The sequence below is a fragment of the Prosopis cineraria genome, unplaced genomic scaffold (genome assembly GCF_029017545.1).
Source record: "Prosopis cineraria cultivar Desert tree isolate PC_DT_omini unplaced genomic scaffold, ASM2901754v1 PC1, whole genome shotgun sequence".
NCBI classification, from domain to species: domain Eukaryota; kingdom Viridiplantae; phylum Streptophyta; class Magnoliopsida; order Fabales; family Fabaceae; genus Prosopis; species Prosopis cineraria.
The window spans coordinates 39,761,023-39,905,201 of NW_026555332.1; the positions used below are offsets into that span (position 1 = coordinate 39,761,023).

A 144,179-nucleotide genomic window follows, 5' to 3' on the forward strand; every position below is an offset into this window, starting at 1 on the left:
ATTATAACTTATTTCCTAAACTCTAATCAAAAGCAACCTGGTCTTTATAGTTTTAAATTTTAACTATTCAAAATATTTGTCTTTTATTTAAAAAACAAAATTTAAAATATTAAAAATTATTTTAGAACCTAAGAATTAATATTTTAAATGACAAAATTGGAGGCAACTCAATCTTTATAGTTTTAAATTTAAACTATCAAAATATTGGTCTTTTATATTAAAAAATAAAATTATAAATATTAAAAGTATTTTAGAATTTATGGATTAATATCTTAAATGACAAAAATTTTTAATATTTATAAATATTAAAATTTTACTTCTTAAAATATAGAAACCAATAATTTAAATAACTAAAAATATAGGGATTGAATTGTACCAACTCAAAATTTAAGAATTAAGTTATAATTAATTTAAAAATACAACTACTAAATTATAATGAGTTAAAATTTAATGATTGTATTACAACTGAGTCAATGTTATAAGAATCAAATAATTAATTTTTTATTAAAAAAAATAACATTAAACCTATATCACCTAATATAGTTTTTAGAGGAATGTTTCTCAGTTTCCTTCCCAACAATGGCGGTGCTAGGTCCCTAGATCAAGGATGCAACATTTTTTTATGCTTCAGCTAAATATATTTAAAAAAATTTTGGAACCCAATAATATTTAAAATTGAGTTAAGGGATGTAAAATATTTGGATTAAGAAATGCAAAATAGTGAGACATATAATCCCTTCTTAATTTTTTTTTAAATTTAAGGGATGCATTATGTCACGGCCTTGGAACTTCCTAGTCCTTAAACCATGTCGACCTTAGCTTGATCAACCTCTTGATCATGACTAAGTCAGTCAAACTCACAAAGTAGGAAAAGAGACTTAAGAGAGATGTACAAGTAGAGAGTTTAGGTGAATGAACTTGAGAACTCTATTACTTTGCTTGAGTGGTTACAAATGAGGGGTGAGGAGGTATTTATAAGCTCTCTCCCTTCTTCTAGAAAGTTCTCACCTCCTTAATGGATAGTTGGGATTGATTCGATCCTACGGTGTATATTCTATCCCTAAAAATATCTACAAAAAAATATTTTGATATTTACGAGGAGAATTCTAGAATGTACAAGAGAAGGATATCTCCAAAATAATTTAGATATTTTAAATGCTCTCTACACTATTCTAAAGATATCTGAGTCTTTTGAGGTGATACCAACGTATTTTAGAAGTCTTCGATACCTTTTTGATTGTCCTGGATCGTTTCGAAAACTTCTAAAATATTTTAACCTCGTGAAAATTTTGTCTTCGTTACAATTAGCCCTTCTAAATTACACATAGCGCCGCCCATGCTTCTCAAGCAATTATTTTTAGGGATTTATCTTGTTGATGAGATTTTGGTTAAGTTGATTTATTGTAACCCTTTCTATTTCTAGCAAATAATCTCATGACATAGATAACCATGATGTAAACACATGTTTTGGTAGAACGGAGAATAAAATTATCCACAGAAAAAATAAGAAGAATAACAGAGAATGAAACTCATAAAGAAAATAAATCAAAAAACAAAGCAGAATTCCAACCGAACGTGTTTAGCATGATAAGGTACGTCCCTAATTATGATTTACCCAAGCAGCCGTATGTTTAATTACAGTCATATTTATTGGGAACATTTTGTTTTGGGCCAAGCTATTAAGATTCATCTCTGTTGATTGGGCCTATGAGGACTCTCAGGCCCAAATTGAATATCATTAATGAGAATGGATCATTATTGAATTTGTACGTCATCAGGGGGCCCTAAATTAAAGTCTATTCTGGATCAATCAGCCCAACCCGTCTCCAGTCCTTTTTGTTTTTTTATTCCATTGTTTAGTGTCCTGAAAAACCAAGGGATATTACCATCTTTTGCCCAAACTAATACAAACTCTTGTTGCATGACATTGTTATTACCAACTGTGGTCTCATAGGTATCTCAAGATTGCCTTTTGATATATTTATTTAACACAACTGTATTTCCCTTGACTCAGACTCAAAATCCTAAAATAAGCTGGCTCAGTTTTCTCAACCAATTAAACCAAAAACCCCAGGATTATTTCCTTGTTCTATCCAATAGAGAACAATTCATTTTATGAAAGTACAAAAAATTAAATATGCATGAAAATTTTCTCATTCTTTACTTTAAGATTAGGCGGACTCTGATCGTTCCAATATAGAATATGATGAATAAATTAAACTGTTTATACGTAAGTTGTAAATAATGAAACTTGTTTTGAATTTAATATTTCATAGTGAACATTGATAATAACAAAACAATTGTCTATTTTTTAACTAAATAAGAAGATATAGTGAAAATTATATGATTTTTTTTTTAGCTTTTCCTTCTCCATTATTCTCGATGCAAATACTATAATATTTTTCCCATATCAAAGTTTAAAATTCTTTTAATGTTTATTGGTTTTTGGTAAGCATGTTCAGTGTTTCATATGTATGACAAGTATAACAGGACATGTGAAAGATTCACCTGATATATTTTATGGTGATTTTTTTTTTCAAAGACCGTATTTTAATATGAAAGTACCACCCAGACCAAAAAAAAAAATTTAAGTAGTTCTTAATTTTCTCTTAAAAAAATTCGAAAACGTTTTTGTTTTTCAAATAAATAAATAATTGTCCGGCTTGAGGTTGAAGCTGTCCAATCCAAACCCTTGCAGTATAAATATTCCTTTCCGCACTAAAACGTGACAACAGGGCCGTATAAGAAATGGCAACCCCCCTTTTTTCTTTTTTCTTTTTTCTTTTTTTCCTTCCTTTCTCTGGCGTGGGTCTGGGCGGTTGGCTATGCAGCACAAGGAAGATATGCTTTTTCTTTTCTTTTTTCTTTTTAGTAATTTATGCCTCCTTAGACATATTTATTACATTTTTCTTTATATGTCTTGAATTATTTATATAATTTAACTTTTTCCATACATAAAACTCCCGAGGCGATATTTCTTTCAAGAAGATATTGAATTTTTTCATTTAGTTTATTTGTATTTTATTATATCATGCATAAAATTTATTGTTAGGATGTGAAGCGTGAAAAAAGAAAAAACAAGAGAAATCTCACATCCGACGAATCTATGCCGAAGAAGAGGTGTATAAATTAAAGGACCCATAAATTCACTCATCATGAAATTTTGTGTTAAAACGCAGTGTCGTCTAGATTAAAAACCTCATTTTAAAATCGTGTAAAGCTGAGCACTCGCTTGGAAAAAAAGAGGAAGAGTCCGTTTGTATTTTAGTTAGATATAATTAATTATAAAAATATTTAATTAATATAATTAATTTTAATTATAATTGATTATGTTATAACATAATCTGTTTATATAATATTTTTTTACAATTAATTTTAATAAAATTAAAGGTGTTTATATAATTTAATCAGAATCAATTTTAACTGTGTAAATTATTATAAATGACATTTCTTTTCAAAATTAAATTATTGGTAAAGTTATATTTAATATTATTAAATTTTTTAACTTTATTGAAGAAGTAAAATATTTATTTAACTTATATATTTGATTAATTATAAAAATTTAAATTATATTAATGTTAAAATTTTAATTTACATAAATAAATAACTTAATATATCTAAATTCAAATAAATTTAATGCCAAATATTAATTTTATAATAACTAATAAAAATAATAATATATAAATTAATCTATAATAACATTATGAGTATAAGCTATATTTAATAAAGATGTTATGGATAATAGTAAGTCAAATAAGTTAGATAATGAGAAAATTAAATGTGTAATAATAAGGGTAATATTGATAGGTGAGAGACTTTGATAAATAAATAATATTTCAATAATAAAATTAAATTTATAAATAATTTTTTAAAACTTCTCTTAAAATATGATTCTGACCTCAATAATCAACTATCAACAATTGATTGGGTAATTTTTTGTTGGAAGACCAAATAATCGATTTTTTGTTCAATCCGATTCCAAACAGTTGTCCATCTCTCTTTTCTCTCTTCAAAAGGTGGGCTAGGACCTATGAGGAGAGGTTGTTGTGATAGGCTCACGTATGCAAAGAATAGGCAAAGGAGAATGTCTCGTATTCGTTCTATTCCTAATTACTTAAATATAATTACACTATTCTTAGTTTTCAAAAAACAATAAGAATAAAATCTTTTTAAAATATATAAATTTAAAAATGATGATTTAATTTTTTAAAATATTATAATTTTTATAAAATTTTTATAAAATTTTCTATTATTAATAAATTTATATAAATTATCAAATTGTCCTTATTAAACAATAAATGATTTATAAATTTTGTTTAAATATTCACAACTTTTTTTCTTATATTCATAATAATGGAACAGCAAATCACAACTTCACATATTAAATTCCTTATTTGCTATTACATTATTGAGAATATAAGAAGAAAAGTTATTAATATTTGAACAAAATTTGTGAATTATTTATTTTCAACAAGGGTAATTTTATAATCTATATAAATTTATTAATGACAAAAAAATCTCTAAAAATTTTAAAAAAAATATGACATTTTGAGAAATTAAATTATTATTTATACATTTTAAAGAGATTTTATTATTATTTTTTCCTTTCAAAAATGCATAGATAAGGGCTCTTCTACTAAAGCTGAACTAAAAGGACTTAAAGTAGGATAACAACTATGTCAAGATCATAAATTTGAAAATGTAAAGATCCACACTGATTCCTTTAGGAGGTCTACACTTGATTATGAGGGAATGTAATCCCTCTCACCCTCTCTTGCAGACTGTGTATTAAATATGAAGCCTTCTTTGTAACTTGAAAGAAGTAGAATTGATTTTTTAAGGATGTGATTCTATTTATTGTGTTGACCTGTTGGCTAGAAATGCGCACACAGTTGAAAAAGGATGGAGCCTCTTGCTTCATGCACTGACTTTTTGTTAAGAAATTATGGCCAGTGATATGCGCTTATGCCCTAGCGATTCAGTTTTTTTTTTTTTTTATTTCTGTTTCTCTCAAGCCTTGGCTTGCCATATGTATTCGGAAAAAAAAAAGTAAAATCAAACTTATCAATAAAATTTATTGAATATATTTTATAATTTTATTTTTTAAGATAATAATATAATTAAACTTTTGAAATTACTCTTCATCTAATGAACAATTCTTTTATATATCCAATACATCATGTCATTTATATTTTATCTAATAAAATAAAAAATTTAAATTTAATTCTTACACTTTACTTACATTTTGCTATTAATTTTTACACTTTTTTCAATATTTTAAGCCTCTCCATCAACAAAGTGTTTGTTTATGGAGAGACCTAAAATATTAAAAAATAAAAATATAAAGACCCAAAATATCAAAAAAATACAGGAACTAATAACAAAACATAAGCAAGGTGTAGAGATCCAAAGTTATTTTTTCCTAATAAAATTATATCAGTTCAATCTTTTATATTATTATTTTTAATAACTTTATTTTTGAAACAGAATGCTTCTTTAATTTTTTATATTTTTTTCTATCATCATTAATGATAAAATCAATTTATATTGACAACTATCATACATATAATATTAGAAAGAGAAAAAAATAAAATGAAAAGATTGATATTGAAAAAGCATAATTAATAAAATTTTATTGGACAAACTTTATTGGACAAACCATGGATGACATAATACATAAAGCTCATGCAAGAATTTTTCTTTTTTAATACTCTATTTATGAAAGAATATTAAAAAGAGAGAAAATAAAGCGAAAAGACTGATATTAAAAAAATATAATAAATAAAATTTTAATTTTATTAAAATATTTTATATTTTATGATGTTAAATCTCTCTCAAGTGTCTTATAAATTAAAATGAAAATAGCATAATCGAGGTTGGACTCTCACTTAAAAGAGATTGTTGGATGGGGTGCTAAATGTAAATAGATTTAATTTGATAGGAAAAGAAAAAGAAATCTTGCATCAAATGAAGTTATATAAATGAAAGCATCCATGAACTTAGTATATTAAAATGTAAATGCTGGGTTTATATATGGTGTCACGTTCAATTATATGCATTAACATGTTACTTCGTGTTTCGGTTGAAGTCTCCGCTGTCTAGAGTACTCCTCAACCTAACACAAGATTTGGAAAGCAAATGCCGTGCACGTCCTCTACCATGCGCTGCTGCGCCTGCGCAGAAAACAGCTTTACGACTATTTCGAGAATGCTTTATCAATATATTTATTTAATATGACGGTACGTCTTTAAATTCAAACTTAAAATTACATGACAAGTTTATTTAACTCTCTCGACCAATAAAATTAAGTGCCTCTCAATAAAATAAATAAATAATTTTAAATTTTTAAAATTTAACTTACACAATGTATAATTACAATAAAATAAATGAATAAAATCTATTTATAAAAAATTAATAATGGTATACAATTGTAAACTATTAGATTAAATTTTAACAGTTTAAATTTATTTATTTTTATATGATAGTTATTTTATAAAATAATTAAATTTTTTGGTAAAAGATAATTAAATTTATACCATTTATTTTATTATTTAAGAGTGTAGATGAGATGAGAACAAGAAAAAGAAAAAAAAAAATGCTATGAAAGGATCGAACTTCAAGATTTGAATGCTACTGTACTGACCTTTAATGAGAAATTACTTCTTAATGTGAATTTTTTTTTAGAATATAAACTTAAGGGACATTAGATCATTTTTATGTATTTTATTATATCAAACACGATTTGATGTGACGATTTTTGTTGTTTTTCTAAAGGATGACTTTGGAAATGTTGGCGAAATAAAAAAAAAAAGGATAACTTCGAGAATTATTTAATTTCTTGACCAAAAACAATTTTAAGAATATTGAAGAATACAATTTAATATCACTGGTTTTTCTTGTTTATATTATTCAGCTTCTGTGAGGTTGGAGAGAAGGGGATATAAAAAAGTAAGGAGAATGATAATTGAAGACTCTATAAAAAAATTAATATAAAATAAAGATCTTTAAATTGTAAATTCATGATAATTTAGTTGTAAAAAATTTTTGATATTTTTTAAATGTCTTTGTTTGTCATTCTCCAAGATAATATAAAGTAAGATGGATGGCATTTATGTCAATATAAAATCCAAAAGTCCCAATAATGATGCATGCATGTTAGGGTGATGCCAAAGTTGGTCCATCTTACTTTCGATCTAAAACCAAAGTTTATTTACTTTATTTTATCGGTATCGTTCCGGGACCGCGCATGACAAGACCCCATATTCTTATTAAAAATTGTCCATGTGTTCAGTTTATATAAATTTATAATTGGTGTTTATTACACATGTACATCATTTATACGATTTGCATGTAACTATATTTTGATGATGAAACTAGTATTCTATAATTGTTATTGTGTTTTAATTTATTATGTTTTATGAAATGACATATTTGCTCCTATTTTAAAATTTATCAGTATAGTCCAACAAATAAAAATCAATTACTATTTTATTTTGGGAAATGATCAGTTTTCTTGAAAAAATTACTAGAATAGAATAACAAATTATAAGTTTCATGTCTTTTATTTTTTTTTAAGTGTAAAAGAAGTCTTTTCACATTAAAACTAATTGACAGACAAGTCTGCAAGGACTAAAAAATAATTATCATATTTTGTAGTATTTAATTATCATTTGCATATTTTGAATGTATTTTTCAATCATTCTCCCAAAAAAAAAGCAACTTCTTAAGAGCATTTTTATAACTTTAATTTTAAATAAGATTCCAAACAAAAAGGAATCACTTTATTTAATTTTACCTTACACATCTATGCTTTAATTCTTGTTTTGATTCCCACAAAGTAGTTTCTTTTCTTTTTGGGTTCCTTCTGTGGAAGGACATAACTTAAAGGGAGTCCCAGGCATATGAATCAGAGAGGTTATCCAAACCTAAAAGAGGAAGAGAATTGTATTCCATGCCCAACCGTGCAAGTTGTGTGACTTTTACTGTGTATCCCATCGTTTTCCAAAGCCATCACAACGGACCTAATGTCAATGATGTCTTCTTCTCATCACTATTACTTCACTGTTATGCTTTCTCAACCATTCGTAGCATCTAATGCGAAATTTCACATTCAATGTCACACGCTTCCCACAGATGGCTTCACACAACACTGTTGCTTTACAGAAGGATAGCATTTATCATATGTCGGAAAAATTGGGCGAACCAAAATTTAATGCTCTAATTTTTATCTTTATTTTATATTTTATTAAAATAAAATATTATTAAATTATTGACAGTCCAAATTTATTACAAATTGTTCAAATTAAATATTAAAAATTTTTGTAAATTAAATATTTAAATATAGCCGCTGTCGACCACTGCTCCCTTGTAGTTGTCTACGCCTCCTTCAAACACAACTACTTCGACTTCAAGTTGCTCCCTTTTTCAATCGTTTTTTTTTTTTTCCAAAGGGAGAATATCAATAAATAACTTTTGAAAGAATTTAATATCATAAGAATCTAGAGGGAATAGATTCTTTTTTAAATTTAAAAATTTACTTGTTAATTATTAATGTTTACTCATTTAAAATACTTATTAAATATTAAATTCTTTTAAAGGTTATTCAATGATACTCTCCCAGTATTTAAACCTTTTAAGAGTTGCAATTTAATTTAGTCATTTTCTTTTTGCAATTATTGACCCTAAAGGACCTGGATAGATTTTTGTCTAGATTGCACAAACTTACTGGCAATAAGAACAGAACATGTTTATTTTCTATCCTCATTTTTGCACAATTCTATAAAAGTTCATTTAGACTTTAACAAGTTAAAAAAACATATAAAATGGATATAATTATACGTGTTATTCTTTCATGAATAAGTATTCATTTGAATTTTAACAACAACTCATTTTAAATGAATAATATCCCATTCGAGATTTAACAAGTTAAAAAAATAGATATGAAGTGCTTAATTATACATGTCAGTTTTTCATTAATAAGTATTCATTTAAATTTTAACAATAACTCATTCTAAATTAACAATCATCCATTCTGGCTTTAACAAGTTAGAAAAATTGATAGCATAGGCTTAATTGTATAAGTGTTAGTCCTTCTTCAACAAGTATCCATTTAAGTTTTGACAATAACGTATCAGTAATTAACAAAAATACATTCGGACATTTAATAAGTAAAATGCATGAAGTTTTAAAGCTTTTAATTTGTAATCATTCATGTCAGATTAATAAATAACATTAGTAAAATAAAAAGTATAGTTCATGAATTAACAACACAACATTATGTTATAACATGAAAGTAGATAAAAGCTTAATTTACTATTTATATAATTTTTTTTGCATGTATAAATTAAAGGCTTGGTAGCCACGACCAAGGGATCATGGGATTAAACTTTCCTTTGGCTACTTAAATCAAATATTTATTGAAATAAATGTCATCAGCATCGGAGCTCTGATGATTAACCTCCAATGACCCCATTAGTAGTAAGAGCTCCAGCGACCCCTACCGACAATGGTTTGGTGACCAGTAGCAATGATGTTTGGGAGGTAGCTTTTTTAAAAAAAAATTTAGGGACAATTTGAATTTTTAACCTCACAAATTAATATCAATCAATAACTAAAGAATTATATTGTAATTTTGAAGTCAATTAGTCTTTGACTATTATTAATTTGGTATTGAGGTCATTGGTTGTGATTTTTCCTTAAAAAATTGATCAATAATGATGGTCACTTGCAGTTAATGATGATGATTTATGATAATTATTAGTTGAGGTAATTGTAGTATTCAATGATAAAATATAATGTATTTTAAAAATAAGAAACATAAAATGGAATCAGCTTTAAGATGTTTCTATTTTTTTATTTAAAAATAAAAAATGAAATTTTTTTTGAAAATAATTAAATTCAAAAACATTCATTCAAACAATTTTTTTTAAATTTTTTATTTTAAAAAACAAAAAAATGTTTTTGACCAAAAAACAAACAAACCGGCCCTAAATTTGCTAGACATGTACTTTTGAATAATTTTCCCATCAAATTAGGCAGAAGCCTTTTTTTGGCCATAAATTAGGCATCAGAGTTGGTTAGCAAGAGAAAATGAGCACACGCAATCACGCACGCACGCGCATCTTTCGGTGGCCCTTTGTCTGTTACCCACCAATACCAGGCAGTTGACCAATACAGATAACATATAGTACATCTTTAAAGCAAAAGATACTGCTTCCTCCTTTCTAAAAGCATCTTCTCAACTAATATTAATTTAAAATATAAATAATTTAAAATCTATTAAAAAAATATTTTACTCATTATATTTATTAATTTAAATATATATATATATATATATTTATCTCTCGTTATGAAATGCATTGATAATTAAAATTAAAAAATTAATATATATTTTTATGAGAATGAAAACTTTATTAATATATAATTTTTTTAAAGCTATTTATATTTTAAATTAAAGGAAGTACTTCCAAGTTTCAACCTATAATTTCTAATACATTCAAGAATATAAGCATATCTTGAAGGTAGTGATTAGCAATAAAACTGGTTATAACACACACACATGAGATATATATATATATATATATATATCCAGCAAATATGCTGCCTCAATTGTGGCTTATGCTTTCCATGGTCACTCTGTCATTCATGGATTGGAAAGTGAGAACCCTGAAGGACGACGGGGTTTGGGAAATGAATTAAAATATTGTGATAAGTGATAAATATTCCCTGTTTTTATACATTATATCATTATTTTAAAAAAAATTGTCAAGATATGCCTTAGATTCGGATAACATTGGATATCATATTGTAACAACTATCGATTTTTTTTACATTATGAAATGAAAGGCATGACAAGTTATATTATTTATAAATAATAAATTTTTACTAATATTTTTTATTTTTATATAATTCGAAAACACATGTATGCGTTAAATAAAATGTTCCTTTTACTTTTTATTTATTTAGATTAGATGTTTATGTTTTATTCTTAAAAATTTTGATTTCAATATATATATATATATATAATATACATAGAACAGGGAGCTTACAAGATACACGCCTTCTAATTTTACTCATATTTTCTTCATTTTTTTATATTTTTATAATTATATGATATATTCTCTCATTAAAAAATTTAAGGCATTATTTTGAGATAAATTATTTAAAAATATAAGGTTTTTTGTGTCTTTCAAGGTACAATTAATGAAAATTTTTAAAAAACACTCTTAATTAAGGAGTGTAATTAATAAGATTTGTTAATTGAGACACCTTATTAAATAAGAGTTAACATGGAAATAATGTGTGATTTTAAAGATAATTAACTAACTCATTGGGGTGCAATTCTGATTAAAAGTGCCTTAGATATTGAACAAAGGGAGTATTTGCATTTGTATTATTAACTTTTTATAGGACTTTCTATTGTATATAATATGTAAGATAATATAATACTATCCAATGTTTGGTTCAACTGATCAAGTGAGTTGAGTCAGCTTATTGTAGATAACAATGGTCCCACACAGCAGGGATTCAAATTAGACTAGGAAAAATGTGGTAATACTCCCATGTTTCCCAGGACACAGAGTGATCCTTATTGTGAGAGAAAATGGTCACTTGATGGATTATTAATAAATTTTTTAATATTACCTCTCTGTAAAGTAATTAATTATGAGAGAAAATGCAGCCCAAATTTAAAAAAATTCTATTTAAATATGAGTAAAATTATAAAGTTATTTTATTTTGAGATAAAATTAATAACTTAATTGTATCCCCTCATTAACTTCGGTGAGGTGGTTAGGGGCAGATTATAATAAAAACCAGGAGGAGTATAAAGCACGATTAGAGAGAATGGAACGGTGAAGTTAACATTTACCTGCCTTTTTTTTTTGGCCTGAAAAACATTTACGTGCTAATCGATAGAAATGGAGTTGTTTGATTTGTAAATGGGTTTTAAAGGGATATAAATATGGCTGATGACTAAATAGTCAACAAATACGGCACAGCCTATGTTTGAAAAATATAATGAGTTGCGTGATTCATGAAGATAATGTTTAATTTGTATATCTCAATTTATATAAATAAGTAAAGTAATGTATATATATTTGAAGAATTTATGAGCACTTGAGAAAGCTTGATTACCTCGAGTGTAGACAGGTATACAACCCACTTTTTTCTTGAGCCTTTGGAGAGTTCAGAGATAATGAAAGTAGAAGAGAATGAGTCGTGTGTATTGCAGTTATCGACTAATCATTTTATATAAACCAGATCGGTAACCGTCTTATTAAATAAGGCATAATTATATATTTCATTATCTCTGACTCAGTCAATTAAGAGATAGGGAATAACTGACGGCTACTAGATTGTAGGTTGGACCTTTGCCCATTGGGCTCACTTATGTGGTCCTCCTATCACGATCCACAAAAAATCATAAAGACCAATTTATTTAGACTTATTAATTAATATTAATTCATAAATAAATAAATATTTCCACAGATAATTTTGGAGGCAGCGTGAAATTAATGATGTGTTAATTATATTTTATGCAATTTTGGTCAAGTGTGGAATCATCAATGAATTAATGAATGATTCAATGGGACGGGCGATCTGGATCAACGTGCATTCCATGTGCGAAACAAGTTCGTCACTACCGCTTGGGGTTGTTAGGTCTTCAATTATATTTAATTCGCATGAACGCTTTGATTCTTTTGGCGTGGATTGCAAAAGGCGGCTAGAATATGAAAAATAAAAAAAATGGGCTCATGATGTATGATCTACAAACAACAATGATTAAAAAATTAGATCGAATCAGATGGTCAGATTGATCGGTCAAGCTAATAGTTCGATTAAACCGAAAAAACCATGTAAAGAGTTGAGTTGTTTTGGACTGGTGGTTGAATTGAAAACTAGGATCAAGCTGGGAACCTAGTCCAATTTTTAAAAATTGAGCTGTTAAAAAAATACCCTTTTTCTTTTCTTTTTTTATCAATTTTTTTAGGAAAATGACCTATTTTTTAATCATTTGGTGATATGTTGTATCATGTGGCTTGTTAAGTCATAATAAACTTAAAATATTTGGTTTAACTTTTAACTTAATTAGCAATTTCACATTTATTTCTTATATTTAGATTATTATATACATATATAATTTTTTTAATTTCATTATTATATTATCGGTTTGACCATTGGTCCAACTAGGTTCGACTATGCAAACCGTGAACTGCTGGCATTTTCAATTCAATATTTGGTTTGCTTCTGAAAACATTGACAAGGAGTATACGTATTCGAATTAGCATTTCCAAAATTGAAATTTTCATATACTACATGATTTTAACATTATTAATTGTAAATTAATCACCTTATGTGATGTTTGGGCTGAGACTAGCTTTGAAAGTGAACTAGAATTGAAGGGTAACCTTTGACTTTTTAAAGATTTGAGGTAATCTAAGAAAAGCTAGTTTGTGCACTTGTTTGTTTAATTGATTGTAGAGTTTTTAATAACTTGCTTGCATACTTAAAAATTTATTATTCATGATTTCTATGTTATGAGATATGTATTGAAAAATTGTTTAACATGCAAGTGTGGCTTAATGTTGAGAATTGTTATGATTTTAGCTAAACTTGTTTGAATGAGATGATATATTTAAAAACTTGAAGTCCAAACGGCTTATGATAATGTGAAAAGTTACATGTGAAATAATATGGTTTTCTTGAAATTGAGGTTATGAATGTGATGATGTAATAATGATGATTATGTGGCTTGAGAATTTATGAGATGATAGTGATAATAATTTATGATATGAGATACATTTAATTGTGTTTTGAGCATGGTGGAATGAGTTCATTGCATGGTTTGTTTTGTGAGTAAGCATGTTTATTGCATGATTATGTTGGCAGGAGTTCATCTAAGGAGAAGAGTAAATATAAATTCACGTGATATGGCCACCTTTTAATAGCTGAAGGTTTGCCTTTATTTCACTGTTTGTTGAGGAACTTAAACTTAACTTGTCTCCACTTATTCTTTAAGGAGACTAACATAGGGTTAACGACACCCAAGGATTCAAGAATAGGGAAAATTATGGTTTAAAAATGAGTATAGTGACATTTAGTCTGGTTGCTCCTTACAATTGGTAAGCTTGGGCAATTCATTCACATAGATGAAACTTTATTGATTTAATAGCCCATGGTTTTAGTTAAGGTATCGGTAGGTTATAAGAAAGGTATTGATCATGCATATCATTGATGATGTCACAAGGTTGATAAATTTGTGATTGATATCTTATATTGCGTATAGATTGGATTCTGGTTTTCCATGTGTTTACATTACTTTAATGTATGCCAATTTACATGTTCTATAATGAATTGACTTGCATATGTATAAATTAGATGTACATTAGTTACTGGGTGTTGTACCCATCTCTCTCTTTAACATTTTATAAGTACTAGCTCGAGAAAAGGTAAAAGAAAATCACTAGCAGCTTAGGAATATTATTTCTTACTGTAGGCCTCTTTTATTTTTATTCATATAGGCGCATTTAATTGTGGTATTGCCAACTAATTGCATATTTTAATTTGATACTTGCACTATCCACATGTTTATCGAGGAAGTTGTATTTTGGGATCTAAATTATGTGGTATGTTTTTGTGAAATTTGGCTAAGGCCAAAATACTAATACAAATATAATTAGATTTATACGAATAATTTGGAATTGAATTGTATTGCCAAACAATGCATACTACCTTCCCCTATTGTTTTTTGGAATCAAGGGACAAGGGTTGAAAATGAGGTTTGGGATTGTTGTGGCATCATGGACAAAAGGCCTTAAGTCCATTGAGTGTAGTTTAGGTATCGAGGTGAGCTTTTGGCACCTGGGTTGAGTTTTGGACACTCAGGTAATTGTTATGTGTGGAAATGTGATTTGGTTGCATTTAGGTGTTCAATTCTTTGGTATAAAATAATTTAAGAGTAAAACTAGTGTCATTAGCTTATTGATGAAAATAGATTTCTATAGGCACCTAGATTGCCTAAATCAGATGTCAGACGAAGTTCTAGAGTACAGTGAAAGTTAACCCCTGAGTCTGTAAAATTGATAATTGATGTTATCACTTGCTATGCAATACGTCACAATGCATGGCACAAAAGCTTGTTTTTCATGACAAACAGCCTGTTTTGTTGAAAAATGATATATTTAAATTTTCTTTCAAGTATTTTCAAAGTTAAGTTGTATCACATGCTTTCATATATCTTTTAACTCTAGTTTAAAGTTGTTTATGCTTTGACCTAAAGTTTTAAGTGTCAAAATTTGGGATCCCCACATTATTTCTTATGTTTAAAGGATGAATTATACTATTTAGTTCTCTTATTGATTTAGTAGTTTAATTTTTTAAACTTATACTAATGTTAATCTTAAATAACTGCAGTTAGTTATTTCATTGTCGAAATTGTAATCCGTTTGAGCTAGTCTCATAATTATTATAGTGGTTTTAAGTTAAGTAACCGAGGTAATAAGAGCGATATTACAACTTGGTATCAAATTTTTGAGTTTTAAGAATTGGCCTTGTGATTGTTGTTGTGTTGTCGTTATGCATTTGAATATATAAAGTTGGCAATTATCACATTACACATATTATTTTTCTTTATTGAGCTGGTGACTAACTTTCTTTTTGGGATTGCTTCTATCTTTATGAGGGAAGAATGGTGCAAAAAAAAGCTATGACTAGTAGTAATATACTATAAATGTAATGTCCTCTCTAATATTACCAAACACACAAAACACGAGACATAAAACACCGTTATGATAACCGAGATTAATTAAATTTCTTATATAAGGTTATCACAACTCAGGTTTAAAAATAGTTTAAGAAATTGGGATTCCAAGAAACCCTTTTTAAAAAGACATTTGAGCTTAAACAATGGTTCAAAGCAAGTTCCACAAAATAACAAAAGCAAGAAACAAGGTATAACTCTTAAACACCTTAAAAGGGGCATTTTAGAAATCCTCCAAAAATGCACCGTCCGTCACAGCACATGTACCACCTGCCATGGTAGATGGCACAGAGAGACCACGTCCCTCTCTATGCAGTATGCCACAATATACCTGCCTTGCGCTGCAACACACTCCTACTGTCATGACAGCACTCTGGGACTAATTTACTATCTTAATTTATTTGAAATAGGATTGAAGATCATAGTAACATTTTTCATGTAAATAAAAGATTCATAAACTTTCTGTAGAGATTTCGGCACAACTTTCTCTTTAAATAGGACCTCATGAATCTCTACAATAACTATTTACAAACAATTAATAATATGAAGTTTTAATTATCAACAATAGATAGTCGATATAAATTTACAAATCAGAGTCACGTTTATAGTTAATGTGAACTACTTAAATTATAGTCTCAAAATAAAGCACATAATTGAATATATATATCAAAAGAAAAGGCATTATCAAAATAAATATTCAACCAGTTGAATGGCAAACCTTTCAATGATCAGCAAGAGTTTCAATGACAGCTAGTGAATCTGAGACCAAATATTTTCTAGTGAATAATATCCCAAAAAATATAGAATTTAGAAAGAAAAAAAATATTAAACTTAAAAAATTATGTAAAATAATTAAAAAATGATAATTTAATATAATAAATTTAATAAACCTATAAATCTTAATCATAACTATAAAAATTAAAGTGAACTAAAATTGCTTTATTCTATCATACTTGAAAAAAAAATTATTCATATGCAAATTAAAGTAGTAAACCTGCTAACTGAAATTATTAAAACTTTAAATACATAACTTAATTAAAAATTTAGAATTTTGAGGACTTAACAAAATAAGTATCAAACGTGGACACATAGTCTATGAGGGTAATACTAACCAAACACAATCGAAGCTATGAAAATAAATGTGAACACATAGTTTACGAGGGTAAATAATCAAACGTAGCTTGAAGTCGTGAAAATCAAACGCAGGTGTAAAACTCATGAATAAAAAATGTGAGGTCAAAATCCACTAAATTAAACTAGCTAGTCATGGTCATAGTGCGCCAAGGACTAATAGAACTGCCGTTAGCAATAGTGTTCTGCTTAAAGTCTTTTAAAAATCACTTTTTAAATATGTAAAAAAAATAATCATTTTTAAAATTCAATTTGCAGTCTCAATATCGAACTCATATGAATCATTTCAAACTTTAATTCAATACTCGTCAAGATAAAATTTCATAAACAACATCCATTCTTACATTTATTAGTGACCAAAATTTTTAAAGTTAGTCAAAATAATTTTATTAGTCTTAAAAATATAATTCATAAGGAAAATACATGTACAAATCATATCTTAATTATTCCTTGCCACAACTGTATATATATTTTTGTAGAATAAAATAATATAATTAACAAAAGGCTAATACTTAACATAATTAATAAAAATAATAATTAAAAATCATCTACATAAAATGTAATATTTTAGTAAAAGCTTTTATTTGTTGATTAGTTGGAATGCTGTTCACTTACTTGGTAAATTTCTAAATAAACAACTTATTCCCAACTAGTCCTTTTGCCATATTGCTTGGTCTTTAAATCCTAGTGCCCAAGTAATTCCATTGTTATTTGCTTTTATAGATTTTATTTATAAACATCGTGAATCCAAAATAATTCAAAGAAGTAGCACAGACAAATCTTAACTTCAATATTTCTCAAACATTTCACAAATATTCTAAAGACTAATTTCAATAGCAAATGGCTCTTGAATTTTTAATCAAAATCTTTCCAAACATCTCTCTGTCTAATTGCCAATTCTTTGTGAAGCATACTGCCTTTCATGATAATGTAATTTTAATAATACTATCATCACATTATTTTCCACCATTCAACAAAAATTCTTCCTTTCAAACATTTGATTGAATATCTTATATGCATTAAATTTCAAAAAAATGCCAAGCCTCTTCTTCCTAATATCCTTTCCAAAATTTCTCAATATTAATATTTAAGCTAATCAAACTTCTGTCATCTATTAAAGAGAATGATCTTTTAATAATTTATCTTGTTAATCATATGCATCATATGCCTAATTCTTGTAATAGGCATTTTATCGAACACCTCATAGGCATAATCCTTAATCTATAATTCCAGCATATTTTCTCAAAATCCATTCCAAACAGCTTCAATATAAACTCATTTCCTCTTACAATAACTAAGTGCTTAAACAACTCCTCAAGGCTTAGCTAGAGCATCAACAACGAGAGAAGTCTACAGCACACGTACACAGTTAATAAATAAAGGAAGAATTAAAGGTGGATTCAGCTCACCAAATCAGTTGAAGAAATGAAGAGTAGAGCTTGAAGCTCTAGCACACTAGATTGATGATTTAAAAACAAGATGGGGAAGAATATATGCCACAAAAACGAGAGAGAAGGAGAGGGGGAATCAAGGGTGAAGTGAAGAGGGAGGAAGAAGTCCAACGTAACCCAACAACCACACTAGAGTTGATGGACTAGATCATTAAACCAACATCCAAACAGGGGAAGGAGAATAAGACTCAATAACACAACTTAAGCTCTCGCCACTCCCAACACCGATAATAGCTAATACATAGAAGGAAGAAGAAGGGATGGAGGTTGGTCGGAGCATTCCCTCTCTTACTAGGTTTTAGAGCTTTCAAAATAAATGATAAACGGAGAAGAGAAGAAAAGTCATGCGTTTGAATCTAACTCTTCTTTTTTTTAAATAATAAAAGGGTCAAAAGGTAATTTCATCTAGCTGTAGAAAAAATAAAAATCCCTTTTGCATTCCATGGATTTGAACTAAAAACATGAAGCGAATACTAATAAAATTTTCATTCAACTACTAATTAACGTTGTTAAAACTATCCCCAAAATTAATAAAAAATACTCTCAAAATTATCAATTTGATATTTTGTTTTATTTAAATTTTGTGTTATTATAGTTTGATTGTGATTTTAACCCTAAATATGAGTTCGACTGTCAGATGTAAGAAAAGGAGAAAAGCTGAAGGAAGTGATCCTATGCCACACGTCGCGGCATATGGTCATTCGTCGCCACCTACGTATGGATCAATAAAGGACTGGCCTCTCTATGCCATGCATCGTGGCTCATGTACATGTGCTGTAATGCATGGCCAATTTTTCTAATATACTAGTCGCAAAACAAACTAAAAACTAGAGGGGAGAAAAAGGAGAAAAATGAAAGGCACAAGATTTTATTTTGTTAGGGCACTGATTTGGGGACCATTAGAGCATTTTAAAGCTCTTAACACCCAAGTGCATTATGCTTCTTCTCCCTTTTCCTTCCTGTTCATAAAGCTTAAAGTTAGGGGCTTGAATGATAACGGTAATTTTCAGGTCCGTATGAGCTATGACTCTGAACTCATTGACTAAATAGATATAATGAGAGTATTTTATAGTATTTAAACCCCACATTAATAATTTGAGAGTGTTAGTGTTAAAGCCCTTAATGGCTGAATATTTGCATCTATTAGGGGAGTTGGGAGTACTTGGTGACTATTAATAGTGATTAATGACTCATTTATGACAATGTAGGCTATGGTACATAATAAACCTACTAAGTATGATGAGAAGTGAAGATTTGTGCTATGATGTAAGTTGAAGAGATGAGTTCGTGTTAGAAAATTACTCAAATGGAGTATTAATAGATACCCTTATGAATTAATTGTAGATTAACTATTTTGAGCACCATTCAAGCTATTTGCAAGCTTTGGGAGTTGTGTCTTGAGGAGAAAAATCTTTGATCTCTCACAAGGTTTAAGGTAAACTAGGAAAAAATCTAATTTGTATAGTTGTTTATTAATTAATTATTTGTTAATTTAATGATTTGGAACTTGTTTAGTTTGTAAACCCATCAATGCAAATTTTGTGTGAAGTAATGAATTACATGTGTGGTATTGTCTTGAATATGGAGAGTAATATGTAAGTTTATGTATATGTAGCTAAGATAATGATTTGAGAACTACTCATTAGGAAAATGATAAATATATGATTCTTGGTATATGGATTTGTGTGGGAAAAGAGAAGTATGTGTATGTGAGATGATTGTGGTTAATGTGTGTTGAATGGCATATTACTTGTTATATTTTCATATAAACATGATCATTAGCGAGAGTTTTGCATAAGAAAAGGAGTAGATTGATAAATTCATATGGTAGTAGCATTGATCGATAGAATCAAAAGCTTGCCTTGGCATCGACCATTGAAATTGAGAGGTAGCTTGGTAGCTATTGTTTCATGATTGATTCAAGAATGTCTACTTGTTCTTTAAGAGATTAGAACCTAACTAGTCTCTATTTGGTCATAAAGAGACAAGATTAAGGGTATATACATCATGTGATTATTAGTCTGGTGAGAAACCACGATACATAAGTGAGTGAGTTAACCCTAATTAGGTAGCTCCTGACAAGTGAAATGCTAGTTAGTTTGAGTCACGGACGTAGCTATTCTTGTAGGTAATATGAGGGATAAGTAGCCATACATTCTTGTAGGTGAATATTATTTTTGGTCCGGTATAAGGTTAGCATTGACCATACATTTAGTTCTGACCATATGATTATATTATTTTGGTCCGACGTGTTTTAAAGGCGCATGGTGGTTTTTTTGTCACCCCAAGATGTGCATAATTGTAATTTTCAATGATATATGCTGCAATGCTCAGTCATATGGTTATTTTTATAGCCGAGACTATATGTGATTTTGTGCAAAATGAGATTGAGTTTTTTCATTTGCATCCATAATTAATTAATTAACATGCAATTGTATAAGTTAGGTTGACCTAGTTACTAAATGAGTGTACTCACCCTTCATTCTTTAATATTTCAGGACCTAGCTTATCGAATCAAGATCGGTGATAATGATTGGAGGCATAGGATTGTGTGTAAATCCTAACAATAGGCCTCTAGATTTATTTTGATGTGTATTTAAGTTGTTAATTTGCCAACTAGGAATTTAGATCATTCTTTTGACTATTTGCATTATAGTTGAGATTATCTTGTATATTTTATGTCCTAAGCTATTAATATGTGATGTAAAACTTAAATAGAGCTCAAATACTAGTACAAGCAGGTTTAAAATGCATTTGTATTTTTTTGGATGAATATTAATGATTTTATGCAAGTTATTTTTCCCTTCTTGTTTTTATGAATCAAGGGGTTGAGTGGTGAATTTTTGTAATATGTGTATTTGATTGACTATGATGTGTTGGACGAGTTTAAAATGGTCTATTGAGTGTGATCTAAAAGTTGGTATAAACTTTTGGCACATGTATTGAAGTTTGGACACTATAGTTATGAGTTTTTATGAAAATGGAGTGGAAGTTGAAAAGAGTGTCCAACTTTTTATAGAAAAATAATTTGATTATGAAACCTATGCTATCAACTAGAGCTAGAAGAAAGCTCTCTATAGTCACCTAGATCACTTCAATTGAACATCAAAAGGAGAAATAAGACGTGTCAAAAGTCCGTCCTGGGTGCTATCATATGACAGCAAAGTTTGCTGTCAAGATTTGTGCAATGCGTCACAACGTTTGGCACCTCTCGCCTTGGCACATAGCACAATGGCATGCAAGTCGTGGTGCATGTGATGGTTTTTGCACAGTTTACTGTTTTGAAGTTTATATACAAATGTTTTGATTCTTTCTTGATTCACATGCTTACGCATATGTTTTAAACTCTAATTTGTAAAAGTTGAAAACATATGGGAGTATTTTAAATTGAGAAAACTTGGGATCTCCATTTGTGTAATTTGACAAATTTGAAAATTATATTGATATTTAGAGATTAGGGAGGATTAGTAAGGATAATTTTACTTATCTATCCTAAAGTTTACAATCAACAATTCCACTCATAACAATAAACATATAATCTGCACTATAATAATCATTTCCACCGTAGGTCATAAAATTTCACAAATATATATACATAAACAAAAGATTTAGCTTTCAAAACCATAATATGCAAAACATAGTTATTCATTGAACTTCACATAAAATTTTTAAATCGTAATTATTTTTCATATTAAAACTATACTATTTCAAAACAATAATATTAACATTTGTAATTTCCACACAACCATCCAAACATGTAAATAGAAAGTTTAAATAATCCACTTATCTCAATCCTTTTGTCATAAAAAAAAGTTACCACGGTAAAAACTTAGCTCTACATGTGTCGACTAGCATATTAATGCTCGATTAATATTTAATCATCAATTCTCACCCAATTAATCCTTTTAAATCACTAAATTTTAGGTACTCACCATACCCAAAATCCATTTTAACACCCTCAACACTTCCATTACATTTCATTAACTCCATTTAATATCCAAATACACTAATAATGCCATTCCTTTACCCACATTATCTTAAAAACTCTCAAATTTCACTTAGGGCTTATCCAAATCCTAGTCAAAAATTTTAAATCACTATAAAATTCATAAACTAAGAAAATTGATTTAACTCTCAACTAAGGCCATGGGTTCGGTTACAACCCAAGAAAATCGAAATCAAACCCCACATTCTCCCAATATATAAAATTTGCATAAAGGAAGAGGAAGAGATATAGGAAGCTTACCTAAGGATGAATCTTGCCTAAAATACTTTTAAATAGCTCTCAAGGTCAAGTCCTAGCATCCACAAGTTCTTCCTTCATCGCTCCTCTCGTTTTCTTTCTTTTCCTTTTTGAAATTAGATGCATTTTCACGTCTAATTTAACCTAAAAATGGCCATGCACCACAATGCAAGATGCGTGTACTGCAGCACATGGCACAGCAAGTGCCACATGCCAAAATGCCGTCCTACTCAAGCTCGATGGACTCGTACACCATCGTAGCTTATATCTCAAGCTATTCAAAGGTCCAAAACCTTATTAATTACCTAGAAGTATCATTAATTTATAAACCACTTAATTTACCAATTTACCTTCATAAACACTTAAAATTTTAAAGTTTGAAATTTAGAATGTTATAGTAAACACCGTAATTGGTTTAGGCCCTTATAATTAAATAAGGTAACATCTATAAAAAAAATAAAAAATTAATAAAAAAGAGAAAATGGAAAATGGAAAATAGGAAAACATTTGATAACAGAAATTTCTATAAAATAATAATGAATGAAAATAGGAAAATATTTTAACAAGAAAGTAATAAAAAGTTTAAAAGTTATTAGATTTGAAAATAATAAAAAATGACACAAATATAATCAAACTAGACTATAATCTAATATAATAATGACCTATAAAGATTTGAATATCTCAAAAAATACTAATCAGAATATAATATAATATTATGATTTTAAGATTTCAAAATAATATAATCTAATATTTAATAATAAGATTTAAATATCCCAAAATAATATAACAATTAGAAATATAATAGATAAGATAACAATTAATATCCAATATTTAAATAATAATAATATAAGAATATACAAAAATACTAAAATAGATCACAATACAATTGAGATTCTATAAAAACCTTAGGTGTAAGGGTCTATATATTAAAAAAAAAGCAAAGGTAGAATTGAAGGGTGGTTAGAGAAATTCAAGGAAAGAAAGAGGAGACAACAGAGATTTAAGTTGACTTAGATTCATAGAGATAAGTTCACCTTGCCTAAGCCATAGGCATTCTTGTACATTGGTAGAAGGTTTCAGAAGGTTAGGTCTTAAAGCTTAAGTTTTAAATCCTTTAATGGTTAGCATTATAGGAAATATTAACTTGCATATACGCTGCTTGCCATCTCGTCTTGACTCCTTCAGTGTTCATCTCATACTTTTGTCTTCATGTAAGGTCCCATGTGCGTTAGAAGAAATTCTTATTTACCCTTGAGAAAATCACTTAATTAGCCTTTAGTTTTGATGTGCATAATGATGGCTTAATGTACTATTCAACATCTCATTTTGTAGTTAATTTTTGCCTTGTGCCCTTGTGATATGCGCGTGTGTTAATTAAATGGCTTGAAAAGTTTTAACATCATATGTTACTTTGGGCCAATTGAATTTGGAGATATGATGAGGAAAAATATTTATGAAAAATTTTCAAGATTTAATCTCAACCCAATGTGTTTTAATTCATTATTGTATCTATCATGATCTTATTAAAATTGTTTAGTGCATGAGACTTTTTAGAGTCCTCACAAATTATTTAAGTTAATTAATTCATCATGTATGGCAATAAATTATCGCAGTGCATTATTAAAAATGTTTTATATCCTTTTAATTGCGTGAAACTTTTAGAGTTCACATGAGCATACAAATTAATTAATTTATAATCCTATATTGTAATTCATTATTGCATGTATATTTATTGCGTGAAACTTTCAAAGTCCTCACAGATTTATAAATCGATTAACTTATCCCATGTGGTGATAAATTATCGCGAATACATATTTCAAAAGATTTTCTCTGTAAATAAAAATAGAAGGTTTTCTTAAAAATAAATAAAATCAACTAAATCATTTTAAAAGATAACTTTAGGATATACAAGATTCTCATAAATCTTATCGAAATATTTTTCATTAATTATTTATTATAAATAAAGAAATAAAGTATTTTTATGAATAAAAAATACAAACGAACATTAAATCATTTTATTAAAAATTAAAAATTAATATTTTTTTCAAAATCTCAACCAAGAGACACGCATTTTTACCTCGAATTACGTGAGTTTTGATCCCTCAAAAGGGTACGTAAACTCTAGGATTTCATCCTAAATCAAGTCCAACTAAACAATAAATAAAATTTTTCCTTTCATTTTCCTTACCTTTTTATCTCATTTTATTAAGGATAATTAATATATTTTTAAGACCATATAAATTTATATAGTTAACTTAAGATAACTATTTATATGAATGAATGTTGTGGGGTGTCCAATACCTTACCCGCACATAATCAACTCTTTTATCCTTTTTTTTTTATATGTAGACCATACAATTAAAAATGTTTTCAAAGTTATTCTTTAAAATTTTGGTGATGACTCTTAAATATTTAATATTTAGTTTTATTCAATTTTTCTTCTCAGGAAATTCCAAATTGGGTGCGATAATACCAGAGAACATTCCAATAGCAGAACAGTTGATACCGGAGGAGCAAGTTCAAGCATTGGAACAGCCTCCACCTCCCTCCAACATTGACAAAATTTTGGGGGAATTACGAAAGTTGATGTTGGGAATTAAAAATAAGGTGGATGCACATGACGTCATCCTTAAATGGAGGCATGGAGATAGTGGATGGTGACCAAGATGAGATGCATAAAGAAGAGGCGAAATATGAAGAGAGCATGCCGAAAAGGCCTATGAGACCTGTAAAGCCTAGTAGGAACGAGTCTGAGAGCCTTATTGATCTTGCGTTAAAGAGGCTGACGAGGTTGAACCCACCCTCATTTGATGGCTCTTTAGAGTCAAGAGCTGCAAAGAAATAGGTGCCCAGATTAGAGACTATCTTCTCATTTTTGTCATGCAAGCCAAAATAGAGGGTCCTTCTCGTCACTTTCATGCTCAAGATACTGCTAGGTAGTGGTAAGAGAGTGTGAAGCTAATGGATGACTCTATTAGCCTGGAAAGAGTTCAAGAAGAGATTCTTCTTCATTTATTATTTCCCTACCTCCATTAGAGCTGAAAAGGAAGTGAAGTTCCACAGATTGGAACCAGAAAATATGTTGAAAATAAGTGTTTAAATGTCAAATATAACTTTTAAATTGTAATGGAAATTTTTATTTATAACTATTTAAATTGATATTTATAATTTATTTTTTAAAAATATTTTGTCAAAGACCTAATTAGTGTCATTAATTCAATCTTTCAAAACTTAACTTTCATTTTTCCTAGAATCAATTACAAACAAGTCAAAGTGGTGTGGATATGGTTGGGGTGCTCAACGGCATTAGGATGCCCTACCCTATCTCTCATCACACAAAAAAATATTAGGATAAAATTTTTATCTCATATTCTATCTCATCTCATTTGAGATCAAAACAAGGCTGGAAAATTCTATAAAAAAAAATATCATGGTCAATTAATGCCTGCTTAATGTGTACACATTATCTTCATCAAAGAAGATTTAATATGTAGACACACTTGACATGGATAAGGATATAGAAATTATGGACTATATTTCTCAGGCCTTGCAATTAGAAGATAACAAAAAAATGGGGGCACAGAGTCAGAAAGAAGATTCTCTTCTCTTCCTTTCCATCCACTTCCTTTTATCTTCTTAATTTCTACAAAATATTTCATTTCACTTTATTTTTTATATTTTAATTGATTTTATTAAATTTTAGTAGCTGAAATTTTATTTTTTATAATTTAATATTTTAATAATAATTTTACAGGAGATCAAATTTAAATTTTTTAAATATTAATCTAGTAATTAGAAAGGGAAAAATGAAAAAAAAAAATAGAAAGGAAGATGAGAGGATCCTCTTTCCCAACAAAGCCCACATAAAAGTAAATAACAAGGGAACTAAGCATTGTTTTAAAAACCAAATCGAACCAGATTGTTGAATCAGTTAGACTATCGATTGGAGTCACTAAGGACTCAATTCAAATCAAAAAATTATTTTCATGAATGAGTTGAATTGGACCAAAGTTAAATAGCTATTAAGTCAAAAAGAGAAGTTGAATTGGGAACTAGAATAGCTTTTAGAAAATTGAATAATTTTAAACATAATATTAAAAAAAGCTCAAATTTTTGTAAAAAAGTATAAAAAAATTAAAAATTAGATTCTTACTGAAAGCCAACTTTTTTTGGATATATATTTTATAGGTAAAAAATATGATTTGAGATTTTTTTTATAAAGATATTGATGGTTATATTTTACATACAAATATAAATACTTTTAAATCTATTCATATACTCCCTCTGCCTTTATATATAATGTATTTTTTAGAAGCTTATTTTGTCTCTAAATATAAGGGGTGACAATAATATTTTTACGTAGTTAGATAATTTTACCCTTATCTTGAAAAATAAAATAGATAATTAATTGTATGTTTTTCTTCCTACCATCATGATATTAATTATAATATTATTATGAGTAAAACTAGAAAATGATTGTGTTTTTATATGAATTCAACTAAATAATAAATTTTTATTAATATGTGAGATTTGGTTAAAAATATTTTATATATAAAGACGGAAAGAGTATAATTTAATCGAAATTCATCTATATTTAATAAATTATAAAATTATAATTTATAATATTATTAAATTAAGGTCATGTCACGTGATTCTATTAACAAATTAGGTTTGATTTATTTTTTATATTTATTTTATATATATAATATTATATTTATATAATTATTATATTACCAATCCAATCAGTGCAATCAATTGGACCATAAAGATTGATAGCCGTTAACTCTACTGATTTAACGTCACTTTTAAAACATTGAACCTGAAGAAGTTAGGATAAGGTGGTAAGGTGAGAGGACGAACGAGAAGCAAGTTAATCGTTGGAATTGGCACGTGTCAACGTCAAAGTGGATTGTGATTGTGTTCAAGGAAAGGCGGTGAATTTATTAAAAATGATGTCGATGAGGCGAGGGCCATGGATAAGGATTTCCCGGAAAAAATAAAAAGAAAACGAAAAAGACAAGCGTCTAGAAGAGCCGAGGGCGGTGGGCCCCACTCCACGTGTCAAGATCATAGAAGTGATTCGAACTTGGGAGCCTTTCACGGGATACTGGATAGGAGTCTATCCTGTTTTGCCTTGCCACCATTAGACGGTTTTAATTTAATTCCGATAGAATGGCAGTAAATTAAATCAATTAATTTAATTTATATTTTAAATATTAAATTTTAAAAATATATAAATTTATTTTATAATTTTATTGTCATTAATTTATAATATTTTTTAAAATTTTAATAAAAAACAAATTATTTACTCTTCATATATGTTAAAATTTAAAAAATAAATTATAAATTTATCACAATAAAATTATAAAATTGAGCGTCAAATATGTAAGTTTTTAAAAAATTTTAAGTCAAATTAATTTATTTTTTTGAGATCTCTCTATCATACTCTCTTTAATTTTTGAAAAATTATTATTATGTTATATTATAATTTCATATTAAAATATATGAATAAAGTATTATAGTTTAAAATTATTTATATTAAATTTTAATTACTCTCTTTATCCCACATTATAAGACACTTTTATACAAAATCTTACATATTAATAAATTTCATTAAATACACCTGACAACTTTATCTTTCTAAAACAAAAATATAATTTTTCAAAAATACTTGTCATTTAAAATATTGAAAAGAGAAGAGAAAAAAATTAATTGGAGAAAGAGAAAGAATAATATTAAAATTAATACATTTAATAAAATCTTAATCTGTTTAAATTATCTTATATTTTGAGGTGAAAAACTCTTTTACAAGTGCTCTATAATTTGGGATAGAGAAAGTATTTAAATTTAATTACCTATTTTTATGTAAATTATAACAATAATCTAATTAAATATTCAACTTAAATTGTTAAAAACTTTGATCCAACGATTAATAAAGATAAAATGAGTAAAATGGAGGGCAGAGGCCCCCTCTCTGCCTTTGATTGATTGGGATGTTTGATAAAAATTAAACTAATTTGAAGATTATTTTTTTTCATTTAATCTCATATACATACCAAGACACCATCATACTTTATATATTAGATTAATTTAAAAATTAATTTATGTTTTTCAATACATAATAATTTCTACTTAATACTTGTCATCTCAACTTTTACAAGAAAAATACACAAGCCAAGCCTTTTCTTCTTGTTTTTTAATTACTAATTGATTATCTATAACAATGTTTCACAATATATGTAACTAAAAAAGAAACAAATCTGTACTGTATTTTTCATTGAGAAAATTTTAAAACGATTAAATTTTTTATTTTTCAATTGATGAATGATTCAATATTTTTTGACCGATAATTTTATAAATTTACAATTACAATACATAAAAAAATTCTTGCATAAACTAGATGTCCCGTGTTCATTATATATTATCCAATAAAAACATATCATGATAGACAATTGCAAACATAAACTAAATTTTTTTAATAACAGTAAATAAAAAAATGCAAGAAATTAAAAGCACTGTATAATATTAAAAATAATAATTAAATATAATTTTATTTGATTAAATTAATTTATTTTTGTCAGATGAAGTATAAAAAAAATTGTACTTGTGCTGTTGATTCTTGCAATAATTTCTCAATTTGACACGCAAAAAGGCCACAGGGAATAATCCTTGGCGGCCCCTAGGGGGCAGGTCAGCAACGTTAGGCGGCAACTTGAGATATTTTTATTATAACTTATTAGCATTATTTATTCAGCTGGAAAACTTAATTTACTTTTCTCATTCAATTAGGACATGTTTAATTTCTGTTCTCTTTTTTTATTTTTAAAAAATGTTTTATAATATATTTCTTAAAATTAATTTTAAAATAAAAATAAAATAAAAATTTGTTGGGTTATGTAATCTAAAAATAATTTTAAAATTAAAAAGTAGATTGGTGGTGATGGTTATAAGTAGTTAATGATAATGATTAATAATAAAAAATTATTAAGATAACTATAATTTTTAATAATTAAATATAATTTATTTTAAAAATAAGAAAAATAAAATGAAAACAACTTAAAATTGTTTTTATTTTTTATTTTTAAAAATAAAAAACAGTCTTTAATCTCTTATATACCTTTTTTGCTTTTTTTGGGACTGCATCTCTTCTATATCTACTTCTTGGATACTTGGATTTTAAGTTAGGCGCGACGTAATATATCAATTCTCAATGTCCGATCGGGACCAAATTAAATTTTCGTCACTGACTTTTTACTCTGGCCAGTTTATATTTCGACCACAAATTTTAAAAATATTCTAATCCTGATCCTTCTCTCTTCTTCCACCCCAACCAATGTTCGGATCGGAGAATCGAAGTGAGCCAATTAGATAATGAGAGGATTGAATTAAAAAAAAATGGCGAGGGATCATCGTTGTGTTTTTAATATCAGAATCAGCCGATAATTAAAAAATCATTTTGGAATTTATAGAATAAAAGCAAATAGAAAGTCAGCCAAAATTATAACAACATGTTGCATCATCGCTTTCGTGACATGCTTGGTATGTTCTACTTGAATAAACAAAGGTGATGTGTCTTTCACCAGAGTTTTTTTTTTTTTTTTTAAGATGTGAGTTCGTTTTAAACTTTCTCTTGTACTAATAAAAGTATTTTAATTTTAGTTCTTTCGACCAGGGATTGATTGTTCTAACTTTCAGGATGTACTTTTTTATTCAAATAAAAGTTTTAATGTCAATTTTGTCTTTAAAATATAGGTTTAAGCGTGTCTGGCATGCTAAACTCTTTTTTATATATAATATGCCCTTTCAATCTTTAAAAATAATGTAATATCATTTTATAAATTATAAAAAAGTCTTTAAAATGACAAAAAAGAAAAGGAATTATAATTTTTTTATATGATACTAATTTGTAATTTTTTTGAGTCATTTTTTATAAATTTTGAGGTTAATTTATGTAATTTTTTGTCAACTATTAGTCAATTTTAACAGTATGGGCAACACTACGCCATTTTTAAAGGTTAAAAACATCATATTAAAATTAAAATTAAATTTAAAGTCTTAAACAATCTTGAACCTATAATTAAGGAAATTATCATTTTATCCTAAAAAATATTTAAATTCTCTTAAATTGAGTTCGGTAAATTTATGTGAAGCAAGTTTTCCTTTTTTTAAAAAAAAAAGGGGAGATTTTATAATTTATATAAAATAATAAATAAAGGATAAATTGGCCTACTAGTAAAAACTTTATATCCAAAAAATATGAACTAAATTTTTGAAAAATTTAGAGTGTAGTCAGTTTAATTTATATATAAAGAGCTTATCATTAATACACAAAATATTTATTATTGAAAATTTAAAAATTTGCGAAGGCTTTATCATTTATATACAGTAATATACCATTGAGAAATATAATAAACTGATTATAATATAAAATATAATAAATGTTAGGCTATTTATTTAATTTAGTTATATAATATGAATTATATTTACAAAAACCCCAGTAATAAATGAGAGAAAGATACTAAAAAAAGAAAAATTTTACGGAAATTCATGAATATCAATTTTACAAAATTTAAATAATCAAATATATAACTAAAACAATAAAAAAAAGATATTATGAACTTAAAAAGGTAGGGACACAATTCTATTAAAATCAATATCCATAATATTTATTTAAAATATAAATAATAATTTTAATCTTCTAGAAGAATTCTGGAAAATATTTTTTTTTTACATTTTATATGTTTTTTAAGACTTCGTCCTCTCGTAGAAGAATGCAAACAAAGATGTTCGTCTCATATCAACAGTTTAAAAAAATAAATTAAAAGAAAAAGTCGGTGAATACCTTTCAACAGATAATCGAATAAGTAGAAATATTAGTTCAGAATTCATTGATCTGGTTGTAGACTAAACGAATCATAATCAAAACAATAAATTTTTTAATTTTGCAAACAAAAACATTATATATAATAAAAGGCTAATTTTTATCATTTTTAATTGATTTTTATTTGAATTAAATTATGATTTGACTCTCCAATTGATCAATTGAAGGGTAAATTCTTAACTATATCTCAAAAAGGTCTCTGAAATCATAAACTCTTATTTTGTATAACATATCCCTTTAATTTTTAAAAATTATACAATCTGACATTGTCGCCGACAGAAGTTAATTTTCACATTTAATTAACTAAAAAATAATCTCAAAAATTATTTAAAAAAGGATTAAGAAAATTTGTTGGTCTTTTTCTGTAATTTTTTGAGATGTAATTTTTTATTCTTTCCTATAACTTTTTTATTCTTTTTCATAATTTGTGAGATTCTTTTCTAATCAACAACTTAAGTTAATTTTTGTTAATAGCAAAAGTCATATTATATTATTTTTTAAAGTTAAAAGGTAATATTATATGAAAGATAAATTTAGGCTTTCAGACAGTTTTTTTACCTATATTTAGGTGCTGATTTACTCAGTTGAGAATTATGAATTTCGTGGACATAGCAATATGACAAGCGACATGAGTAAAATTCATATAGCTAGAAAAACCAATTTGTTAACCAATAAAAAATGGTATTAAAATATATTTTAAATTAATATCAACATAAATATTTCAATGCAAATATTAAAATATTATGTTTATACTACTATATACTTTTCAACTTCAACCGGCGCGTCTATGGTCGACATAAGAGAATATTTCGAAGTCATCAAGATCAATTTAGGACTGTTTAGTTACACGCATTGTCATGTTTACACCCACTAATGGTGCTTTTTTTTTTTAAAAAAAAATGTTTTACGTGATTATATATCAACATTATGATGTAAAGTCTAATTATGTCAAAATTTATTATCATGTCAATGTGCAAGATTAGGACAAGTGGTAAACGTTTTGGCCAAAAAAAAAGGACTAGTGGTAAATGTGGCCTTTGTCAAATAATTAAAAGTTTAAAACAATCTCCATCCTCTCTTCTACTTCCTTCTCCATCGCCATCATTTGTTGCCGTCCATGGTGGGGCATTTTAGTTTTGCTTTTAATTTTTGTTTTTTTTTTGTAGTTTAAAAAAAATAAATTATCCATAGAAAAAAGAAATTAATTTATTGTATCGAAAAAGAAATTAGTCTACATCAATGTGAAGAAAAAATGATGGGAGACTGATAAATAAATCTTTTCAAAGTAAAAAAAATGATAATTTAATCATGTGAAATGTGATAATGCCTTCTAAATCTCTTAATTTTGAAAAATGTAACAAATTTTTTCATTTACAATTGTATTCTTGAAATTTACAACTCTGGTTTAGCAAAACAACTAAAACTGTTTTGGTATTCACAACTTTTTTTCATTATTTTTCTTCAATCAATGAAGTATGATAAAGTTTTTTCATTCACAACTTTAATTATAAAATTCACAACTCTGGTTCAATAAATGATTAGAGTAGTTTAGGATTTTATAACTTTCTTTTACTATTTTTCTTTAACATGCAAAGTGTGACAAAGTTTTTTGGTTCAACACTTTGATTTTTAAATTCACAAGTCTAGCTCAATAAATGATTGAAGTAATTTAGACATTTCAACTTTCTTACACCATTTTTCTTCAACTAGCTAAGTAAAATAAAGTTTTTTTCATTCACAATAAAATGGTTTAGTAAATGACTACTAAACTAGAGTTGTGAATTCCAGAATTAAAGTTATGGGAAAAAAACTTTTTACACTTTGTTAACTAAAAAACGATAGTGACAAAAAATTATGAATGCCTAAATCACTTTAATCATTTACTGAACTAGAACTATGAATTCCAAGACCAAAATTATAAAAAAAAATTGTTGCACTTTGCTGATTATAAAAATTGTAAGAAAAAATTATGAATATCTAAACTACTTTAATTATCTACTGAACTAAAGTTGTAAATTTAAAAACCAAAGTGTTGGACCAAAAAACTTTGTTTCACTTTTTAATTTAAGGGATATTTTTGTCATTTTATACAAACTTCAATGATAAATTGATGATTAGATTCCTTCAAACTTGAAAGGCATTATTATATTTTATGGGTTTAAATTGTCATTTTCCTATTTTGAATTTTTTTTTTGTCATTCTCCCGAAAACAAAATCGGCTATTGATATATTTGTGTTAATAAAATAAAATAATCTCCTACAATCATAAAAATGATTGTTAATTTTAAAGAAAAATAATATGTAGTGAAAAGAGAATACTCCATCCATTAGTGTCTTCATCCCAAATATATTTAACTTGTTTTAAATTTAGAGTTAGAATATACCCCCTTTTGTCTAGCACTTCTAACTACTTTAGTAAAATGAAATGATATGCGGTTAGGTATTTAATTTTATCTGAAAAATAAACTTTGAATTTTACTCATATTTAAATAAAAAAATTAAATTTGTATTGCTTCCTCTTTCATAGCTAATGAATTTAAGTAAGGTTAACAATATTAAAAATATAATTAACATATCACCAAGTACTTTATATTAAGAATTATCTATCATTTCTATAACGTACTTTATAACAAGAACAAAAGGGGTATGTATCCCCATGTATTTCTTGCTTGTTTATTATCCAATATTCTTTATTTCTCAATACTTAATGAGTACAAATATGCATAAATAAAATCCTGAAACATGAATTAAATTTTAAAAAAATTTAAACACCCACTAGATCTACCGGTTTTGGCTGATTTTCTCCTCCCTCGGTTTCCTCATGTTATCGGAGCAGACATGTGATTGATTTCTAGTCAAACTAGCCGGTCTTATTTGATTATAAGAACATTGGTTTCAACTTGCTATGGATACATCAAAGTCAAGTATTCCTTCCAAGCCACAATACAACACGTTTAAAAGTCACGTTTAATTTAAAATATAAAGTATTAGTTAATTTTTTTATTTATTATTTAAAAAATAATGTATTGAAATTTTAATAATCATTTGGTAAAAAAAAGAACTTGAATTGCCATTATTAAATTATTTATATAAAATATTTAACCAGTATTCTTCCACAAAAATATTTAAGCAATATAAATGAAAATATATAAAAAAATTTAAGAGATTAAGATTTTTCCTAATTTTACTTTAGAAGTGTTGAGAATAAGGGACAATTGCTTGAGATCAAGAGAAAATGAGAGACAGAAAAAAATAGTTAAAGAATATTATATTTTAATTTAAAACTTCAAAGCTTGAGTTTTTAGATTATTTCTCTTTATTTTATATAAGTTGTTAAGCCACTCATTAAAAATGAAAAAGCAATTGCTCTGGGAACCCCCGGGGGGGGAGGAAACATGAGCAAATACAATGGAATAACATCACATCTTAAAAGGTCCAAATTTATGAGTCATTTTTTATTTTATATTAATTATTAAGCATAATTTTATTCAATATGAGATTTCTCATATCATGTCTAATATCCTTATAATTGAACAATCTAATAATAATTGTGAAAAATGCCAAAATGGTTTTCAATGCCTTGATTTATTTCAGGGAGGAATGAAGTAACGAATATTACTTCAGTCTGTCATACAGTGTCTGTTTGAATTGGAGTTGAATAAATGAGATTATAAATAAATATGATTTTAAAAAATAATAATAATTAAAAACGATGTTGATAAATTATAATTTTTGTCTGGATACTTTTTTAAAAAAAATATTATGAAAAGGTTAGCAATGTTTGGATTGTGTTCATCAAAATCACGTTTGCATATATAATTATCTAAAAGTATAATTTTTACAAAATTTTTAAATTTTTTTCATTATTATTATCAAATATAATTTAATAAAAGCCCAATCATGATTTTTTGAATGTAAAACTACCTCAATAACTTGTACTCGATATGCAAAAAAAGAATCCAAATCACGGTTGATTTAGGTTTTAAAAAATTATTTAAACAATACAAATAACTTCATAATTACTTATATGAATTTAAACAAGATTATATAAGCTTCTATTAATCAAATCAGGCACATGATACTAGAAGATAGGGGTATTTATGAGAGGAAATAAGATACTCATGTCTTGTATCTCGTCCTGTGTAACACCCTCAAATTTACAAACTAATTTTTCGCAAATTATTAATTTAATAAATTATTTTTTTGAACCCTTATCATACCCTTATCATGGTAGAAAAATTTCTACCATGGTACATCCAAGACAATATACCACAGGTCTTAAAATATCTCAAAAAGTAATTAGAACCATGAGGGACAGACAGGATCCTCATGACATGATATTTAAATCAAGTCATGAATCAAAAGGGACAAATAATCCTCTTGGTCAAATAAATACTTTTAATAAAAAGGATTAGAGTTCACATGCTTCACAAAGAAGATATGTCTTAAGTTGGCACAAGATACATTGTATAATTCAAAATAAAAGGCAACGTAAAAGATGGTGTCTCATACACTATAGTTACACCTCTGGTGCTTTCTCGGCCGGACTCGCTCCTGTAAAAATATTAACCACGGGGAATGAGACTTAAAAGTCCCAGTAACCAAAAATTAATATGTAATGATGCATGCGGTTGTAACTAATCATGCGATTGCTAAGTGGGCACACAAAAACATTTAATTGAACCATATTTCCAAACAAACCAAACAAGTATTTAATTTGCATGACTGCACCTTATATCCTCCTTTCGCCATGCTCGAACGCCAAATCACCAGGCCAAAGGTGAGTTGGACCAAGCGACACGCCACTCATTGGGTCCAATGAGGGCTTACCACGTGGTAATAATTAACCGAACAGAAATTTCCATTAACACCATACATTAAATACCCTGACAAGTCTTGCATCATTCAAATATCCAAACAGAAATATATCCGAACAATAATATCTCATCATAATAAATAAAAATAAATTTTTTAACTCACTTAGCAATAATTTCAAACAAGTATATACAGTATTTATTTTCAATAATTCATAAATTTTCCAAACAATAAAAACAACACATAACCATTCACAAACACACCCATCACAACACATTAATAATGGTTACCTTATGTCTTGAATAACAAGTTCCCCTTCACAACTCCTCTTTCACCACTATCTTAGTCAACACAATCTACATAGTTATTTCATAATACTATATATTAATTTTACATTAAAATACATAACTCTAATTTAAAGAGTTAGAAAGTCTTAGATCTATAATCCATATTAACATTAATTTAAGATTTATGTCTCGTTTAACTTTCCAAATTCTTTTCTAAAATTCTCGTACCCTAATAAATTATTTTTAAGCATCAAATTACTTTTAGTATCACAATTTCATCCTTCTATATTCTAAAAATTCGTCCAAAAATAAATTAAAAATTTTAGAATTATCCTGAAGCCTCAAATCACCTTTCTATAATCTCAAAAATACCTATTCATACTTAAATAAATATTTAATAATCAGAGGTTTATCCCTACATCTCAGATTCCACATAAATTCAACCATATAGATCTAGATTTTAACCCAAAAGTTCTTAAACATGAGTTTAAACCTCAAGAAAATATTCTATAATATTTATTATATTCCTAAGAGTTTTAACCTATATTTTTAATCCATCATATCATCAGATTAACTATCCTATAGAAAAATCTTAATCAAAATATTTACTCTATCCAACAAAATAATCATATCACTAGAAAGCTAATATTATTTAAAAAATAACTATAAAATTAATTTTATAATTAAATAAATTTTTAAATGCTAATCTAAACAGGAAAGTTAGAACATACCTGAAGAAAAAGAAAATAATCCCCCTTGCGAGAAGAGGCCGAGTAACGTGAGAGGAAGAGAGAAAAATAATATAAAAATGGGATTTTGGGTCCCACAATTATATTAAAAAAAATTATAGGTTTGAATTTAATTATTCAAACTCTTGGGCCAAAAGTTACAATTTTCTCTAAATTGTATCTTAGCCTCTCATGCTTCCTAATGCACACACCCCCTCCTTTTTATACATGAAGGCACCTCTTCTCTTCCCTCATCTAACCAATGTGGAATTTAAAAATAACAACCTTCCACCCCCTTTTTTTTTATTCCTTCTACCTTCTCTTTTTTTTTAACACACATAAAAAATTATTTATGTATTATATCTTAACTAAATATTGCTTATGTGGTTTTAAATTTAAATTTTTAAATTTATAATTGAATACCTAACCATAATATCATTTCTAAATAGCCTCAAATAATATAAATTCCTATTATTATCATTTTTTCCTCAAAACTTAAATTTCACAATTTATTTATTATATAAAAATCAGGATGTTACAATTCTTTCCTTCTTTTGAAAATTTTGTCCTCAAAATTTTAATAGATAAGCTTAGAAACTATGCACCTAAGTAAATAAATGTGGATAATCTCACCTCATACTCTCCTCGGTCTCCCATGTAGCATCACCTAAGGCTCCACCCTTCCAAATTACCTTCACGAGTCGGATGGTCTTATTGCGCAGTTGTTTGTCCTTAAAGTCCTCAATTCGCTCTGGTTTGGATCTAAAGGTTAAATTCTCTCTCAATTCTACTTCTTCAGGTTCAATAACATGGGAGGGATCCGGGTTGTACTTCTTCAACTGTGATACGTGGAACACATTATGGACACTTGCAATCTGTGGAGGCAATGCAACTCTATATGCAGTAGATCCAATTCGCTCCAAGATCTCATACGGGCTCATAAATCTAGGTGTCAACTTTTTTTCCTTAATGGATCTACCAATGCCTGTCACTGGAGAAACCTTTAAAAATACATGATCTCCTACTTCAAACTCTAACGGCCGTCTCCTTTTATCGACATAGCTCTTCTGTTGGCTTTGAGCTGTTAGCAATTTTTGCTTAATCATTGCAATCTTCTGAGTGGTCTGCTTTACAATTTTTAGACCAATGATACTCCTCTAACTTAATTCTGTCCAACACAAAGGCGATCTACACTTCCTTCCATACAAGGCCTCATAAGGCGCCATCCCAATACTAGAATGATAGCTGTTATTATAAGCAAATTCAGCTAATGGTAAATGATTATCCCAACTACCTGGTAGTTCAATGGCACATGCTCTCAACATGTCCTCTAAAGTCTGGATCGTCCTCTCTGTTTGTCCATCTGTTTGGGGGTGGTATGCAGTGCTAAAACTCAGTCTAGTACCCAAAGCCTTCTGTAGCGCACCCCAAAAGTTTGAAGTGAATCTTGGGTCACGATCTGACACAATTCTAGAGGGTATACCATGAAGTCTAACTATCTCCTTAATGTATATCTCAGCAAATTTCTCTAATGTAGAGGTAAACTTGATCGCCAAAAAGTGAGCCGATTTGGTGAGTCGGTCTACTATCACCCAAATAGCATCCTTACTCGAGGGTGTTCTTGGCAGTCCAGTGATGAAATCCATGGAAATATCATCCCATTTCCACTTTGGAATATCTAACGGTTGTAGTGTTCCAGCTAGCTTCTGATGTTCTATCTTTATCTTCTGACACGTTAAACATCTAGAAACAAATTCAGTTACATCTTTCTTCATTCCTGGCCACCACCAACCTCGCTTCAAATCATGGTACATTTTAGTTATACCGGGATGAATTGTATATTTGCTCCTATGAGCTTTTTCTAAAAGGATATTCTTCAATCTTAGATCATTAGGTACACAAACTCTACCTTTATACCTCATCACTGTGTCCTCAGAGATGGTAAAATTTGGGGCCTTACCTGCCACTATCTCCTTCCTTATATTCCTCAAGTAGTCATCACTCTGCTGTGAGACTCTAAGATCTTCCCAGAATTTGCTCTCAAAGTCTGCTACCTGGAGTGCGGCCATTTGATGTTCAATCACATCTACTGGAACATCATGAAAAATGTTCCACAAATGATATTCATGAACCATCAAATATGCAGCATGAATAGTCTTCCTACTTAAGGCGTCAGCTATCACGTTAGCCTTACCCGGATGGTAATATAATTCAAAGTCATAATCCTTCAGAAATTTCATCCATCGTCGCTGCCTCATATTAAGCTCTTTTTGATCAAATAAATATTTCAGGCTCTTATGGTCACTGAAAATTTGAAACTTAGATCCATACAAGTAGTGTCTCCATATCTTCAGAGAAAACACAACTGCAGCCAACTCCAAATCATGTGTAGGGTAATTTTCCTCGTGTGGCCTCAACTGTCTAGAGGAATAGGCAACCACTCGGTCATCTTGCATCAAAACACATCCTAAACCCTTTAAAGAAGTATCAGTATACAGAGTGTACGGCACCACAGGGTCAGGAATAGTTAATACTGGAGCAGTGGTTAACCTCTTTTTCACTTCTTGGAAAGCAGCTTCACATTTGTCAATCTAAATAAATGGGGCATCCTTTTTAGTCAGCTTAGTCAAAGGCATCACAATTTGTGAAAATCCCTTAATAAAGCGACGATAATAACCTGCTAAACCTAGAAAGCTTCGTATCTCCGTCACAGATTTTGGCTGTTCCCACTTCATCACTGCATCAATCTTGCTAGGATCCACCGCAACTCCATCTCTGGACACAACATGGCCCAAAAACTTTACTTCTTGGAGCCAAAATTCACACTTGCTTAATTTGGCATAAAGCTTATTTTCCCTCAAAACTTGCAAGACGATTCTTAAATGCTCACCATGAGCCTCCTCATCCTTTGAATAAATAAGAATGTCATCAATAAACACTACTATAAACTTATCTAAATAGGGTCGAACGATCCTATTCATGTAATCCATGAATACCGCAGGAGCATTCGTAAGTCTAAACGGCATCACCATGAATTCATAATGCCCATATCTCGTTCGAAACGCTGTCTTAGGTATATCCTCCGCTCTTACTCTCAATTGGTAGTACCCTGACCTTAAGTCAATCTTTGAGAAAACTGCGGATACCACAAGCTGATCCAGTAAGTCATCAATTCTCGGAAGTGGATATTTGTTCTTGATGGTTACTTTGTTCAATTGTCTATAATCAATGCACAATCGGAGGCTTCCGTCCTTCTTCTTTACAAAAAGGAATGGAGATCCCCAAGGTGAAACACTCGGTCTGATGAAACCCTTCTTAAGTAGCTCTTCAATTTGCTTTTTCAGTTCTGCTAACTCTGAGGGGGATATCCGATAAGGAGCCTTAGAAATTGGCCCTGTACCGGGTACCAATTCAATTGAGAACTCTACCTCACGCTTTGGGGGTAAACCAGAGACTTCGTCTGGAAATACATCTGCAAATTCTTTGACAATAGGAATATTCTTCACGCCTTCATCAATCTCAGCTTGGATAGAGAAGAAAACCATGTAGGCCTGGCAACCCTTCTTCATATATCTATCAACTTGCGCCGCCGACAAGAAAACATGATCTTGAGTCTCGACTAGGGTCACCGACAAAGAAGATAAAGACACACTCCTCTCTCTACAATCTAGGATAACACTATTTGCATCCATCCAATTCATTCCCACAATTACATCCATACCTCTCAGTGGTAGGATAATTAAGTCCATAGTTGTTTTCCTATTTTTAAACTCGACTACTAGGTTAAGGCATGCCTTAACAGTCCTCACAGATTCTCCCGCAGGAGTAGACACATTCATATCAAAAGGTAAAATACACACAGGCAAATCAAGGTTCTTTACACAAGTTTCAAAAATAAAAGAGTGTGTAGCACCCGAATCAAATAGTACAACAATATCATGATGAAGGATTTTGATGTTACCTCTAATGGCCTCTGGGGAGTTTATCATGTCCTAAGTAAGAGCAAATACACGGCCAGAGATAGTAGGATGCTGGGAAAGGTTCTTCATATTTGAGCCCTGGTTGTCCCTACTAAACTTTGCAATGTGACCGGGTTTCCCACAAATGTAACAGACCCAGCACTGTCCGAAATGACGATGCCCGCATTTAGTGCACTGCTGAGAGCTTGCTGTACTCGGGGTAAGGGTAGATACTGTTGGGCTCCTTTGTGACCCATGATAACTACTATGATAGCTCCTCTGTCCTTGGCCCCTTTGAAATGGACCTTTTTACCTTTCTTGGTTCCATGAGCTACTCGAACCCTGATAGTTTTTCTTCATAATGCCTCCGGTGGGTCGGGGGTAGGTTGGGGGTCTACTATATGAATAACCCCTCTTCTCTCTCTCGACCTCCTTCTTACTGTGAGCTACTACTTGTAGTTTTATGCACATTTCGTCATAATCTCAGATATCTAAATGAGCCAATTGCTCCCTCAATTCTGGTCTAGCCTTCTCCAATAAGCGCTTGGCCTTCCATTCAGAATCATCCCTATACTGCAAGTACGTGGAGTATCTAGATAACTCCTGAAACTTAGCAATGAATGTGTCCTCATCGAGGTTCCCTTGCTTAAAGGCATGGAACTCCACTTCCTTCTCAGACCTTAACTCTGATGGAAAGTAATGCCTGAATAATTTTTCCTTGAATTCCTCCCAGGTGAGTGTAGAATCATCCCTGGGCCCTGCTGTCTCCCACCAATCTCTTGCTCCTTTCACTAGGAGCACTAATGCTACTTGTACTCTCTGATTGTTGGTGCATGTGACTACTCGAAAGATGGACTCGAGTCTCTTCACCCATTCCTCTACCACGGATGGTTTAAGGTTACCATCAAACGTAAGAGGGTTAAATTTCCTAACAGTTTCCCACACATCAGTAATGGTCGGTGGGACTCTCTGTTCCTCTTACCTAATTTTCTCCCTTCTAGACTCATGATCTCTTGGAGTGACAGGAAGTGAGGAACTGCCTTCCCTCACATGACTCTCAACATGAGCCCTATCCCCATTTTTAGTTACCTTTTACCTCTTTAGCTCCGTCAACTCTTGTTCATATCCTTGAACCTTGTCTGTTAATGTTTTTACAAGCATTCTCAATTCTGCCAAGTCAGGCTCCTCATTTGGCAGTGGCGATGGTAGGTGCTCATGTTGAAATCCTGAGTTACTGCGAGTAACAACCATTTTCTCTCCCCTCCTAAAGGATACAAGATATAAATAATAAAATTAGCCTAGCTATATAATGGCCATACAATAAGAAGCACCATAACAATGTATATTGCCAACTGACTATATGCAATGCATCACACATAACAAATACATATTAAATTTACACAAATAATAGTTTCAAACAAAAATTTAAATAAGTGTTAATAAAATAGAGGCTCAAAACATGATGCTCTGATACCAATATGTAACACCTTCAAATTTACAAACCAATTTTTCACAAATTATTAATTCAATAAATCATTTTTTTTGAACCCTTATCATACCCTTATCATGGTAGAAAAATTTCTACCATGGTACATCCAAGACTATACCACAGGTCTTAAAATATCTCAAAAAGCAATTAGAACTATGAGGGACAGACAGGATCCTCATGACATGATATTTAAATCAAGTCATGAATCAAGAGGGACAAATAATCCTCTTGGTCAAATAAATACTTTTAATAAAAAGGATTAGAGTTTACATACTTCACAAAGAAGATATGTCCTAAGTTGGCACAAGATACATTGTATAATCCAAAATAAGAGGCAACGTAAAAGATGGTGTCTCATACACTATAGTTACACCTCTGGTGCTTTTTCGGCCGGACTCGCTCCTGTAAAAATATTAACCATGGGGAATGAGACTTAAAAGTCTCAATAACCAAAAATTAATATGTAATGATGCATGCGGTTGTAACTAATCATGCGATTGCTAAGTGGGCACACAAAAACATTTAATTGAACCATATTTCCAAACAAACCAAACAAGTATTTAATTTGCATGACTGCACCTGATATCCTTCTTTCGCATGCTCGGACGCCAAATCACCCGGCCAAAGGTGAGTTGGACCAAGCGACACGCCACTCATTGGGTCCAATGAGGGCTTACCACATGGTAATAATTAACCGAACAGAAATTCCTATTAACACCATACATTAAATACCCTGACAAGTCATGCATCATTCAAATATTCAAACAGAAATATATCCGAACAATAATATCTCATCATGATAAATAAAAATAAATTTTTTAACCCACTTGGCAATAATTTCAAACAAGTATATACAGTATTTATTTTCAATAATTCATAATTTTTTCAAACAATAAAAACAACACATAACCATTCACAAACACACCCATCACAACACATTAATAATGGTTACCTTGTGTTTTGAATAACAAGTTCCCCTTCACAACTCCTCTTTCACCACTATCTTTGTCAACACAATCTACATAGTTATTTCATAATACTATATATTAATTTTACATTAAAATACATAACTCTAATTTAAAGAGTTAGAAAGTCTTAGATCTATAATCCATATTAACACTAATTTAAGATTTATGCCTCATTTAACTTTTCAAATTCTTTTCTAAAATTCTCGTACCCTAATAAATTATTTTTAAGCATCAAATTACTTCTAATATCACAATTTCATCCTTCTATATTCTAAAAATTCGTCCAAAAATAAATTAAAAATTTTAGAATTATCCTGAAGCCTCAAATCACCTTTCTATAATCTCAAAAATACCTATTCATACTTAAATAAATATTTAATAATCAGAGATTTATCCCTACATCTCAGATTCCACATAAATTCAACCATATAGATCTAGATTTTAACTCAAAAATTCTTAAACATGAGTTTAAACCTCAAAAAAATATTCTATAATATTTATTATATTCCTAAGAGTTTTAACCTATATTTTTAATCCATCATATCATCAGATTAACTATCCTATAGAAAAATCTTAATCAAAATATTTACTCTATCCAACAAAATAATCATATCACTAGAAAGCTAATATTATTTAGAAAATAACTATAAAATTAATTTTATAATTAAATAAATTTTTAAATGCTAATCTAAACAGGAAAGTTAGAACATACCTGAAGAAAAAGAAAATAATCCCCCCTTGTGAGAAGACGCCGAGCAACGTGAGAGGAAGAGAGAAAAATAATATAAAAATAGAATTTTGGGTCCTACAATTATATTAAAAAAAACTATAGGTTTGAATTTAATTATTCAAACTCTTGGGCTAAAAGTTACAATTTTCTCTAAATTGTATCTTAGCCTCTCATGCTTCCTAATGCACACACCCCCTCCTTTTTATACATGAAGGCACCTCTTCTCTTCCCTCATCTAACCAATGTGGAACTTAGAAACAATAACCTTCCACCCCCTTTTTTTTTTGTTCCTTGTACCTTCTCTTTTTTTTAACACACATAAAAAATTATTTATGTATTATATCTTAACTAAATATTGCTTATGTGGTTTTAAATTTAAATTTTTAAATTCATAATTGAATACTTAACCATAATATCATTTCTAAATAGCCTCAAATAATATAAATTCCTATTATTATCATTTTTTCCTCAAAACTTAAATTTCACAATTTATTTATTATATAAAAATCAGGATGTTACATCCTGAACAAAAGATTAGATTGAATTTTAGTTATATATCTTGTCACGTCTCGCAAATCATCTTATCTCATTAGTAATTAGGACAGGATCAAGACAAAATCAAGACGTCCCAATAAAACAGACAATATAGAAAAAAGCATTTGATAACAACATTCATTAAAATATCAAATATCATAACTTGTTAAATTTAAAACAAAAACAATACGAGGATATAAATCACATTAAATTAAAGTCAATTATTGAATTACATTAATTATAACTATAAGTGTATAAATTAAAATCAAGTATACATGAAACATGATACATTATGAAAGCAATTACAAGTGACTTCCATTCTATAAGAGCAATGACAGTAGAAAAGTCTAGCAGAATGTTAAGTTATTATTCTTCTTCTTTAGTTGAAATATTTAAAACTATTAACTCTTTAGTAAATAAAGTAAAAAATATGATACAAACAAAAATTATTAAATCGATAGATATAAGAATAAATTATATTAATATAATTAATATATTGTAAAAAAAGACATTACTTTGTATCATTAAAATTCTCAATATCAAGAACTCTTAGTTTTGAATAGGAATTGCAAATATTGAATTCATAATTAATATAAAAATAAATTATACTCCTTTCATTAAAAAATAAAATATATTTTTAATTGAATCTCACCTTCAATAAAGTAGTTACCTATCTTTAAACTAATCCTATCTTTTCCTACTTACCTCTATCTAGTAGGATGTTTCACCCTAAAATAAATATAAAATAATTTATTTAATAAGGGCACTTAAAAAAGTCAATGATTATGATTACACCTTAAAAACTAAAAATGTTTTATATTTTTTAACCGAAAAAGTATTAATATAATTAATATATTTAACGTATAATTTAAAAAAATAATATATATATATATATATATATATAAAATATTTGGGATGCGATGTAACCCGTCTTATCTCGTTTCGAACTTTTTTTTGGTCATGTCCTTCAAAGTCTCATCCTACATTTTTATGGGTCAAAGAAAAACCTATCCCTACATAATTGAGACATGATTGGACCATCTAAAATGTGTACAAGGTCGAACATCTTATTAGAAGCAATGTTTTTAGAATTGAATTGGATGTTGAATTGAAAATGTTAGTGTTCCACGATTTGCATGGTTCAATTAGGTTGGATTAATGGTCAAATCGATAATATAATAATTAAATTAAAAAAATTATATATGTATGCAATAATATAAATATAAGAAATAAATATGAAATTGTTATTTAACTTAAAATAAAATTAAATATTTTTAATTTATCATGATTTAATAAGTTACATGATATAATACAATATTAAATAATTAAAAAATTATTAATTTAAAAAAAATTAAAAAAAAGGTGGATTTTTTTAAACAATTTAATTTTTAAAAACTGAATTTAATTGCCGATTTGATCTCAATTTTCAATTTGACTGTCGGTCGAAAGAGACTCAATCTGACTTAACTTTCTAAATAATTTTTTCAATTGAACTAAGTTGTTAGCTTGATTGATCCACAGTTTAATTGTTCAGTTTGATCTGATTTTTTAACCATCGGTTAAAAGACGCTGATAGGCACCATCTGGCAAAAACAAAAAAATAAAAAAATAAAAAAAATAAACCGCAAGATTTTATTTGTCCAATGGTGGCGGGCCCCGCTGCGGACTTCACCACCTTCATTTAAATTTAGTTTATTCCTCCCCTACTGGTCTGCTCATATCGAAAGAGAGTTCAAAACAAACAAAAGAAAAGGCAGATAAAGTATTAGTGCCTGCCAGAAAAAACCCCTCTTCTCCCAACAATAAATAACCTTTTTCTGAGCCTGACTCTGACACCCCAAACTGAAAAATCCCCATCTAATGTATAAATTTGCTGGTAAAAAAAAAAAAGAAAATCTTTTGTATAAATTTATTTTTAAAAATACTGATGATTATGAGTAGGATGAAAGGTCCCATATATATATATATATATGGAATACTCTTTCGGTGGTTATTTTATAAGCTAATTTTAAAAAGTTTATTTAATTTTATTTATAAATCACAATGTTATATTTTAGATAATATTTAAAAAATATTTTTAAATTTATTCTTCATGAAAAATAAAAAGTACCATAATATTACTTTTTAAATTTATTATATAAAGTTAATTTTAAAATTTTATCTACTTTTATTTCTTATATTTTTTTGTATTGATATTGATAAGATTGATGAATATGATTTATAAAGAAGACTTGAAGAGTACTTTGCATATAAAGAAATTATCATTAATCATTTTATTTTAATTTTATCTTTTCAGAATTTTATGTGTAGAGTAAAAGATTATATATATGTCTGTGTGAAGGATAAAATATTTTTAAAGTAAGTAAATTAATTTTTTTTTCAAATACCATCAATAAGTTAACTATTTTTTTAATTTTTGTAAGGCAATTACAAGTCACCTTACCTATATCTAAGACTTTATAATTAGATATTTTAAAAGAGAATATACATTTAATATTTTATAAAATATTTCAAACTACAGGAGTTCATAGAATAAGAATAAAAAATAACCTGGTCAAATAACAAGAATAAAAAAGTAGCCAATAGGTATTAATCTTGATGAAAGGAATTATGATTGTTTAAATACAATGTTTTTAAAATACATTAAGCATGACAATGGTTGTATCTGATCAAAAAGAACAATTCCTTAGACACTATTCAGATTCATGGGAAGATTAGTTTTATGGTCATAGGCGGCAGGGATACGAACAAAAAAAACGAAGAAGTAGATAATCAAATTTTTAAAAAATAAAAATAGAATATTGATTGAATTATTATAAATAATATTTGAAGATTTTAATACAACAAAAAAAGTGAAAATAACGAGACTTTCGTGATGCTTCTTTTTTTCAGTAAAGCGACCTCCCGTCGACAGTCGACACCCCTCTCTCTCTCTCTATTTTTGTCATTAAATTTAAAGCATGCGGCTCCCACTGTCCTACTTTTCCCACTTCCGTTTCTATATATATCCCTCCCTCCGCCTTTCTCTCTCCATCCAAACGCAACGCTCCCTCCTCTCTCTCCTTTACCCAAACGCCACCTTTTGGCATCTTCCCACACGTTATGGACGTTCCCCACCAAAAGAGCAAGCGATTCCGCCATGACTCCCAACCCAACTCGCCCGTTTCAAAGATTGCCCGACTCGACTCCCTCTCTCATGTTAACTCGCCACTGCACCAACTCGTCCTTTCTCACTCGGAACAACTGCCTCTGGACTCGTCCGTGCCCACTGACATCCAAAACGACCTTTTCAATATCCTTGACGAGACCGATAACTTACCCGACCGCCACACCACCATGCAGGGTCTCGACTCTGTGATCAAAAGCTTCGAGGAAGAGATACTCGCTTCGGCTCCCGACTCTGTCGTTCCGGACCCGGCACCCGAACCCGGTGACTTGCACGTGGAGCTGGGATACCTCCTGGAAGCCTCCGACGACGAGCTGGGGCTGCCGCCATCGGTGACGGCAGAGGATGAGACGAAGCCGGAAAGCCAAGAACTTAGCCGGGTCGGCTCGGACGGAGTTGATATGGGGCAGTTATTGGGGTTTGAGAATGAAATGGACAAGTACGAGACGGTAGGGTTAGGAGGCGGGGAAAACGAGAACGGTGGTGGTATTGTGAGCTTCGACGGGTTGTTGGATTACACGGAATCGTATGACGTGTTGTGGCGGTCGGAGTCGTTGCAGGCAATGTAAAGGAGGGTTAGGGCGTAGAGGTAGGTTTCGTGGGCATCATTGAATTGATTAGGCGACATGCATATTAGGGAAGTAGATGGTAGGTGTAAAAATTTGGCGACTTGTTTTTGTAGCGCACGAATCACAGATGTTGTGCCATTCGCAGTTTTACGTTCCTTGAATCGCCGACGTCTTTCTTTCTTTCTTTTTTAGTTTTTTGTTTTTTTTTAATTTTTTATTTTAAATTGAAGTTTGAATTTGAATTAACTAAGGATGGCTCACAGGCCCAGCCCAATGTTTCCCTTGTACTCTTTCGGTTTAGTATATAAGTTATTTTTTTAAAGTATAATTTGGTTCACTTTATAAATCATTTATTGATGAAATTATCTTGTTTTAAATTGAAATTTTTAAATTATTTTTAACAAGTAAGAGAGAGAAAGATTAAAAAAAATAATATTATATGATTAACTTATTTTTTATTTTTTTACTCAAAGGTTATGTTTGAAATTTCACTTACTTTTATTCTTTATACTTTTATTATATTGATATTGATGAGATTGATATAAATAATTTATAAATAAGACTGAAGAGAGTATATATATTTTTTTAAATATGCCTAGCTCACTGGGTGAAATTAAATATTATTCTTGTTTTATTCTATCTTTCTTGATGTTCCTCATAGAAAAGTTGAGGTATTATCATCATCACCCTTTTAAATTAATCTAAATCCCTATTGTATAGATTCGTTATTACCAACATCTGACTTTACAAGTATTTTAAGGATATTTTTAGCATTTTTATTTAACATGTCTAGCACTCAAACAAAAAAATTCAAACTCAAAATAAGCTAATTTAACTCAACTAATCAATTTGAGTATTACTCTTTTGAGATTTTTTTTTCCCATGTCAAATTTGAGATCTCATTTTTTAATAATTATAACTCTTTTTATTAGGATTAATGATTGTTAATTTTTTTTATATAAAAAATTTAGATAAGTTGAATTTTGAGTTTATTAAGGTTAGAGTATGCCTTTAAATTTAAGAGCACTATTTTTTATTTATTCTATTGAAATTGTACTAAATGTGTGGCCTGAAAAAATAAAAAAAATTAATTATTTAATTTTTATAATTTTGGTTCAGTTATAATTTATTTTTTAAAAATTTGACGTGATGCAACTTGATACTTATAGTTTCAAATTAATTCTAATCCAATCTCTGAATTTTGACTCTTACAATTTAATACTTATAGTTTTAATTAATAATTTAAAGTAATGATTCCTATATTTTAAAAAATAAAATTATAAAAATTTAAAATATTACTCTTAAAATTTAAAATAGTTTTAATATTTATAATTTATTTTTAAATTATAAGCACCAATATTTTAATTGGTTGAATTTATACGGATCGAGTTATAACTTAGTTCAAACTATAAAAATTGAGTTATAACAAATTAAAATTTAGAAATTGAGTTACAGTTGAGCCAAAATTATGATGACTAAATGATTAATTTTTTCAAAACATTGTCACACCTCAAAATTAGACTTGACTGGCATAGAATATGTGCACAAACACACATCCATTAAGATTTGATCATGAAAAACTATAATTGAATATCTTAATTCATTTGAAATAGAATTGAAAATCATTGCAACACTTTTATTTAAACAAAAAATTCCTAAATATTTTGTAAAATTTTTAGTAAAACCTCCCTTGTAAATAGGATTTCCCAAAATCTCTATAATAGCCATTTGCGGAAACAAATCAGTCATATGAAGCTTTGCTCCATCACAACAGACAGACAATATATAACATCCTGAAAAAATTAGCCTTTTGTTTTAACCTTAGGTTTAGGTATGGAGTGGAGTCGAATCAATTAGACCTTAAAAAGGCAGAGAAACAAGAAAAAGTGACTTTATGCCACATGTTGTGGCGTATGTGTTGGATGTTGTGACACATGAGTCACATAAACATAAAGCTTGGCTCCCTGAACTACATGCCACAGCGTGTGTGGTAAGCACCACAAGCGTGGTTAATTCTTAATAGAGATAAGAGCATTTTGGATCTTAAAAGAATAGAAAGAAATAGAGAGAAAACAAAGAGTATTCACAAAGCTTTGCCAGGGCTTGAGAATTTAGACCTTGGGAAACATTTTGAAGCTTACAAGTATCAAGGGTGAGTCTTTTATGCCAATTCCTTCCATCCTCTTCTATTGTCTCAAGTTTTTGAGTTATGGATTGAGTTGTGAAAGTGATTTTTAGACATATAGGGTTATTGTTTTGAAACTATTAGCTTAAATAGAGTTAGTGAAAGTTGATTAAGTTATTTAAGCCTAGCATTTATTGTTTTGTTCATGATTGATGGTTGAAGGCCATTAATAACAAAAAAATGTGCCATAAATATGTGGTTGGAGGTGTTTAGCTATCATTAATAGTGGTTTGAGAGTTTAATGGAGATAGTGTGAGCAAAAGATAATTAATAAACTTTATGAGCATGCTTGTGTGTGAGAAGTTGGAATTTTGTGAGTTTAAAGGTGTGGAGTTGGAGGGATGCAATTTCATTAATAAAAGTGTTAATGATTATTGGTATAGTTCAATTGTATATTTACCATCTTGAGTCCCATTCAAGTAAATAAAACTTTGAAAGTACTTGTATTGAAAGGCAAAATCTTTAATTTCTCAAAAGTTTGAGACAACAATAGAATAACTTACTTTTGCTTTTGTGCTAATTAGTTATTTGATTTTATAAACTGCTGCTGAGATTTGTGAAATTATTATCATGTAAGTATTGCATGAAATAGTCAAAAAATCATAAATTATGATTTGAGAGTTATTGAGAAGATAAGTTTGTGTGAACATGAAAATGGGATAATTGTAGTGACAATAAATTAATTAAAGCTAAACTAGTGTTTTGTTGCATATATTGAACAAGTAATATGAAATGGCCATTATTCGAAGCTTGATGGCTTGCCCATATATTTTTATCATTTCACTTATTTTATAAGAGACTGTCTCACTTGTTTAATGAGCGACTTGAACCTGATTAGTTTTCACTTATTTAACGAGAAAGATAACTTAGGGTTATGATACCTCATAGTGTGAGATTTGAGAGAAATCATGATCAACAAGTGAGTGTAGTAGCTTTTGCTGGAAAGCTCATCACAAGTGAAAAGCTTCGGTAGCCTGATCACAAGAATGAATCCCTCAGAATAGCCCACAATTCCATATTAAAGGTATTAGGAAGATATAAAGTTGGTATGAATCATGTATATAATCTCACGACTACATAGTTATTATTTTGTGGTCTTACATAGCATTGACAGGGACATATGATTGTTAGTATCGTGTCCCTAATGTAATTAAATGTTGTTAATTCACATGTTCATTAATATTATGAAGTATAACATATGATTGTGCCCGACCACATGGTTACTAGTTTTGTGATTCGAGTTAACACTTGAAATCAATATAAACATGTGAAGGTATGATTTCACCATTACATTTATATAATTGATTGACATGTATCAATATAAGTATGATATATATTATTTATTGAATAGTTATATTAATCCTTTTCTTTTCAATATTTTTAAGAGCTAGCTTGAGTTAGGATAAAAAAATTATATCAGGGGCTTATTATCTATTAATCCTATTATTGGCATCTAGTGGTTAATTATACATGTATTTTGATTTAATAATTGTCAACAATAAATTATATTCTTTTGTCTTGCCTGTATTAATAGTTGTTTGTAATGAAAATTGTATTTTGATTTGGTAACGTATGATAACCTACTGTCCCATAATTGTTTTGAGGTTTTTGTACGAAGGGTAGTTGAACGATACCGCGGTGGCAATCAAGCAGGCTCTATGGCCTATGCCTTAGGAATCTTTAAAGCTCCTTACGTTTCAGAAAATATCTGTCACCTATGCAGGTGTGAAAATGACAAATCAGTATGATTATGTTTCCTTAAACACAGAAACATCAAAAACACCAATATCATCAATATTCGATCAAATAAATAGTTGGAAATTATAAACCACATAACTTCTTCTCGACACTAGACAAGCAGTATACAAGACTTACCTTACAATGTACTTCCCCGTTAAAAGTATAAAATATTTTTAATTAATTTTTTTAATAAAATAATTATTTATTTTTAAATTAATTCTATCTTTTTACATTTATCCTTATCTAATAAAATATTTTACCTTATAATAAATATAAAGTGATTTCTTTAACAAGGGTATCTTAAAAAAATAACAATTATATCTTACAAAATTAAAAACTTCTTACATTTTTTAACATTTAATTTTTTAAAAAATATTTTATTTTTTTAAATGAAGGGAGTAAAGTGTTGTCTTAATTTTTTTTTAATAAAATCACAACTTTAAATTAAATAATAAAAACTACTACATTATGTTGTCCTATTAAGACATCTATATCTTCTTGCAAAGATTGCAAAATTTATGGTATCTTACTAAATTTAGCAATAAATTTAATGTAAGATAATTTATACAAATGAAGTCCTATGGTATCACTACAGCTAATTTAAGAACTAAATTATTCTTATAGGAAAATGAAAGTTTTCGAAAGACATTGCATCTGAAGTTAGAGTTTCATTGTTGTAAATGAGGAATGTCTCTAAAAGTGAATGAATGATCCATTTTAAAAAATTGTTATCTGCATAGATACTTTAGATTGTTACTTTCTTAAATGATTGAACTTAAAAAACTAATTTGGTTGATATCTCTCCACAAAGAAATGTTTTTTCATTATTTAAACTTGAAGTTGTAACCAAACTTGTTATCTTGATCGGCATAATGCAAGAGTATTGGCCCTTAAAAATTCAACTGCTCTTACTGTTGCCTAATTAATCATATTTTGAGGAGTAAAATATTTACTGCAAAACACCTCTAATTTCAAAAGAATCAAATTATATCTAACATATAAAAAGGGTAAAAATATCAGACATGGGTGTTTGTCTTAATTAAAACGTGTGAAAAAAATTGAAAAATTATGATATACTTTTTAAAAAAATAATATAGTAAATTTTTAAAACTTGTGAAAAGTGTATCAAATACCATATAAGGGAGTATATATCCAGTTATCACTTATACAGTACACATTCTAAAAGAATTATGGTTTCATACATAAGCCACTTGCTCTGTCATTTATTAAATTTTTTTAAAATATTATCCCAATTATAATTTATTATATAGAGGTTTGAAGTATAATGCAATATTTCTTTTTTACCCTCTTAAATAGAGATAAATTTTTTTTTTACCAACTAAGTAGATATAAAGTTAAAAAAGGTTAATTTTTAGATGAAGCTAATAAATCAATTATTTATTTTTAATTTTAATGAGGTAATTAAATGTGAACTTTATTAAGAATTGCTAAAGCATAACAAATGATGTGGGAGCCACTAAAGCCATTCAATAGAACTATGCCACTAGAGTTAGGAAGGCGGGCCAAGTTTGACAGGCTACTTATTTAAGCTTTTTTTTTAGAGCTTGAGCTTAAAAAAGTTGGTATAATTAGGCTTTTAAGCTTAGCTAGTTAAGTTTTTTAAAAGTGGGTTCGAGCTCGAGCAAACCCTTTTTTTTTCTTAAAAAAATAAGATACTTATAATTTTTAAATTAAATTTAAATTTTAGAATATATCTTTATATTTTAAAACTAGAAAATTTATTTTAAATTTTTAAACAGTTTGTGTTTTAGAAAAAATATATGTAATTTTATAATATAAACATTTTTAAATACATAAAATTTTTTAAAAATAAAAAAACAGAGAAAAGGTCACAAAGGGTCAAGTTGAAAGAAATGACCAAATTTAAAGTAAACAAGCAATTGAATTTAATTCCAAGTACCTATATAGATTGGGTTCGTCCGTTTACTGACTTTATATGCTGCAAAGTAATTATTATCATTCATATGAAACCATAAGTATGAATATTAAATCTCATATTAAATCAAATATCACTATGAATATTATCGGTATCAATACAAATAATCAATTGGCCATATTAAATCACATATCCACGCCTACTATTAAGTATTGATATTGTGTGAGCAGTGTTTTTATTGAGAAAGCTCTTTGTTCCCCCACCTCCACCCAATGGATCGGAACCAGCCCATCAAATAATCTCAACACTATCAATCCATAAACTTTGTCTTCTTCCTCTCTCAATCTCTGTTTCCCATCCCATTCTTTCTGCTTCTCTAGAAGGGAAGGCACTTCGACTATGTTTAAAATTGGAGAGATAGTGAATATCGAAAGTATGACGCTGCATATGTATCAGATGCTGATATTCATTTCATAAGTAAATTGAGTATGTTTGATCACAGTATTTAAGGTTTATTGTATAAGAGGCTCCAGGAAAGAAGGTAACCGATAGACACCTCTAGATATAATGTGTGGGAAAAATTTAGCTTTCTTGATTAGTATCTTCACTCCGTTCTTTTTCTTGAGAGTCAGAATAGTCTCTTCAAATTGACTAGGATAAAAATGTGATTGTGTTAATGAAATTTGAAGAAACGAGAATCAATGCGTGAGGCCACAAGTAGAACGAGAAGAGATGCTTGTTCTATAAAAGAAAGTGTGCACTCTCCTTGTTTCTATGGCATCTGCATAAAGAACACGGAATAGAGTCAAGAATAAAGTGACAGAACAGAATTAACTAGGCTACACCTCTTTGTAATTTACGTGGAGAATATGATTCTGTGATTAGAGGGAGAATCAATTTCAAGTTAAGGCAACGCTAACCTTATCATCATTCTGTAACACTAACTTGGGATTTTGATTTTGAAGCATCTCTCTCATTGATTTCATGACAGTGAAGGCAAGCCCCACTCACCATCCTTCTCTCTAACTTCTGAAGCTAAATTTAGAAACCATTTAAACCAGATCTGGTATTTTGCTTTGTGTTTTGCAGTACTTGTGCATGGTGATGAGGATCAATGTAGATTGCAATGGTTGCTACGCAAAAGTGAAGAGAGCCCTTCTTGAAATGCCAGGTCAGCCTTCAAAAACAAATAAATTAAGCGATCCCTTTATTATATATATTTCAGAATCTGGGTCTGATGCTGTGAATGATTTGTGTATTGGTTGAACCAGAACTGGAATCACATCTGATAGAGAAGAAGCAGAGAAGGGTAATAGTGTCTGGGAGCTTCGTTCCTCAGGATGTGGCAATCAAGATAAAGAAGAAGACAAATCGCAGAGTTGAGATATTAGAAATAGGAGAAGTGAGCGAAAACAATGATGTGAACGAGGAGGACAAGCTTGTCATGAATAATTGGACTCTTCAGGCCACTCAAAAATAATTAAACTCGACCACAAGAGCCGTCTGAAATGTTGTTGCACGTACGTATTATTTGATGTGTTAATGCAGATTTTTGTTTTGTTTTGTTTTTCTTTTCACTTATATTCAGTTTGCTTTGGTTTTCCAAGAAAAAATTGCATGGAATTAAGGATGTCAACCTGTTAAAATTTGTATGAAAGTCATTGGAAACTCAAATTATTTATAAGGCTAAAAAAAGGATAATAACAGTAAAGGCTCCAGCAGAGACAAAACAGTGAGGGCCTTAAACAAATTAATGTTCATCTATATACAATTAAAAGTTAATCGATTGACTTGTACATAACTGAATCTTTAAGTGTTCAAGGCTCTCATTGTTTTCCCCCTTCTCTGAGGGCTCTTACTGTCATTTTCCTTAAAAAAAAGCTCAAGTTTGTCATGAATAGGTGAAAATGTTCAAGCTACATGTAAGCTGAAATTTGGCAATGATCCTTGTTTTTTTTAACTTTAAGAGATTTAAGCTGTAATTTTTATCGTGTTGTATATAATTGTAAACAAAATCCTTATAATTTATTTTTCAATATTTCAGGTTCTCTAATTTTTGTTTTTTAATATTAGTCCCTTTGCTTTTAAATATTCCTAGAGAGAGATGAAGGTGTGGTATTAATTACTGTGTTAAATTATTTAACATGTAACTAATGATGTTAATGAAGATATTGGCATGTTTAAATTAAAATGAGTCAACAATCTCTTTCCAATGTAAATTGTTCTAATGGTAGTGTTTGTTAACGTCAGAAAGTAATTTCTGATTATTATGGGTCAAACCTTTTATCTTTATGTGTTAAATGTCCTAATCAGTTTTTTAACTAAGTTAAATGGCTGATGAGTTTTGCATATGGTGTTTCTGTCATTTAAACCTTTGCCTCCCCTCTCTCTCTTTTCATTTGATGATTACATTGACACTTTTTCTTTATTTGAACATTCAACACAAAATTTAACATCGTTATTTACACATCAAATAATCTAGCACATTTAATGTCTGTAATATTAGCTAAATATACCACAAGACTTACTCATAAAACCAGATATTACCATAATAATTAGGAATTAATCATCCTAGTCACCATACCATGATAAATAGCATTCAATTGCAGTTAAAGAGAATTAACCATGGTAGAAAAGAAAAGATTTAAATTAAAAGATATGCTATGGTTATTAAAATTTAACTCATAACTTGAAAATACAACATGGTATTAACAAGTGAAAAAAAAAAAAAAACTCACATTGAAAGACTAATAACTAGAACTTACTAGAAAGGGATTTGAATCCATGCAATATGTTGCAACTCAATAAATATTTGAGATCTTGAGGTAAAATCAAGTCTAACATGACAAAGCCCAAAATATCCCAATTTAAAGTTTGAAAAATACACGAAAGCTTGGAATGTTATAAAATATTGGAAACCTTTGAAATTAGTCACTCAAAACCAATCAATATTTGAACTGCATCATTTGCTGTGATTAATGTGCTTGAGATAGTTCGCTGCAACCAACCACTCCGTGCTTCGTGACAAGACCCACTTGTGTAGTATGCCATGGCATGACAACATTAATACTGTCAAACCACAATATTGAGGATAAACTTTCGATGCACCTTGAGCTTTCATTTGACATCTGATTGAAGTAATTTAGACATTTATGAAAAGCTCATTATAAACACTAGTTAATGACGTTGATTTCATTTCAAAATTCACACACTTAAATACTTTTAAGGTGTTCAAAACTCCAATCAAATGTCAAAAGCCTAAACACTCAGTTAGGCCTCATGATTTAGAACTACTTGTATAATTCACCTCAACATAGATATAACACATGCATCTCATTTATATTCTTTAACCCTGATTTCATCAAAAATCACAGGGAAGGCAAATATATCATAACTTATTAATTACTCTTTTTACAACATTCCAAAATCAATCACAAACCTACTTGCATTAATATTAGGCCTTGTATTATGTCAATAGCTCATTTATAGAACTAGGGCACTAGATATAGCGTGATAACAAATATAATGCAATGTCAACCCAATTATTGCTTGGTTACCTTTAATTAATTAACTCAATCTTGTAATTAAAATTCAAAATATTACAATATCATATTATCATTTTTCTAAGAATATTTAAAAGTTAAGAGACTAATACTGCATTTAAAGGAAAATAACAGGACATGTAACATCAAAAAATATATAAATTAATAATAAAATATGATAAAATTATAAGAATGAATAATTATATTTTACATAATAAAACCACGAGGTGCTTTTGATAAGCGAGAGGTCCCATCCTGGGATTTCATAGGGAAACGTCCGCTGAGGCTGAGCTAGCCTGTCGATTGGCAGATTTTGATAAACCAAATCTCTCACACTGATCATGTCATTTAATTTAATTTAAAAAATGGTAGTAGTTTAAGGGTGATTAAAACCAGGAACAACTAACACAATTACTAATTAAAATAGTAAACAACCTTTTCCCCCAGATACAATGCATACCTACATCACAAATTTTTAATGTCGGTACAACATTAGAAATTGACCTTCCTAGTACCTAATCGCATTGTAGGTTTGCCTGACGAACACTTCAGGGTTACTTTACCATGAAAAAGAATGCATTGACATTTATGTGGTTGGGTGGCCCCAATTTCTGATGTACTTAGAAATAAAAAAGATTAGGGTGATGAGCTTTTCCATGGAGGCACCTGGAAAAGTGGTTACTTTCTCTGTGCTTAGCTGAAATTTAAAAAAAAATTAAGCAATTGATAATATCCGTACACAATTAAAAAAAAAAGATAATTTCTTGATTTGAGTCCATATCATTTCTTATCCTAAGAGACTTTATGATAAAATCGAGGTGAAAATTTATCATCGGACGGAAAAAAAAACACATGATATATTAAAGTTTCATCCAGGTTATGCATTGATCAAATCATGAGAGATGATTAGATGAGGAGATTACCTCGTTGATAACTTTTTCCAAGGGAAAAGTAAAATTCTATTTCCAAAAGAAAAAAAAAAAAAAAAGAACTCCAATTCACTCACTCCCTGACGGGAAGTAGAAGAAGTGCTGGATTCAAGCTTGAGCGGTTTAAAGCTATTTTTAATTGAGCTTTCTCTTTTCAGAACCCTTGTCCACACTAAACGATCCTCTAGAGCCATCTTAGGAAACCTTTCCCTTCTTAAAGAATCCCAAAACATACTATTATTTTTCTCCTCTCTCCCTCCTCAGACCTCACTCCTTTTTTTTATTCTCATATACATACATGCATGTACATATAAATATATATACTCCCTCTGTCTCTATTTATATAAAAAATTTTTTAACATTTTTTTATCTTTAAATATAAAAAATTGTTAGCATATTATTTAATGAATGAACTATTATATCCTTATTAAATTAAAAAAAGATATATACTTTCATTAATTTATTTTAAAAGAGATATTATTTTTTATTTATAACAATTAAGTACAAAATTTAAAATATTACTGTATGTTTAATTAAATAAATAATTTTTATTGATTGTATGATTTGATTAAAAAATATTTTATATATAAAATTAAAGAGATTATATATTAAGTTTCGCCTTGAAAGTTTCGTTCATCCCCTCTCGACTCGAGAAGACAAAATGGGGACAAAGAAAGATGGTACGGGTCCCATGACGGAAGAAAGGATTCAAGAAGAAAAAGAAGCGTATGCAACTTGCATTGCATTCTCCGGTCGAGAGGGGATGAACGAAATTTTTAAGGCAAAACTTAATACACACACATATAAAATTAATTGAATATACAATACCTATATTTATTTAATTATAAAAATATCTACTTATCAATATTTTTTAAACATTAATAATAAGTAATTCTGCCCTTGATATCCGAATTTGTGAGTGTGTGGGCATGCAAAAACCAAAGAAAAAAGAAAATAAAGTGGATCTGCAAAAACCAAATAAAAAAGAAAATAAAAGAGAGTAAAAGAAACAAAGAATTACCCTCGGAGTTTGTGCCTAATTATGATAAGGTCTCACGTCAACCGAAAGCCTACTTAGCCTGGTGATGCCGCGAACCATTCAGGCACATCAGGTTTAGTTTCAGGTCGGGTTCTAGGCAGTGAGCAAAGCTCACTCTTTTAGTTCAGCTTGAACATATGTAATTTAAAAATATGTTTTATGAATAATATTTACTTACTCGTTTAACAATATAAAATATTTTTTAAAAAATTAAATATTTAAAAATATAAAATATTTTTTATCTATTAAAAATTATTATTTTTTTTAAATGTCTCAATTGATGAATGATTTTATAGTTATTGTAGGTGTTTAATAGGAATAAATATAAAAAGATAGGATTAGTTTGAGAGTAGATAACTACTTTATTAGGCGTGAGATTCAATTAAAAATGCTTTATATTTTTAAACGGAGGGAGTATTTTCTGGTATTATTTTTAGTCAAGTATTATCATGAATTATATTAATTTTATGATCTTTAGGATATTTTTTATCATTATAATTTTTTAATCTCTTTCAAAATTTAAAATTTATTTTAACTTAATATTATGTAAAAATAGTTGATAGTTGTTAATTACATGTAATTTTAAAAAATTATTTTTGATTTTAATATTAATTTTTACAAAGAATATATTTTAAATGAAAGGCAATTCTTTTAATTTATTTTTTAAACAATATTTGTAAAAAAATTTTTAGATCAATTAGGCTAAACCTGACCTGAATGGGTATTACGCTACCCCAAACTGCATATAAGGCGAGGTATTGGGCAAGGGTGATACTGGACCAAGCTCTACTCATGTGTAGCTCTAATTAGAGTCTAGATTCCAGGGTTGAATCATTTTACGTTGAATTCTCAAGTTTGATTTTTATATAAACACTTATTCTCTCTGTTTATATTTATATGATAAACTATCATTATTTATTTATATAAGCAAAACTATCAATTTTAATAAGCATTTATTACATACTTTTTAAATTATTTTTATAATTTATATTAATAAAAAATAATTAATACATATTTATATTAATTAGCATAGAGCATTGTAATCTAATTTTTTTTCAAACATAATTATTATAATTAATTAAATTTTTTAAACTGTATAATATACTTTTTTTATATATAAAAATAAAGGGAGTAAATTAAATAAAATATTAAAAAATTTAAAACATTCCTAAAATACCTTTGAAATTAACGTTTGTAAAAATAATCATATACAATTTGAATTAGTTTAAACGAGTGAGGATAATATACAAGTAACGAAATAGAAAAAATAAAAAAGCATTTATGCGGGAAGTGCCAGAGCTGAGTGGTGATGTGTCGTTCTGCGATATCCTGCCCGGTTGGTTTTGATTGGTAAGTACTGTGGGCCACGCGCAGATAGAAAGACAACCATTGCTGGGCCCTCACTATCCCTAGAGCTACAAAGCGACAATAGATTCTGCAGGTACGGATATTCCCGTCCTCACAGCCTCCGATCTGATTGGATTGGCCACCGCCATGTTCTGCTCTCCCTTCTCTACATCGAACACTTAACTTATTACACTGTACATCACTGTGATGTTGACGTTTCCCTCCCAGAGCTTGAGATACAAAAAATTACCGTCCCAATTGATTCTTCGATTCAGATCTGGACTTACGGTTGACTGATCTTCCGTTTCTAATCTCAAGTCTGTACCGTACTCTATCTAATACATCCGTTTCAATTGCGCCGCGGTCAGAGATGACTTCCAGAATTGCAAAACACGGCTCTTTCAGGCATAGTTTTGCTGAGAAAAAGGAGAGGCTGTTGTCTATGAAGGGCGGGTATTCCCAGATAAAAATCAATGTACACGAACCTGACGGAGAAGAGACTCCGACGAGGTGTTGCTGCTCCTATCGCGCTTTCTCCGATGGGATTGCCAGCTGCTGGAAGACAGTACGGGGCGTTGCTATTAAGGCTTGGGAGATGGGCCGGTCTGATCACAGGAAGGTCATCTTCGCTGCCAAAATGGGTCTTGCCTTGATGCTTATTTCCCTCTTAATTTTCTTGAAAGAGCCCTTCGAGGGGATGAGCCGCTATTCCGTTTGGGCTATACTTACTGTCGTGGTTGTCTTTGAGTTCAGTATAGGTACGTTGGCTTTCTAATCTCCCCCCAAACCGGGACATGTGTTTAATGTTTTATAGTTCTTTTTGAGATCTTTTAAATTTATTGCCTCCATTTTCCTCCGCTAACTTCACTCGCATGGTCACTGTGTAAAACTTCTCCCTCTACTTACTGATGACTGACCAACTTGAGAGTGTGGTGGGGACTGGTGGTATTTTAGGTCAAGTCTCCTTCCCTGTGAAAATTTCTGAATTTGAAGAGAGCCGACTAATAATAAATATTGACTTAAAAATGGGAAATGTTTAATGTTGTGTATTTCATCTTATCATTGGATAGTTTAATAAGATAGTTGCTCAAGTGAATTTCAAGTCAACAACTTTTGCCACCGACTTTACCAGGTTCATAATCCTGCTTGTCAATGCATTTTTTTTGGGGGATAAATCCACTGGTAAATCATATTCTGCTGCATGCTCAAAGCCACTGTGGTTTCAGTTGTCTTTACTTTTGTTCATGTATTCAACTTGACGATACTGGAATTTTGCCTTCAAGGCTTTATTTAAATTAAAATTTTCCTCTAATAACTGGGTATTCAAATAATGTCCACTATTTTATCATAGAATCAATGTTGTGAGTACCTTTTGTGAATTTTATTTTTCATGCTTTTCTTTTGGTCAGCCCAGGCTCAAGCATCAAACTCTCGCTTATAGTTAATCACAATGAAATTCTACAGGGGCAACCCTTAGCAAAGGGTTTAACAGAGGATTGGGGACTTTGTCAGCTGGAGGACTAGCTTTTGGAACGGCAGAGTTATCAGCATTAGCTGGACCATGGGAAGAATTTATAATTATTATCAGTATCTTCACTGCAGGTCTGATTTTTTATCAGTTTGATTCCTTACTTCGTCGGTTTATTGTCTTTTCCATGACATCTTTGGGTTATGCTTAGTTTTCTGACAAGCTCTGTGAATTTACTAGGATTTTGTGCCACCTATGCGAAGCTGTATCCAACATTGAAACCTTACGAATATGGGTTCCGTGTGTTCTTGATCACATACTGTTTCATTACTGTATCTGGATATCACACCGGGGAATTTATTCAAACAGCTATAAGTAGGTTTTTGCTGATTGCCCTCGGCGCTGGTGTTTCCTTGGGGGTAAATATGTGCATATATCCAATCTGGGCTGGCGAGGATCTGCATAATCTGGTGGCCAAAAATTTCTTTGGTGTTGCAACATCTCTGGAAGGTTGTCCACAGCATTTTCTTGATTATGTGCATCTCACTTTCTTGCTTGAATAACTTTGTTGAACTTAATTTCAGGAGTTGTGAAGCACTACCTTAATTGTATTGAATACGAGAGGGTTCCTTCAAAAATTCTGACTTACCAGGCGGCTGCTGATGACCCAGTTTATAGTGGCTACAGATCAGCTGTTGAATCTACAAGCCAAGAGGATGCATTGGTATCATCAATTTCATTTTTATACCAAGTTTATCAATAAATAATTATATCAATTCTTTTTTCTGACTCACTGTTGCATGTTGTTGAAGATGGGGTTTGCTGTCTGGGAGCCACCGCATGGTCATTACAAGATGCTTAGATATCCATGGAAAAATTATGTGAAAGTTAGTGGAGCACTAAGGCACTGTGCGTTTATGGTTATGGCTTTGCATGGATGTATATTTTCTGAAATACAGGTACTTTTATATATTTATTCTTATTGTGAATTCTCTATTGAAACATATAGCAACAAGAACAAAAAACCTTATTTCACTAGGTGGGGTTGATTACATGGATTGTACAATACCACTATGCTTTATCATTTATTAAGTTTTTAATAATGTTATTACTTCCATAAGTGTTTTTCTTGGCCTTCCTTTATCCCTTTTAACAAGGTTCAAAATTATTTGTTTCATTCTCCTCACTGGTATCTCCCATGGTTGTCTTTGTATATGTCCAAACTATCTAAACGATTTTCTACCATTTTTCCCTTAATAGATGTTATGCCCATTTTTTTTTGGTAGGTGCTCATTTCGGATTTTATTTTTATGTGTATACTTACACATTCATATCAACATTCTCATCTCTATTACTTCAACTTTATGCTCTTGTTGTCCCGTTAAAGCCCAATATTAACTACTATATAATATAGCTGGTCTTATAATAGTTTGATAAATTTTTTTTTTAAGTTTATTAGGTATCTTATGTTTGTAAATAACTCTTTTAGCATTTTTTCATTTAAATCATCTAGTTTGTATTTCATGTGCAATCTCTCCATCAATTTTTCCATCATGTTGAATAATAATTTCCAAATATTTAAATTTTTTTGCTTGAGATATAATCTGATTTTTCAATTTTACTTTCAAATTATTATTGACTGACTTTTTATCAAAATTACAATGCAAATATTTTATGTTAGTCTTATTTGGGCGTAAACCTTTTGACTCCAATGTCCTTCTCTATAACTTAAGTTTATAGTTAATTTTCTCTCTTGTTTCCGTAATAAGAAATATATCATTTACGAAAAGCATGCATTTGGGGATTTTTTATTGAACATGCTTCATCAAAACATTTTAGATTAGGTCAAACAAATAAGGACTCAAAGACGATCTAGATATAGTCCAATTCTTATAGTAAAGTCCCAGTTTCACTGCCAAACATTCTTATACTAATTTTTGCCTCCTCATACATATTTTGTATAATTCTAATATAGGCAACCCAACTCCCTTCTTTTTCAAAGCATTTCAAAATACTCCTTTGGATACATTGTTGTAAGCTTTTTTCAAATTAATAAAAATCATATATAAATTTTTAGCTTTGCATCAATACTTTTCCATTAATGCCCCTATCTGATCTCTACTGAAGTATATATGTAGTAAATTTCCTTCTTGATATGTAGGCTCCAGCTGAGAAAAGACAAGTTTTCTTCAGTGAGCTTCAGAGGGTGGGTAGTGAAGGGGCCAAAGTGTTACGCGAACTTGGAAACAAAGTTGAAAATATGGAGAAACTAGGTCAGGCAGACATTCTGTATGAAGTGCATGAGGCGGCAGAAGAATTGCAGATGAAGATTGACAAAAAATCTTACCTTCTCGTGAATTCAGAGAGCTGGGAAATTGGGAACCGGCCAAGAGAAGAGGGTGATCCCCAAGACCTATTGGATGTGGATGAAGAAAGGAAGTTTCTGGAGTATAAGTCTCTCAGTGAAGCTGTGCTTGATCTCAGATCAGTTCAAGTTGCAGAAAGTTGGGATGGCCACATTGTTCCTAATGGTAACTCTGCTCTGCCTCCTGCAGTTGTTACCACTGAAACTATGTGCAGGAAGCAGAAATCTTGGCCTGCTCGTATATCCTTTAGAAAAGATGTAGTGACCAAAAAGGAAGAATCAACCACATATGAAAGTGCGAGTTCACTGTCTTTAGCTACTTTCACTTCCCTTCTGATTGAATTTGTTGCAAGGCTACAGAACCTTGTTGACTCATTTGATGAATTGAGTGAGAAAGCAAACTTCAAGGACCCGCTCAAGCAGCAACCGCCAGTTGCATCTGGTGGGTTTTGGTCCAGATTGTGCAATTGCATGAGATTTAAAGACTAAGAAACGTTGACAACACACTAATCCTCACTTGCGGCTTCTAAATGTAGGACCTTCAAAAAATGGTATCTAATATTTTGTTACCAGCAATGTTCCCACATTGAAGATATGTTCCATGATCCTTAGGTGTTTGCGTTGTATTTACTCGGTTAAAGCTTCAAAATCAAATGACCTGAGCGAATCTATAGCCAAAAAGCGAAATTGGGACAAGAACATATAGAAATTCGATGATATATGTTTGTTTAGGCCTTCAGAGCTTGTTCTCCTCAATCTTAGCTCTGTTTAAGGATGAACAATCCACAGCTGTTTTTAAATCAGATCAGACAGCTAGCTGCCTCGTGCTTATTTCTGTAGTTAGAAAATTGCAACTAATTTCGGGGAAAAAAATTGTAACTGGCTATATATTTTTCATTAGTTAAACCTCTTGTGCAGTCGGAATCTGATAAGAACTTGCTTTAAACTTTATTTATTATCAATAGTAGAAGAAGAGTGCCGTTCCTTTTGAATTCCTGCTACAGAATATGTTGCCCTACAATCAGATGGTTCTCTACATCTAGATTTTACTTGTCAGCTTGAATTGACGGTGGATCACATCAATTTTTCTTTCATGAATCTTGTGTATCTTGTTTGTCAGCTAATATTTTGTCCCTTGATTGTCACTATCTTTAGTTAGCTGCAAGTACTTGAGTGATCTAAAGTGTTGCAAGTCCAATCTCGCAGCCACTATAAGCATAACCAGATACAAATTTGATAAAATCCCAACCTCGAGTTATTATTATGCATATAAATATTGTGTGTATAATGAACAAATTTAAGAGGATATAAACAAGGACATGTATAATGCAACACACATCTCATATGTAATGTAGAAAATTCAAGTATTTATATTTGAACAAAGAAAATCTAAATGAAAGAAAGAAAGGAGGGAGGGTGGCTCACTGACAATAATTTAATTCAGTGACGGGTTCAGAAAAATAAGTTTGTAGAGATATAATTTATACTTAACATAAATATTTTTTTTGAGAAAAACTTGAAAAAATTATTTATTAAATTATATTAAGGGCATAAATTAATAAAATTAAATACTAAAAAAATGCATAATATATAAACTTTATATATATATATTAAAATAATTTTTTTATTTTTATTAAATAAAATCTATATATCTCTTTGCATGGAAGAAATTCATACTACTATTGTGACACTAATTTTTTCAACGCGGAAATTTTTTTTTTTTTTTGGCCAATGAAGGAAATTTCAACTGAAGGAGTTGGACCGCACAAAAATGTAAGAGTAGGGGTTTGTAGTAATATTGGCAAAAAAGGGAGGGGAATGGTAGTAAACTGTTTTAGTACAAGGGACTAGATTGCAACGACCCCGAAAAATAGGCCTACATGAGAGGGGGTTCTCTTGTACGGTCATATTAGGAAGTGCCATCGGGCAATTTGGTCAAAATGAAAAGAGAAATTTTCCCCGTATTGCGAAATTCCCGGGAAGATTGTAATTTATAAATCATTCTCTCTCCTTCCAACAACTGATCCGCGGCATTTTCATTTTAACCACCGTCCCGTATTAGATCCAGTTCCAAGTTTCAACCACCAAGCTCATCAGGTACTACACTGAAACCTTTCTCTCTCTCTCGGCTTTTAAGCTTCCCATTGGTGTGCTTCTCCTTATGCTCCCTTCGTTTTCTCTTTCATTGATGCAATATAATTTGGTTTACATTCTTAACATTATTTGGTTTTCTATTTTTTTCCGTTTAATTTAAATATTTTTTGCTCATTTGTTGGTTATTGCTATGTATCAAGATGCGAATTATTGAATTCGTTACCGTTGCTGTTTATGAGAGATAATCGATTTAGTATTTTTGTTTTTGTTTTCTCTCGCAAGCATTTGATTGCTAAGAATTTAAAGAAGAAAAAGCCCGTTGTATGGTTTATGAAACTGGCATCTTTCTGAGGAAAGTGAACGATCAATTATAGCTAAGCCAAGTGATTACTCCGCACTTCATGGAATGAATCATTACTTTTCATGAGTGAGCATCAAATGAATTGTAATATAACTTGCTTTTGCTTGTAGTTCTGAGGATCTTGGGAGACAAGACGAGATGGCCACGGTAGATGAACCTCTGTATCCGATAACTGTTTTGATTGATGAGTTAAAGAACGACGATATCCACCTTAGGCTAAACTCGATTCGCAAACTTTCCACAATTGCACGTGTACTTGGGGAGGAAAGGACCAGGAAGGAATTGATTCCCTTTCTCAGTGAGAACAATGACGATGATGATGAGGTTCTTCTAGCAATGGCAGAGGAGTTGGGGGCTTTTGTCCCATATGTTGGAGGCGTAGAACATGCCAATGTGCTACTCTCTCCATTAGAAGCTCTCTGCACGGTTGAGGAAACTTGCGTAAGGGACAAAGCAGTGGAGTCACTATGTAGAATTGGAGCTCGAATGAGAGAAAAAGACTTGGTCGAGTACTTTATTCCTCTGGTAAAGGTACGAAATTCCAGTACCTCTTCTTCTTCATTAATTTTTATTGGAAAGAACTTATTAACAAGAAGAAACAATAGCGAAAAGTTGGTCAATAATCTTTGAATGATTATTCTTTTATTAGTTTTTTAGCCTGGGTTGCCAATCTTTTGGCCTGTAACGCAGAACATTTTACGGTTCTCTATTGGTTCTTATAAGCCGAGTAACGCGGACCACAACTACCGGTGCCAGATTGATTTAGGTAGGAAGACGGGCACAAGTTATCAGTGGTGAAAGGTTACTATAAGATTTCATACATGGCATCTTTGCTAGGGCTGTCAGACTTTTAGAATAGTCAAAGTCATATGGGTTCTCTACTGATTACTATTCATTTTAGAACCATAAGAAAGCATTTTAGTTTTCACTGCTATGGTCATTGGGTCTAGAGAGGGGATTTTATCCCTTATCATCTTTCTGATTAAATCTTAACTTATGCTTCTTGTGGACTCAAGGATGTAGTTCATGGTATTCACTTTTCTTCCATTGTTAAAAGTCTACTGCCTAGTCATGTCTTAATGGTCCCATTGACCTCCACTATACTAAAAGATATTTTATTTGTGACCCTCACTTCTCCAGAATGTTGAACATGCAAACCTGGAAGTCATGATGTGGGTTTGTTTTGGAAAACTTTGAAGGCTGGACTATGTACTTTTTTATATTCAACTGAGTACAGTGGAGCGAGTCATTATAAACATAAATCTATTTTTTCAAGTGTTGCATAAACTGGTACAAACTATAGGCTTCAGATTCAGGGTGTATTTTTACTTTTATATTATTGTTTGATGTTAATGCCATATTTGCACTGACTGTCTTCCTTTTCTCCTTTTTAATCTTCCTTGTTAATATAATGTGCCTAGCTGCAGTTAGAATGAAAGTGCATTAACCATTCACTCTTCAAAATCTCCATCATGTAGAGACTGGCTGCTGGTGAGTGGTTCACAGCTCGAGTTTCCTCGTGCGGCTTGTTTCATATGGCTTACCCTAGTGCACCAGAGGCCTTAAAAACTGAGCTGAGAACTTTGTACGGTCAACTGTGTCAAGATGATCTGCCTATGGTCAGGAGATCGGCTGCAACAAACCTGGGAAAATTTGCTGCCACTGTGGAAGTTACTCATCTGAAAACCAACATCATGCCCATATTTGAGGACCTCACACAAGATGGTTTGTCAAATTTATCTAGTATTTCCAGCTTTAATTGTGATAGATTTGAGAGGGGAGGGGATGAAGATAGGAAATGTGAAAAGAATATTCTGTTGTTTATATGTTGTGTTTCATGTTTTGTTTTTTAACATCATAAATCCATGATCCATTGGTATTTGGTGCTTTATTTTCCTTCCTCACAAACATTGGCATTATAGATACATTGCTAATCATAAATTATCATTATGGTTTGCTTTATATTGTTTTAATATTTTATAACCTGAGACCTATAATTATGTAGTTTAGATGGGACTTTTATATTTCTAAAAGTATTAACATTTAAGAAGATAATTTTTTCCTTGTTAGAAACTTAAGGCACTTTTAGTTATATCTGACATATGTGATACATTAAAGTTGAGTTTGTCAAGCCCATGCTTGGAGTAGACTCTGTTATTTTTGTTGAACATGCACTGCTGGATAAGAATTAATTGATTTTTTTGGACAAACGTGATGATTTTTATATTTTTAAAAGTCTTCCTATTAAAGAAAATAAAATGATTTTTTTTTTCTTGTTAGAAACTTAAGATGTATAGTTTATCTGATGCACGTGATAAATGAAGACTTGAGTTTGTCATGCTTATGCATTGAGCAGGATCTGTTATTTTTTTTTTTAACATGCACTGTTGGTTGAGATTCGAATTTAATGATTTCTTGTTCTTTCAGAACAGGATTCTGTTCGGTTACTTGCTGTTGAAGGCTGCGCGGCTCTTGGGAAATTGTTGGATCCTCAAGATAGTGTGTCACTTATTCTTCCTATCATGGTTAATTTCTCCCAGGTATGGTGAACGTTTATAAAGATTGGGAAGTTGTGCGTTTTCAGTATGGTTTGCCATGAAAGAACCACTTCACCACCCCCTTGGTTTGCTTTTCTCTTGTCAGTAGTCTTGTGGAAATTTATGAAGATGAAAATATTTTTTACCATGAAGAGTGAAATTCAGGGTGAACAGAAAACCTAGTAGTCAAAAATAACAGTTTAAACATGGGATGCAGGTCTGTATGGGTGGTGCGAATTCTTTCTTGATTTTATATTTAGTCAGTTGTCATATTCCAAGTTCATATGCCTGCCTGCCTTTCACCTTGAAGAATTTTTCCTGTTATTCTCAATAATGAGATGAAAATGAAAATGGTTTAAATGGAATTTTTTTCACCAGGATAAGTCATGGCGTGTTCGTTACATGGTTGCCAATCAACTAAATGAGCTCTGCGAAGCTGTTGGTCCTGAGTCCACCGGGTGACCTTTCCTAACTGTTGAATGAGGGTTCTTGATTTGTTCACCTTTTTTCCCCCTTCTGCTGCTACCTAACGATCTGGTTTGAAAATGTTGATATTATTGAATATGTATTCTTCAGTCAGCCAAAAAAACTATGGTTTATGAAAGAGTGTTTGTAAGTTGTGGCAAATCTAGTTTGACTGTATGTAATGGTTGGTAATTCTTAGGTCAGACTTGGTTCCTGCATATGTTCGGCTGCTGCGTGATCATGAGGCTGAAGTACGCATTGCTGCTGCTGGAAAAGTTACAAAGTTTTCTCACGTATTAAATCCAGAACTCGCTATCCAGCATATTCTACCATGTGTGAAAGTACGGATTCTTAAAGAAATCTTTAAATCTGTAGAAGTTAAACGTTGACATTTTGGAGACTTCATCTGTTTTGATGTCTAAAGATGTTTGCAACTGATCAAGTTTGCCTGCCATAGGAGTTATCAACTGACTCATCTCAACATGTTCGCTCTGCGTTGGCTTCAGTTATAATGGGAATGGCGCCAGTTTTAGGGAAGGTAGGAATCCCTATCTAGTTTCCAGTATGAAGTTAACTATTAGGAACTTTTTACGTTTTCTTTTATTCCTGGTACAGCCTTTGTACATTTTTCTACTCAGATGTTTTATGTGGAGAGGAAAAGCTAACATAAGGCTATTTTCAGGATCCGCAATAGAACATATATGTTTATTCTTTCCAGTGGTGATCATTGATATCTAGATGGTGCAGTAGGTTCTACTGTATCTTGGGATGAATCAACCTTAGGAGTTTATATATTTTAGCATCATATGAAATATATCACTCAGTGAAATAAATGTACTTCTATGATATATGATGTAAATGATCTAGGCAGGGATTTGGTCTCATACTCCCTCCAAAATCTAAACCTTAACCTCAAATGTAGTAACTTAAAATGTGGTTAACGGAGTAGAATTTAAAAGCTCATCTGCTATCTCTATTATAAATAAAACAAGGGAAAAAAGAATGACAACGTTGAGTTTACATGAATCAATATGCTAGTCTAATGTGAATTCTGTTGTACATGGTTAGATTATATATTTGTATTTGACGTCTCATTTAGTTACTGCACTCATGTACTGATTGTTCCTATGTCGTTGGCCCATTTCCTGTTGCTTTGCCTCTTGGGACAGTTCCCTTCAATTGTATCTTTTTTTTTTTTTTTTGGGTATAGTATGGGGCCTTCAATTGTATCTGTTGCTAAAGAGGATGCGTGTCTTTTTGCATTTACTTTATTCCTGGGTGAGTCACAGGATGCAACAATTGAGCAGCTTCTGCCTATTTTCCTTTCACTTTTGAAAGATGAGTTTCCTGATGTCAGGCTGAACATTATTAGCAAGCTTGATCAAGTGAACCAGGTTTGTGGCTTAAAACACGAATGTCTCTAAATTGGTGATTTCACCCTTTTCTTTTAAATATTAATCTCCTCTGAAGCTTTGTAACTTCCATGTTGATGCAGGTAATTGGCATTGATCTATTATCTCAGTCTCTATTACCAGCTATAGTTGAGCTTGCTGAGGATCGCCACTGGAGAGTTAGACTTGCAATCATTGAATATATACCCTTATTGGCTAGTCAGTTGGGTGTGGAATTTTTTGATGACAAGCTTGGAGCTCTTTGCATGCAATGGCTAAAGGACAAGGTTTATAAAACATTTAAATTAAATTAAACTTTATGTTCAAATCCGTGGTGCTTTCATTGTGGAAGTCCATATTATTGACCACAACAAATGATTGAAAGACTTGCTTTGTGCTAAAGCTGTTAGTTGTAATCTATAGTCTTCACTGCTTTAAACTGTTAAGTTTCTGTGCTCTCTTTTTCTTTTTCATTTTTTCCCCTTATCAATTCATAGTGGATTGGCTTCTTTTTTAATGTCTGTGTGTGTGTAGTTTTAATGCATTAGCAGTGTGACTTGGTTGACTTTTTTTGGCGGGAAAATAAAAAACGTTTTTGCAGCATGTGTTTTTTGTGGTTTTAGATTTAGACTAGGCAGCTAAAATAAAAATGTGCTTGAAACCAAATGATAACAGGCAGTCATTTACGGTTACAAGATGCATTTTGTGTTGTTTCAATTCTTTTTGGTGATATAGGCTGCAAAAGAATTGAATTTGAAAATGAATCTGATTGTGAAAAGGTTTAAAGCATGTCATGTTTTTGATGGAAGGCTTATAAAATTTTCCATAGGCCAAAATTTCAGTCTTATTTTTCTGGTTAGAAAGTTGACAATTTGGTTAATTATATTTTTAATTTAGGATGACTGAATTAGGCTGACTTCGGCCATTTTTATGGTTTTAGGTCTACTCAATTCGGGATGCTGCTACTAATAATGTGAAACGCTTAGCAGAAGAATTCGGACCAGATTGGGCAATGCAGCATATTATTCCTCAGGTTCATTCCGTGTTTCTGTTTTCCTTATGTTACTTGATTAATATGGTTCTTTTTTTATTTTTGTTGCTTGATTTCTTGATATACATTCAACATTTTATTTTATTTTTAACACCTTGTACTCTACTGTGACAAAGTTTTGCTGTATGTTAGGTTTGTGAAATAAGCCACCTTTTGTACATTTTCATTGATTAATTTTTTGTTCATAACAAATTTGGAAAGAAGAGCCTGCTAGTTTGGTGCTGTTTTGCTTTTGTCAAAGTCCTCTCTCGTTGAGGAAACTGATGTCTTAAAATTTCCTTTATATTTAGTGTACGCTAAGGTCTCTTAAAGACACTACAAACGCTTAAGTTAAACATAGTTGGCGTGGTATTCATCCAATAAGGATTTTGTTGCAGGTTTTGGACATGGTTAACGATCCAAACTGTCTGTATCGAATGACCATTCTTCATGCAATCTCTCTTCTAGCCCCTGTTCTGGGTTCAGAGATTACTTCTTCGAAACTGCTCCCTCTGGTCATAAATGCATCGAAAGATAGGTATGTTGAACCTTCGAGCTCGTGTCTTCATCGAAATCATTGCTGATAGTTTGTCTTGCAGGGTACCCAATATCAAATTCAATGTAGCTAAAGTTCTTCAGTCCATCATTCCGATTGTAAATCAGTCTGTAAGTAGCTGCGAATTAATCTCTTTCATCTATAACATACTTGAAACTGGAATTTTGAATATGGAATATGCTGCTTATCAAACCTTTATAACTTGGAAATGATTCCAACATTAATCTTGTGGAGATATTAAGACATTAATTATTCCGATTGAAGTTCCTTCCATGCTGACAAGTTAAATACTTTTAAATGTTGGATAAGTATATTTTGGACGATACTTTTAAGTTCTGTACATAGATATATTTTAATTGGAATAGCTGATGACAAATCTAAAATTATTTATCTTTCACTAGTCATTGTAGATAGTATTAACCAGTGATGTTTATACCTACCATTACTGGTTCCCATATCTTACAGCCCCCTTTTTCCTCCACTCCCTAAGCTGAAGACACGTCATCTGTATAATTCAATGTTTGTTGATACGTTTTAACATTTCAAAGTGATGCATCTTTGTTCTAATTTCTCATATTCCAAATACCATTCAAACAATGAAGGTGGTTGAGAATACTATCCGTCCCTGTTTGGCTGAACTCAGCGAGGATCCTGATGTTGATGTTAGGTTTTTTGCCACCCAAGCACTACAATCTAATCATCAAGCCGGCAAGTCCAGCTAGATTAATCTGATTATTGTCATTAGTTCCCCCCTCCTTGATATCTTCCCTATATCTTATGTTATTGGAATGAAATAAACTTGGTTATTTTTCTGGAGACCAGGTCATTGCTGAAAGTGTTCCAGAAGTGGATGGATTCTGATGTATAACTTAAAATGTCAGAGTAATGTAATTTGTTTTACTTTAATTCTTTCTAGTTATGACTAAGAGATTGGTGAACACAAGGATGATGGAGACTACAAATGAGCTTAAGAAATTATAGTTAATTCATGAGCTTTGGTGATTAATTTCCTATTTTAAGATGCATTTGTGCATAAAAGTTAGAAGAAAAGGATAAATATATATGGTAAAAGTTTTAGTAAATCATCTACAATATGATTACACACACAGCTCTAATTATCGAAGTATGACGAGCACGTTGTGTACGTGCATGCTAGATTAACTATGACGTGTCATTGGCTGCAATAATCGAATAATCGATTCAGTTTTCTCTTAGGCCAAACCGTTTTTTCCTGAGTCGTGATAACTTGATAGGTATGTTAGAATATACTTCTGATCTTATATATTTAAGTTACTTTCTGAACAAAAAGTTTATTATTCTTTTTTATAAATCACCTTATGTAAAAAAAAAAAGAATCATTAATTACTTTATTTCTATTTTACCTTTTTCAAATTTTTGATGAATACGGAGTAAAAAGTTATATGAGAAAAAAATTATTTTTAAAGATGATGCATTAATAAGAATAAATTAAAAAAATTATTCTTTTATAGAATTGGAGGGAGTAAATCAATTAAAGGGAAAGTCTCTTCTAAATTTTTCAAAGGTAGTCTTTGACATTGGATGGTTCTCAAAAATTTTGAAACTGAAAAGCAGCCGAAATTAAAAGCACATCTCCTATACCAAATCCAAGATTTTGAGATAAGAAGCCAAGTATGTACTAATTAACGTTTCAAGCCCCCTGATGTGAAGGCAAACGTGGTGACAGATCAAAATATTAAAATGTTAGTATTTAATTAAATTATTTAAAGAAATAGGTTGTTTTTTTGGCAAGTTGCTTATTGACAGACTTGAGAATAAAGGCCGAACCTAGAGGCCCTGTTTAAATAAAGATTCGAGCTTTAAAAGTTTATTTTTTTAAATAACCGGGTTTAAAAGCATGATCCTGATAAGCCTTATAAAACAAAAGCTTGGGTTTAGGTGGTCTTTCAAGCTTGATTATATTATTATTAATTTTTTTTATGAAACATACGTTTGAAGCCAAGAAGGACTTGCTTGCATGAAGTCTTGATTTTACATGCATTATATTATTATTAATTTTAATTTATTTTAAAATTAATTTAATATAATTTAATAAATATTAGTGTACAATATAAAATTTATGATATTTTTTTATTTTTTTCATAATTACTATGTTTGCGTATTTATAAAAGATGAATCATGTTTTTAACTAAGATTTAAATTTTCTTACTAGACTTCTAAATGTATGTTGTTTAATTTTTAAAAGATTATGAGAATTTTAATTTTTTTAATTTCAGAATATTTTAATTAATTTATAGTGTTTAATTTTATTTTAATTTTTTCAGAATAAGGCTTATGGACCCGGCCATGAGTTTTTCAAATAAAAGCCAAGTCTCAAAAAAGGAGTGAAAAATGAAAAATCAGATTTAAGGGCTTAAGTTCTTATAACCTGCTGGTTTTCAAACTCTATAATTATTGGTCAACGATCTCTATTCACTTGTGACCTTTATCAACAATATTGACCATTAATCAACAATCTAAACAAAAGTCAAAAGCAAAAATATGTGCCATTTTACTTGTGAAATTAAATTACAATCAAATCTCAATAATTTGAGAATATTTAACAAATTTGTAAGATTTAGTTAAAATAAATTCCTCGTTCAAAAATTCAAACTTAGATGTAATTTTTCTATTTTTAAAACCCAACAAAAGTTTTTTTAAAAAACCCAAAATTCTTTCAATCTCGTCCCTCTTTTTGACCAAAAAAAAAATCTCTGTCGAGATTCTGATTTTTGACAAACGACATGTAATATTAAAAAAAAAAAAGAGCAAAATCCAAAACTTCTACATGATACGGGCCTGCAGGACAACCTTAGATCAAGGTAATGACTAGATTTTGGTAAAAGGGCGATCCAAAATCCGACTCAAGAATTGGGAAATATTTAATGGGCTAACTTGAAAAATTTTGAAATTTTTGAAGTCACACTTAAAATAAATTTGGGTCAAACTTGATCGGTCTTGCATTTAACCTGAATACAAGATTTAGTATTTTGTTTTTATAAAATGTATGTTAAATATTTATTAATTCCTTAGTATTTAACTTCACTTTATACTAAAACATTATATTTATATTAGAGTAATTTTAAAAAATTAAAAAGATCCATATTGCTATATTTTTAAATATTTTTTATTTATAAAATATCATAAATAATATTTAAAATATATTTTAATATTTATTTTTAAACTTTAAGATTCATAATTTTTCTTAAAAAAATTAGTCTTCGCTTTGTTTTATGTAAAAGTATAACGTATATTTTTTGTAATAATAAAAATAATAACTATCAATGGTGAAGCTAGGACCTTGAAGTAGTGGGAGCAAGGTTTTTTTTATTAGGTTGAAATTTAATATATTTACATAAATATTACTCTCTCAATTAGGGGTGGATATTGAAAAATATAAGGCTTTTTAGTTTTTAAGGGTGTAATTAATGTGTTTTTTTAATTTTCTTAATAAATAAATCACTTTATATTTATTTTTAAGAGAAGCACCTTATTAAATGATATTATTTATGAAAAATTGTGTTAATTGAAAGATAATTAACTAATTTATTGGGGTGAGATTTGGTTAAAAATACTTTATATTTTTGAATGGATGGAGTAAAATTATTATACATGTGTGCAATAACTGAATAAATTATATCTTTCTAACTTTTCATTCTTGCAAATATTCTAAATTAATTATCTAAAAAATTTGATTCATAAGACTTGGATAACTTTTTGTTTTGTACAGAGATTTAGATAACTAATATAAATATAAAACAATATTATTGCTCTTGTTTGATTAATTGAGAGCACTATTCTAATGACTTGCACACGCAAACACATTAGATATTAAGCTTACTTATAGCATTTTGTTTATAACACTGTCATTACCATTTTCTCCTTCTCCTTCCCAATCCCACGTTACCACCCAATCACTCTTTGCTTCATCCAGTGGGTGCATATCAAGATATGAGAGGGCTACAGTGAAAGTCATGTAAAAGTATGCATTTGATTTTAGATTTGAGGGGGGCATTTGCCCAGATCAATGTGGCTCCGCCACTGATTACTATTTATTGCAAAAATTAAAATTGACTTAAAAAAGTGAAAATTAAGATTTAATTGTTTGAGTATTTAAAGCGGCTCAAAAGTTAAGACTTAACTATGTGAGCTTTTTTTAATACAATAAGACCAATTTCACATACCCAAATTACCAACTCTATCCATAATAAAGGCACTGAAGGGAGACAAATTTGTTGCCTCCAAATTTAAAATCCTGTCAACTGGATCCAAACCAACAAAAAATGTGGATGCTAAAAAGTCAGTATGAATATTGATTTGATTAGATAAAATTATATTACGTATATAAGATTAAGTATTTAGGTCTTATTATTTAAAAAGTTTTCTTCTGATGAATATTCTCTCAACTAGATAAAATATATTTTGAGCCTTATTTAAACATATAATGTACGGACACGTTAGTTCATTATGTGCACGACAAAGATATCGACTCTATTAGGATGACTGATTTCCCCAGCAAGATGCAAAAATCTTTTATGGTTTGAGATGTATATTGCATTTGTATAGCTAGCTTAATAATGATAAAATTATTTACCATGGATCGGAGTATACTTCACAGAAGGGTAAATACAATTACTACGTTTAGTACCGTTTTGAATATTAAATAAATGATTTGGCAAAAAAAAGAAGAAGGAAATATTAAATAAATGAAAGATACAAGTATTTTCTTTCCTTGTAGGTTTTTTTTTCCTTAAACAAAAGTTTAAATGAGTTGAGTTTCAAAACTTATCAAAATGAAGACATATTTTTATGTAAAGATATTTATCAACAAGGTTCACATATGCACGATAGGATTTAATCCTACACTCTCTCGAATTATGAATTAAATTTTTACTCTAAAGTCTAAAATAAAAACCATGCTGGCATATAGCATTGCACTTTAGCCATATAGCATCAGTATTGACCTGTTCTCCAACTCACAAGTTGCTGTTATCAAGTGTCATGTGTTAACCACGGAATTAGAGACCTACTTTCTTCTTCTTCTTCTTCTTTCTTCTTTTATTGTGACGTTATATTTTTGAATTTTGTGTTTGCATATACTCTTTCTGTTCAAAAAATATAATATATGTTTTGAGAAATTGAATGTTAAAAAATAAAAATTATTTTTAATTTTTTAAGGTATAATAATTGTCCATTTTTTAAAAGTAACACTATTGATAATGACTTTATATTTATTATATGGTATTTAATATGATTAAATATAAAAAAATAGGATTAGTTTAAAAATAGGATACTATTTTATTGAGAGGTGAGATTTGATTAAAAATACTTTATATTTTTAAATGGAGGGTATAAACTATCAAGCATGATTCATTTGGATTTAAATTTTTTATAATTAGAATTGGTGAATTTTTATAAAGTTTTTTTTTAAAAAGGGAGAGACGATTTTATATTTTATAAAAATAATAAAATAATTGAAAATATTAAAAAAGAAAAAGAAGAAGCAAAGTTCACTTAAAGGATTTCCTGTCACTCGGAGAGCCTTATTTAACACTGTACTGCCTCTATCCTTTGCCATTCAGTGTGAAATGAACAAGATGCCCCGAACAACACCTTTTGAAAGCAGTATATGGACCATAATTTCCACCCAATGACAGTCTTTACGTGCTGAGCTGTAATCATTGTACTGAACTTTGAATTGTGGGGCAGACATAAGCAGATTTCAACTTGGCAGGACAAGGACCAGTCTCATCATGCTTTCTCCCAATTACTCGCTCTTTTGATTCCTCTCCTTCTCTTTTCTTTCTCTCCCAACCCGTCTCTCTTCTTCTGTGACCCCAACACTTGTGTTTCTTGTTCTTTCTCATGGCATCTTCTTCTCAGTTTTCTGGTATACAGTATGACGTCTTTATCAGCTTCAGAGGCACAGACACACGCCATGGTTTTCTTAGCCATTTGAGAAAGGAATTGCGGCAGAAGCAAATTGATGCCTATGTGGATGACAGACTCGAAAGAGGGGATAAAATATCACCGGCACTTCTAAGAGCCATCAAAGAATCACTTATTTCATTGATCATATTTTCAAAGGATTATGCTTCTTCAAAGTGGTGCTTAGAAGAGCTGGTGCAGATTATTGAACGTATGGAGAGCCAGAAACAGATTGTAATTCCTGTTTTCTATAACACAGATCCCTCAGATGTCAGGCATCAAAAAGGGTCATATGGAGATGCTTTAGCCAAACATGATAAATATTACAAGGAAAAGGTGCCAACTTGGAAATCAGCTTTGAATAAAGCTGCTAACTTATCCGGATTTCATTATTCATCGAATTCAGGGTATGTTATTTTTTCCCCTCCCAATACTTTTCTTGATTAATTTATCCGGGTTTCATTATTCATCATAATCTTTTTATATTCCTGTGAGTATAGGGACGAGGCTGAGCTTATAGAAGAGATTGCCAAATCTTTGTCAACAAGGTTGAATATTATGTACCAAAGTGACTTCACAGACCTTGTTGGAATTGATGAAAGAATTGCAGATTTAGAATCACTGATGGACCAAGGATCAAAAGATGTTCGTGTCATTGGAATTTGGGGCATGGGCGGTCTTGGTAAGACAACCATTGCCGCTTTAGTATTTAATCGATTTTGTAATGAATTTGAAGGACATTGTTTTTTAGCCAATGTGAGAGAAGAATCAAAGAATCATGGAATTATTTATTTGAAGAATAAGATGTTTTCCATGCTACTCAAGGAAAATGATTTGCATATTGGTACACCAAATGGAATGCCCCCTTATGTCAAGAGAAGGCTACTTCGAAAAAGGGTTCTTGTTGTTCTTGATGATATTAGTGATTCAGACCAGCTAGGAAATTTAGTGGGAGCACTTGAATGTTTTGGACTTGGAAGTAGAATCATTATAACAACTAGAGATAAGCAAGTGCTTGTTAAAAATGTTGATAAAATATATGAGGTTAAGCCTTTGGTTTTTGATGATGCTGCTCGACTTTTTATGTTAAATGCCTTTGAGAATAATGATGATCTGGACATGGAGTGGATTGAACTAACAAGGAAGTTTATTAGTTATGCTAAAGGCATTCCATTAGCTCTAAAAGTTTTAGGTCCTTCCTTTATGGTAAAAGCAAGGAAGAGTGGGAAAGCCAACTTGAGAAGCTCAACAAAATGCCACACACAAAAGTTCAACATGTGATGAGACTGAGCTATGATGATCTAGATAGAGAAGAGAAGAACATTTTCTTATATATTGCATGTTTTCTCAAAGGATATGAATCACAACAAATTATAGTTTTGCTAAATTTTTGTGGTTTCTCAACCATCATTGGATTAAGGGTCCTTCGAGACAAAGCTCTAATAACTGAAGTATCAAATTCCAGAAAATCAGTTATATTGATGCATGATTTGATCCAAGAAATGGGTTGGGAAATAGTTCGTGAAGAATCCATTGACGATCCTGGAAAACGTAGTCGATTATGGAATGCTAATGATATTTATCAAGTATTAGAGCGTAACACGGTGGGAATCACAACTGTATAACTGCATTCATTCGATTTTTTTCTCTTGGTTTTATTCCATTTACTAGCTACTTTTGGTTTGCAGGGCACTGAAGCCATTCAAAGCATTACTTTGAATGTGGCAAAAATTGAACGGCTCTGCTTAACTCCTCAAGTCTTTGCTAAGATGTCAGAGCTAAAGTTTCTCAAGTTTTCCCAATATGATTTTCATGAACAAATCCTCCATCTTCCCCAAGGCCTTGAATCTCTGCCAAATGAACTGAGATTTTTTGAGTGGGTTTGTTATCCTTTAAAATCCTTGCCTTCATCATTCTGTCCTAATAGTCTCGTTGAACTTAAAATGACTTGGAGTCGTGTGGAAAAGCTTTGGAATGGGGTTTTGGTACGTATCTATCTATATCATCATTGATAAACATGGCGTTTTTTTCTGGTTCGTTTTTGTGTCTCTTGTTGTTATAAATGGTGCAATTGCAGGATCTTGTAAGTTTAAAGAAAATTGACCTCAGTAACTCAGAGAATCTATTGGAACTCCCAGATTTTTCTATGGCGAAAAACCTTGAAGAAGTAGAACTCTCCAGCTGCAAGAGCTTGCGTAAGGTTCATCCTTCTATTTTAACCATCCACAAGCTTGTGAAATTGAACCTATCATACTGCAAATCACTTACCATCCTTAGAGGTGATGTCCATTTAAGATCCCTAAGTAATCTTTCTCTTAGTCAATGCTCAAGGCTCAAGCAATTCTCAGTGACATCGGAGAATATGAAGAACTTAAATTTGACAGGCACATCTATCAATGAATTGCCCTCGTCTATGAGGCTTCTAAACAAACTTGAAACATTATACTTAGATCACTGTAAAAATCTGAAGAATCTGCCAAGCAAGTTCTCTAACCTGAGTTCTCTCAGAGAACTTCGGATCATTGGTTGCATGCAGCTTGATGCATCGAATCTACACTTCCTACTTGAAGGCTCGTGGTTCCTAGAAACATTTTTACTGCATGATTGTTGTAATTTATATGAACTGCCCGACAATACCAGATTCTTATCCTCATTGCGGCATTTATCACTACATGAATCGGATATTGTGAAGTTGCCTGCAAGCATCAAGCACCTCCCACTACGTGAAAAGCTTGACTTGAGTAATTGCAGGAGCCTTCGGTCTTTGCCTGAACTTCCACCATCCATTAAAGAATTATATGCCACCAATTGCAGTTCCCTGCAGAGAGTAATGTTTTCTTCCATAGCTGTTAATCAACTGAAAGAAAAAATAAGAGTTGGCACAAGATTCCAGAATTGTGTAAAATTGGATGAACATTCGCTCAGAGCTATAGCAGGACATTCTCACGTCAACATAAAGAGATTGGCATATGAACATTTAACAACTCTAGGAAAAAGCAACATTCTAGGTGGTCCAGTTGACGTTATTTACCCAGGAAGTAACGTTCCAGAGTGGTTCATGAACAGGACAAGGCAGTCTTCAGTAACTATTGACTTATCTTCTTCTGCTTCGCCTTCCGATTTGGTGGGTTTCATATTTTGTGCGGTTGTTTCTTCGTTTCCATCAAATGACAAGAACTTCATTGGATGCGATTGCTACATGGACATAAATGGTGAAAGGGACATGAATATGGGTGCATGGACTAGCATACACGCTTGTGAATTTATGGCTGATCATGTATGTATATGGTATGATGAACGATGTTGTATGAAGAGCATGGAAGCAGAAGAAAGGAATAATCTGAAAATCTTGTTTGAGTTCTTTGCTCAGACTGGAAATACTTGGGAGAAGAAAAGGGATATTGTGATAAAAGGGTGTGGAATCTGCCCAGTATATGACTCAGAATATCACGCCTTCATTGAAAACCTGGAGTTAAAGTCACAACTAAGAGCATTTGAAGAGGATGTCAGAGGAAGCTTTGATGAGAAGAAAGTTGAATCCAATGAATATATCTTTCCACCATTTCCGAGAGGAACTTGGGAGAAAGCAACACAGGGCTTGAAAGATCTCATCAACCTGTGAGCGTGACTGCTTTAAATTAAAGGTATCAATTAGAGGCTACCTGGAAAACAGTTATATGATGTTTATCATTTCTTTCTGTGAAATTTTTCTGTTGCAGATGATGTCATTCCATTCTGCGTTAGTACATTCTTCATGTACTGCATAAATCATTCCCTTGTGCTGTGGCTTTTACGTCTCTTTATTCACATCAATTTGAAGAAGCACTTCACTCATATATCAGTCGAGATTAGAATTAATTTGAACAAGAGACCAAAGTCAGTCTCTGATAAAAATAACAATGAATGTTTTGTTATTCTCTAAGACACATAACTCCGCTCTAACAACTATAAAAAATTATCTGAATGTTGATTTTCATGAATCAACGTAACACATTTGGCAAGGTGTGAATTTAAGCATGCCAATACATCCGGGCATTAGTTTGTCTGTTCCTAATTAGCGCATATCTTCTTGGCTCCGTAAATGTCCATATCTGGGTTGCTTCATTTTTTTGAACAAGCCTGTCTGTAGGAGAGCCACCTCGAAGTTCTGAACTATTTAAGGTGCGCATAAAGTGTGTTTATGAGGTGGAAGACCCCCTTCTTTTTTGTTGGTTAAATGCTGCTTTTCAACAGAAAAGCTTTTAGGGGTTTTTTAAAATCCAGTTAGAGAGAGATAGAAATAGAAATTTAGTGGGTTTTGTTTATTGGATTTAAATCCTTTAAAAATGAAATTCGTAAATTTATGTGAAGTTTGTCTTTTTAAGGAAGAAATGGAAGATTTTATATTTTGTAAAAAATAATAAAATGAGAAACAATACTAAAAATGAAAAACTTCACATGAATTCACAGATTTTAACTTTAAAGGATTAAATCCCTGTTTATTCAAGTAAAGATGTAACATTGGAAATTAACTCCCTGATTTATTGAGTTATTAAGGGGTAATTAAGTAAATTTTAGGTGAATTTAGGTTTGTTGATAGTTAGAGATGGGTAATAGACATTTTGAGTTTTGATTGTGGCCTTGAGATCGGGTTTGGAGTGAAATTGAACCATTTGGACCCAATTGATGAACAAAAGTTTGGACTGCCTTTCCTGTGCTATCTGCCATAGTAGATGGCTAGTGCGCTGTGGCAAATGGCCAATTTCTAGAATAATAAAGTGAGTCTGTGCTTGTGAAAATAGAAGGAAAATGGAGATTTGAGAGACAGGTCGAGGAGCACAATTCAAGCTTTGCTAGGGCACGGTGTTGTGGGACTTTTAGGAGATTCTAGGGCTCCTAATCACTAAGGTAAGTCTTCCTTGCCATTTCTCTTTTTCTCCACTCCATTTTTAAGTTAGGGTTTGCTTTGAGAGTGTGGATTTTTGACCTATAGAGCTATGAGGCTAAACCCCTTAACTTAAATGGGGTTAATAGGAGTTGTTTGAGCTATTTAAACTTAGATTTGAAGACTTGAAGCGTCCTTGAGCTTGGGTTCATAATTATGGATGAAAATTGCATTTATTATGGTTGTTGGGAGTGGTTAATAGCCATTAATATGGACTATTGAGTTTAATAAAGTTATTTGGAATTAATAGAAGCTAATATGCCTAATGGGTGTAAGTAAATACTATTGGTTGTGAATTTTGGATAGTCAAAGTGTTGGAAAATTGGGAGTGAAAAGCATGTTTATGATGATATTAATAGTATTTGGCATAATTAATTGTAAATTAATTGTTTTTGACATTGTTTGGACTTGAGATTAGCCTTGAAGCTAATTGTGTTTAAGGGATAAATATTTGCCCTCTCAAAAGTTTGAGGTAACTGGAGAAAATTTAGTTTATGCATTTGTTTGTTAGTTGATTGTAGAGTTTTGTAAATATATTTTTGGTGTGAAATTAAGTTTATAATTGCTGCAATATGGTGCATGTTTTTGAAAGAATGAATGCAAGCATGGAATTGAAATTGTTGATTGATGTGATTTTTGAGTAAAATGTGATTCAATGGGGTTGTATGCTAAAGAGCTTTGATGATTAGAATAATTTCTAACAATGTAAAGTATGTATGTGAGTTAAGAATTTTTTTCATGAATTGAAAGTTGATGATGATTATGATTGTGAAAGAGGACATGAAGATGAAATTAAGGTTTGTAGCATGTATATGCTTCGAGCATGATGTGATGTTGATTTCATATCATTTGAAATAATGAGTATGTCAAATTATATTGTGAAATATGGTAAATTGAGTTTGAGCATGATGGCATGAAATAGTGACATGCTTTATGTGTGTAAGCATATTTATTACATGATCATGATTGGCGGAAGTTTGCCTAAGGAGAAAAGTAGATATAAATTCAAGTGGCATGGCTACCTTACAGAAGGTTAGCTTTGTCCCATTGTTTGTTGAAAGACAATTCCATTGTTTCTCTAGGGACTTGAATCTAGCTTGCTCTACTTGTTCCCCAAGGTAGTTAGCATAAGGTTAACAACACCCCATAGATTTAAGAATGGGAAAAATCATGGCCTGAGAGTAGGTGTAGTGATTTTTGGCTAAGTTGCTCTTACGAGTTGTAAGCTTGGGCAATCTATTCACATAGCGGACCCCTATTTAATTTAATAGTCCATAATTTTAGTTGGAGGTAACAAGAGAATATGAAGAGGTATTGATTATGCATATCATTATTATTAGTCATATGGTTGGTAAATTTGTGACTGTGGAATCTTATATTGAGAATGGTTACGAGCATGTTTCCCTTGAGATTTTATGATTGTATTATGTGACATTTGTATAACTATGATTAATTAACTTGCATTTGTATAGATTAGATGTACCTTAATTACTGAATAATTATACTCACCCCTCTTGTTAATATTTTACAGGCACTAGCTTAGGACAAGATAATGAGAAAGCACCTGAGGCCTCTTTTACTTTGTTTCATATATGTGTATTTAAATGTGATATTGCCAATTAGTTGCCTATTTTGATTTGGTGCTTGCACCATTTACATGATTATCTGGGAAGTTGTAATTTGGGCCTTAGATTATGTATTATGTGTTGGTGAATTTGGTTAGAGTCAAAATATTGGTGCAAGTGTGATAGGGTTTATATGGACATTTGTAATTAAATTATATTCCAAAACAATGCAAATTACCTCTCCCTATTGTTTTGGTATCAAGGGGTTAAGAATTGAAAGTGCGATATGTGCAAGATATGATTATTGTGGTGTTTTACACAGGTAGTGCTAAATCTATTGAGTGTGGTGTATGTGTTTAAATGAGCTTTTGTCACTTGGGTTGTGGTTAGAGACACTTTGAGTTATTGTTAAGCGTGAAAAGTGGTTTTACATGCATTTGGGTGTCTATCTTTTTTGTATGAGTTAATTTAGGGTTGCAACTAATGCCATTAGCTAGCTGATGAAAAGAGTTTTCTATGGATACTTAGATTGTCTCGATTGAACGTTGGATAGAGATTTGGGGCATGTTGAAAGTTGGCCTTTGAATTTGTCAATTGACAGCAAGAGGTTGTCTAATTTTGTGCAATGTGCCGTGGTGCATGACACAATAAGGGTTTGTTATAGGAGATAGTTCGTTGCTCGTGGAGGATGCCTCAATATGTGGGTTTTGGATGTTTTCAACCTATTTTCAAATGTTTTAAGTACTATAATTTATATTAGTTTTATTTGATTTTGAAAATGTTTTAACTAATAAAACTTGAGATCCCATACTTATAATTATTATTATGTTTAAACTTGATTTTGTTTAAGTAATCAAAATAATAAGAGTGATTTTATAGGAAGAGAGATAGAAATAAAGTTTCAGTGAGTTTCACTTATTAAGTGAGACTTTACAAGCTTTTATTTCAATTTCATTCCACTTAAATTATTTTGGAGTTGGCTTCTCTCTTTCTATCTTTTACACCCTTGAATCTCAACTATTAAAATTGAGATCTTAGGAGTGAGAAGACAAGAAGAGAGAAGTCAACTCCAACTATTCTAACCAAAAGAGAATTTTAATTGGGGCATTTTTTTTTTGGCAAGTCTGACTTTATTCATAAATCCATGTTAGTAAATGAGAGATATGCATGCTACTTTTCAACACAAGTAACAATTAAAGATTATGATAGGTTGTCAATGAGTGTTGATCTTAAAAGAAGGGGCTATGGTCACTTAAGCACAATGTTTTGAGTTCGACTTTATGTAAATACAAAAAATGTGTTGAAGAAAGCTATTGGCCCACAATGCTTGAATCTGTCCTAATCAAATAGCCACACACACACACACAAGGTGCAACCATTAGTCTGTTTGAGAAAACACCAATAAGGGCAAAAAAAAAAAAACAGAGAGAGAGAGAGAGAGAGAGAGAACATGATTACATTATTCTTCATGTACATTAAGGTTGATCAATTAATTTGCCGGGCGATTAGATGGAATAGCCAGTAAAGGATTAGATCTAACCATTGATAGGTCAAATTTCTTAGTCATGTCCAATTCATCAGAAGATATGCCATTGGGAAGTTCCCAACTAAAGCAATGCACCAATTGAGCCACAACAAACTTAGCCGTTGTTAGACCCAATAGCATGCCAGGACATCTTCTTCGACCAGACCCAAAGTTCAAGACAAACACCAATAAGATATGTCCTTGAAGGTCTATCTTGCAATCCATGAACCTTTCTGGATAAAACACTTCCACATCATCAGACCATACCTTAGTATCTCTTCCAGTAGCCCATACATTAACTATGATTCGTGAATTCTTCCTTATGTAATACCCATTGATTGTGTTACTAGTAATGGTACAACAGGATATAGCCTCATAGTCTCTTTAATATGTCCAAGTAAGTCAGCCTTGGCAAATCAACCTCTTCGACCAGTTTTCTATTTCCTATTACGTTTTCCAGTTCATGTTGGAGCTGTTTCATCACCCTTGTATTCCTCAAGAGTTCTGAGAATGCCCATAAAGTGACAGTAGTAGAGTCCACTGCACCAGCAATCATATCCAGAAGGATGGCTTTGATGTTGGATCCATTGAGGACGTGGCTTTGCTGATCATCTTGAGAAACCGTGGAAGAGATAGAGCAATATGTTCACAAAATCATTAGTCTGTCGCCTTTTTTGGCCATCAAGTGCCTCTTCGTGCTCCTTTATGATCGTTCCTAACATCTTATCAAGTTCTTCGTCGTGTTTCATTAAGCGTGCTGTCAACCCCTGAATCAAAATTTGTTACATAGTTTTGATGTTTGTTACTAAAAATTAATTCATGTACAATACTTAAACTATCACTAATTCAAATTTTATGTTCCCTTTGGTTAAGAGAAAAAGCGTGCTATTTACATAGACAGCTGGAGGGATTGAGGTTTGTGCAACACATACGTTATTGCATCTCCACATAGTGATGTAGACCATTGAAACATTATTAGCAACATGTGGGAACAAAGTTCATCATTTTATATAAAGTAATATAATTAGCGGCTTGTTAAATTTGAGTCAGAAATGTGTGTGTGTGTTTTATAGTAAATAGCTTGGTGAGTAGAGTTGAGAATAAGGGCCGGACCTGAAAGGTCGGGCTTGAAAGTCCTATTTAAATAAGGGTTCGAGCTTTGAAAATAATTTTTTTTAAAGTAATCGAGCTTGAGGGCTTGACCCTGATAAGCCCTGTAAAATAGAGCTCGAGCCCGGGTAGCCCTTCAAGTCCTGTTATATTATTATTATTATTATTTTTTTAGTGAAACACATGTTTGAAGTCAATGATCTGCTCACCTGATCCTACACACATTATGTTATTATTAATTTTAATTTATTCTAAAATTAATTTAATAAATATCAGTGTATAGTATAAAATTTATGATTTTTTTTATTTTTTTATAATTATTATATTTGTGTATTTATAAAAAAATCAACTGTTTTAATCAAGATTTAAATTTTATTACTAAACTTCTAAATGTATATTATTTAATTTCTAAATAATTATGAAGATTTTAATTTTTTTAATTTTAGAATATTTTAATTAATTTATAATGTTTAATTTTATTTTAATTTTTTTATTTTTTGAAAAAGGGCTTGTGGGCCCGATCTTGAGCCTTGAGTATAAGGGCCGGGTTTGAAAAATGAGATTTAAAATAAAAAATCAAGCTTTAGGGTTTATAAAAGCCAGGCCCTTAAAGGCCGGGTCTGCCCGTATTCCCAACTCTATTGGTGTGGGATCTAACTTTTTAGGCAATATTTGGTAGGTAAAAAAATATTTTCTATATAAAAAAAAGAGAGAGAAATACACGTATCACTTTTTTATATAAATATATTTCTCATTTCTTTTTTAGGATATGTTTTTTCGTATACCAAATGTTACTTTATATTTTATAGCTCCACCTAGAAAGAAATCACTTGTATATAGATGGAAACCATATAAAGCTCTGTTACTAATAAAAATGAAATCCTTGAGTTAGATCGAGATCTGCATATAAACCAAGTGGCCTACTATATTTTTGTGGCAAAAGGGGACACATCGAATTATTGAATAAACACAAAGAGGGAAAAAAACTAGAAGGTAGGTTATAGGTGATTGTGGTACCTGAATATCAAATAAGCGTAGCAAAGGCACGTAGTCTTGGACATGGAAGGCTCCGGCCAACCTCATGGCTTCATGAACAAAGACCCTTCAAATCAAATCTATCGTCCCTCTTCTGTCCCAATATCATTCTATACATTATGTCCTGTATGACTTCCCCCACCCTCTCACTCAGATTCACGACCTCACGCGCCGCCGCCGATTTTCCAATTGACCCCACCTACTCTCCCACCTATCAGCCGAAACATCTCCACTTTTGACGCAATAAGAAGCTGAAAAGCAGAGTTTCTTCACCATACTACACAAAACCAAGCCCGACGAGCCGCAAAACACGTGTTCCGATACTTGAGTTCTTGGGCGGCTTGCGAAAACGGTGTCGTATGTCTTGAGGATAAGCTCGGCAGCTTCAGGGGAAGATATGACAACATTAGGGACCTGCCCTAGTCGCAGGGACATGATGGGTCCATAGTGTTTGGCCAGAGACTGGAGGGATCGGTGGGGGAAGGTACCCAACATGTGGAGGTTGTTTCTGGTCATCCTCATGAGTTAGTTTAAGATAGGATAGGGATAACAGCATAGCTGATAGAAGAAAGACGGATGCAAGAAGGAGAATAGGAGGAGGGGGTAGAATTGAAGGCAACATGTTTAGAGTGTTTGTATGATTGTATCGATCAGAATGTGTTCTTCAGTGCCTTGCATATCTTTGCCTCTTGGGACACACACACACACACACAAAACGTTCACCATATGGTAATTGATGAATGAAAGTTGTAATTCAAGTATGATTAATTACCGAGGTTCTTTTCCCTCGCTTTCTTAGTTTAAACGTTCACCATATGGTAATGGAATTTCCTATTTTTAACAAAAGAAAAAATTGCAAAAGTTGCGAGCTATATGAAGTGTTCCCTATATTCATGGTAATTGAATGAAGAATTATAAACGTGAACATATGATCCAATCATGATAAGATCACAACGTTTTTAAACTATGATTATTATCAACATAACAAAAAAATTTACTATTAGCTCATCATCATCATCATCTTTTTCCCATTCATTTTACTTTTAATTGATAACGTAAGTACAAAGAAACCCTCAATATCAATATAAAATATAAAATATTGAACAGGCACAATTTATAGGTCATTAATAACAACTCTTGTGAACACCCAATTTTATCCAGGCCCTCGTAAAAAAAACTGAATAAACAAAAATAATTGATAACTTTTTTAATAAATTAATAAAAAGAACAAAATAAAAATTAATAAATAAAAAAATGAAATGAAAAAAATCCTGAAATTTGTATTTTAATATGAGTCTTCAATTAGGGAAATAAAATAAAGATCCAATGTCTAAAATTATGCCTCGATTTAAAATAGTAAAAGTTAAATAAAATTAATAACAAATTGTGATTTGATGGGATTCAAACATAAGATGGAAGCCCTAATTATCATTAATAAAAAGGTGAAGATCAAGAGAATGGGGGTAGAGAAAAAAGGCAGAAAAAAAGAGAGAGAGAATAGAATTTGAGAAGACAAAGGGAAGATTTTGCTTGATATAGGTAGAGATAATCATTTTCTCTCTTGCATGATAATATGGGGTGAGGAAAAGGAAGAAATGCTTTATAGAGTAAAGCTTCTTTTTTTTTTTTCCTTCTTGAATTTCGATACATTCTCAAAAATCACAAATTCTCTTATTTTGTGAATTTATAGAAATGAAGTCCGCATATATATTTTTGCTTCATTCTTTTTGCTTTTTTTTTTTAATCTTTCACACCTTATTATTATGTGAGACACCCTAAGGAAGCCGACACCCTTGTAACCGTGGTTCATATGTGAGTCTCAATGTTAGCAGCTAAAGGGAGTTCAGACGTGATCATTCATTTCTTTCATTTACTTTTGGTGTGTTATGTCTCTTTTTGCCATTTTTTTTTTCTTTTCGCTTTTGTTCTTCCTTGTATTTCATTCCCCAAAAACATGATATCTCCTTTACACATGTATGGGAGCGCGTCTATTGGTGAAGCCTTTTATTTTCTTTTTCTCCTTTTATTCCTTTTAATTTCTTTTCATTGGCATCCGATTTATACACAATCGTGGAAAGATATAAAAGCACATGTACAGTTTTTAAGCACACATGAACACATACACTCAAGCACATGTTTTGGCTTGTTATTTCTTGTGCATAATAAAGTGGAGATAATTGGAATAATCACCTAAGTTGCTACAAGTGGTAAAACTCCAAAGGTTTGATCCCTTGTTTTTTTTAGAATTACCTATATTATTATACACTCCTCTAACACACAATACACCAATACTTGATTTGAGACTTTTGTGTTTTTTTTAGTCATACCGTGTAAAATTTTTAGAGTCCCTATAGGTAATTAGTCGATTAGCATGTCGTGTGTGGCAATGGGCTACCGCAAGCACACCAATCATGATACTTAATTGATTTGTTTTATCCATTTTTTTAAAAAAGAGCCTTTTTATAAATATAAATAGTTTGAAAAATAATTTCTATACCGTGTGAGATTTTAGAATCTCCACAAACATAAAAAGAATTAATTTTAATGTGAGATTTTGTGAATCTTCATAGAAATTTCAATATATTTTTTTAAAAAAATCTTTTCTCAAATAAGGGGATAAGTTTTTTTTTTTTCAAATTAAAAGATACCAATCCAATTAAAGACCTTTTTAAAAAATAAAAGTTTCTTTTCTAAAAAATACTAACAAACTGACAAACATTTGAATGACTTCAACATTCCAGCTGGAAAACAAATAGTAGATGGCGTACTTGACATATCTCTAGACGCAAGGGATGATCAAGACGACCACCTGAGGTCAATAGCGAAATTGCTTCGAGAGAATCAATGTGACATTCAGCATTCATGTCTTGATGTTGCTTACCAAGTAATCCCTGTTCAATGGCAAGAAGTTCAGCAGCCGTGGGAGGAAGGGAACCCAATTTCTGTTGAAAACCTATGACCCAATGCCCCTTGAGAGTTTCTAATGACTCCCCTACCGGAGGCTTGACCATGTTGTCTCACCGAACCATGAACTTCCAATCGAAGGCGCTCACTTGGTGGAGGGGTCCATTTGTCTTAGGGAAGTGAAATGCCTGGGAAAACTTGATGACAAAATTTTCCATTAACTACCATTTCCATGAGTTGGTTCCGAACACAATGAAAAACTCTTTCAACAATGTCATAACAACTCTGATCTCCAAGGCTTGTTCCAACATTTTTCTATTATTTCTTTTAACTTCACCCATATATTTCATTGATGAGTTCCATTCATCTTTACTTTTATTCCTTAATTATTTTTTTCACAAGTTTCAATACAGTTCAGATTTTAAAAAATAAGAATAATTTTTTAAATAAACTTATTAGAATTTATTATTTTTTGTGCATGAGAAAGAAAACCTTGTGATGGTCAGTAAATAATTAGGAAGGAAGTGGGAGCCATTGGACATGAGATCTTTAACTTCATTATCAATTATTCTTTCTAAGATGGATTCCTTAAAATGATTTTGTTTAAAGTAAGGAAAAATAAACACAAAAAGATAACTATGGTAAGTCTCCCTTGTGTGAAATTCGTATCATGTCAAAATTAAAAGATCACCATTGTGTGGCTATCTTTTTCTCTACTTTAAATGAAGTTAATTTAAGGATCCTAATTAATTTCCAAGCAATTATTTTCGTGAATAGCTGTGTTAGATGTGACATGGATGCCGCTTTAAGCTATTATACACACACATACCCACACACCCAACTCATTATGTTAGTGATATTAGTAGCGGCCGACCTAGAAAAATTAATTAGTGGAGAAAAACTTTATATATAATATAAATATTAATTTTCTTAAAGAAATATAATTATAATGATAAAATTTATCAAATTTAAATACTAAAGTAACAATTCAAACATTATATAACTATCATAATAATATAAAAATAAATTATATTCATATAAGCAAAATTCACTGTAAAAGTGATAGAATATGTATTAACTATTTAGAATCATATGCATTTAGTTCATCAAATAAAATATTAATTATTGATTTTGTACGGTAATGAAATTATTTTTTATACAATTTTCAATACAAACAATTAAAGAAAGTTATTTTATATTTTATTACTAGGTTCTATTTTAGTAAGAAATGTAATGTATGTTCAGAGAGAAGTCATGAAATGGAATCAATTTTTCATCTTGCGGATTGAAAAGTAATATTTTCTTAAGCGCATTATATCAAAATTTCTCCTTTTTAGTGGCCTATGACATAATTCCGCCCTTGCTTAGATTTCAATATTATTATAATTATTATCTATTTTTATAGAATATAAACTTAAATTTAAATTTAAATCCTTAAAGAGTTTGTAATAAAATAAAAATAAAAATAATTTATAAAAATAATTTGATAAATGAAATTAGGATAATCAATAATTTTTTATATAAGTATATTTTTAACTTTCTTATCTGTTTAAATTTTTAAATATAAAAGAAATTGAAGAATGGAAAGTTATTTTTTTGTAAATATATTTTCGAATGATAAAACATGGATAATTTTAAGAAACAAAATTTTCTTATCAGAATATATAATTTTGGTAAAAAAATAAAATATATTTGATTTTTTACATTTTAAAAAAACTCAGAAGAAAATAGCTTATCTTTTTTCAAATATATGTAATTCAAAGATAAAACTAAAATTAAATACCAATCTCATAATTTAAAAAAATAATATGACATGGTTTTTCCCTATTGCCTAATTGAAAAATACGAGGCAACATGTGAAAAATCGTTGCCTAAATAAAACTTATAATGCAACCGGACAAAAACTGTTGCCAATTTTTGAGGCAACTTATTAAAAACTGTTGTCTATTTGATAAATATGAGACAAAAATGTGAAAAACTGTCGCCTAAACCCTAATTAAAACTTATGATGCAACGGGTAATGTTGTCATATATTTGTTACCTAAAGTAAAAATTAAATGATACACTAAAAAAAGTGTTGCCTACTTTTAGATTAGGAAGCGCTTTTTTACCTGTTGCAAATATTGGTGAGATGGGAGGGGAGTGATTTTAATGAAAAGAAGGTGAGGGATTTAATATTATCTTATTTAGTTTAAGAGAGAAGGGAGAAAAATATTTACATATAAATAATTTTACCTTCGTTTCATTAATGTTGAGATACTAAAAAATGTACCTATATTTTTTAAATTTATTATGAATAACATATTGGATAGGGTATGACAAATTTTATCCCTCCCTTCTCAATCTCCCAATTTATAGGGGAGGGGAGGGAAAATTTTAAAACTCTCTCTCTCTCTCTAGCTAGTTTTGATCAATGGCAAAGCTAAGGGTGCAAAATAATTCAATAAAAACTTAATATTTTCTTAAAAAATAATAATTATGTTAAAATTAAAATTATAATGATATAAATAAATTTATCATTATTTTTTATTTTAAAAAATTATATTAAATGTATTAATATAATCTTTTATTATAAATATGTTCTTAATATTTTATTTAAATTATTAAAATATTATATATTTAATAAATTTTTAAATATAAATATTTTTTATTTAATTTAAAAAATATAAAATATTAAAATTAAAAGATGTGAAGTTGTAAATTTTATATATTTTATTATAATTTTTTTTTAAAATAAGAGAGTGTATTTGCATCCCCAAGCCAGCATGACTCTGCCATTGGTTCTGACAATACCTACGCGCCGTACGTTAAACCGGGAGAACTTTAAAGAGAAACAAATTAATTCAAATCAAGTGAAGAAAAAGACGTTTTTGGGTGAAACTTGTTACACCAACTGTTCATTAATTATCAAAGGTCGAAGTCAATGCGTCTAATTAATAATTAAATTGATACTTCATTCATTTTTATTTATAAAAAATTATTATTTTTTATATAAATAAAATTAATTATTTTAATAAACATCTATTATATATTTTTTAAATCATCTCTCATAATTTACATTAATAAAAAATAATTAATATATATTTATATTGATTAATATAGAATATTTTAATTTATTTTTTATTTTTAAATATAATTATTATAATTAACTAATTTTTTTTAATTTTTTTTTTTTACGTGTAGAAACGGAGGGAGTACAGTTTCTGGCTGCTTGAATCCAAGGGTGTCCGTGGTTTAGAAAATTCAATTCTGACAACATTAATCTCCCAACAAACATTTCAGAACAAGCCATGAAAAGCCAGCCGGAAACATCGTTCGTAAATGAAATGACATGTATTTAACCTAGGTTCGAAAACGAAAGATCAGAGTTGTTGCGTGGAATGACAGTTCATGGTTGAAGATTTGCGTTGAATGACGGAACGTGTCGATGTTTCAAATTAATTGAGGATCAAAGCAAGGCATGGGCCACATAGGCATTCATCCAAAAATTAACAAAATTTCCGATTGGGTGGGAGAAACTTCGTTACATACTCAACTACTAGTATGAAGGAGAAACCTTTCACCATTGTTACAGAGAGGTGGGGTATATGAGAGAGAGAGAGATCCACAAAGAATAAATCTAACCATATTGAAACAAGTTGAAGTTTTGTAAATTTCATTTGTGTAATCTTCTTAAAATAATTGACATGCAGCATGGAAGAAAATGAATCCATGCAAAAAACCTATTTAAAAAATTAAACATGGAAGAAAATTAAAGACAGAATCATGATGCAAATTATATCACGTTCAAGTAATAAGGAAAATCACATTGACGTCTGACTAAGTGCACATAAGAAGAAGATTTGCGCCTTTACATAATTATATGAGAAAAATTTGTGTACTTACCTTTATATGTTAAGGAATTTGTTTTGAATTTAAACAAAACATGTGAATTTTTTTTAAATTATTTATTTTATAACAAATTATTATTATTGATATTATTAATACATTAAAGTTCACTTGTCAATCTTTATTTAATTTGATAAGAGTATATTAATTTTATAAAACTAAATACAAAAGTCTTATCGTAATTATATTATTAATCATTAATTAGCTTGGCTAAGTCGAAATACAGAGGACTCAAGTACATTAATTAAAATGAATAAATCTTTGTTAATATTTCATAAAATTGATAAAATTAAATATATAACCCAACCAGTAGTGAGGACATCAATGACCTGCACCACCGCTCTTCTCTTTATCCCAAAAAAAAAAAAAAAATAGTGAGGATCGGACAATGTCCCACAGACTCATGAGGATACATAACCAATCTTAAGGTACTGATCGTGATCAATCAACAAAACCTCAAGCTGTTTCACAAATACGATAACAATCCCAAGAGTACTCCTAGGGATCAACATGATAAGAGAGTACTGAACCAATAACTAAGACTCCCTACACATCTTATTCATAAGCTAAGACCCCTTATATATAACAGGCCCACTAATAACGAAACTGTGTGATTAGCTTATAAAAAATAACTAACTAATCACATTTGACCAATTCAATATTTCCATTAACTAATTAGTTTCACAAACTAATTAACTGCTAGGCAGTAAGACGGGAGAGCTAGCAAGTGATTAGCTCTTGTAATTAATAGGCCAAATTTCTCAGTCATATCCAACTCATCAGGAGAAATGCTCTGTGGAAGTTCCCAGTTAAAGCAATGTACCAATTGTGCTATCACAAATTTCACGGCAATTAAACCCAAATGCATACCAGGACATCCTCTTCGACCTGAACCAAATGGTGTGAGTTGGAAGTCCTGTCCTCGAAGATCAACATTGCTATTCATGAACCTCTCTGGATAAAACGCTTCAACGTCATCCGACCATATTTTTGGATCACGTCCTATAGCCCAAACATTCACAATGACTCGTGAATTCTTCCTTATATAATATCCATTGATTGTTATATCCTCCATGGTGACGCGAGGGAGCAGTAATGGCACAACAGGATGCAGTCTAAAAGTCTCTTTGATCACCATGTCCAAGTAAGTCAACCTCTGCAAATCAACCTCCTCGACCAATTTTGTTTTTCCGACAACGTTTTCCAGTTCACATTGGAGTTTTTTCATTACCCTTGGATTCTTCAAGAGTTCTGAGAAAACCCACAAACTGACAGTGATGGAAGTGTCGATTGCACCAGAGATCAAGTCCAAAAGTATGGCCTTCATATTGCTTCGATCTTTGACAGGGTTTTGGTCATCGTCATGAGAGTCTAGGTAAGAGAGTAATATGTCAACGAAGTCCTTGTGTTCCCTGATCTGCAATGCTTGTTCCTCTTCGTGCTCCTTAATGATCGTTTCTAACATCTCATCAATTTCCTTCCCATTCTTCTCTAAGCGTCTTGTAAGACCCTGAATCATAGCCAGTTGGTTACTTTGGTTACCAATAATAAATTCTTTGTAAGATTATGTTGCTATTTTTTTTTTTGGCAAGACATTGTTGGTATCTTGACACGCAAATATTTGGCTTGTAAGCGCTGTAGAAGATTTTGATTCTGGGGCCGGGACACAGAACAAATATACATGCAACGGAGAAAGAAAAATAAAATATAGCTTAATAAAATTTATTGCAAAGCGGTAATAATTTTTTTTAAATATTAATGTATTTTTTGCGTTAATAAAAATTAGAATTTTATCAACAAGTGAAAATGAAGTCGTCCACTTATGAAGAAACTTTGTACCCTGCATATATCCTACTTCATGGACAGATTTGCGCGTTAATATATGTATGGAATATAGTTAATTTGCCACATGTTTCAGCATTATTATTACTGAACAAGGGCTAGGTTGATAAGGAGTTTGGTTTTGGTGCTCATGTGGAACGTTCAGATTTTAAAATTTTATTTTTTTATATTTTTGTTTTATATTTATTATAAAAATTATAAAATTTTAATAAATCTATCTTATCATTAATTTGGATAATACAAATTTAATCTGAATTTAAAATTTTTAAGTTATAACTTTTTTTATATTTTAAAATGCTAGTTTTAAGATTATCTTTATTGTTATTTTTTAATATTATATTTATTAATACATTAAAAATTTAAAAAATTATTATTAAATACAGACGATCTAGAATGTATATGGATAGTCGATTTATAAAAAATACAAAAAATTTTAATATTAAATTAAACTATCTAAATTAAATTTATATTGTTTAAATTGATGATAATATAGATTTATTAAATTTTTATAATTTTTTTATAATAAATATAAAATAAAATCTTAAAATCTGGAATGGACGGTCCAGATGCTCAGTGATGAGCACCTAAATACACTGCTCCTTAATAAGGCTTCTTTTTTACCATATATTGTAGGACAATATAATGCTCCTTTTAGTTTACTTTTATTACATGTGAAGTATTCTTACTTGCATCTTTCTCTGGCGTGCATGTATCCTACCGTTTCGTTTTCATTGAAAGTTGATTTATTACCAAAAAAAAAAAAACGAACAAGGGATGGGTTTAAGTATTATAAATTAAAAAGCCATATTAAAAGAGAGAACATGCTGACTTAGAATGCATGGTATATTAACACCTAATTCAAGTTGGTCGATTAAACCAGTATATTGATGAACCGGTTCTCTGATCAATTTGATCAAGAGTTTTGGACGGGTTGACTAGCTAGATTGAATTTTACATTTGTTTCTTCCCTTGTCGAGCATGAATGACATCATTTTGCATTTAAAAAAAAAAAAAAAATAACAATTTGTTGTATTTGTACTTTAGCAACTATGTTTTGTTAATTATGCGTATTTTATACATAAATGTCTCATTTACTTGGGGATTATTAATGCTTTTTTTATTTAAACATGACTCTTTTTAAGTTTACATATGATATTTTTTTATTTAATTTAACTATATTATTTTAATCATGATTGTGTTGATACCCTAATTCAACTATGGTCTAACCATTGAAGCTTGAGTTATAGCCTCAATTAGTTCAATGATCAATGTGATTTTCAGTATTGTATTTTTGACCTATGTGTTTAAACCTAAAAAGTATGTAATATTTAGGTTGTTTAATAATTTTATGAAAATTAAAGTAATTTATTATTTAGAAACTTTACAAAATGAAAAAAATTTATATTTGGTTATTTCAAAATCTACTGAAAATAGTTTATCAAAATAATTAGAAAACTAACTTTTAAAGCCTGATTATTTTTAAAACCTCAAATAAACATCCTAAAATTATTCAAAAGTATGTTTTTCACAGGAAAAAATACGTAATCTTCAAATTAAAAAAAAAAAACTGCAACAATCAAGCCATGAATTCAGATTAGTCAAGTATAAAAATACTCGAATAAACAAGAGGAGGAAGGGAAAAACAATGATACCTGAATATCAAAAGGGCCCAAGAAAGGCAAGAAATCTGCAATATTGAAAGCTCCCGCCAAGCTGAGCGTCTCTTGGACGATTCCCTTAACATCAAACCTATCGTCTCTCTTGCGCCCCAATATCATTCTGTAGATCATGCCCTCTATAACCTCCCCCACCTTCTCACTCACATCCACCACCTCACGCGCCGCCGCCGATTTTTTTATCGACTCCACCGCGTCTCTTAGCTCCTCCCTTCTTATGGGACCAAACATCTCCACTTTGGACGCGCTCAGAAGCTGCAGAGTGCAGAGCTTCCTCACGCTGCGCCAGTAGGGACCATATTCTCTGAAAGCCATTCCCTTGGAGCCATAGGACAGGGACTCAGAAGCCCGAGTTCTCGGACGGCTCGAGAAAACGACATCGTGCGTCTTGAGGACAAGCTCGGCGGCTTCAGGGGATGAGATCACAACAGCAGGGACCTGTCCTAGTCGTAAGGACATGACGGGACCGTATCGTTTGGCAAGAGATTGAAGGGATCGGTGGGGGAGGGTGCCCAGCAGGTGGAGGTTGCCGATCACCGGCCAGGCCGGTGGACCTGGAGGTTGTTTTCGGCCATCCGTAGCTGGTTTCAGGTGAGATAGTAGTAGCAGAAATGACGATGAAAGAGTAAAGACAAGTGCGGCGAGAAGGAGAAGAGGATGAAAATAAGGTAACCATGGTAAAGACATGTTGGGATGAGAAAGAGAAAGGAATTGATGGACAAGGCTACGAGGAGGGGTTGTATATATAACGTTTTGTTTGATGGCAGTTAATTCTTGAGGTTTCGTTTGGATGGTATGAGGTTTACATTTGAATTTGAATTAAATTCTGAGCATATAAAAGTCTTTGAAAATACAAATAATATTTTATTATTATTATTATTTTATTTTAAATTCTCTTTAAACTCTAATTATTTTAAATTTTGTATACCCTAAATCTTTTCATTTTCTTCACATTTTTATTATAAGTGTCTTTGTTAATTTCATCACTCTTCTCATTTCTCGTTCTTGTCTCTCATTAAGTGAAGAATAAAAATAAATTAGTCACTCTCAATCTTCCATTTCTATTTTGAATTTCAGTTTGTCTCTATTTTACCTTTAAATTTTTTTATACAATCCAAACAAGTAAATACATGTATTCTAAATATGATATTTTAAATCTAAAATTTAAATTCAAATTTCACACCAGTACCTAAATGCATGAGTCAAGATTCAATACGTGGAGTTTGAAGGACCATGCGTATCGGCACAGCCCTGGCCGCGATCACAGCAGTTCACAGTAGCGGATCCAGACACCAATGATGTCGGGGGCTGAAACTTAAAATGGTTAAAATTGGTGGCTAAAATTTATTTTAACAATTTTCATAAAACAAATCATCGTGAGATATCTTTACAATTAAATCATGGGGTGATCACCTTTCTTGTCCCTTGAATCCGTCTCTTTTTATAATTAAGATATTTCTACTTATTTTTTCAAAATTTGATAAAGACAGTCAAGTCATAATTTGGCTTGAAAATGAAAAATTGGAGAATTACATATAAATCTTAAATAAGAGAACTAGTGCAAGTAAATATAGAAGTTTGATTTATAAATGGATTTAATAAAATAATTAATTTCTTTATTTGAGACTGATCGTAATTCTCCCAGAAAAAATTCTCTACTTTGTCTATATTCAAAATTAATTTAAAATCATAACATTCAAAATTGATCATGATGGACAAAGAGAACAACAATACATTCAAAGCGCCAAGGAAGAAAATTAAATAATTAATTGCATCAGACTTATTTTTTAAAATATAGGCAATTTGAAAAAATACAATAAATTAGTAACACATCTAGTGACTTAAAAAAGAATCATCTACTCCTTTTGAAAAGTGCCATATAATAATAACTAGAGAGTGTAATTGACTAGCTCATTTATTGTGATTAATATTTTTTGATACATTAATAATTTAATATTCCATCGCTATATATAGTTTTAAAGAGCGACATTTTTTGGCCAACTCAAGCAAAACTTCTACAATGGCAATTTTAGAACTTTGAATGCTACTGCAACTTCCCTTATATATTCTCTACATTCCCTTACACACAACGCTTTACAATTTTTTTTTAAAAAACATAATTATAAAAATAATCGACCATAAGTAAGAGATTAGTTGGATTTTGGATGAATAATAAATGATAATGAATGGTGAGTTGGGTGAGGTTAAACAATTGATTATGATTGGTAGAAGAAATAAATGAAGTGTGGGACCCATTGATAAAAACTGGGGAGAATAACAATTAAGTTTCAAAGAAATGAATTAATAACAGTCAGGTCTTCAATAAAATTTTATACAAAATAAATTATAAATATAAATTCAAACAGTTAAAATAAAAATTTTTGTTACAATCTAAAAATTATATTTAAATATTTAATATTTAAATATTTATTTATAATTAAAACTCCTGAATTTATAATAATTTAGATCGATATTTTTAACTTATTTTTCAAAAAATTTGTCAGGAACTTAACTAATATTAATTTAGTATTTTGAGATTTAACTGTCATTCTTCCTAAAAATTGGTTCAATTGTATTAGTGGTGGGTCTCACTTTTACTTTTTGTAAATTTTTTTTTAAGAGTGGAATTTTTTAAATTTTTATATAGGATACTTATGTATAATGTTTAAGTTTTGTAAGAAGAATATATATACATATATATATATATATAAATATTGTCAAAAAAATAATATATTTATAAATCGAAACACAATATTGTACGGAAAGATGAAGCGTGTCCATGTTTTCTAATGCTACAATCTCATGAAGCCTCGTAGGATTTGAATTTTGAAAATGAATATAAAATCTTAATTGCAAGTTAGTTTTGTGGCTGAGCAAAAATTGGGGAAAATGTTGTATAATCAATTAAAAAAATTGCATTAAGAGAAATTTTTAGATAAACTACCAAGTCATAATTCTGGGAGGCATGCTTTAATTTATCTTATTAAAAATAAAAAATACCCCGGCCTCTTAAAATTTATATTAACGATTTAAATAAACTTATTCATTTATTTATTTTAAGTAAAATATAAATTTATAACTATTAATGTGCGTTTCAAGGATTAAAATGATATAGGCACTTGGTTAGTATTTGTACTAAATACAGTAACCAAATTTAAAACCCTTTTTCTTTGCCAGACTCCCACCCTCCTCCATCGGCCATCGGCACCTTGTCTCCCCATTTACTTCTCAGGCGCCGGTACTGCCCTTAATACTTCCTTCATCCACAGCGATAGTTATGGCGTCCTCCATCTCTCCCCATTCTTCTTCATTTTGCAGTTAATCCCATTATCTTCCACATTTATCTCTCAATATCTCATTATCTCCCTTCTCATAAGTGTAACGTCTATTATTTTATAACTTTCATTTTTTTAACTGCCTTATTATCTTCCTCATTTACCTCCCAAAAATTCTTCTCCCACTTTCTTCTCACTCCCTCAACTCAGTTGAACATATACACATTCTCAATTTTGCAGTTAATTACTTTTCCTTTTCAGGCGTTGATCTGATATTTCATCTCAGTCGTTCTTTGAATCTTAGTGTCGCCCACCACCTTCAGCGTGGCTTAGAATCTCCACATTTTGCTTACTTCCCCAAGTATGTCATCATTTTTTTATCATTTTTCCTTTCCCTTCTTTTCTGATTAAACCATCCTCACATGCAGAGGGGCTTGCATGTCTTCCTGCAAATATGATAAGTGCCCAACTGATGAAGGTTGCTGATCACCGGCCCGGCCGGTGGACCTGGCGGTTGTTTCCGCCTTTCCGGCCATCCCTAACTGGTTTCAGATGAGATAGTAGTAGCAGGAGTGACGATGAGAGGGTAAAGACAAGTGCAGCGAGAAGGAGAGGATGGAAATTAGGTAACAATGGTAGAGGCATGCTGGGTTGAGAAAGAGAAAGGAAGTGATGGACAAGGGTTACGAAGAGGAATTGTATGTACTGGTGGTTTTATTTATAAAACGCTTTCAATATATTTTATTAAAATTAAAAAAATTTTAAAATTTATTAATTTTGTTTAAAATTGAATAATTTTTTAATTTTATTCTTATTAAATATATATATTTTAATAATATTTTTTCCTTTTCAATATTCAATGGAGATTAAAACAAAAAATTTGTGATAAAAATTCAATGAGGTAACTTATAAATAAGACAAAAAAAAAAACTTTAGCTCCCTACCCTATAAATAAAATCAAAAAGAGTATCACGCTTAGTTTGATGATAAGTAATTGTTTAGTTAGGTTTTGGATTCGGAATTATATTTGAACTTAATACTTTTGAATATATCAAAATATTTAGAAATTAAAATTCATGTTTTATTATAATTTTTTGCAATTTATAATTTTTTATAGACCTAATTATTTGAAATTCCACATGTATCAATCATTTCATTTAATTTTATTCACATTTTCACTATCAGTGTCTTGATTAATCTCGTCACTTCTCTCTCTCTGGTTTTTTTTTTTGTTCTCATTTCTCACTGATTAGTTAAGCTTGTTATTTCTAATTTTTCATTTTTATTTTGAATCTCATCTTACTTTTCTTTTACTATTAAAATTTTTTATACAATCCAGATAAAGAATTATAAATACATGAATTTAAATATGCTATTTTATAATTTAAAATTCATCAAACTAGTTGCTATTTAAATTCCTGAATCAAGATTCAATACAAGGAGGGAGGGACCATGCGCATCAGCAGGCATTTGGATTAGTGACGAGCACTGAGTATGCTCATCAAGAATGGCCAAATTTTGGCCTTTCATTTCACTTTGAAATGACATCTATTGTTCATTTTAAATTAACTTTTAAATATTTTAAATATTTTATTTATTAGTATAAAAATAATAAAAATATGACATTAAATTTGAATTATTTAAAGTACATCTAGATGATATATAAAAATTATAAAAACTTTTAAATTAAGTTGAATAATTTTAATTATATTTAAACTGTCCAAAGTAAATCTAGATGGTCAAATTATAAAAAGTATGAAAATTTTAATATTAAATTGGACTTAAATTGAACTTTCCAAATTAAATCTATATTGGTCAAATTAGTAATAAATAGATTGATTGAATTTTTTATTTTTTTACAATTTTTTATTTTATTATATATTTATTAAAATATAAAATATAAAAATTTTAGTAATAAATTTACTTTATCATGAATATGAACAATATAAATTTAATCTAGACAATCAAATTTAATATAATTTGTTAAATTGACTATTCAATAGATTACATCTGAATAGTTAATTTATAAAAATTTTAAAAAATATATTAAATTAGATAATCTGTATTAATCTATATTGTTCAAATTGATGATGCTCATCACGTGATGATCACTGAAATTGAACGCATAGTGAATCCAAATACCAATGATTTTGGGGGCTGAAGCTTAAAATGATTAAAATTTGTGGCTAAACTTTATGAAAAAGTTGTCTGCTTTATCTATATTTAAAACCATAATATTCAATTCTTATTAAAAAAAAATCATAACATTGAAAATTGATCATGATGGACAGAGGGAAGAACGCTCCATCCCAAGAGGCAAGAGACCTGTTTAAATTTTAGTTGGATATAATTAATTAAATAATTAATTTTAATCATAATTAATTATGTTATAAAGTAATTTATTTGAATATTATTTTTTAAAATTAATTTTAATAAAATTAAAGATTTTTGGATAATTTATTTAGGATCATTTTTAATTATATAAATTACCATAAAGGATATTATTTTTTAAAATTAAATTATTGATAAATTAGTATCTAATATTATTAAATTTTATTTAAAAATTTAAATATATTATTTAAATTTTATATCTAATTAATTATAAAAATGTAAATTATATTAATATTAAAAATTTTAATTTACATAAATGAATAACTCAATATATCTTAGTTCAAATAATTTTAATAAAAGGAAAAGATTTAATTCTTAAATATCAAATATTACTTTTACAATAACTAACGAAGATGATAATATATAAGTTAATCTCTAATGACATCACAAATATGAGCTATATTTAATGAAAATGTTAAGCATTGTCTAGAAATTTTGGCAACATAAAAAACACAGCAATGTAACAAATGATTCAAAATCTCTCTCTCTGAATATTTGTAACAATCTTTATAATAACCCTCAATTTTAAATTAAATTAAATTAATTTTTTTCTACAAATTAATATTTTATTTAAATTAGTTTTATAACAAGTGTTAAGTGGAGGGTAATGTGGTTGACAAAAACTTATGCTATTAATCATTTTGAGGATTTAAAGTTTGAATTTTTATTAAAAAAATAAAAGAGAAGAGAGTTTGATTTATTAATTTTTTTTCATTTTTTATATTTTTTTCTTGGACCTTTCTTGTAATTTTTTCATATTTCTTGGATAATTGAACGCAGAAGCTGACTCTGGAAGCTTTGGGAAAAAATCAATTTTTTGAATAAATGGGTGTATGGATAATTGATCAAAAAATCAATTTTTCCCTCAAATAATCAATTAAAAGAGCTATCCAAACATGCATTAAATCCCAAGAGGCAAGGAGAAAATTAAAATAATTAATTGCATCAGACTTAGCTTTTTTAAAATAAGGACAATTTGAAAAAATACAAATAATTAAGAACACATCAATCTAACGACTTATAATAAGAACCATCTCCTCTTTTTAAAAAATGCCATATAATAATAACTAGAGGGAGTAATTATAATGAGCTCATTCATCAGGATTAATATTTTTTTTATACATTAATAATTTAATATTCCATTGCTATAGTTTGAAAAGGCAAGACTTTTTTTTAAAAAAAATTTTTTTGCCAAGTCAAGTAAAACTTCTACAATGGCAATTGTAGGACTTTGAATGCTACTGTAACTTTCCTTATATCTTCTCTACATGCCCTTACACACAATGCTTTTCAAGTTTTTTCCCCTTTCCCTTCTATTTGGATTCATCGCTCTTTAAACCGCATCATCACATGCAGAAGGGCTTGCATGTCTTCCTGTGAATATGATAACTTTGGAAGTGAAACAAACAGGTCTCCTGAAATCTGTATTTGCAAACATTTTAAAAGTACTGTGAATAAAAAGTAATTTATTTTGTCTGAACTTAGAAACTCTAATGTAGGGTCCCTCCCTTGTGTTTATCATCATCATTGAATTTTTCACGTCTCGGCATGCGAACTCGTTATTTTTGCAAGTCATTATACTTGTAAGCTCGTAGGGCCGGTGCGGTATTTGTAATTTTCAAAATAGGTAGTTGCATGCTCATGCGAAAATGACATATTGAGTACCTTGAGAAATTTACATGTAAAGTACCCCAATCATGTAAAAATTACATATGATTACTCTAATTCTTTAAAAATTACATTTAACTACCCTTATGTGTGAAAATCAGCACAAAAGCCCCTCGTGCGTTGCAATTTCTAATTTTTTATAGACCTAATTATTTGAAATTCCACATATACCAATCATTTCATTTAATTTTATTCACATTTTCACTATCAATGTCTCGATTAATCTAGTCACTTCTCTCATTTTTTTTGTTCTCATTTCCCACTGATTAAATAATAAAGGTGAGCTCATCATTTCTAATCTTTCATTTTTATTTTGAATCTCATCTTACTTTTCTTTTATGATTAAAATTTTCTATACAATCCAAATAAAAAATTATAAATACATGAATTTAAATATGCTATTTTATAATTTAAAATTCATCAAACTAGTTGCCATTTAAATTCCTGAATCAAGATTCAATACAAGGAGGGAGGGACCATGCGCGTCGGCAGGCATTTGGATTAGTGACGAGCACCAAGTGTGCTCATCAAGAATGGCCAAATTTTGGCCTTTCATTTCACTTTGAAATGATATCTATTGTTCATTTTAAATTAACTTTTAAATATTTTTAATATTTTATTTATTAATATAAAAATAATAAAAAAATTATGACATTAATTTTGGATTATCTAGAATACATCTAGATGATCTATAAAAATTATAAAAAATTTTAAATTAAATTGAATAATTATAATTATATCTAAACTGTTCAAAGTAAATTTAGATGGTCAAATTATAAAAAGTATGAAAATTTTAATGTTAAATTGGACTTCAATTAAAAATTTCAAATTAAATCTATATTGGTCAAATTAGTAATAAATAGATTGATTGAATTTTTTTATTTTTTTTACAATTTTTTTATTTTATTATATATTTATTAAAATATAAAATATAAAATTTTAGTAATAAATTTACTTTATCATGAATCTAAACAATACAAATTTAATTTAAATAGTGTAATTTAATATAATTTGTTAAATTAACTATTCAACAGAGTATATCTAGATAGTTGATTTATAAAAATTTAAAAAAATATTAAATCAGACCATCTAAATTAATTTGTATTGTCCAAATTGATGGTGCTCATCATGTGATGATCACTGAAACCGAACGTATAGCGAATCCAAATACCAATGATTTGATTTTGGGGGCTGAAGCTTAAAATGATCAAAATTTGTGGCTCAACTTTATGAAAAAGTTGTCTGCTTTGTCTTTATTTAAAACCATAATATTCAGTTCTTATTAAAAAAAAAAACCATAACATTGAAAATTGATCATGATGGATAGAGGGAAGAACACTCCATCCCAAGAGGCAAGAGGCTCGTTTGAATTTTAGTTGGGTATAATTAATTAAATAGTTGATTTTAATCATAATTAATTATATTATAAAGTAATCTATTTGGATATTATTTTTTTAAAATTAATTTTAACAGAATTAAAGATATCTGAATAATTTATTTAGAATCATTTTTAACTGTATAAATTATCATAAAGAATATTATTTTTTAAAATTAAATTATTGATAAATTTGTATATAATATTATTAAATTTTATTTAAAAAGTAAAATATATTATTTAAATTTTATATCTGATTAATTATAAAAATTTAAATTATATTAATATTAACAATTTTAGTTTACATAAATGAATAACTCAATATATCTTAGTTCAAATAAATTTAATAAAAGAAAAAATTTTAATTCTTAAATACCAAATATCAATTTTACAATAACTAATGAAGATGATAATATATAAGTTAATCTCTAATGACATCACAAATATGAGTCATATTTGATGAAAATGTTAAGCATTGCCTAGAAATTTTGACAACATAAAAAATGTAGCAATGTAATAAATGATTCAAAATCTCTCTCTGTGGATATTTATAACAATCTTTGTAATAACCCTCAATTTTAAATTAAATTAAATTATTTTTTACCAATTAATATTTTATTTAAATTAGTTTTATAACAAGTGCTAAGTGAAGAATAATGTGGTTGACAAGAACTTATGCTATTACCTATTTTGAGAATTCAAAGTTTGAATTTTATTAAGAAAAAAAAAGAAGAGAAGAGAGTTTGATTTTTGTTTTATTAAATTTTGTACATTTTTTATATTTTTTTGGGCCTTTTTGTAATTTTTTCATATTTCTTGGATAATTGAACGTAGAAGTTGACTCTGGAAGCTTTGAGAAAAAAAAAATCAATTTTTTGAATAAATGAGTGTTTGGATAATTGATAAAAAAAATCAATTTTTTTCCTTCAAATAATCAATTAAAAGAGCTATCCAAACATGCACTACATCCCAAGAGGCAAGGAGAAAATTAAAATAATTAATTGCATCACACTTAGCTTTTCTAAAATAAGGGCAATTTGAAAAAAAATATAATTAATTAAGAACACATCAATCTAGCAACTTATAATAAGAACCATCTCCTCTTTTTAAAAGTGCCATATAATAATAACTAGAGGGAGTAATTATAATAAGCTCATTCATCAGGATTAATATTTTTTGATACATTAATAATTTAATATTCCATTGCTATAGTTTTAAAAGGCAAGACTTTTTTAAAATTTTTTTTTTTGCCAAGTCAAGTAAAACTTCTACAATGGCAATTGTAAGACTTTGAATGCTACTGCAACTTTCCTTATATCTTCTCTACATGCCCTTACACACAACGCCTCACAAATTTTTTCCCCTTTCCCTTCTATTTGGATTCATCGCTCTTTAAATTGCATCATCACATGCAGAGAGGCTTGCATGTCTTCTTGTGAATTTGATAACTTTAGAAGTGAAACAAACAGGTCTTTTGGAGTCTGTATTTGCAAACATTCTAAAAGCACTGTGAATAAAAAGTAGTTCATTTTGTCTGAACTTAGAAACTCTAATGTAGAGTCCCTCCCTTGTGTTTATCATCATCATTGAATTTTTTTCACGTCTCGGCATGCCAACTCGTGATTTTTGCAAGTCATTATCCTTGTAAGCTCATAGGGCCGGTGCGGTATTTATAATTTTCAAAATAGGTAGTTGCATGATCATGAGAAAATTACATATATGAGTACCTTGAGAAATTTACATGTAAAGGACCCTAATCATGTAAAAATTAAATATGATTACTCTAATTCTTTAAAAATTACATTTAACCACCCTTATGTGTGAAAATCAACACAAAAGCCCCTCGTGCGTGACAAGGGGGTCAAATTAGTTTTCTAGTGAGTTGTAAATTGGGGTGGCCGGGAGAAAAATAATGAGTTACTATACTAAATCGTTTTTTTAATGATTGATTCAGAACTAATGTAAGAATACATCTTTTAAATATCTTTCATACTCCGATGAAGAAATGAAGAAATCGCGCGTAAATTACCACTAAACAATAAACGATCCGGTGAAGAAAAATCACGAAAACGATAGCATGCGGGACTACATAGCCACTTGCCCACTTGCTATTGGCCAGACATTTACCTGCCATAACAGTGTTTTTTTGAAAAGGAGACTTTAGCAGAGCTTGTTGGTCATCAATACATCAACATACTCATGGGCGGCGCCACGTTGCATTGAAGGGGCAAATTCGCCCTTGAATTTATAAAAAAATTACTCGGTAAAACATTTTTAATTAAATTTTAATTTTAATCAAATAATTATATATTTTTAAATTAATTATATATTTTTATATTTATTTTTATTAAATATCTTATAATAAATATAAAATTATTATTAATGAGGGCACTTAAAAAAATAATTACATTTTGAAAGACTAATTTTTTTTATTTTTAAATATCCAATTTCATAAAAAATGCCTTACATTTTTAAATGGAGGAAGTATAAAATTTTTTTATGTATTTTAATGTTTTACATTCTTTAATTTAATTTTAAATATTTTGGGTTCAAAATTTTTTTAATTATTTTTAAATTAAACTAGAAGATGTCATCTGTAATGCACGGGATTAAATAAAAATTTACTCATTTGTTTGTTTTTTTAGACATTATCTTCTTGTACATACTCCATCTGTTAAAAAATGAAAAACATTTTTAATCTAATATCACCTTCTAATAAAATAGTTACCTACTTTTTAACTAACCTTATCTTTTCATATGTATCCTTATTAAATACTCTACAATAAATATAAAATCATTATCAATAGGAACACTTTTGAAAAAAAGAAATGATTACACTTCAAAAGATTAAAAATGTCTTATATTTTTGAATGAGGGGAGTATATCTTTGTGAAAAATTTTGAGTTAATAGAATGTGATTTCTATATTATATTCAATATATAGTCTACTTTTAATATGATATAACACATTATAATATGTTATTTTTTATTTCTTTAGAAAATTTACCAATTTTAGATTGTAGAAAATATGATTACAATAGTTGAATAATAACAATATAGTAGATCTTTGTATTTTTTTTGGTATAAAAGAAGATCTTTGTAATTTTTGTGATGAAATTAAAGATTTTAGGGTTAAATAATTGAAAAGAGATTTTATAAAATTAAACAATTAAAATAAAACCTTGTATTAAGTTAAAATATTAAAGATATACTTTATCTAATATTAAATTTAAATGCCTTAATATAATATGGAATGAAGTAATTAGAGGAAAAAAGAAATGAAAGTCATTCACGTAAAACTGAAAAAAATAATAAATCTTAACCTTGTGTCTCTCTTTTTCTTTAATTCAAACCAAGCATAATTTTAAAAATTTTAATTATTATTAAAAAAAGAAACATACTCACTCTGATAAAAAAATGTAAGGCATTTTTAATCGAATTTCATCCACCAATAAAGTAGTTACTTACTTTCTAACTAACTTCATCTTTTCATATTTATTTCTATTAAATACCTACAATAAATATAAAGTTATTATTAATAGGGATACTTTTAAAAAATAATAATAATTATATCTTGAAAGATTAAAAATATTTTATATTTTTTAACATTTAACTTCTCAAAAAATACCTTATATTTTTGAACAGAGGGAGTAAATAATAGAAGGATATTTGTGGACAATAAAAAATACAACTTTTTTTACTTTTTTGAATACTAAAAATATAAACACTATATTTTATTTTCTGAACTTATAACCAATAAAAAATTAAAAGATAATTTTAAAATGATAAAAATATAAAATATATTACTATGATATTATGAAAATATAATAAAAATAAGAGCACAAAAAAGAATAAAGATAAGGATGACAAAAAATATTGTAAAAAAAGTGAAAAGGAAACAATTAAATTTAAAAAACATATAATTGCAGGTCCCATGACAATGTTAATTTTTTTATATTTTACTATATATGAGAATTTATAAATATTTTAACCTATTAATTTATTTTATATATTTTCATTTCAAAATTTAATTAATGAAAAAACAAAATTTTAATAGATAATCTACTCTTATTTTTCTATTTGCTTATTTTTAATCAGAAAAATAGTAAATGGGAAATTATAAAATAAAAAAGGAATTCAAAGAAAAAAAATAGAAAAAGAAAGAATGAGACACGTGGGACGGTTTTTCTGCTGAAAGAGGGATATTATTAGGGGTGTTCAACCTAGACCCGTCCCGATTGGTCCGGTATCGTCCCGATCATATCGGGACGGGTCTTGTCCCGACCCGAAAATAATCGGGACAGGACTTTACGGGACGGGACAGGAAAGGGGTTCGGGATGAGACGGGACACGGAATTAGTATCGGGACGTCCTGTCCCGTCCCGAATATTATATATATTATTTTTTATTTTAAATATATTAATTATATTAATATAATTTATACTTATATTAATTATATCAATTATAATTTTAATACTTGCAATTCTTATTTAAAACTAAATTTTTTTATATTGATAATTTTAATGGCATGGAGTAAATATGGCGATATCTTTCTTTATAATATATTAATTATATTAATATAATTTATTCTTATATCTATTTATTTAATAACCTTTATTTATAACATATTTCTTGCTTATTTTTAGAAGAGTAATTAGCTTAGTACATTTTCACTAAAGTAAAAGAATAATGATTTGATGTTGTGTTTGACTTGCCTGTTGTTGTTAATCTTATAGCATAAAGATCACTTGCATTTGTTATTATAATATGTAGTTATGATTAATATAATTCAATAATTGATTTTAAATTATTGTTATTTATGTGCTTGTGTTGTTTTAATTTTAAACTTAATAAATTATATGATTTAAAATTTTAATGAACGTTATTATCCAAATCTTTTTTCGATATTATTCTATTTATCGGGATGGCGGGACGTCCCGATCTTGTCCCGGTCCCGTCCCGACTCTTAACAGGACGGGACGACTTTCGGGACGGGACGGGACACGGGACCAAAATTCAGTCCTGATCTTTTTTTCGGGACGGGACACGGGATGAGGGTGTCCCGGTCCCGTCCCGTGAACACCCCTAGATATTATGATCTTCATGAAAGCATTCAATTTATTAATAAGCCCTGAAAATGCAAAAAAAAAAAAAACAAGAAAAGAAATCTCCACTTTACCTATATGAAACCATAACACTCAAGATGTATAAAATTTGATTCATGAAAGCAATAGAATCCGATTCAATGAAAAATAAAACTCAAGAAAACAAAAATTAATATTAATAAAAAAATAAAAAATATTAAAAATAAGTTGTCCGATTTAAAATTTTTATGTTAAGTATAATAATTTATGATTGTTGAAAAATTGATTATGTTGGACAAATAGGAACGCTGCTGCCAAGAAGAAAAATAATTAATATCTAATGACCTGTAGAAAGGGTAATCTACCCCTTTCTAAAAAGTTCCATGCAATAAGTATTGAATTAACCAAAGAAAAAAAAGTTTACTCAATTATAAACTCGAACTAAATAAAAATTAATTAAGCTCACGAGTTAATTCTCCAACTTTATTATTTTTATATTTTTAACTTATAAAATTATGCTAATTCTCTCACAAACTCATTGAATAAGATAGGTATATAATGTATAAAATTTGATTTATGAAAGCAATAGGATTTGATTTAATGAAAAACAAAACTCAAGAAAACAAAAATTAATATTAATAAATAAAATACTAAAAATAAGTTGCCCTATTTTAAAATTTTTATATTAAGTATAATAATTTATGAATGTTGAAAAATTGATTATGATGGACAAATAGGAACGCTTCTGCCAAGAAGAAAAATAATTAATAATATATCTAATGACCTGTAGAAAGGGTAATCTACTCCTTTCCAAAAAGTTCCATGCAATAAGTAATTAATTAATCAAGGAGAAAAAAGTTTACTCAATTATAAATTTGAATTAAATAAAAATCAGTTAAACTCGCGAGTTGATTTTTCGAGTTTATTATTTTTATATTTTTAATTTATAAAATTATATTAATTCCCTCACAAACTCGTTGGATAAGATAGGTATATAATGTATAAAATTTGATTCATGGAAGCAATAGGATCCGATTCAATGAAAGACAAAACTTAAGAAAACAAAAACTAATATTAATAAAAAAATATAAAATATAAAAAATAAGTTGCCCTATTTTAAAATTTTTATGTTAAATATAATAATTTATGAATGTTGATAAGTGACAATTTTATATATTTTTATCCTTTTAATTTAGGATTTTAAATATATATTTGAGGTTAATCTAGTTTAATTAAATATTATTTATTTTTATTATCCAATCTTCAATTTTTATATTTTAACTATCTAAATCTTTGATTTTAAAATATAAATGATATTTTTAATATTTTTGTATAGTTTCTATTTAATTTTATCTTATTTGTGCAGATTTTTTAGATTCAATTTGAAAGATATTAATAGAGAATATTTTAGATAAAAAGAATATGGTCATATTTGAAGATTAATTCAAGAATTAAATCTTTAAAATTTTATTTAAATTTGGTTTGGGTTATTTAGTATAGTTTTAAATTAGGGTTATTTATGATAGTTTTATTATTTTATTAGATTATTAGGTTTTCTAGCCGCACACCCATTAGAGACACATCACTTTGATATATAAAAGAAGGAACATATGACAAAGGAGGGGGCTTCCTTTGGTAGCAGTGATTGCGGTTTGTCTTTTCTTCCTCCAATTTCTTAGGTGATGGCTTCACAATTTTTCATCTTATGCTGTTTGATTTTTAGTTTTATGGAGAGTTAAATTGTTGGTGTGATCAATCACAATCCATGATCTTAAATTTTAATTAAAGTTTTTGATATTCAAAAAAAATTTTATTTTAGCTTTATTTCAATTTACTCTTTTTCTCTACCTTTGAATTTTATGATTTAACTGTTATTGCTGATTATAGTAGCTTTATTGTATAATTTTTATATTATAAATTTTATATGAGGTTTTGCTTGCTATAATCAATTGATATAGCACTGTAAGAGTAATTTGGCCTAGCTTGGGTGATTATCCATACTTTGTTTCTGGTGTGACTAACTTAGAATAGTTATTAGGTTGTGGGTTAAAGAAGATCTCAATTAATCTCTAACTTAATTTTTTATTTAATTCTTGAATGATAATTTGAGAAATATATAATAAAATTAGGATAATAAAGTTAAATAAAATTAATTTATTTTGTGGACAAGGAAGATTAAATTTAAGTGATTGGGTTATGATTGATTGCGCTGCTTGTGCTTCATAATTTTCTCATTTGAACTTGTTTTGATTATTTAATTTTAATTTAATTTTTTAATTAATTTCATTATAAAAAAATTTCCTCACTTTTTAGTTTTTTATAATCCTAATTCAAATAGTTAATTCATTGACTCTTAGAAAGATGACCTAAGTTACGCTTTAATGTAAAATCTAGTTTTATTAATTTTGGTACTATTTGAGAGTAGTGTCAACTTACTTCCAAAAGACATATCACACTTATAAGCCCACATTATTTATGAGGCTTATTGATGTGAAACTTATGATAATGCCACCCTTCATGGTCAAGAGACGACATCTCTTGCGGCTTCACTCCATAGCACTTTACTCAACTTCCTGTCGGTCAGAACCCTTCATGGTCAACCCTTTTCATGGCATTGGCCTCTCAATAAAAAAGCATTAATGTGACAAATACAAGTCCAAAGTAAGAGCGCATTTCAAAAGGCTAGCTTATTATGAGGAAGAGCCTCCTGAACTTATAAACCCAGCACTACTTGTGAGGCTCCTCAATGTAGAACTTATGACAATGCTATCTCGTCAAGAGCTGACGTCTTTGACGACTTCACTCCACGACACTTTACTCACACTCCTGCTAGTCAGAACTTTTTATGGGTAGCCCTTTTCGTGATATTGAAGTATACATATTATTGCAGCATCAAAATTATTGAAAAAATATTACTAACATTGCTCCAATTAAACCAGAACGTATGGACTTGTGCCCTAAATAGAATATAACTTGAGGTGAACCGCATCACATAGATTATATGTATATGCACAAAATGATACCTGGGTGTATAATTGACAATACTGGAGTCAAAAGATATTTCAAGATGGCATATTTGAATATATATGGTGTGCTTATAGTGTACATGGGTCACTGATAATTTCTTTTATATATACATACATACATACATTATATATATACATGCATACATATGTGTGTGTGTGTGTGTGGAGACACACACATGAGGGACAATAATGGTTTTCCATACCATTATATTTCTTTCTATCCTTATTATAAGATACTTAAAATTATTTTATGTATTTTAAAAAAAGTTAATTTTATTTCTTGATATTATAGAAAAAGAAATGTACTTTTATTTGTATCCTTAATTTTAAATTATAATAAAACTATAATAAATACCTTTATACTAATCAAGAAAAGGTAAAGTTAAAAAATAATTTAATTATTATAAGGTATTATAATTTAGACAAAAATTACTTTTAAAATGTATTCTATAAATGATACTGGAGGGAGTACATGCATGAGCTACAGCTTCACATTTTAATATTCAATAGCCACTTTGTCAGCTCCAAATTAGGAACACACACAGCACAAAAATTAAAGAAGGGAGAAGGTGGTTGCTAGTGCTCATGAGCACCACAAAAGTGATCATGCTTTTATTCTCAAACAAAAAAGAAGAAATTTAATCAACAATAATTTAATGCGCATAGTGTTTACATTAATGATAAATAAATTTGTTAATTATTAAAAAGTTATATATGATTGATGAATTGAATATTACTTCTCTAGTCTTATTTATAGGGTGAATATAGAAGGTTAATTTTGATCTTATTTATAGTACACTTTACTATTTTTTTTTATTCATTTTGACCTTTTTGTGATTATTAAACACTAAAAAAAGTATTAGACATAGTTTTTTTGTTCTTATTGGGGGATAGATGTAAAAACTTATTAAATTTTAAAATAAATATAATTAGATTTAATGCTTTTCTTAATTTTAATAAAACATATTGAAATTTAATTATAAATAGAATAAGACGGAATATATAATAATGAGCCCCGATTACTTAAAATAGCCTGAACGTTCATATTTTTTTTCTTTTCCTTTTCTTTTGTTGGTTTATTAATCAAACCAATATCAAGATAAAGTAATGGTCATAACTCATATCAACAATGATTTCAGTACTCAGCTTCCGCACATGGATGTGCCTCACACATGCACAAAGAATAAACAAGAAGGAGCTAGATGAGTTTCATCTTTGTTTTTTTGTCTTTAGTTAAAGTGAGTTTCATGCTTTTAACTTTTAATTAATCAATCAATTGATGATGGAAATATTTCATGCCTTGGACTCTGTGATTTCTCTTTTGTTCATGTTGGATTTAGTCAATAACCCACCCTTGGTGGATTGGGCTTAACCTAAGCCCATTTTGTTGGATTGGGCTATCATCCAAATATATTAAATATATAAGTATCAAAGTATGACTAACTCCTTGTCCTCATTTTTCAAAATGAAGGAGGCAACGATTATCTGACAGATGCATTGGTAGTTGAGAGAGAAACGGATACGAAGAAGTTATTCTAAAAAAAAAAAAAAAATTTCTTTGAAGACTCTTCTATGCGACTCTCTCCTGATTCCCTGCCTGACATTTGCTGTGTATTAACTATTAAGGTTGAAGATTGGAGTAATTGGCATCGAGGTAAGTTTTCTAAATCCATCAGTTCACAATGACAAAGTTGTGGACACAAATTATTTCTCTTTCGAAAAATAAAATAAAATGAAATAAAGCACCAATCACAAAGTTTCATGCATACACTAATAGAGGGGCAATTATATCAGATAGAGAAGCTAGCAAGTGTTTAGCGTTCCACGTGAGAACTTGTCTCTGTTCTCAATTATTCGTTTCTCTGTTGCACAAATATTACATGGAGGAAAATATAGGATTAGGGAAACAAAGCAGCGGCTACTGAATACCCAATAGTCCTTTTCTATTTTGAAATCTCGAATTTAAGACATCTAATTCAAGTAGACGAGTAACTCTATAACTTCAGAAAGTCTTATTTGCAGTTTTTTTTTTTTTGTTTCTTATAGGTATCTTTCTATTAAAAGTAATTATGTTTGAAATCTTGTCAGGCATTAAGTATAAGCATTTTTTTTTTATAGAAATTTAAATATTGATTTACTATATATTATGAGAGACGAGCTCCAAGCATCCCTTATTTGGTGTTTTGTTTGCTGTTCTTGAACTATGGATAAGAAAGCCCTATAATCAACATTGAGACTTAGCTTGCTATTAGATGAGAAGTGACACTACTGTCAAATAATACTAAAATTAATAAAAATTAAATTTTATAATAAAATACAACCTAGGTTGTCTTCCTAAAAATTAATAGAGTAACTATTTGAATTATGATTATAAAAAGGTAAATAATGAAAGTTTTTTTTTATGATAAAATTAATTTAAAAAATATAAATTAAAATTAAATAAATAAAGAGAATTTAATTGAGAAAACTATCAAGAACAAGCAACGCAATTAATCACAACTCAATCACCTAAACTTAATCTTCCTCGTTCACAAATTAAATTAATTTTATTTAACTTTATTATTTTAGTTTTATTATATATTTTTCAAATTATTATTCAAGAATTAAACAAGAAATCTTGTAGATTAATTAAAATCTCTCTTAACCCACAACCTAACAACTGTTTTATATTAGCCACATCAAAAATAAAGCGTAAGTAATCACTCAAGCCAAACCAAATTACTCTTAAGTTATTATATTAATCGATTATAGCAAGTAAAAACTCAGATAAAATTTATAACCCAAAATTATGCAATAAAGCTATTTGAATCTGCAATAGCAGTTAAAGCATAAAATTTATAGGTAAAAGGAAGAGAAAATTAGAATGAAGCTAAAATAAAATTTTCTTTCAATATCAAAGGCTTTAATTAAAATTTAGGATCATAATTTGTGATTGATCACATCAAAAAAATTAACAATCCATAAAATTAAAAATTAAGAAATATGAAATGAGAAATTGACAAGCCATCACTAAAAGGAATTGAAGAAAAGATGAACTATAATCGTTGCTATCAGAGGAAGCCCCCACTCCTACGTCATATGTTTCTTCTTTTATGTATGAAAGTGATGTGGCTCCTATGCGTGTGCGTCTCTCTTTCTTTCTTTTCTAATAAAAAACTAATAATTTATTAAAAAAATAAAACTATTTTAAATAATCCTAATTAAAAATTAATTAAATAATTCAAAATAAATTTAAATAAAATTATAAAGATTTAATTCTTGATTTGGTCTTTAAGTATGTTCATATTCTTCTTATCCAAAATAATTTTTATTGATATCTTTTAAATTAAATTTAAAAGATCTGCATAAATAAAATAAAATAAAATAGCAATTGTGCACAAATATTGAAAATATTATTTATATTTTAAAATCATAAATTTAGATAGTTAAAATTTTAAAACTGAATATTGACTAATAAAATTAAATAATATTTAATTAAACTTAATTAATCTTAAATGAATATTTAAAAATTTAAATTAAAAGAACAAAATATATAAAATTGTCAGATCTCCACTACATGCAGTAACAGAGCTGAAAAGGCAAGGATATATATTGCTAATTATGATAATAGTCCTTTTCTTTTATTGGGCTGATTTGCTATGGTTTTTCGCGAAGAGATTAAAGTGACCTGAAAGCTTCATGTGGCGAATCACGGGAAACGGATTTTAATTAAATTGGTAAATCTTTTAATTGTACGTCAATTATTTTAAATTAGATAGATTAATAATACTATACAAAATACAAGAAAAAAAAATTCAAAAGTAAAGGGAATAAAGATCCCATACATTTATAAGAAGTTAAAAATATAATTTAAAATGTTAATAAATATTCATAATTTAAAAAATAAAAATAAAATGTGATTTGAAATATATATATATATATATAATGCTCATGCTTTTAATAAAATATGTAATTTTATAGTATACATTGTTAATTTGGCTATAGAAAAGTTTGTAGGAAAATATAAAACATATTTATATTATTTTTTAGGACCGGCCATCCATATAACTTTTGGACTTAGACAGATGACCAATTCATCACTTCACTTTCGAGTCAATTTTTTTTTTAATAGAACTTTAGAGTCAATTTTTTAATGCACTCGAAGTTATATCACCCAAATTATTTTTAGCAAAATCATGTGTAAGTCCCAAATAAAAAAACTTGTTTATAAATAAATTTATAAAAATACAATCAAGTCTTTCAAAGCAAGTTATAATTTGTTACTTCTTTTATTTAAAAAAATAAGATATTTTTAATCAAATTTCATCTCTTAATAAGGTAGTTACTTACTTTTAAATTAATCCTATCTTTTTATATTTATTCCTTATTAAACACCCTACAATAAATATTAAGGATACTTAAAAAAAAAAAAATAATTACACCATGAAAAGGAGAACCAGAAATCACGACCAGAAAAAAGAGAGGAATTTAGCTTATCATACACCTGTAGGAAACGTTCAGCAGATGGAAAGCAAGAAGGATTGAAGCTAAACACACACATGCGCACACGGACGCTCTACATGGGACAGCAGCAAAGAAGGAACAAATTCTAGTGCCTCCCACTTCTCGCTGCCGAGATGCACGAGGATAACCAGATGCAGGCCGACGGTGAGAGGAAAAGCAAGCTGAAGATGAAGAGATGGAGTTCGACGGTGATGAGAAGAGAAAACTCAAAGTCGGTGAAGCAAATGCGAATGCTCTGTTTCTTTCTTTCTTTCTCGCGAAGATGTATTATCAGATCAAAGAAGTTTGGGACAATTGCAGGAAAAGCACAGAACAAATTACAAGAAGCACTCAACGAACATTACAAAAAGAACCCAAATTCTTCTAAGATTTAAAATAGAATAAAATCAAATTTGTTAAAAAAAATATTATTTAAATAAAATATCCCTTGAAAGATAATGTTGTTCAAATTTAAAATTTAGGTTCATTACATTATAATTTATTTCTGTGGAATTTTTCCGTTGCAGATGATGTCATTCCATTCTGCATTTGTGCATTCTTCATGTATTTCATAAATCATTCCATGGTGCTGTGGCATTTACGTCCCTTTATTCACATCAATTTGAAGAAACACTTCACTCGTATATCAATCGAGATTAGTATTAATTTGAACAAGAGACCAAACTTAGTCTTTTATAAAAATAATAAAGAATGTTTTGTTATTCTCCAAGACACATAACTCCGCTCTAAAAACTTTAAAAATTATCTGAATGTTGATTTTCATGAATCAACGTAACACATTTGGCAAGGTGTGAATTTAAGCATGCCAATACATCCGGGTATTAGTTTGTCTATTCATAATTAGCGCGTATCTTCTTAGCTCCATAAGTGTCCATATCTAGGTTACTTCAAATTTTAAACATTCCAGCCATTAAATCTCTGAAACAAGCTTGTGTGTAGGAGAGCCACCTCGAAGCTCTGAACTATTTAAGGTGCGCATAAAGTGTGTTCATGAGGTAGAAGAGCCCGTTCTTTTTTGTTGGCCAAATGCTTCTTTTCAACATAAGAGCTTTTATCCTGACTATGGGTTTTTTTTTTTCTTGAGCTCTAAAGAATCCAGTTAAAGAGAGATATATAGAAATAGAAATTTAGTAGGTTCTGTTTATTGGATTTTAATCCTTTGAAATTGAGATCCGTAAACATCAATAAAATTTATTTTTTAAGGAAGAAATGAAGATTTTATATTTTATAAAAAATAATAAAATTAGAAACAATACTAAAAACAAAAAAACGTTACATAAATTCACAGATCTTAAGTTTAGAGGATTAAATCCCTGTTTATTCAAGTAGAGAGAGAAATAGAAATAAAGTTTTAGTGAGTTTCACTTGTTACGTGAGACCCACCAAGCTTCTATTTCAATCTCCTTCCATCTAAATTATTTTGGAGTTAACTTCTCTCTTTCTATTTTTTCCACCCTTGAAGACTATTAAAACTGATATCTTAGGAGCGAGAATATAGGAAGAGGGAAGTCAACTCCAACTATTCTACCAGAAGAGAATCTTAATTGTCGGAACAAGTTTTTAGGCAAGTTTTGTTTTATTCATAAATCCATGATAGTATGAGATATACATGCTACTTTCAAGTTTGAGTCCTTGTAAATGCAAAAAAACGTGCTTATAAGATAATTATTGGCCAACAATGCTTAAATCTAACCTAATCAGATAACCTTATGAAAAAAATGTTATGACAGGTTAACCATCTACTAGCAATATTACAAGTGAAAGTTTTGGTTAATTTACAACTGGAGATGATATGCTAAAATCAATAAAGTAAATTAAACATATACAACATATTCAAATATGTGGATGAAAATAAGGAAATATTACGAAATATATAACAATAGCTTTGACCTCTTCGGCCAAGAGGATGCATGGTATATTAAAAAACATACTATTATATAGCAGATCCAAATCAAAAAACATAGTAAAACAGAGAACATGCTGACTTAGGATGCATGATATATTAAAACCCTATTCAAGTTGGTCGATTAAACCAATATATTGATGAACCGGTTCCCTGATCAATTTGATTAAGAGTTTTGGATGGGTTGTACTAGATTGAATTTTACATTTTTTTTTCCTTCCCTCGCTTTGCATCAATGACATTGTTTTGGATTTAAAAAACAAGAAAAAATAATTTATTAATTGACCTTGTAGTAATTAATTTTTTGTATTGGATTTTACATAATTCTCCTTTTGTGGTATTGTACTTTATATATAGCACCTATGTTTTGTTGATTATGTGTATTTTATACATAAATGTTCCATTAACTTGTGGAAAATATTTGTGTGTAAAATAATCTATCATTTAGAAACTCTAAAAAATGTGAAAATATTGGATAAAGGTGAACTTTTCCCTTAAAGTATTCTCTGAAAAGTACTCAACATCTTAAACTATTTAATGTAGCATTTTTGCTCCTAAAATAATTAAAACATTACTTTTTCTACCATGATATTAAATAATAGATGTTGATCGTTAATATGATATGAGAAAATATAGTTTGACCATATATCTAGCATATGTTTGTGAGTATTTAATTTCAAAGTAGAGAATTTCACATCTTAATTACTTTAGGAGTGAAAATGCTATACCAAATAGTTTAGGGTGATGGGTGCTAAGTGTTTCTTGTAAAATACTTTAGGAGCAAAAATGCATCTTTACTCAAAAATATTTTATATTTTGTTATAATAATAATATAAAATAATTTGTTGTCTAGTAAATGGCAGATTTTAGTCATTTTACTACATGTATTTTCATCAATATTCTTTCGCATTTGGTTAATTATTTTGAAAATCTACTCAGAATAGTTTATCATGAACTAATCGGAAAACTATATTTTTAAGCCTGATTAGGTTTAAAAACTCATATATACATTCTAAAATTCTTCGAAATAATATTTTTTCCAAAGAAAAATGTTATCCTTAAGAAAATGCAACAAACAAGGCATGAGTTCATATTAGTCGAGCATAAAAATAATTGAATAAGCAAGAGAAGGAAGGGGGAAACAGTGATAATATACCTGAATATCGAAAGGGCCCAAGAAAGGCAAGAAAGCTGCAATATTGAAAGCTCCCACCAAGCTCATCGCCTCTTGAACGATTCCCTTAACATCAAACCTGTCGTCTCTCTTGCGCCCCAATATCATTCTGTAGATCATGCCCTCTATAACCTCCCCCACATTCTCACTCACATCCACCACCTCACGCGCCGCCGCCGATTTCTTTATCGACTCCACCGCCTCTCCCAGCTCCTCCCTTCTTATGGGACCAAACATCTCCACTTTCGACGCGCTCAGAAACTGCAAAATACAGAGCTTCCTCACGCTGCGCCAGTAGGGACCATATTCTGAGAAAGCCACTCCCTTTGAGCCATAGGACAGGGACTCAGACGCCCGAGTTCTCGGATGGCTCGAGAAAACGACGTCGTGCGTCTTGAGGACAAGCTCGGCGGCTTCAGGGGATGAGACCACAACAGCAGGGACCTGTCCTAGTCGTAAGGACATGACGGGACCGTATCGTTTGGCAAGAGATTGAAGGGATCGGTGGGGGAGGGTGCCCAACAGATGGAGGTTGCCGATCACCGGCCAGGCCGGTGGACCTGGCGGTTGTTTCCGGCCATCCCTCGCTGGTTTCAGGTGAGATAGTAGTAGCAGGAATGACGATGAAAGAGTAAAGACAAGTGCGGCAAGGAGGAGGAGAGGATGGAAACTAAGTAACAATGGTAGAGACATGCTGGGTTGAGAAAGAGAAAGGAACTGATGGACAAGGGTTATGAGGAGGAATTGTATGTACTGGTGGCCTTATATATAAAGCTTTTTCAAGATGTTTCACTGAAATTAAAGAAAAACTTAAAATTTATTAATTTTATTTAAAAATTTAATAATTTTTTAACTTTATTTTTATTATATATATATATATATATATTTTAATAATATATTTTTTCTCTCCAATATTCAATGGAGGTTAAATGAAAAAATTTGCGATAAAAATTTAATGAGATAACTTATAAATAAGATCAAAAAAACTTATCTTAAATAACACAAAAAAAAAACCTTATCTATCTACCCTATAAATAAGATCAAAAAGAGTATCACGCACAGTTTGATGCCAAGTAATTGTTTAGTTTGGTTTTGGATTTAGATTTGGATTTGAACTTAATATTTTTGAATATATTAAAATATTTAGAGATTGAAATTCATATTTTATTCTAATTTTTTTAATTTCTAATTTTTTATAGACCCAATTATTTGAAATTCCATATATATCAATCATTTCATTTAATTTTATTCACGTTTTCACTATCAGTGTCTCAATTAATGTCATCACTTCTCTCATTTTTTGTTCTCATCTCTCACTGATTAAATAATAAAGGTAAGCTCATCACTCCTAATCTTTCGTTTTTATTTTGAATCTCATCTTACTTTTCTTTTACTATTAAAATTTTTTATACAATCCAAATAAAGAATTGTAAATACATGGATTCTGAATATGCTATTTTAGATATAACTAAATGTGAGATTTAAAATTTAAATTTAAATTTGTCAAACTAGTTGCTATTTAAATGCCTAAATCAAGATTCAATACAAGGAGAGGGAGGGGCCATGCGTGTCGGCAGGCATTCAGATTAGTGATGAGCATCGAGTATACTCATCAGGAATGGCCAAATTTTTGCCTTTCATTTCACTTTGAAATCATCTCTATCATTCATTTTAAATTAATTTTTAAATATTTTTAATATCATATTTATTAATATAAAAATTATAAAAAAATTAGTACATTAAATTTGGATAATTTAGAGTATATCTAGATGATCTATAAAAATTATGAAAAGTTTTAAATTAAATTGAATCATCCTAATTATATCGAAATTGTTCAAAGTAAATTTAGGTGTTCAAATTATAAAAAGTATAAAATTTTTAATGTTAAATTAGACTTAAATTAAAATTTTCAAATTAAATTTATATTGGTAAAGTTAGCAATAAATATATTGATTGAATTTTTTTATTTTTTTATAATTTTTTATTTTATTACGTATTTATTAAAATATAAAATGTAAAATTTTGATAAATTTACTTTATCTTGAATCTAAACAATACAAATTTAATCTAAATGATATAACTGGATAGTCAATTTATAAAAATTTTAAAAAATATATATTAAATTATATCATTTAGATTAAAGTAATTTGGATAGTCAATTTATAAAAATTTTAAAAAATATATATTAAATTATATCATTTAGATTAAAAAATACCATAACTTTGGTGGTTGAAGAAATTGTTTAGATTGATAGTGTTCATCACATGATAAGCACTGAAATTGAATGCATAGTGAATCTAGATACCAATAATTTTGGTGGTTGAAGCTTAAAATGATTAAAATTTGTGGCTAAACTTTACGAAAAAGTTGTCTGCTTTATCTATATTTAAAACCATAATATTCAATTCTTATTAAAAAATACCATAACATTCAAAATTGATCATGATGGACAAAGGGAAGAACACTACATCCCAAGAGGCAAGGAGAAAATTAAAATAATTAATTGCATCAGACTTAGCTTTTTTAAAGTAAGGGCAATTTGAAAAAATACAATTAATTAATAACACATCAATCTAGCGACTTAAAATAAGAACCATCTCCTCTTTCTAGAAAGTCTTCTGGAGTCTGTATTTGCAAACATTCTAAAAGTATTATGAATAAAAAGTACCCTCCATTTAAAAATATAAAGTATTTTTTAAGAAATTAGATATTAAAAAATATAAGACATTTTTAGTCTTTCGAAATGTAATCATTGCTTTTTTTTTCAAAAAGTGTCCCTCTTAATAATGACTTTATTTTTATTATAAAGTATTTAATAAGGGTAAATATGAAAAGATAACGTTAGTTTAAAAGTAGGTAATTACTTTATTGGAAAAATAAAATTCGATTAAAAATGTTTTACATTTTTAAATAAAAAAAGTAGTTCATTTTGTCTGAACTTAAAAATGCTAATGTAGGGTCCCTCCCGTATGTTTATCATCATCATTGAATTTTTCACATCCTGACATGTATAACTAGGAATACTTGAGCCCGGTTCTCCATTTTAACTCTTTTTTTGAGGCCTGGCCATTATATAAAGGGTTCAGGGCCGGACCTGGAAGCCCTATTTTAAAAAAATAAAAAAGTTAAAATTAAATTAAATGTTATAAATTAATTAAAATATTTTGAAATTAAAAAAATTAAAATCAACACAATATTTTAAAAATTAAACAACATATTCAAAAATCTAAACAATATACATTCATTAATCAAAACACAAATCCTCTTCATTCTCATCATCTACAAATAAAATATTAGATTCCTCATATGTAAGTGCACTTATTAAAGATGGAGGTGAAGATTCAATGTCAATTACCTTTATAACTTCTTCTTCATTACTTACAATAAATATTAACCAAATTATATCATTATCAATCAATTATATGTATGTGTGTGTGTGTGTATATATATAAGATAAACAGGCTTATCAGGACTTGAAGAGCCTCCCGAGCTCGAGCCCTTTTTCACAGAGCTTATCAGGATCAGGCCCTCAAACCTAGTTCTTTTAAAAAAATAATTTTTAAAATTCAAACCTTTATTTAACCAAGATCTCTAAATCCAACTCTTCAAGTTTGACTCATATTTTTAACATTATCGACATGCCAACTCGTGATTTTTGCAAGCACAAGTCATCATACTTGCAAGCTTATAGGCCCGGTGCGGTATTTGTAATTTTCAAAATAGGTAGTTGTATGATCATGCAAAAATTACACATAAGACCTTGTTAAATTACATATAAAGTACCTTAATATGTAAAAATTACATTTAACTACCCTTATATGTGAAAATCAACACAAAAGCCCTTCGTGCATTACAAGGAGATCAAGTTAGTTTTCTAGTCTATTACCTTTATTAACGCGGGATGGCCATGTGAACAGTAAATGAACAGTAAATGAACAATGCGCCGTCCTTTTTTTTGATTTTGCATTCCTAAATAGCGCATTACCAAAACTGCCCCCATTTTTTCACCGACATTGCCCGTCTGTTAGAGCCCTATTTTCTTCTTCTCCATGTCTTCACCGTCTTTAGCGTTCCATTTGTTTTATCATTGTTTGATCCCCCAATCTTAGTCCTTGCGCTTCTGTGTTTAGTAAGTGCCCTGGGTGTTTCCGTTCATCTCGTCCCCTTTAATTGCTGTTGGGTTGGTTCATTCTGCTATGCTTTAACTTGATGAGATGTCGAGAGTGAGCGGAAGTTGTCATGGAGAGAATGGAGGGGGCAGACGATGCTGTGGGAGCTGATTGTTTCGATCTTGGTGGTGTCGAGTAGGTCAGAGAGCAAAGCTGGAGGAAGAAAGTTGTGGGTGATATTTGTTTTATTTCTGTTTTGCATTATTATCTTTTGATTGCATCTGATTAGTATTATGGATTTCACATCTTGGATTGAATATCCTTTAAACCCCCACTGCTTCTTTTCTTCGACTGATGGCATTTTTACTTTCTTTGTGACTGCTGCTGCCAAAGACTAATTGCATGAGTTAAAATCGGAGCTTTTTGACAAGGTGAATGAAGAGGTGAGAAGAAGCTTTACCCAGTTTGGTTAGCATTAGCTACATCGGGTCTTTAATTGATATTTGTTTTCTTTACCTATGAGCTAAGTAAGGATGTGTTTTTTCTTTCCCAGCTTTAATAGATGTCCTTGCACGAATAAATTTTTTATTAAAAGCCCTGACAGGTTGTTTTGCATCTATATTTTGTATAGATTATTAATAAACTGTGAACGTATCAACTTATATTCATTGCCTGTGCTTGAATAAGGAAATAATATATAACTCTTCTTTTACTTTTATTCCTTTTTTCTCCTTCCTAACTTGTAATAATAATGTATTCTCATGGTAATTCAAACTTATATATCCATCGAAGATTTTGTTAGTTTTTGTTGAAGGTTGAACTATTTGGACTCTTTGCTTTAGTGTTTTGTATGTAAATGAGAGCAGGGTTGACTTTTTTTTTCCTTTTTTAGCGTATATTTTTGAACTGTACATGATTTAGCAAGGGAACTTAATTAGCTTAGCTTTCATCTAACATTGCTCAGACTACTTGTATGTTTGTATTACTTAATGAAAGTTTTGAGTATAACATTTAAATCATGTGCAGATATTTCTTTTCTTTGTCTTGTACTTGCAAACATGTTAAGCCATTCTTGTATAGAGAGTTTTCTAAGTGTTGCTTAATGGCATATGTTTCTCTGGAGAATGTTAGTCAAAGAAGAACCAAAGATGGGTGCTTTATTGATTGATTAAGAAATTTGTACCTGAGTTTTTTTTTTCATGATCTAATTTTTGAATTTATACATTGCATTTACTTTAGTTTCTGCCAATTATTTAGTGTTTTGAAAGCATGTTGGTTTTACCTTATTTTATTCAATAATTAGGTATTGGTTTGGATAAATATCTATAAATCGAGATAGAATGGAGAAGAGAACAATTAAGATTTGATGCTATCTCGCATAAATATTTTTAGTTTACCATAAAGAACAATGAACCAAGCAATCTAGACCTAGGAATTGATTATCCACGTGTTTTATCAATGTTTTATTTGATAATCCTAAACTTTATTGCCCTAAAACTTCTCAAACTAAACATTTTTTACAGCTAAACTCAATTGCTCTAACTTTATGGCTTCTCTTGTATTCGTTAACAATCATTTTGCATTGCTCACTCATACAAATATATCAGTAAGGCCTTTTCAATTACGTCATGACTGGAAATTCTCTTTTTCCTTTGAAATTTTCATTTTATCACTCCATTTATGGCTTAGTTGCATTTTCAATGTTTTAAGCTTTTAGACTGCTGATGAATTTCCAATCAGAGTTTCAATTACATATTTTTGAGCAGTAGTGATCCTCATATTATCCGGGCAAGAGAAGGTTGCAATCATCAATGGAAGAATCAACAAAAGGATTGCATAAGACGAGATGTATTTGCTATTGCTGAAGGTCCGTACGGGTGTTAAGCATGAGCTTCCTTCAATTAATCCTCTCAAACAGCTGTACAATAGTTTTTATATCATTAAGAATTATATAATCAGTTTATTCTCTTCCTTCCTCTCTCTTTTCTATTTACTTCCCCCATCCCCCTTTCCCCTTTTGCTCTTTTGGTTCTGAATCAAGAAGCCTCTATAGCTTTCCATTGAGCTTTAGAGAGTTTTTCTTTCTTTATTTTTTTGGCCTTAGCCACATGCTATCCCTCTTTAGTTTTATCAAAATCTATATAGTTAGACTTGGCACCTTGATTTAGGTGTTTTCTTAGTGCATGCAGATTTAATTAATGTTACACTCGTCAAAGGTTTGTGCCCATATAATTAGCATTTACTAAAAAGTAGTATTTTATAGTTTATGCCATTGTCTTTGAATGTCCTCAAACTCAAGTGTTTTCTTTGGCAATATGGGCTCTTCATGAGGAAAAGTAACATTGAAATTATGCAATAATTAATACTTTATGTTATTTTGATATTCCCAGAAGTAATAATATGATAGAAATAAGGTGCTGGGGTTGCAATATGAACTTTGATGTATGGGCTTCTCATTTTGCAACATTGCCCGAGAACAAATTCTTAGTACATGCAGAGTAGCCTTTATTGATATTGAGGGGGAAGAATGCTCTTCTTTTCCTATTCTAAATTTGTGTAGCCTTTATTACTTTATCAGATGTTGAAATAAATTTGCACGTTCAAAAGGTTGAGATATAATGTATTGAGAATTATGCATGCTTTGGGGCATCTCAAGTCTCAACTATAACATACATTTTATTAGTTGAAATTTAGTACTTTTTTATACTGATGCAATATTCTGGTAATAAACAAGAGCCACAATCATATGGTCAAGTAGTTCCAAACTCACCTACAGCAAGTTTTTATCTTCATGTAATTGGAAAATTTTGTAATTATTTGAACAGTTTGGATATTGAGAGTTACACAGTGATGGAAGTGACAACAACGTTGTAGGGGTAAATTTTTCCTACTATTAGCCCTTTTTCTTTCTTTTTTTAATAGAATTTTGTTTCAACTACTAGCCTATTTTTCTTCAAAGAAACTTTGAAAAAAAAATGCATATACTAACTCATGCATTTGCCTTTCTTGTGGTCAAGCTAATCAGGCAAAAAGGAAAAGAGGCCTTGAGGGAACACAGACTACCGGTAAGACTATCATTCTTCTCCTGAGTTTTAAATTTTTAAGAAGAGTGAAGTTATCTTGGGATCACAATTACACTTCTATTTTTAATCATAGTACACATGATTTCCAAATCCTTGATTTTCAAAATATCAAATGCAAGATCTAGAAGGGTAAACAATATAAAAGCTTCTATTTTATGATTTTGAAAATTATGTTACAGGAAATACCTGTAGGAAATATAAAAGTCTCTTATATTCTCTCTCATTACTTGTAGGAAATACTTGCTTGCTTGAATGTTGAGGTTGCTTTCTTCTTTCTTTCATATATTGGGACCAATTACCCAAGTTAACTTGAATCTTGAGTTCCTCTTTTTCTTTTAGATTTTTATCATTCCATAAGTATTTTTAGATTCTTGAGTTCCTCTTTGATCGCGGTTAATTCTTGAATTTCGGTTTTATTTTTCTTATTGAGTGAATTAGTGAATTTCTATAATCAATGATGAATCTATTACATAATTCTATCGCAAAAACTAAATAGTTGAGAAAGTGAGTTTAATGTCATTGTTTTTCCCCTTTAAAAGCCTTTTGAGTTGAGTAGTTCTTATGGGATGTCGAGTTATATTGTTGGGAGTTTTGAGTGCTGTGACTCTGTCATTGATTTGCTTGATTATTTGGATAGTATCTCAAAGTAAATCTCATTACCTGGTGGGTAATGATAGGGGATCATCAAGTTTCAATTTGATAGTCAAGGTAAGGAAGACATGACAATCCAAGATAACCTCTGGTCAGGTACTTGCTATTCTATTCTCTCCCATTAATTTATGCCCCTTGGGTTGTTGGTCTAAGTATGGCTTCTTTGTTTTTGTGCAGTGGCCTTAAAAATATTATAAATGGACTCTTGAAGAAAGATTTGAATTCCTACGGGGAATCTTTCTTGTGAGGAGTGGTATCATATATTTTTGGCTCTATTATATTTGAAAATGAACATGGGGTTGAAGAATGCTTTAGTAAGAAGAGAAATTTTGGTTAGATGCAACTATTATCACTTCTTTTTATGTTGGGAAAGTATTTGCATTATTGCATACTATGAATATATTAGTAATGCATGGACATCTACAAATACATCAGTAATAATTTGGAATTGCTGATATATTCGTATTTGTTAGATGCCATTCTCTCAATCTCCATTCGCAGAAGCCACTGTCAATGGCCATATATATAAAGTATGAGACCTAAATGTCCTAATCATATGGCGTTTGTTTCATTATATTGCAGGTTCTATCCTTTGTGTTGGAAGTATATGGCATTGCTTTTGGAAAGCTCCGTTTTTCACTAGATTTGGAAGTGATTTTTATGTCAAAGCTTATAACATTGTTTGCTATTCTGTTTTGTTTCTCTTGGATTCTACCATATGCTTGCATCAAAATCCTTCTAAGGATGAGTAAATCTCTATTGTGTTCATGGAATGTGTAGGAGGATCAGATTGGCATCAAGCTTTTAGACTAGATTGTACAGCACGACAAGTGGCAGAAAGTCTGCTTTTTTTTTTTTGGTTAATGGAATCTTTTGTTTGCATGGCAAATGAGGATCAATGTGGCATTGAACTTATAGGTTCAGTCAAGTATATATGCTTTAATTTTTTGATATAGGTTTAGAGCTTAGGTGATAGATTTTATATAACTCTAAAGTAAAATGTGTTTCTGTTATGCAATTGTTTTTATTGAGTCAGAAGCTTAGATGTGTTATTTGCATCAATTACCTCACTGGAATGAAAAAAAAATTTATGAACTGCTATATTGACGGCACACGTTGAAACTAATTTAGAAGTCGTGTATTTGTTTTTTAATTATTGCAAAAGTGAAATATATTTTTATTGTATATTTTTGGAGATGTGATAGAATTTTTTTGAGCTGGCATTTAGGTAAGGGCTTCTATTCTTGTATAAGGGTACATGTGTCGTGGTTAGGTATTACTGTTAGGTTATTAGTTTCTTATAATATAGTCTTGCATTTGTCAATGTGATCTGTGTGAGTTTGCTACTTTTTGTGGGTGAGTTTGCCTGGATTTGTGGCCTGTCCCGTGTATTTGCTCCTAAGAATAGTTAATTTATTTCTTCATTTCCTACACATTATCTCCAGCTGGTTTGTACTTTCGTATGTTAAAATCAAAAAATATGGTTAGGTTTTACCATTCTTACCCATCATCTCCAGTTATTTTCTACTTTAATGTAATTATAATTAATAATTAATAATTTTTACCGTTCTTAGCATGTGAATTGCATGTTAATTAATACTTTTTAAAAGTAATTATCATTAATAATTATCAATTACTAGCTTCAAGTCACATCCACTCCCATGAAACGTGCGATTCAATTGTGGACAACTTCCCCGTGCATCGCACGGGGGAGGAATCTAGTTAGTTGTAAATTGGGATGGTTCGGAGAAAAATTATGAGTTACTCTACTAAATCATTTTTTTAATGATTGATTTAAATGTCTTTCATACTCCGATGAAGAAATGAAAAAATCGTGCGTAAATTACCACTAAGCAACAAACGATCCAGTGAATAAAAAAATCACGAGAGCAGATATTACGCAGGACCACAGAGCCACTTACGCAATTGCTATTGGCCAAACATTTCCCTGCCATAACAGTGTTTTTTTTTTTGGAAAAGGGGATTTAGCAGAGTTTATCGGTCATCAATATATCAATACACTACTAGATTAAACTAGAAGATGTCACCTGTAATGCACGGGAGTAAATAAGAATTTATTTATTTCTTTTTTTTAGACATTATCTTCTTGTGCATATATCCTTGTAAAAAATTTTGACTTAACCTTTGTTTGGTTTGAGAGAAAGGAAGGGAAAAATTTTTAAGTTATCTTATTTTATTTTGTTAGAGGGGAGGGAAGGAGAGGGGTTTTTAATGATCATTTATTTGGTTTAGGAGGGGAGGAGAGGGGAGGTAATAATTAAATTATCATTATATCCTTATACAAAAATATTTTTATTTTTTAACATTTTTTCACACAAATCAATTTTACATATAAATTCAAATTGTATAATTTTTTCTTAAAAATCACCCTAATCTTATCAATTTTTTCTTCTTCCCAAATAAGCAAATTAAATAATACTATTAAATAAACTTATCATTAAATTAATCTAGATATTAAATAATACTTTGTGAAAAAAGTCAGTGAAACTAATGATTTCATTCATTCAATAACAATTGAGCAATAATTGTCATCATTAATAACAAAATATATTGAGCAAGAGCATCTAACATATTGAGCATCTAACAAAATATAATTGTCATCAAGAGCATCTAACAAAATATTCAAAAATCATTGATAATGCTCAAGAATCGCATTTTGAGCATCTAGCTAACAAAATATACAGAAGTTATCAATAAAAGTCATCATCTAATTAAAATTATAAAACATCCTCATTATCACTTCCTTCCATACTGATGCTAGACATTGAGTTGCTGCTTTAAGCCTATCATTATTAGCCATAAGAAATCAATATATGTTAGATAATCTTGCAACATCAATCCTACATTCTTCAAGCATTTTTCAAATTTTTTCACTTAAAAATTGTAGCACCTTCTTGAAACTTTTCTCCTAGGATTACATTTCCTTGTTGAATTGCCTCAGCCATAGCTAACATTGCTCCTTTCAACTCATTTAGACTAGCCTCCTTCTCCTTAGACACCCTCTTTATCTTCTTGCTACATGCACTATTAATAATGGGTGAGTGCTCTTGGTCAGGTGAGTTTTCTTATCCTGGTGAGTTTCTTGTCCATCAAATTCAACATTAATTGTGGCTCTATTTTGTGAGACAAAGTTGCTAATATCATTGAAAGTTTTAGTAACTTCTTGTTGAGAATGACGTCTCTTTCTCCACTCACATGCTGTCTCCTCCTTGTCTCCATGAGCTCTATCTACTCTATATAATATCATCATTTTTTTTCATAATTTAAAAAAGGAGTAGTTTTCTATAATGCTGCTTTAGGTTTAGCTTAAAAACAAGTGAAATAGCATGAATATGTAGGAAATTACAAAAGAATAATATAATCAATGCATATGTAGAAAATTTACCTCAATTAATGCATCCCAAACTTCAAGTTTAGTATCCCATATTTGAGTTGTTGGATTCCAAGTGAACCCACTCAAACTTTTAAAAATGTCATAGACATCTAAAAAGTTTTTCTTTAAATTTTTCCATCGATTTTTCACCTTTTTCTTTTCAATTTATTTACTGAATAAAGCACTCAAATATTTACATCTCTTATCATAAGCTGTAGTTATAAAGTACTATTAACTTTGTGGCCCTCATTATATTCATTCATGAAAGCATTAATGAGGGTATTATCTATTAATCTTATCTAGTTCAATGTCTCCTTATTGTTATTTGGTGCCATCCTATCACATAACAACATAATCCTATAATACCAACCCCAATATGAAAAGCTAATTAAATTTCAATGTCAAACTAAATAAATAATGCAAAGCAAATAAAAGCAAATGAAACAACAAATTTCAATGTCTGATCAAGCCTTAATTAAACTCAATGTAAGTCAATGTAATAATACAACATATTTCAATGTTTATAATGATACAACAAATTCTAACTTATTGAGAAAACAAAATTTCAATCATCAAGTTCATTGTCAAGAGCATCCAGATGTTCCTGATAATCTGCCCACATATGATTGGCTATATTTTCTCTAATAAGTTCACCTCGAGCAACCTCATTATTGTCACCTCTTTGAGCACGATTATTATCAATTGAATGATTTTTCTCTTGCAAGGGCAACATCAACTTCATTTAAAAGATCTTTAATAGGGTCCATATTTGCAAGGAAGTTATAAAGAATGCAACATACATATATTATCATTTCTTGAGCTTTGATTCCATATGTAGCTTCAATTGCATTGGATAGAATGGTAAATCTTTTTTTCAAAACACCAAAAGCACGTTCAATGGCATTGCGTAACTTTACGTGTCGAAGGTTAAATAACTCTCTATAATTTAGGGATGAATTTTGTTTTGAATATTCTTTCAAATGATGGCAAACTCCCTGGTAAGGTGTTGTAAGTCCTCTTGTTAATATGAACCTAGCATCAACAAGGTAATATTTACCTATCATAAAGGAAAATAATTACTATAATAATTTTACAATCACAAATGTAAACTTTATCAAAATTGGTAAAATATTTACCTTCAGGAATTATAAGCCTATCTTCTCGTGTTAATGCATTTTAATAATTCTTGAGTAAAATGCAGTACCTTCCCATTTAGGGAGCACATAAGTGAACTTTAGGTCAAATGTACATGCTACTAACACGTTTTCTGTTAGGAATTCCTTTGTACCATGATATCTAAGAGCATCTAAAGAAGGCATCTTGACTTGTATATGTGTTCCATCAATAACACTGACACAATCCTTAAAATATGAGAAGAATTTCTTATCTTTTTCAATTTCATGAGGGATGGTTGAGCCATTAGATTGAGCAAGAAATTTTTCTTCTAAGTTAATGATAGTTGTCAAAACTTGATGAAAATGGCGACTAATTGTCTCACCAGAATGCCTAAACTAAAAGTTCACTTCATGATTGTTTGCATTGTGTGTCAATATATATAGAGTTTTTGCAACTATTTCTTCCACATTTGACCATTATGTGGGTTGTAGGCCAGCCTCTCTTTCTAATATACCATATAATTCTAAAAAAAGTTTTAGGAGTCATTCTAATGATATTTTGACTAGATGAACAATCACTAATTTGACTTATTATTTCATCACGCACCATTTCTCTCTTGCCACTAAAATTGTAACTTATTTTCTTCAAACACATCTCACTTACAAATACTTTTACAAGGACACAAGCAACAAGAGCTAGTGCTCTTCGACGCAACTCAAACTAATGTTGCACAAGTAAAAGATATTCAGATTCCTTGCTCATATAACAAAGCAACCAAAAAGCATAATGCAAATCAACAAATAAGCCACAATTATCATAAATAATGGCAGAAGGTTCAATTTCATCAGTAGAAAACACAAATGTAAGTGAACTTTACCACGCACTCATCCAAATATACATATATACATACAGTCTCGGTGTAAATCAGACATTGGTTTTAAAGACATGCTCTTGAAATCAGACTTAGTTTATCATATTGAGAGTATTTCTACACTTTTTCCTCAAAGTAAAACTAGGAAACAAGTGATTAAAGAAAATGAGACATTCTAATTTTAGCTCAATTGAACTGATTTCCTTAAATCAATATCAGCTATTACAATAATCACATATTCACGACACTATAAATGGAAGGCTTGAAATTTGACACTCAAATTAGTTAATTAAGGGCCGAATTCAATTTATTGATGAATAAAATTTTTCATTCATCAAAATGTTGAATCAACCTATGCCCACTTGATCAAGCAGAGAGAGTAGGAGTGAAAGAAGTAAGAATGGAAGAACCAAACCTTGGTGGAGCAAAATGCATAAGAAGCAGAAGTAGAAGAGGACGCCTGCAGAAGCTTGGAAAGTAAAAGCAGCAGAAGCTTCAGAACACCTGGTATAAGAGTCCTCAGAAGTTGCGAATCTGATTGGCAAGTAGCTGTGAATCAGAACAGAATGAAGCGACAGATCGAAAGCAAAGATCGTGTGCTTAGGATGAATCTCAGCACAAATTAGACAACATGCACGAAGAAATAATAGATCTATAGCTAAGCAAAGATCGAAAGAGGGTGACGGAGCAGGGAAGAACTCACAATTCGAGGGGATGACACACGACGGGAGCTTTAAAGAATCCGATGGGAGACGTACGACAGGAACTTTGAACAAGAATCCGATAGGATGACGAATGGTGGGAGATCGAGAGAGTCGAAGAAGACGAGAATAGGAGATTGGGATGAGAATGCTCTAGTCACTCTTTGCTTTGGAAAGACTGAGGTGCGAAAATGCAGAGCTTACCATGAGCTTATTTTGTTCGAAGAGCAATACGAGAATATAATAAAAACTATAAGGGTAAATTAGTCAATAAATTTAGCTCCCCTTCAAAAAACTTCAATTTAGAAGGAACCAAAATAAGGGGATGGGAGGGGAGGGGAAGAAAAATTTTGGCTCCCCTCCCATCCAAATTTTTTTAGCCAAATGAGAGAAAAAGAACCCCTCCCCTCCCCTCCGTTTTCCTCCAACCAAATAGAGCCGTAATGAAATGTAATTTCTATATTATATTCAATATATCGTCTACTTTTAACATGACATAACATATTATGACATTTTTATTTTTTATTTCTTTAGAAAAATTCACCAATTTTATCTTGTACTGCCTTCATTAAAAAATATAAGGTATTTTTATTTTTTTGAGATGTAATCATTATTTTTTTCAAAAGTGTCCCTATTAATAATGACTTTATATTTATTATAGGGGGTTTAATAGGGATAAATATAAAAAGATAGAGTTAATTTGAAAGTAGGTGATTACTTTATTAGGGGTGAGATTTGGTTAAAAATATTTTATATTTTTAAATGGATGGAGTATAAAATATTATTACAATGGTTGAATAACAACAATACAGTAAGTCTTTGTATTTTTTTTTTGGTATAAAAAGAAAAGATCTTTGTAATTTTTTTGATGAAATTAAAGATATTAGAGTTAAATAATTGAAAGATATTTTATAAAATTAAAGCATCAAAATGAAATGTTGTGTTAAGTTAAAATATTAAAGATATACTTTATAGAATATTAAATTTAAATGTCTTAATACAATATGGGAGGAAGTAATTAGAGGAAAAAAGAAATGAAAGCCATTCATGTAAAAGTCACAAAATAATAAATCTTATCCTTGTGCCTCTCTTTTTCTTTAATCCAAACAAAGCATAATTTTAAAAATTTTAATTGTCACACATATATATTCTTAGATAATGATCAATCAACCTTATATCCTCCTTATTTTCTCATATCAAAATCGTGGGCTATAACACTGATTGGGGCTCCGTCTATATGACTGGACTATCTAAGCTCACTAATCGTGAGGTGTGACTCGGCCAAAGATCATAGAACTCACTCTCAGACCACAGCTTTCCCCATTCTCGAATCCTTAGGGTGTCTCATACCCTAGTCTATTCTCTTTATTGAACCGATAGAGATAGCTAGGTTTTAATCCCTCGACAAATAGTAGGACAAGGCTATACCCTCGTGCACCGGAGGATAGCCTAAATACCATATGGATTTTTCTTTACTCCCAAAATTCCTAGGCAAACTCCTGCCACTGATCATGCCATAATCAATATTCACTTGTGTTTACTTTTTTGCTTTCATTTACTCACTATTACAAAAACTATGTTGGGCTCACGGCCTTGCACTACCCAAGTGTGTATTCTCATCATTTTCTCAAATTCATTTCATCACTAACACATAAATACCTCTACACATCATTGCATTCATTTTTTAAAAGTATAAGCATTTTCATACTAAAGTCCTCTTGACTTTGCATTTTACATTTTCAAGCCAAAAATAGCTTTTTCATGCACTCAATGAAATTAATATATAGTTTTTTACTTTAAAAATCGATCCCATACATGTAACATTCACAATTCGTATTCAATAATTAATTAACAATCAATTAACATACAACTATCCAAAATAGAGTTTTTCCTTAGTTACCTCAAACCTTTTCGAGGTTAAAAGTTTACCCCTCAATCAACTAGCTTTCAAGCTTGAAATTCCAATCAAATGGGTGATCAAGAGCTAAATCTATAATCAACCAAGTTGAATTCCATCATCATAACAAACTCAACAATCGAACCCTCAATCTTTACTTCTAAATTGCCCACCCTTCACTCTACAAGAGGTGGAGCCTAACCATTCAATTTAATAGTTACCTTTAGTCCCTAATAGCATTAATGAGCCATTAAATCCTCATTAATGGCATCACAAACTTCTAACCACTCATAATAAATGAGATTTTTGGGTATTAATGTGTCCAACAACCCAAGACACCAAAATTCATTATACCTAGGTTCATATACTCTCATCGACCCCCATTAACTCCATTTAAGTCAACAAATTTAGACTTATAACTTATATGGATCGAAATCCTAGTTCTACTATCAAACCCTAATCATAAACTCATAAAAGTGAAAGAAATGGGGCGATTAATGAGTGTGATACTTACTTTGGGTGTTTATAGCCTTTAAAATACTCTCAAAGTCATCTCCAAGTAAACTCTAGCAGAGTATTGGCGTGTCTCTTCTTTCTCTCTTTTCTCTCCTTTCTATTTCTGTCTCATTTTGCATCTGATAAACTATAGAAAATGGCCATGCACCACAGCGGACACACAATGTGCTGTGGCGCATGGCACATAGAGGTCCTCCTTTGCTCAAAAATGGTTGTGCACCGCGGCAGATGATCTACGCACCGTAGCATGTGGTACAACAACTTCAACTCTCTCTTTTCTTCTCCTTTCAATGCTCGGGTGGCCTGCCTCAATACTGAACCCACAACTAAGGCTGAAATACTATCAAATATGATTATTAGATCTCTCTAGTCACACACCACTTCACCTTACTTAATTACCCTAATTAGGTTTAATTAATTAAGGAATTAAAACTCAAGATGTTACACAACCTTCACTCTATAATAAAGCTACTGAAGGCATATAATTATATTGTTATACTCATGCATAATATTTATCTCATATAAGATTATAAATTGAGGAACCTGATTGAAGTGGCTAGAGAGTGTGATGGGCTATAAATGTTCGAGCCAGAAATAGCACAAAGGATAGCAATGCATGTGTGGGAAAAAGTAGACCCATAAATATGGCATCATAAGCTCAGACATCCTTCAGAGGATAAAATAAAGAAAATTGATTTTCTTTCTCATGTTTTTAGCAAAAGGTGCCTAGCACATTGTGACTCTTATATATGAGCAAAGAAAACTAGACTTGTATTTTTCCCCAGTTCAATAAAGACATCATTTTGTTTTAAAATGATTCACTGTGACATATGGGGTGGGTAGAAAATTTCTTCATTAACTAGTGCACACTATTTTCTCATAACTGTTTATGATTACAATCGCTGTATATGGGTTTATCTCATGAAGATCAAGTCCGAAGTAAAGATATACTTGCTAATGTTTTTGATAATGGTGGAGATGCAATTTAGGAAATTAGTAAAGAAGGTGAGAATCAACAATGAAGTGGAGTTTCAGTCTAACCAAATACTCAATTTGTATGCTAAAAAGGGAATCAGTCTATAAACCATATATCTATACACCCTTTAATAGAATGGGGTTGTTAAACGAAAACATTAATATATTTTAGAGATAGCATGTGCACTAAGATTCTAGGCAGGACTACTATTACAGTTGTAGGGGGAGTGTATGCTCACTGTAGTGTACTTAATCAACAGAATTCCTTCTCAAGCACTTGATTACAAAACTCTGTATGAGACACTTCTTAACATAGCACTAATATACGATGCGAAGCTTTAGGTGCCTTGCTTACACGTACAATCCTAGGTGTAATGACAAACTTGATGAAAGAGGTAAAGCATGTATATTTATTAGGTATCCTACTGGATAAAAGGGCTTCAAATTATATGACCTGCAAATTGGAGTGGTCACTATCTCTAAACATGTGACTTTTATTGAAGATCAGTTTCCCTTGCTTATCACACAATCACAGGATATAAAGGTTTCTCGGCCATATCAAAATACTTCTAGCATTGTAGTGGATGACGATAGCTATTATGTGCATAACAATCATTCCATAAACACCATCGAAGATGCCTCAGTGGACTTTGTAAGCACTAATCCATCCCTACGCTAAATCATGAACATGAATGCCCTACAATTGTCACTCAGCTCCCACATAGAAGAGTCAAAGGAACAGACAAGTTTCCAAGCACCTTAATGACTTCGATGTTGATTTGCCTTTATTTATAGCCCATCCATCTCAACCCACATCATCCAACTCAGGGGACTCGGCTTATGATTCAGATAGCTCTACTGCACATCCACTTACGAACTTCATTTCTAATATTCATTTTCCCCAGTCACATAAGGCTTTCCTTATTGCCATTGACAAATACAATAAGCCTAAACACTTTACAGATACAATGCATCATCCTCACGAGAGAGAAGCCATGGCTAAGGAAATTGAAGCCTTAGAATGAAACAGGACATGGATAATCGAGAATTTTTCTCTTAGAAAATGTGCAATTGACTCCAAGTGGGTTTACAAAATCAAATATAAACCTACAGGGGAGGTAGATCATTATAAGGCTCATCTTATCGCCAAGGGATACACACAGTAAGAAGGAGTAAACTTTCATGAGACCTTTGCACCAGTGGCTAAGTTAGTCACCGTTCATTGTCTTCTTGCTGTAGCAGCTAAGATGAATTGGTTTGTCCACCAACTAGATATGAATAATGCTTTTCTTTACGGCGACTTGGAGGAGGAGGTGTATATGAAGATTCCTCAAGGCTTTCAACATCATTGACATAATCAAGTATGTCGATTGTAGAAGTCACTCTATGGTCTATAGCAAGCTTCTCATAAGTAGTACTGCAAGTTTACTACCTCTCTCTTATCATGAGGCTTTGTTTATTCAAAGGCAGACCATTCGCTCTTCCTTCATCGACAAAGGGAGCGATTCACAGTTGCACTCATTTATATTGATGATATTTCTACTTGTGAGTAATGATGAGAAGCACATACCTGAGATAAAAGCTTGCCTTCATCAATGCTTCAGCATCAAGGATCTAGGAAAGTTGAAGTATTTCTTAAGCATTGAGGTGGCACTTTCCAACGAAGGTTTTGTTCTTAGCTAGCGAAAGTACACCCTTGACATATTAAAAGATTGTGGAATAATGGGTTGCAAGCCAAGCTACACTCCTATAGAATAAGGATCAACTGAAGATGAGCCTAAGATAGATCAAGAACGCTATTGCAGGTTAATTGGGCGGTTACATTATCTCACTACCATGTGACCAAACATTACTCATGTAGTGAACATTTTCAGTCAGTTCGCTAGTTCTCCATGCAAACTTCACATGGATGCAATAGAATGCATTCTCAAGTATCTAAAGGCCACTTTTGGTAAGGGGATCATTTTACGGAGCTTGGGCTCACTAGGATTGGTAGCATACTGTGATGCCAATTGGGCAGGCTGCCCCATGACTTGAAGGTCATGTACAGGATATTTCATAAGCCTTGACGGGTCCCCTATTTCCTACAGATCCAAATGACAAAGTGTCATCTCAAAATCATCCGCCAAGGCAGAGTACCGTGCCATGGCAAGTATAGTTAACGTGGTAATATGGTTGAGCTGGTTACTTAAAGAGCTTGGAATATAAATGTTTGGTGCAACACCGCTGTACTGTGACAATCAAGCTGCACTTCCCATTGCAACAAACCCAGCCTTCCATGAGTGAACCAAGCATCTCAAGATGGACTACTTTTTTTTTCCAAGAATGCATTCAATGAGGAAAGGTAGCTCCTCAAAAGATCTGGACCAAGTACCAGATAGTAGACATCTTCACAA

General features: G+C 30.0%; 6 protein-coding genes and 2 pseudogenes across 8 annotated transcripts; 5 read left to right on the forward strand and 3 right to left on the reverse strand.

Annotated features, from left to right (window-relative positions):
• The first annotated feature begins 47,999 nt into the window (after positions 1–47,999).
• Positions 48,000–48,998, forward strand: LOC129290497 (uncharacterized). The gene has a single exon (XM_054927284.1). The coding sequence runs from the start codon at positions 48,079–48,081 to the stop codon at positions 48,709–48,711; it is 633 nt and encodes a 210-aa protein (XP_054783259.1). The 5' UTR covers positions 48,000–48,078; the 3' UTR covers positions 48,712–48,998.
• Positions 48,999–54,675: 5,677 nt separating this feature from the next.
• On the forward strand, positions 54,676–56,096 carry LOC129303201 (heavy metal-associated isoprenylated plant protein 28). Its single transcript, XM_054942341.1, has 3 exons — positions 54,676–55,529; positions 55,623–55,704; positions 55,805–56,096. The coding sequence occupies exons 1-3, from the start codon at positions 55,518–55,520 to the stop codon at positions 56,011–56,013; spliced, it is 303 nt and encodes a 100-aa protein (XP_054798316.1). The 5' UTR covers positions 54,676–55,517; the 3' UTR covers positions 56,014–56,096.
• A 5,392-nt stretch (positions 56,097–61,488) lies between these two features.
• On the forward strand, positions 61,489–66,215 carry LOC129284311 (aluminum-activated malate transporter 9-like). Its single transcript, XM_054941483.1, has 6 exons — positions 61,489–62,148; positions 62,855–62,992; positions 63,099–63,368; positions 63,443–63,582; positions 63,671–63,817; positions 65,020–66,215. The coding sequence occupies exons 1-6, from the start codon at positions 61,761–61,763 to the stop codon at positions 65,710–65,712; spliced, it is 1,776 nt and encodes a 591-aa protein (XP_054797458.1). The 5' UTR covers positions 61,489–61,760; the 3' UTR covers positions 65,713–66,215.
• Positions 66,216–67,107: 892 nt separating this feature from the next.
• LOC129289149 (serine/threonine-protein phosphatase 2A 65 kDa regulatory subunit A beta isoform-like) lies at positions 67,108–74,663 on the forward strand. 3 transcript variants are annotated; one of them, XM_054925966.1, is made up of 14 exons: positions 67,108–67,320; positions 67,789–68,209; positions 69,157–69,403; positions 70,106–70,218; positions 70,594–70,673; positions 70,880–71,021; positions 71,138–71,218; positions 71,970–72,074; positions 72,176–72,358; positions 73,012–73,104; positions 73,500–73,639; positions 73,689–73,767; positions 74,260–74,365; positions 74,480–74,663. In XM_054925966.1, exons 2-14 carry the CDS (start codon positions 67,817–67,819, stop codon positions 74,488–74,490), a joined length of 1,773 nt encoding a protein of 590 aa, XP_054781941.1. In that variant the 5' UTR covers positions 67,108–67,320; positions 67,789–67,816; the 3' UTR covers positions 74,491–74,663. The 3 variants fall into 3 exon arrangements, with proteins under 3 accessions (XP_054781941.1, XP_054781936.1, XP_054781948.1); XM_054925961.1 differs by having other exon boundaries at positions 67,110–67,320; positions 74,260–74,663; XM_054925973.1 differs by having other exon boundaries at positions 67,111–67,320; positions 73,701–73,767; positions 74,260–74,663.
• Positions 74,664–79,428: 4,765 nt separating this feature from the next.
• Positions 79,429–86,425, forward strand: LOC129295013 (disease resistance-like protein DSC1; annotated as a pseudogene).
• A 1,156-nt stretch (positions 86,426–87,581) lies between these two features.
• On the reverse strand, positions 87,582–90,278 carry LOC129300735 (cytochrome P450 CYP736A12-like; annotated as a pseudogene).
• A 6,964-nt stretch (positions 90,279–97,242) lies between these two features.
• Positions 97,243–100,759, reverse strand: LOC129300824 (cytochrome P450 CYP736A12-like). Its single transcript, XM_054939455.1, has 2 exons — positions 100,049–100,759; positions 97,243–98,064 (listed from the first exon to the last, which is right to left on the reverse strand). Exons 1-2 carry the CDS (start codon positions 100,757–100,759, stop codon positions 97,243–97,245), a joined length of 1,533 nt encoding a protein of 510 aa, XP_054795430.1.
• Positions 100,760–121,340: 20,581 nt separating this feature from the next.
• On the reverse strand, positions 121,341–125,182 carry LOC129295935 (cytochrome P450 CYP736A12-like). The gene is made up of 2 exons (XM_054934533.1): positions 124,453–125,182; positions 121,341–121,554 (listed from the first exon to the last, which is right to left on the reverse strand). Exons 1-2 carry the CDS (start codon positions 125,161–125,163, stop codon positions 121,417–121,419), a joined length of 849 nt encoding a protein of 282 aa, XP_054790508.1. The 5' UTR covers positions 125,164–125,182; the 3' UTR covers positions 121,341–121,416.
• Between the last annotated feature and the right edge of the window lie 18,997 nt (positions 125,183–144,179).

Bases quoted from the DNA above. Each gene is read 5' to 3' on its own strand.
- LOC129290497 (XM_054927284.1), top strand. From the start codon at position 48,079: ATGGACGTTCCCCACCAAAAGAGCAAGCGATTCCGCCATGACTCCCAA.
- LOC129303201 (XM_054942341.1), top strand. The intron at 55,705-55,804 runs GTCAGCCTTCAA...TGGTTGAACCAG, and splicing joins AGCCCTTCTTGAAATGCCAG to AACTGGAATCACATCTGATA.
- LOC129284311 (XM_054941483.1), top strand. From the start codon at position 61,761: ATGACTTCCAGAATTGCAAAACACGGCTCTTTCAGGCATAGTTTTGCT. The intron at 62,149-62,854 runs GTACGTTGGCTT...GAAATTCTACAG, and splicing joins TGTCTTTGAGTTCAGTATAG to GGGCAACCCTTAGCAAAGGG. The intron at 63,369-63,442 runs GTTGTCCACAGC...ACTTAATTTCAG, and splicing joins TGTTGCAACATCTCTGGAAG to GAGTTGTGAAGCACTACCTT.
- LOC129289149 (XM_054925961.1), top strand. From the start codon at position 67,817: ATGGCCACGGTAGATGAACCTCTGTATCCGATAACTGTTTTGATTGAT. The intron at 72,075-72,175 runs GTTTGTGGCTTA...ATGTTGATGCAG, and splicing joins AGCTTGATCAAGTGAACCAG to GTAATTGGCATTGATCTATT. The intron at 72,359-73,011 runs GTTTATAAAACA...TTATGGTTTTAG, and splicing joins TGCAATGGCTAAAGGACAAG to GTCTACTCAATTCGGGATGC.
- LOC129300824 (XM_054939455.1), bottom strand. From the start codon at position 100,759: ATGTCTTTACCATGGTTACCTTATTTTCATCCTCTTCTCCTTCTCGCC. The intron at 98,065-100,048 runs GTATCATTGTTT...GCTATGATTCAG, and splicing joins TGGGCCCTTTTGATATTCAG to GGTCTTACAAGACGCTTAGA.
- LOC129295935 (XM_054934533.1), bottom strand. From the start codon at position 125,163: ATGTCTCTACCATTGTTACTTAGTTTCCATCCTCTCCTCCTCCTTGCC. The intron at 121,555-124,452 runs GTATATTATCAC...CTTCATCTTCAG, and splicing joins TGGGCCCTTTCGATATTCAG to CTTGCTTTTCCTCTCACCGT.